The 144,179-nt window shown below is 35.7% G+C and overlaps 1 protein-coding gene across 3 annotated transcripts; it reads left to right on the top strand.

Moving 5' to 3' along the window:
* The first annotated feature begins 32,628 nt into the window (after window positions 1-32,628).
* MYZAP (myocardial zonula adherens protein) lies at window positions 32,629-136,007 on the top strand. Of its 3 annotated transcripts, none has more exons than XM_074234580.1 (13): window positions 32,629-33,005; window positions 48,848-48,934; window positions 63,490-63,645; window positions 65,245-65,337; window positions 67,519-67,632; window positions 76,088-76,240; window positions 86,642-86,767; window positions 88,413-88,541; window positions 98,119-98,204; window positions 99,213-99,318; window positions 123,272-123,355; window positions 129,205-129,305; window positions 135,015-136,007. In XM_074234580.1, the coding sequence occupies exons 1-13, from the start codon at window positions 32,955-32,957 to the stop codon at window positions 135,121-135,123; spliced, it is 1,395 nt and encodes a 464-aa protein (XP_074090681.1). In that variant the 5' UTR covers window positions 32,629-32,954; the 3' UTR covers window positions 135,124-136,007. The 3 variants fall into 3 exon arrangements, with proteins under 3 accessions (XP_074090681.1, XP_074090680.1, XP_074090682.1); XM_074234579.1 differs by lacking the exon at window positions 32,629-33,005 and adding an exon at window positions 33,136-33,368; XM_074234581.1 differs by lacking the exons at window positions 32,629-33,005; window positions 123,272-123,355; window positions 129,205-129,305; window positions 135,015-136,007 and adding exons at window positions 33,136-33,368; window positions 106,983-123,265.
* The last annotated feature ends 8,172 nt before the right edge of the window (window positions 136,008-144,179 follow it).

The raw sequence follows: 144,179 nt of genomic DNA, 5'->3' as shown, positions 1-144,179 counted from the left end.
TTATATTCCAAGCCCTATGAGCCCTTAATATAGTTGCTGCTAAGTCCTATATGATTCTGACTGCAACTCCACGATATTTGAATTGTGTCCTTCTGGCTGCTTGTAATATTTTCTCTTTGACTTGGGAGTTCTGGAACTTGGCTATAATATTCCTGGGGGTTGGTTTTTTTGGATCTCTTTCTGGGGGAGATCAGTAGATTCTCTCAATTTCTATTTTGCCCTCTGCTTCTAGGATATCTGGGCAATTTTTCTGTAGGAATTCTTTAAAAATGAGGTCAAGGCTCTTTTCCTGATCATGACTTTCAGGTATCCCAATAATTTTTCAATTATCTTTCCTGAATCTGTTTTCCATATCAGTTGTTTTTTCAATGAGATGTTTCACATTTTCTTCTAATTATTCATTCTTTTGGTTTTGAAGTATTGAGTCCTGATTTCTCATAGTTTCATCACTCTCCCTGAGTTCTATTCTTTGTCTGAAGGATTTGTTTTCCTTAGAGAGTTTTCTTATCTTTTTTTCATCTGGCCAATTCTGTTTTTTAAAGCATTCTTCTCCTCAATAACTTTTTGAACTGTTTTATGCATTTGACTTATGCTGGTTTTTAACATGTTATTTTCTTCAGCATTTTTTGGGATCTCCTTGACTAAGCTGCTGACTTCTTTTTCATGTTTTTCCTGCATCTCTCCCATTTCTTTTCCCAATTTTTCTTCTATCTCACTCACTTGATTTTTCAGATTGTTTTTTGAGCTCTGAGCTAAATTTCTGAGCCCAATTTCCATTTCTCTTGGAGTCCTTAGATACAGAAGCTTGTACTTCCTCATCTTCACATTGAGTATTTTGATCCTGCTTGGGATCATAGACAATGTGTTTCTCAATGGTGTTCCTCTTTTTATCTGTTTAATCATTTCCTCAGTCTGTGCCTGGTTTTGGGGTGCTTCCTGAGCTTTTGAGTATTATTAGGACACCCCTTCCCCCCAGTGTGTGAAGCTCTGTCTTCCCTCCTGGTCTGTGAATGACTACAAGTGCACCCCTCTGCCATGGGGCTGAGGTGGAGGGGGGCCCTGCTGTTCTATGGGGGGGTCCTAGACTGTGATCAGGATCTGAATGTGATCAGAGTCCCAGAGTCCTATACCCGGTACTCTGTTTCTCTTTAATGGGGTTCCATTTACAATTTTTGAGTTAATACCAAGCTAGGTTTTAGAAAAAATGATCTGGAAGCACTATGAAGAATGGATTGGTGCATGGAAAGAAGTCATATGAGGAATCTATGAAATAAAATGAAAACAATCTCATCTACTTAGTGGGATCAAAGCAAATCAGATCAAATCAAAAGGAGATGACAGTTTGGAGAAACATTATAAAGGAAGGAACATTGTGATAAATTATACATGGGTATGAAGAAAAAAGAATCTTTTAATTCTATAGACTTGAATTAGTTTTCACATTCTTCAATACTGAGCCCAGAAATCAAACTCTTGATCCACAGAAAGTAGACTTGAAATATTCCCCATCAGAAACTGGAATAAGAGGAGAGATGGAGGAGAGTAATGAAGAAAAGGGAGATTGAATGACAATAGGACCAAAGGAGGAGTCATAGCCTTAACAGGAGAGGAAAAAAGAAAAACACTAAGGGGAAAGAATTCTTAATATGGGAAAGACAGAATCTGAAAGACACTGAAGGTATAACTTAGGAAGGAGATATGCACTGGGAAAATAAATAGGGATTGACGTTAGGAAAGATTTGAGAGTTGGTACAAAATTAATAGAAAATTAATAGAAAGCACAATTAGGAGTCAGCAAATTTGCATTCAAATTTCAGCTCTATGATCTAAACTATGTTCTGTTCTGCTTTAGGTCACAATTTCCTCATCTGCAGAAGAAGAGTCTCTAAACTCCTTTCCTGTGGTTTCTTTAAAAAAAAAAGAATAGACTGATTTTTGAAAGTATCTTTTTTAAGAAACTGAAGATCCCAAACAGATTTTTGTAGGTATGAGGGCATGCTTTTCCAGACAGTGAATGAGGGTTATTACACATTGGAATGCCTTACTGAGTGAGGCTATGAAATCAATCACTCCCTTACTCTTGTATCTTACATGGACTTGGATGTCATGAAAAGCCTATTCAACCTGAGAACAATCTAGTGCTGATGTCACCTGGGAACTCTGCCATCAACACAACACCTGATCTGTATTGTTCCTTTTGGATCATCCCCCACCCCCACCCCACAGGTGATGCTTTTGCAGTAGTCGCTTGGGATTTGGGCAGGTGTACAAGGGGGTTACCCATCTTCCTCTAGGGTCACTGTATGCTGACATCATTTCCTTCAAATAAAACCTTGTTACTTTGCCTTTTATAATTAATGTAACTTCAGGTTGAGAAAATATTTCCTTGAAGATCTATTTTCTCTATTTCTCACTTAAATACACACACACACACACACACACACACACCCAAACTTTTGAACTTGAACACCAAAAAAAGAGCATTTTCAGAAAGCAAAAGAGAATGGCATGCGAAACCATAAACCTCCATTTCATGCTATTTTTTAAAAAAAGAATATATTAAATCCCAAAATTATTTTCAAAACTATCCTGCTTGTATATATACTTCCTTCTGATTTTTCTTTTATTCTCTTTTGCATATTTTAAAAAAGTAATTTTTATTAATGTCTTTTTTTACATCCTCCAAATTTATTCCAATATCTCTCCTCTTTTCCTTTTCCTTTGCAAAAAGTCATTGCTTATTTTAGAGGGAAAAAAAGAGGAGGAAAAAAGTAACAAAACTAATCAATACATTGAAAATGTTTGAAAATATTCAAAATGTCCCACACTTATGCATTTCACACTTCAGCAAAAGAGTAGACATGAATAACTACTTTGAGCCATATTTGTTGTTTGCAATTTTGCATCATTCAGCCTGAAATGTTTGCATCATTGTTGTAATCATTGTATATATTGTTTTCTTTTCTCTGCTTACTTCATTCTGCATCATACCAGGTAAATCTTTCTGTGCATCTCCATATCTATCATAAGCATTACTTCACACATTCCATTCCATTCATATACCCCAATTTGTTTAGTCATTCTTTAGCTTATGGGTATCTATTTTGTTTCCAATTATTTACTATGATAAAATTGCAGTTAATTAACTATTGTTAAGTGTTTATTTTGTGCCACAGGCTTTATAGATGCTAGAATACAGATACAATTAAAAAAAGACAGTCTTTGCCTTAGAGGAATTTCCATTCCATTCCATAGAAGACTATACACAAAAGGGGATCAAGAGGCAGCTGAATGATGGTTATAGTGACATGATCCAGAGAACTGAGGATCAAATGTTTTGGTATTTAATAATTTAAGCATTTTGGTATATGGGGACTATATTCTTATTTATAATATCCTTAGCTATAAGCCTAGTAGTAGAATATTGGAGTCAAAAAATAAATTTTTTTTGCATTATATTCAGTTTATTTGCCCAATTCCAAATAAATTCAGAATGGTTCTACTGATTCACAATTCCACAAATAATACACTATCTAGTGTACCTATCTTCTCACAACTCCTCCAGCATTGACTATTTTTTTCCTCTTTTGTTAACTTTGTGAGTTTTCATGATATAAAGGTAAAATCTCAAGGTTGTTTTGATTTGCATTTTCCTTATTATTAGTGATCTGAAACATTCTTTCATTTTGTTGTTAATAATTTCCAGTTCTTTTATAGTTTTTCTTTGGAGAAATGTTTGTCCAATTATATGTATCTATCTATCTATCATCCATCTATCTATATTTATATCTCCTGTTGTCATCATATAGGAGTATATATGGAATAATATTTATTTATTTTTTTAAATAATTTTTTTTTGTTTTTGCAAGGCAAATGGGGTTAAGTGGCTTGCCCAAGGCCACACAGCTAGGTAATTATTAAGTGTCTGAGACCGGATTTGAACCCAGGTACTCCTGACTCCTAGCCACCCCAGTAGTATTTATTTAAAAAAAACAGCTTTAATTAGGTTGTTATACTAGTGTTGAACCATCTTTGCTTCTCTGGTGGAAATGAAAGTTGTTCATAATGAATGATTTCTTGAATAAATTGCTGTAGCCTGACAAGATTTTATTTATTATTTTTGAATTTATCTTTTTAGTGATATTTATTTACAGTTTTCTTTCTATGCTTCATTCTTCCTTGGTTCAAGTACTCAGAGGAGTCTGATAGAATGCTTTATTTCTAAGTTTTTGAGAATAATATTTTTTTTGCATAGGCATTAATTATTCTTAAGTTATTTGATAAAATTCTCCAGTTACTTCTTCAGGACCAGTAGGTTCCCTCCCCCCTTAAATAGTTTGTCTATTACTTATTCTATTTTCTTTTATGAGATTAGATTATTTATGAACTCTATTTGGTGTTCTGTTAGTCTGGGTAGTTTATATTTGTGAAGGCATTACTCGACTTCTTTTGTCTTTTTGGTCAGTTCTTATATTTCTTAATATTTCTTCTGATTTTGTTGTGATTTTTGTTTAACTTTTAATTTTATTTATTTCTGTAATGTTTTTTGTTTTCCATTTGATCTATTGCATTTCTACTTTATTCCATTTTATTATTTATTATTCCATTTAATCTAATTACATCTCTAATATCTTCTCTTTTGTATTTAAGTTTGCTTATTTGCTGGTTTTTTAATTTTAAAAATGCACATTCAATTCATTCTCTTCTTTTTTATTTTGCTAATATATATTTATAGGGATATAATTTTCCTCTAAAGCCTATTTTAGCTAAACCTCAGCAATTCTGGTATGTTATTTCATCATTATAATTTTCTTTCATATACTTACTAATTGTTTTTATGATTTGCTCTTTGACCCACACATTATTTAGGATTTCATTAAATAACCATTAGAGTCTATATTTTTTGTTTATGGTCTCTAAATTTATTGCTATTTTTATTACATTATGGACTATAATGGCTCTATCTAATATTTCTGTCTTTTTTGTGCCCTAATATATAAAGTTTTTGTAAAAAAAAAGACTTTCACATTGAGCTTAAAAATATATATATTTTCTTTAGAATTTTGAAGATGTTGGAAGTCATTTGACTCTTATTTCTCCAGCAATTTTTTAAAAATTTTGTTTTTCTTTTTTTTGGTTATTTTTTGTTTTTCAGTCTTTTTTCAGTCATGTGCAAGTCTTCAAGACCCCATTTGGAGTTTTTTTGGCAAACCTACTGGAGTGATTTGTCATTTCCTTCTCCAGTTCATTTTATAGCTGAGGAAACTGAGGCAAACAGAGTTAAGGGACATATCAAGGGTTACATAGCTAGTAAATATTTAAAATGTAGGTGTGAGTGTATTCAACCTTTCTGAAATGGGAAAATGTCTATTGAATTGCTTACTCAATAATATGCCTTAGGGATGCTGCCAGATTGTTGGTTCACTTTCTCCAGTTTTCCACTGGGTGGCAGCAGAGAGCATCACAAAAACTAGAATCTTAGAAGTTTGTGGTCAAACAAATATTGCTGATGTGAAGGCAAGATGGGGGATTAGAGTGGTTTAGAAGTGACAGATCAATTTAAATTCACTTTCTTGAGAGATTTCTCATCACCAGAATTTTTAAAAAGTCCCTGTTGATCAAAGCCCAAGAACACAGAACATAAACGATGTGAAACATAAACATTAACGATGTGAAACATTTGGGGGCTAGAAAACCAGTTCAAGGATTTGAACAAACTGTGGCAACTCAGATTACCCTAAGACTGAACTTTATGGACTTTTTTCTCCACCTTTCTCCAACAAATTTGTTGTTGTGTTTTATCTTTTCAAGCAAAACTGGTCTGATAATAAGCTCCTAATATTGTATATTCTCTCAGTATTTTCTCACTAGAGAGCACAAGAGCTAGCCAAGGAAAAATCAGGGCCTTTATAAGGAATGAGACAGGAAGGTTCTTCCCATCTAGTTCTGATTTCTGGTTTTTTCCCCACAAACAGCAGGAGTCTTTCTCTGGTTGCTGCCATCACAATTGCTCCTATCATCAAAACACAGCTCATTTGTGAGTTTATACGAGGGTGAAAATAAATTGGAGTGGGGCAGGTTCAACTCTACTTTTCAAAGAGACCATGGCTATAATTATAAACTAATCTCTGTTAAGATGCTAATGGTTTAGTAAAGGATAGTTATCCCTCCTCCACTAAAGCCCTCCACTGTTACCTGGTCTTAATCAGTTGAAAATTCTGCCTCTCCACAGGTAAACCAGCAGAGGGCGAGCTGAGGAAAGGATTTTGAGATACGGCTATGTCTCAGTACGTTGAGTTTTTTTCAGAAAGGCTTATAAATCAGAGGTTGCCTACCAGGTGCCATTTTCTTTGGTCATCATTAAGTCTTAGAGGGATCGTGTTCTGATGGAAAGAACACTTGTCACCTACTGGCTGTGAGACTTTGGAAAATTCCCTTAACCTTTCTGAACCTGTTTTCTCACCTGTAAAATGGGGGTGAAGAAAGTGTTTTGTAAGCCTTAATATCCTATTGAAAAGAGAGTTATTTTTGTCATTTTTTTTAGGTTTTTTCAAGACAATGGGGTTAAGTGGCTTACCCAAGGCCACACAGCTAGGTAATTATTAAGTGACTGAGGCTGGATTTGAACTCAGGTCCTCCTGACTCCAGGGCCAGTGCTCTATTAACTGAGCCACCTAGTTGTTCCTTGTCATGAATTTTTAAAACAAAAAAGACATTAATTAGTATTTGATCGAGCTCCTCACCCCCCCAAAAAAAGAGGTCATGTTGGACTAACCTTATTTCCTATTTTTTTTAACAGGTTTGCAAAACAAATAGATCAAGGAATGCTAAGCTAATTTTCTTACTTTTTTTCCAAGAGATCTTCAGACATGTGTGTTAGGAAAGGAATATCTTTTAAGCTGGAAGTTCTGACACTTTGGTCGGCTGGTATAGGACACATTTGGGAGATAGGCAGGCAGGGAAGTGAAGAGATAAAGGAAAAAGAACAGCACTTATTTGCAAATATTTCATTGAATCTTCACAACTCTTTGAAGTAGGTCTTAATAATATGTGATATTAAATAATAGAGATAATAAATCTTTGTTTTACAGAGGTTAAATGACTTGTCTAGGGCACATAGCTTGTAAGTATTTAAGATTTAATTTGAACTCAGGTCTGCCTGACTCCAGGTGCAGTGGTCTATTCACTGGACCATCCAAAGTAGCAATGTTATATTTGTGGGAAAGATGGAAAGAACACTAAATAATGTTACAACTAGATATATTCAGGAATGACTGAGTGATAAAACTCAAAGACTAGCTATCAGAATTTCCATGTCAACTTGTCAGGAGGTCTCTGGAATGTCCTTCAGGGACTGGATGCCTGGCCTTGTTCTATTTAACATTCTTATCAATGACTTGGAAAAAGGCTCAAATGGCCTCCTTATCAAATTTGCCAGACACAAAACTTTGGAGAAAAAAAAAACATAGTGGGTAATAGGACCTAAAAAGATTTTATCAGGTCATAGAATTTGATAACTCGATCCACTTATGAAATTTAATAGGGATAAATATAAAATCTTATATTTAGGTTTCAATAAATTGACTTCAAAAGCACTAGAATAGAGGAAGGTATGTGGCTAGAGAGTAATTTAAATGAAAATATCTGAAGGGTTTTAGTATTCTGTAAGCTCAATGTAAAGTCAATGGTGTGATATTGTCTTCCTCCCCTCAGAAAAACAACTAATCAGATTTGGGGCTGTAATCAGAAGGGCACAATGTCCAGGACTGGGGAGGTAATAGTCCTACTATATTTTGCTAATTTTCTTAACAGATCTTCTCAGGAGTATTGTAGCTAATTCTGGGCACTACATTTTAGAAAAAGCACACATAAACTAGAAGATCAGAAAAGAGAGTGAAGTTCTTTGAGTCTATACCATATGAAAATTGGTATACAAACTGGAGATGTTTATTCTGAAAAGAGCAAGGGAGGGCAAGATTTTTTTTTTTGGACTCAGTCAATTCAATTATGACTGACTCTTTGTGACCCTATTTGGGGTTTTCTTGGCAAAGATACTGTAATGGTTTTGTCATTTCCTTTTCCAGCTCATTTTACAGATGGGGAAACTAAGGCAAACAGCTAGGAAGCATCTGAGAACAGATTTGAACTCAGGAAGCTGACAGTAAGCTTGGTACTCTATCCACTACCCCAATCAGTAGGGGAGGGGGAGGAACATGATAGCTGACTTCACTTATTTGAAAAGCTATCATATAGAAGAAGTATTACACTAGTTAAAAGGAGAAGAATAGTTTGAAGTTGAAAAGAAGAAAATTTATGCTGAATGTCAGGAAAATCTTCCTGACAATCAAAATTATCCCATAAAAGAATAAGCTGCTTTGGAAGGTTACCACTTCCTCCTCCCTGGAGCTCTTCAAGTAAAGCCTGGATAATCACTTATGGGGTGTATTGTAGTGGGCTACTCATTCTTCCCTGACAAAATGCATTATTAGACTCCTATCTCTTCTTCTCTCCCACTGAGATAATGATCTTTAAGACTACCTTTCCATTTTCCTTTCAAGGATGAGAATAGTCTCCCATTGCCTTCTTATCATCTTTGCACCTCCCTTTCACTGTGCTTATTCTGTCTTTTAACTAACCTCTTTCTACTCAAGCTATACCCCACTGTGTTAAAAATCCCCTCCTGGAAAAAAAATTGACACACTGATAGGAGAGCAGAAGATTCAGTTTAACTTCTTCCATTCCAACTCTTTAAGTTCCCCTAAAATGTTTTGTTTTATTTTTATTTTCAGTTCTAAATTCTTTTTCTTCCTCCACTCTCTCTCTCCCACTCATTGAGAAGGCAAGAAATATGATACCCATTATATATATGAAGTCATGCAAAACATATTTCCACATTAACCATATTCTGGGAAGAAAAAAATTAGAAAAATAAAGGGAAAAATGTTTCAATCCATACTCTGAGTTCTCTATCAGGAGATGGATGGAATTTTTATATCATGAATCCTTTGGAGTTGTGGTGAATCATTGTTTTGATGAGAGCTATAGTCTTATAGATCTGATTGATCTTTACAATACTGATGTAATTATAGAAATTGTCCTCCTGTTCTGCTCAATTCACTTTGTCAGTTCATTAAAAATATTCCCAGGTTTCTCTGAAGCCATCTCATTTATCATTTCTTATAGCACAATAGTATTTCATCACATTCACAATGCAATAACTCGTTCAACCATTCCTCAATTAATGTGCATGCCCTTAGTTTCCAATTCTTTGCTGCCACAAAAAAGTTGCTATAAATATTTTTGTATATATCTATCCTTTTTCTTTTTCTTTTATCTCCTGGGGTTGTAGATCTAGTAGTGGTATTGTCTAGTCAAAGGATATGCAGTTTTATATCCCTTTGGTCCTAGTTCCAAATTGTTCTCCAGAATGGTTGTACAGATCCATCAATAGTGTGTTAATGTACTTATTTTTCCACATCTCTTCCAGGATGTCATTTTTCTTTCTTTTTTTTTTTTGTCATTTTGCTAATCAGATGGATATGAGATCCTCAGAGTAGTTTTTATTGTATTTTATTATATTTCTCTAATTATTAGGAATTTACAGCACTTTTATATGACTTGATCAGTTGGGAAATTACTCCTATTTTTTTAATGTTTGGCTCCATTCTTTATACATTTGAGAAATGAGACTTTTATCTGAGAAATTCATTGCAAAATTTTGCCCTGGTTTCTTGCTTTTCATCTAATCCCCCCCAAATTTTTGCCCCTAATATCTTTTTTCTTTTGATGATTTTTTTCCTTATATTTCTTACATCACTCAACACAAATTTTGCTTTGTCAAAGCATAAGATTCTCCAAACTATTCCTGGTAAAAAGATTGGTTCCTTTAGAGAGTACTCAGGGGCAACTAGGTGGTGCAGTGGATTGAGAGCACCACAGTGGATAGATAGAGCACCAGCCCTGGAGTCAGGAGGACTTGAGTTCAAATTTGACCTCAGACACTTAATAATTGTCTGTGTGACCTTGGGCAAGTCACTCAACCCGATTACCTTAAATAAATAAAATCTAAAATAAAAAATAAAAAAATAGAGAGTATTCAACCTTCATATCAGTCACCTTGCCAAACTTAGTAAGAGAAATTAAATCTCCTTGGTATCTTCTCCTGTGCTAATTACAAACTCAGGAGGGCAATGATCAGGATGCTGAGGGACTTGTCCTGCAAGAAGAGACAAGAGATCAGATAGTATTGTACAAGGATGATAGTCTTTAAGGAGCAGTTTTGTGTAGAAGTATTGCACAACCTACATTGTCAGGTCACCCAAAGGATGTTAATAATTTTTTCTTATTCTCGATTTTTGCATAAAAGACCCAGTTAGTTGAAGTGTGGTCATTTTTGTAATGGTTTTCACCTTAAGGTTTAGATGGTAAATCTCAGGGAATAATTCATGTTTAATCTATACTTTCTGTCAATTTTGTTCTAACCTTATATTTTAAAAGTTTTTTTAGTTTTAGAGTTCATAGTTTAGAGAATGACCAAGAAATATAAGAATTTTGATTTTCTTGCTTAGTCTTTTTTTTTTTTTCCAAATTGAGTTTATTTGTATTTGCTTGTGTTGTTGTTTTGTCTGAAAGGTTTACAGGTTTAATATCTACCATAAGTCCTCACCACAGTTTTGCAGGGTAACTTAAATAACACTTTTATTGAAGGGCTAGTCCCCCCACCACCACCACCATTGGTATTTAGATTCAACTTTGCCTGATATATACTTTTTAGAAGGTAAATCTCAGACTTTTTTGAACATCCTATTCCAACCTCTTCTCTGATTTCTTATGAATGCAGGGAAATCTTGAGAATTTTAGTATGATCCTTCTTCAAAAATTGAAGTTTTCCTAACTTCTGTCAAAATTTGTTTGGTATTGGAACTCTGAAATTTGACCACTGTATATCTTATAGTCAATTTAGAAATTTTCTCTGGGAGCAAACTAGATTCAGTTGATCTATACTTTGTCAATTTATTTTCAAAATTTCCAAGCATTTTCTTGTATTTTTTTCCTACAGAATAATATTCAGGCTTTTGAATTTACCTTTTTTTTCCCCAGGGAGAACTCTTATCTTTTCAACTTCTGTCTTTATAATGCCAGAGTTGTTTTTATCTGCTTAGGACCTGTGTCTATATTTAGATAGCTTTTCTCTTTTGAACTTTTTAATCTTTCAAGGACAAGATATTCTGTCTCTTGGTGATGCAGAGAATTATGGGTATAGGAAATATTGCAATCGGAAACAAATTTTGTAATTTTTTATACTGTTAAAATCCTGTAATCTTACTGTTCCTTGTAAACTTTGTACTGTTAAAACACTTTCTCTTGAGTTTCATTTTTGACCTTGGCCATGCTCTCACTTGTGGGTCAAGGTAGATGACCCAGACCCGACAATCACCTTGAGCCACTATGGGAAGACATTTAGGTAGGAAGTCCCTTCTGGAATCCCTGACTTCTTTGAAGTCACAACTAAAATTCTACCTAGTATAAGAAGTCTCTCATAATCTATTTAATTCTAGTGCCTTTTCTCTGTTAATTATTTCCTGCTTGTCCTGTACTTGGCTTGTTTGCTATTGTTTCCCCCATTAGTTGTGGAAAAGGATAGTCTTCTGAATCCCCAGTCATATCCCCATGGGTCCCAGCCCAAACTTGACTTGGATTCTGATAACTTAGTGAGTATAAATAGCAATTGTATCTGTTTTGGCCAGAATCCCTGAGAATCTTCCCCTCTCAGACTGATTTTAATTTAATTTTTGACTAGGTAAAAGAGGTCATTCTTTGCCTTATTTTTGCCTAGATTTAATCACTTTGTTTCAAAAATACAAATCTGGGAAAGACCTTAGCTCAAAAAAGGCCAAGACCTCCTTCTGCATCCTGGATCATCTCCAGTTGTCCTGATCTATCTCTTGCCTCTGACCCAGAGGAGGAGAGAATGAGTCTGGTGACTTTACAAAGCCCTCCCACACATAAATCCAGTTCACTTGCAAATTATGATATCTCCTTCATAATGTCATGGTCATCTTCTAAAATAAAGAAAAAGCAACAACAATCTCCAGCTCTTGGCACAGTGCCCAACCCATAAATTCTTATTGACTGATTGTGATGTGTGCATTTTCTCTTACACAGATCCCCAAGGCTGAGTATCCTCCATCTCTTTGATTTTGAGATGATGGGACCAATTGAGTCTCCAACTAGAATAACCTATGCAAGGAGAGGCCTGACAGCATCTCTAATCTTTCAACACAGTCTATGACACCAGCTCTACAAATGAGAAGGATGCTTCTTAATGACCTCTACTTGATGAAGGGAAAAATGGTGGGGTGAGGTCTAGTTTTAGGTTTGAGAATATGTGAACTAATTCATAAAGGACTTGACTCTGGTTCAAAAGTATTTTGGAGGGGCAGCTAGGTGGCACAGTGGATAGAGCACTGGCCCTGGAGTCAGGAGTACCTGAGTCCAAATCTGGTCTCAGACACTTAATAATTACCTAGCTGTGTGGCCTTGGGCAAGCCACTTAACACCACTGCCTTGCAAAAACTAAACAAACAAACAAAAATGTATTTTGGGCCAAGAAAAATCTATTACATATTACTGTGGTTAACAGAATTTAAAAGAGAGAGAGAATAAAGGCAGTAAAGGCATTTGGAAATGACTGATACCCTGAGATGATTAGCAGCAGCAGTGGTTGCCATTGGGAATTAGAGGCATAAAGAGGGGGAGCACCATAAAGAAGAAAACTTAGGAACAATTGCAAGATGCTTGCAACTGAGTCTTTAACCTCAACCAGCACCCACCAAGGGGAAAGGATTCTAGAGAAAGAATACCATAAACAAAAGTGGGAGTTGCAAGGCCATGCTTGCAACTGAGATGATAACAGCAGCTTATAGAGGATAGGCAACATAGAAGAAAAATAAGAAAAATTATAAAGTACTACAATTGAGCTGATCCTAGGTGATAATGCATTGGTAGGGGAATAGGTCAAGGTTTATTCAGGGGTGTAGGGCAGGTGTACATTCTGGGGAAGGAGTAAGAGAGAAGTTAGGGGAAGGGGTTAAGATAATTTCCACCATCTCAGAGGGTTACATCTCAGTACCCCTCTTCCAATAGCCTTTAGGATGAGTTTCCAGGTGGCTCACAGTGGAGCTATTTATCAAGATAAAAATGGGATGGAAATCAGATGACCACAGGATATGCGAGGCCAGCACAGAAGAAAATAATATTTGGCATAATAATATTCTGTCTAATATTTTTTCTACATCATACTGATCCTAAAAATTCATGCATTAGACTTCAGGGCATACTACACTGACTTTGTGATCAGCAACTTTCATATTCTTAGAGGGGGTGAATGGAGTGACTCAGACTCTTTGGAAATTCTTGCGACTGATTCACCTTTTCTTCATGACTAATTTCCTGATTGTTGTTGGTTGTTAAAGTTTCTTCTGAAGGAAGGTTCTAAATTTCAAATAAAGCTTGGCATCATTATATAATTAATCAACAAGTATTTTGTTGATGTTATTTAGTTGTTTCAGTTATTTAACCCTTTGTGACACTATTTTGGGGTTTTCCTGGAAAAGATATTGTAGTCATTTCCTTCTCCGGCTCATTTTATAGAAGAGGAAACTGAGGCAAACAGGGTCAAATATCTTGTCCAGAATCATACAACTTTGAGGCCAGATTTAAATTTAAATTTAAAGATGCTCTCTATATATTACATCATCTAGTTGTCCTCAAAAGCATTTATTAATTGCTTATTATATAACAGATACTTTACTAAGCTCTAGGTTAAAACATCTTTGTTTTCAAGTTCCTAACATCCTAATGGTGATGGTGGTGGCACACAGAATGTAAATACAAGATGCATGTAGAGTAGATGGCATGCAATATGTCAGCTGAAGGCACTATCATCTGGAGGGGATGGAAAAGGTTGGCTTCAAACTACGTCTTGAAGGCCAGGAAAACTAAGCAAAAATGGGTGGATGTAAGGGACCTGAGTATTCCAAACATGAGGACAGTTTGTACAAAGACATAAAGATGGGAAATAGAGGAAATGTTGTAGTTGAGGAAGTGCTAATGAGACATTGTAGCTGAATTGCAGAGTGCATGGAAGGAAATTAATTATACAAAGTCTGGGAAGGCAGGAAGGGGCTTGGGCATGGGAGAGATTTAACTATCAAATAAAAGAACATATTTGATCCTGGAGGTAATAGGGAACCACTGGAGTTAATTGAGCAGGATAGGAGAGAGATGAGGGTAACTTGCTGGTTCAGTGGATAGAGTACAGGGTCTGAAATCAGACGATTTATCTTCCTAAATTCAAATTTGGCCTCAGAAACTTACCCACTATGCAACTCTGGGCAAGTCCTTAGCCCTGTTTGCCTGAATTTCCTCATCTGTAAACTATCTAGAGAAGAAAAATGACAAAACTACTCTAGAATCTTTGCTAAGAAAACCTCAAAGAGGATTACAAAGTGTCAGACCTAGTGGAAACAATTGAACCACAACAACAAGATGTGGGAGGAAGTGATGTGGTCTGCCTTTCGCTAGGGTAGCACCTGCAGAGCTATAGCTAGGGTTTCTTTCACTTGGGGCAGAAACTTTTCCCCTTTAGCCAGTTGTGCAGTGCTGTGTCTTCCCCTAAAAGACATGCAACGTGGCACATATTTGGTTAGTCCATTCCTCCTTCTTTCCATCATCGAAACTGCATTCCCTTTTCTTCACATGACTGGACAAAGTCAATGTTGTCAACTTCTTCTATAGTTCAGATTACTTATCTTTGCTAGGTGAACCAAACAGAGCCACCATAGCTAGACCCTGAAACATAAGCCTGCTACCTTGTTTGTGCTGGCCGTACCTAGACCCAGTGAGAGCTTTAAATGGCTTAGGTCTCTGATGTTGTTATGTAAGGCTTTTTTACCTTGTGTAGTGTTTTTGTTTTCTTATCTTGTTGTTGCAGCTTTAGTTACTCGACTTAGCCCATTTCTGCCCCTTTTAAATGGTGGTTAACTTGGGAGGGTTGGGCTAAATAATTGCTCTTACATTATGCTGGCCATGTGACCTCCTAAAGGTATTTTTTTTCCATTGTTAAGATTATAGTGATAAGACTTTGGGAGGCCACTGTAGTGAGTGGGAGCATCTGAGAAATGAACCATTAAAACCAAACTAACCTGGGTGTTAGTTTATGGGTGGAAATGGGTGGAGCTTGTGACCTGAGCCCAGAGAAGGGTGTGATTGAAAGATAGGTCTCAAGAATATTAGCTTGGCAAATCATGTGCCAGTTAAAGAAGTCCTTTGGAAAGGAAACAGGGCCTCAGTAAAATATCTAAGAAGAATTGAAGGTATTTGAAATGCAGCAAGAGAAGTTAACCTACTTGTGACTTTTACAGGGAGTGGCTCCAGAAAATGATAGAGAGCTAGGTCCAGTTACACAGAACTCTGTGTGTGTGTGTGTGTGTGTGTGTGTGTGTGTGTGTGTGTGTGCTCATGGGGACCACCAGCTCTTCATTCCTGGTTGTTTACATCAGTAGGTAGAAAGGACTTGCTTCTTTCCCTCTGCACTTTGCATGAAGACCAGTATTCATGTGCTTTGTGTCTTATGCACAGTCCTCTGCTTGTCTGTGTATAATATGATTTCATTCCCTCAATCAGCCCTAAGTGTTATTTTTAAGATCCAACTGCAGTAGTGTCCCTCTCCTGGGGTTTGGGCCTTCCTTTCTCTTTGCAAGTTAAAGACTGAACTCTCTAGGGAGAGAGCGACCTTCTCCCTTCTGAAATTATGTCCTGTTGGCCTGTCCTCAGTGCCGTTATTTTGCTCCCCTCAACTCCCACCCCATTATCACTGCTTCCTTCTTCTACTACCCCACTCCTCACTCAATTTTTCGCCCCTAGCGAATAAATTTCTAACTCCTGCTCAGAAGGTTCTAGCCTAAACATAAGAGAACAGAGTTCAGTTTCACATTCTTTAGAACCTATCTTAGCAACCAATTAATGAATTTACTCCAACAAATCAACCACGATAGAAAGTGGAATTGGTGGAGAGAAAGTGGGCCAGTAGAGAAACAATACTCTGAGATCCATGGAAAGGAATCTTTAGAATCAGAATATGAAGTAGCTTCTCTATTCAGGAAACAAAGGGTAAAAGCAGGATTTTTGGTTTCATAGATTTCATCTAGAAGATGAAAGATTATCTGCTTCAACTACCTCATTTTACAGCTGAAAAAGTGAGGTCTAGAGAGGTGAAGTATCATGGGACTGTAGATTTAGAGCTAGAAGGGAGCTTTTGTGGTTATTGATCAGTGATGTCTGACTGTTCATAACCCTTTTTGGAGTTTTCTTGTCAAAGATTGGAGTGGTTTGCCTTTTTTCCCTCCAGCTCATTTTACTGATGAGAAAACTGAGGCAAACAGGGTGAAGGGAAGTCTGAAGTTGGATTTGAACTCAGGGGAAGGGTTCCTAATGTTTACCAAATCCAACATCCTCACTTTACAAATTAGGAAGAGTAATGACTTGCCCAGAGTTATATAGCTAGTATGGGTCTGAGGTGGAATTTGAACCAAATCTTCCTGACATCAAGTTCAGTGCTTTTTCTACTAGATCAGAGATGTTGAACTCCAGACTGCAAAACTCCAGAGTATTGCTGAAATCAGATTAAAATGTATTTGGAAAATGTTTAACAATACAAATAATATAATGTAGATAATGTTACTTTCCCAAGGCAATATGTGACTAAAGAGATAATCTTAAATTTGACACCAATGCAGAATACCATATGTCAATAAGGTTCTAACTATTGCCACATAGGATTACAACTTGGGTCTTCAACCATGAAGTCAATACCTTTCACCAAAGTCTTACACTTTCCTTTCACCCTCCTTCCCCCAATGTTCTGAAACCATAGAAAATTCCTGGAAGGCTAAGGAGTCTGCATAGCTTAGCCCTGAAGGTATCTTTCAGGGCCATATAGAGAAATTCCATTGTCATGTCATAGATCCTGCATTTGGAGATAAGACTAAAAAGTGGTTCTAAAATGAGGGAGTTGATCATCCAAGCTTTCTTGGCAATTTGAATTTACTTTGGTTAAAAACGTGGGAGAAAGGACTTAAATCTATTTAGACAAGACTGGGACTGTATGGCTTTGAAGAAGGTTAAAAGAATGAAGTCAGTGAATGACAAGAATTTAAAAATAACATCTAATCTGATTTCATTTACATCTTTATTGAGGATCAGTGCTATGTACTCTTATTATAAAACGTCATAATTCCTTATAATGTTTTCTTCCCATTGTCTGTTTTCTCAAATTTGGTTGCAGCCAAAAAAGGGGGAAAATTACTTTAGACAATCTAAGAAAGTGTTGGAAATAACAGGGAAGGGGAAAAGTTAGTAGGATCATTGAATTTAGTATCTAGGGGGTCTTAGAGAGAATCTTGTTCAACCTCTTAATTTTGAAGGACAGAACTGAAGCCAAGTGAAATGGCTTAATGATGGACTTAGAGGCTAAAGGGAAATCCTTTGGGTAACCCCGTCCCCAAATTCCATGGTATGGGAAGAGTCCCTTCCATCGGCACTTCTACTTTGCAGAGAGCAAAATGGAAGATGCTCACTCACTCCCAAAGTATGAAAAGGAAAAGACTCTAGGAAGTCATGTCTCCATCACACCTCACACAAGTGCAAGGCATTGATCTCTCCCAAGAGAGTCCCACATCAATGGGCTTTAGATCAGGGGTTACATAAAGGAAAGTTATCATTTAAAAAAATTCTGGACGACAATGTTGTGTGTTTAAGGTTTTACTGAGAGGTTAAAATAAATGGCAAACCTCTACACATTTTTAATTCAAATGTATCTTTTTTTCTGGAGAGTCTGTGTCTGTCTGTATAAGAGGAAGCAGGGTTTAGTAGAAAGAGTACTGACTTTGGAGTCAGATGATTTGCTTTTCAATTCTGTTTCTGTTCTTACCTGTTTCATTTTGGGGAGTTTGCTCTGGATTTCAGTTTCTTCTCTATAAAAGGAGAGAGAGTGGAATAACTGGCCTTGGGTACATTCTAGCTCTAAATCTATGATCCTATGAAAATTATTTTCTTCTATGTAGGATGGATGGGAGTGTGTCCAGGTGCAGGTGGGGGTGGGAGAGGACAGAAGGTTAGGAAGTTCTCTATCACAGGAGCATCCGTTCTGGGCCCCTGTTGGAGACAGGATGCAGGCTTAGTTGAACCTTTCAGCTAGCTCTGAAGCAAGATACTTTATGATTTTAAAAACACATGTTGGGGCAGTCCATATGATTAAACAGTGATAAATACATTGTCCTGAAACCTTAACTGGACAGGAAGGAAGTGCCTGGTGTTTATGATATATCTTCCTTCTTATTCATTAAAAACTTTGAGGATCTGGGGAGAAACAGTAAACACTGTAGAGATAAAAATTGTAATGTCTTTCTAGAAAGTGCTGTATCTATGGTTGCCAACAGAACTGACAGTCATAATAAATTAAGTATTCTAAGTCTTGAAACTCAAATCAGACAAAATTGGAAAGTTTATTTTTTTTAATATATGTATCCCTTCTAAGGTCTTCTCTCCCCTCCATTCTCCCATTCCCTTTCTGTCTAGTGTGCTTTGATGGTTTGGTGAAGCTTATGGACTCCTTCTCACAATAATATTTTGAAATGCATAAAATAAAACATGTAGCATTACAAGGAAAATCACTTATAGTGAAACATATATATATATATATATATATATAGTATAATATATACATTTTTTTTTTAGGTTTTTGCAAGGCAAATGGGGTTAAGTGGCTTGCCCAAGGCCACACAGCTAGGTAATTATTAAGTGTCTGAGACCAGATTTGAACCCAGGTACTCCTGACTCCAGGGCTGGTGCTTTATCCACTGCGCCACCTAGCCACCCCATAATATATACATTTAAGTTTAAATTTTATTTTTTCTAAATTACATGTAAAGAAAAATTTTTAACTTTTAAAAAAATTTTCAGGTTCATATTCTTTCCCTTACTCCTTCTCCTTTTCCTTCCTTGAGAATGCAAACAATTTAATATATTATATTTGTACAGTCATATCTAAGCATATTTACACATTAGCCATGTTGCAAATGAAAATAAAGACAAAAAAAGAATAATAAAGAAATAAAAAAGTATGCTTCAATCTACATACAGATTTCTATAGTTCTTTCTCTGGAGGTGAATAGCATTTTTGTTTGTTTTTTTTGCAAGGCAATGGGGTTAAGTGACTTGCCCAAGGTCACACAGCTAGGTAATTTAGTGTCTGAGCCTGCATTTTAATTTAGGTCCTCCTGACTCCAGGACTGGTGCTCTATCCACTGTACCACCTAGCTGCTCCTGAATAGCATTTTAAAAATCATGAATCTTGAAGAATTGTATTGGATTATTATATTGTTCAGAATAGCTAAGTCATTCACAATTCATCATTATACAATATTGCTTTTACTATGTACAGTGCTCTGGTTCTGTTCATTTTACTTTGCATCAGTTCATATTAAGTCTTCCAAGACTTCTCTGAAATCATCCTGGTCATCATTTCTTATAGCATAAGAGTATTCCATCACAATCATACACCACAACTTGTTCAGGACCCAATTGATGGGTATCCTCCTCAATTTCCAATTCTTTGCCCTCACTAAAAAAACTAATATAAATTCTTTGTAACTATAGATCCTTTCCCCTTGAGCTCTTTGGGGTACAATTTTAGTCTTTGTACTGCTGGTCAAAAAGTATACATCAGTTCCAAATTGTTAGCCAGAAAAGTTGAATTACTTGACAACTTCACCAACATCAGTGTCCCAGTTTTCCCACATCCCCTCCAATATCCATCATTTTCCTTTTTTGTCTTATTAGCCAATTTGATAGATATGAGATGGTACTTCAGAGTTGTTTTAATTTTAATTTGCATTTCTCTAATCATTAGTGATTTTGAGAATTTTTTCTCATGTAATTGTAGATACCTTTGATTTCTTCTGACAAAATATAAATTTTTTTTAGGTTTTTTTTTTGCAAGGCAAATGGGGTAAAGTGGCTTGCCCAAGGCCACACAGCTAGGTAATTATGAAGTATCTGAGGCTGGATTTCAACTCAGATACTCCTGACTCCAGGGCCAGTACTCTATCTACTGCACCACCTAACCACCCCTGAAAATCTAAATTTTTTTTAGGTTGTTTTTTTTTTTTTTTTTTGCAAGGCAATGGGTTTAAGTGGCTTGCCCAAGGCCACACGGCTAGGTAATTACTAAGTGTCTGAGGTCATATTTGAACCCAGATACTCCTGACTCCAAGGCCGGTGCTCTATCCTTTGTGCTACCTAGCCGCCCCCTGAAAATCTAAATTTTTAAAAGTCTCATCATGGTGCTAGCTTGTGTGGAGAGTCCTGGATTTAGAAGAAGATTTTTGGTCTTCAAATACTAAGCTACAAATTACTTCACAACTAAACTGCCATTTACTACCAGTTACTTGGACCTCCATTTTCTCAACTATTAAAAAGATTAGACAAGATTTAAACCTATGGTCTTAATCTTTGTTAAAGGTCCAGAGGAAGAAGGTTTGTGACCTATCTCATCCACTACCACCATTCCAATTCACATAGAGCATACTTAGATCCCTTTTATTCTAGAGACAAGGACTTTGCTTTTGTTGTTTAACCCAAGAAGTGGTTTAAAGATGAAATGATTTAGTTGGGACCCAAAGGTCCTCCTCAAATCATGGTAGAAAGTCTAGGTTGAAAAAACAAAACAACCCCCTTTGTTGAATTGAATTAGTCTACCCTTTCTGAGAGATTTTAACCACAGATATAAATACTGCCCAAACAATCTCAGCCTCCTCTTTGCTTAATTTAGCATTTCAATTCAACAAGAATTCATTTAGTACCCATATCTGTTGAGTATCTACTGTGTGCAGAGCATTGTACCAGACTTTTGAAGGGACATTACAAACATGAATGAGGTTAAGTCCTGACCTCAGAATGCGTGGATTGAGGAGATATTTTCAAAATAATTATACAAGAAGAAAAAAAGGTGAAAATAAGGTGCTATGATAATTCAGAACAGGAAAAAATTACCTCCCGGGGGAGTCCTAGAAGCCTTCTTCATGTGGGAGGTGATGTTTAACTTGGGTCTAAATGAATATATGGTATTTAAACAGGTGGAGACTTGTGGCATTCATTCCAGTCCCAAGGAATGACCTGAGCAAAGGTATAGAGATTGAAAAGTATGGAATATTTTGGGTGTGCAGTATATAATACAGTTTAAGTTCAGGGTTATGTAGCAAAGTATCTTAAAAATAAGTCACATAACTATCAACTTATTCTGGTAGCTATGATAGGGTTGATGTGAGGGGCTTTTCATTTGTTTGCCCATGATATAATAGCTCTCAAATTATTTTTCAATATAGGAACAAAAAACAGCACAAAATTCACATTACCAAAAATTAAGAATCACAAAAGGAACCAACAGAATATATTAATATTAATAATAATAATAACAACAATAATAATATATTCATGGAGCATCTCATGTTTACAAAATGATTTTCTCAAAATAGGTAGTATCAATCTTACTATTATTCTCATTTTATAAATGAGGGAATTCAGATTCAGTGACCTGTCCAGAAGAATATAATGAATAAATATTAGAGTTGGAAAGGTCTTCTACCCCAAAGACCATTATACATTCCATTCTATAACTATATTTCAGGATGATATGGAATAAAGATAAACAAATAATAAGACCATCATCTTCTTTTCTCAGGGGCCTTCCATAATAATAATATAGTCACATTGGTTTAACCTAAATTTACCTTGCTTACATCATTCCTGCATTTCAAGACATGCAAAAGTCCTGTAGCAACATGATTTTCTCTGTATAAGTTCAAATCCTGAGATTTGACTCTAGAGGTAAATACTTGGAGCCATAGAAATCACAACTAGGAAGCAAACCACCTGCTCCCTCCATCTGTTCAATGATAAGTGAATCCTTTTTGAAGACTTCTATAGTCTTCTACAGATCTACAATCTTCTGCTGCTTTGCTTATTTTAATTACTTTGATTGCTTGGTATGAGTCCCTCCCTTATGTGGGTAAAGAGTTACCAGGTAACCCAACCCTTGTTTCACTTATGATGCAAAATATTTATAATGACAAATACTATGTTCTGACTCCTGAACTCTAGCCTGTGATAATGGATGACTCAATCCATTACTTAAAAAAAAAAGACCAAAAAAAAACTCCTATCGCTTTCTTATTATAGGAAAGTATGTTTGGCTTCAAGTCTGAAAAAAAAGGCATTTTGTTCTTGTTTTGTCTAACTCTATATGTTCTAGATTAGCATTATAGTAGAAGCATGTTCACAGGAATATGAACTAAGAATTTTATTTTAAGCTCATTGCTGACAAGTTGAATTTCTATGTTTTAAAACCCTGTGTTGATAATGTAGCTTTTCTCATAGGAAAAAAAATGTATGAGAATAGCATCATACACTTATCCCACATTATATCATCGGCTCCCCAAACAACTGCAACTAGGTGGCACTGTGGATAGCGCCAGATCTGAATTAGGAAGACATTTTCTTGAGTTCAAATTCAGCATAAGAACAACATAGAATGGTATTATGAGCTTTCTTTGGTAAATTACGGAAAACAAGAACAAGATTGTTAAGAAGCCCTTGCCTCTTCTATATTTTCAGATTTCTACTTTCAATGTCCTTTCAGTTCAATTGATTTCAATAAACATTTATTAAGTGCCTACTGCATTCAAAAACATTGTGCCAGGTGCTATGTTTTCTATTATGCCAATTGATGATACAATCAAATCACTTTTTAAAAGGCAGTAAGCTTTAAATGTTTAGAGGAAATATGACTTTCCAATAAAAGAATGAAAATAAGAAACATCTGTGGTAAAATAGGAAAAATATTGGCTTTGGAGTCCAAAGTTGTTGTTCCCTCCTTTCAGTCATGTCCAACTCTTTGTGATCCCATTTGAGATTTTCTTGGCAAAGTTCCTGGAGAGATTTGACAGTTCCTTTTCTAGCTCATTTTACACTTGAGGAAACTGAGGCAAACAGAGTTAAATGACTTGTCCAGTAAATATCTGAGGCCAGATTTGAACTGAGAAGGAACATAAGTCTCCAGCACTTTTATCATTATGAAACCCAGCTGCCTTTGGAGTCCAAAGACCATCATTTTGATTCAAATAAAGACTCTACTGCACACTACTTTCAAGACCTCGGTCATTCACTTCATCTCTCTCAAATTCTTCTATTAAATGAGAGCATTAGAACAGAGGGTTTCCAAGGTCCCTTCCAACTCTAACTCCTATAACTGGGAAATCTTGGGTTGGAAGGACTTCATGGGTGAGCTCTGTGGCAGCTGACAGGTCATGATTTGTTTGTGTGTCATAGCAAGTCATGATGATCTACTGAGGCTTTTGGGAGAGGAATGCCCATATTCATGAAATCATGTTTCCTTAGGCTCAATGAAGAAAAACATTGTATTGAATTCATTTAGATGAATTTAGATTCATAGCACTCCATGATAAATTTCATGATGTCCAATAAAGGAGACTTGGAATCAGGAGATCTAGGTTCAAATCTTGACTCTAAATTGTCTTGGGAAAAGCACAACCTCTTTGAGTCTTGATTTCTTCAGCCACAACAATGAAGATAAAGAACATAGATCCAAATCTAGAAGCCACTTTAGAAGGATTTTAAATCAATCTTCATTTTTACAGATGAAGCAATTGAGAACTAGAGAGAGAAATTGTCTTGCCAAGTGGCGGAATTAGGATTTGAACTCAGCTCTTGGGTCTTTGCTTTGTTACCTTGTAGACTTGTGAAGAATATATTTTGTAAAACCTTGAAGCAGTATACAAAGGAGAGGTGAATTGTTATTAGATATGAACAAGCTAATCAGTATAGATGGATGATGGTGAGAGACAAATACTGAAGGAGTAGGAAGATAATTTTCCATGACACAACTCCAGAAGCTAACCCAGGGAGGTCATCTCTCAGAGTTACATTTATACCTGCTTTGGGGGCCCAGACCCAGGGCAAATGCCTCCCTCTTCCTCTAAATTACAGTCCAACAGAGTTTCTACTTTAGTAGATAGTGGACAAGGCAGGTATCTTGGTAGATCATAACTCTTCCCTGGCAAGCAGTATTTTTCTAATGATGTTTCAGAATAGTATTAAAGAATGATGATGCCCAGTTGAATAAAAAATGAATAACTTAAAATTTTTAAAAAAATTTTTCTGAGCAGCGAGGTGGCACAGTGGAGAGAGAACCAGCCCTGGAGTCAGGAGGCCTTGAGTTTAAATCTGGTCTCAGACACATAATTATTACCTAGCTGTGTGACCTTGGGCAAGTCACTTAACCCTTTTGCCTTGCCAAAAAAAACTAGGAAAAAAATTTTTCCAATTACATGCAAAAATAGTTTTCAACATTCAAAAATGAATAAAATTCAAATAATTTCAAAGTTTCCAGATCCTAGTCTATTACTTATCAACAGAGAGCAGATTTTTCAGTTTGTTCACTACATTACTATTGTAGGGTATAGGCTATGGGTTCTCTCTCCTAATTCCCACTTCACTGGCTGTTATTTTCAGGGTTATAAGGTTAAACCTGAAGGATCTGAGATCATTCAAATACTACTGCTCTTGAACCTTCCTCTGTTAGGTTCCCCCAGTATCATTCATTCAGTTATGTCTTCACAATATTATCTGACTAGATAACCCCTTAATATGGATAAAATAACTATTTTAACTTCAATTAGTCTTTTTCACAAAGGATTATTTAATGTAAAGATGAAACAAGGACCAAAAAAACAATCTGCTCCAATTATAAGCCCATTCTTTTCCAATACCTTATTCCCTAGGGAAACTTAAAGTGGTTGTTACAAGCATTCCTTCTACAGTGGTATAGCTGATGGATGAATAGCTTCCTTGATTGCAGAACATGGTTCCTAGGTTAATTCACTATTGAGTAGATTAAGCAGGTACCCCTCTGCTTCCTAGACTCCTCTCTAGATTCTTTGCTTGGCTCTAGCTCTTGGCAGATTCTGCTTTGGATTCCAGAGGTAGGCCTCTGGTGGTTCTAGTGATCTTTCAAAACTCATGAAGTCTCAACTAGGTTTGTCCATCATTAGTATTTATTCATCTAAGATCAAGAATGAATAACAACAGACAAGAAACAGAGATATGATGTATTCATAGATACAGACTGGTCTGGGCAGCAGAAGGCTTATAGCATTTCTTCTACTTCCTCACTCAAAACTTAACTGGGAATAAGATTTCATTAGTTTTAGCCTATTGTATGAACACTGTTCATACTCAGGAGCCAGTTAAAGGGCTTTTTATCACAATAAAATAACTTGATAGCAAAAAAAAATCATAGAATGCCTGTACATGCTTTTTATTGAGGAGGGGAAAGTCTCCTCCATCCTGCATTTGTAGAAGCAGTCTCATGAAGGTTAGATATATGGCACATAAAGCATATTGTGAATTTTCAAAGGACCGGGCTTCATTTGTCAGTCAATAATTTGTTGTTGCTGTTCAGTCAATTTTCAATCATATCCAACTCTTCATGACCCTATTTGGAGTTTTCTTGGAAAAGATATTGGAATGGTTTGCCATTTTCTTCTCCAGCTTATTTTATAGATAAGAAAATTGAAGACAAATAAGATTTAACTGACTTAACCTCACATAGTTAAGTGCCTGAGGTTAGATTTGAACTCAGGGAAATGAGTCTTACTAACTCCAAGCCCAGAGCCCTATTCACTGTACCACCTAGCTGTCCATAAAATTATGTACTAGGTACAATAATATGTAGGAAAGATAATAGAATTGTAGGATGGAGCTTTATGTGATCAATTATCAAATAATCAAATTAGATTTTTTTTTAGGTTTTTTTTGCAAGGCAAATGGGGTTAAGTGGCTTGCCCAAGGCCATACAGCTAGGTAATTATTACGTGTCTGAGACTGGATTTGAACCCAGGTACTCCTGACTCCAGGGCCGGTGCTTTATCCACTATGCCACCTAGCCGTCCCTGATTATTTTTATAAAGCACTTTATAAACCTTAAATTGCTAGGTTAATGCTAGTTATTGTTATATAATACCAATATATGATATATCATATATTATGTTAATATAACACATTTATTAATATTATTTGGTAGGTCAAAATTGAGGTCAAAGAGATTAAATGATTTGTCCAAGGTCACTCAGGTTACTGATTTCAGATGCAGTGTTTTTTTTTTTCCCCCCACAGTGCCAATCTATCTTTCTACTTTCATACATCTCTGATTAATGCTAGGTCCTGTCATATTTCTATTTTTGAATTCGAAGAGATCTTTCCTTGCAGACCTCTACTTCATTCAAATACTGTTTCACAATGGTTCCTGATGTAACTTTTTTATCTGGATATGATAGTATATCTATGAGATAGTCTGGCACAGTGTAAAAAGAAACATTAGTCCCAATGGAAGGGTAACCTTGGTTCAAATCCTGCCTTTCATGCATACTAGCTGCAGGATCTCTGGCAAGTTAACTTGACATCTCAATGACCTCATTATTAAACTTTCTGAGACTGTAAATTGCTTTTCTGTTTTGGTAGTAGGAGTTTATTCATTGGCAATCCCCGATACCAATTTACAGTTCCAGAAAAAATAATTTAAAGATGTCCTCTGTCTTCTAAAAAAAAATTACATCAGAAAAATAAGGTAGATGTCAGGAAGAATATGAGATGTTTTACTATATAACTGTGAGTTTGTCTATTTGAATGAATGATAAAAGATAGTAGCTAAGATGATTAATGGTTTTTGCTAACATGATTTCAGAGTTCTGTTCTGATATTGTGAGTACTATTGTTGCAGATAGTTTTCTTTTCTTTTAAAAATCTAATTATAAACTATTGCCATTGAAACGGAAAAGAGACAAAATCCTGTGTCCCTTTTGTCTTGACACAGGGAGAAGTATATCATTTTTGGGGGGGAGGAAGGCACCAAAAAAGCTAGGTGGCACAGTGGAAAGAGTGCTGGACCTAGAGTCAGGAAGAACCGAGTTCAAATTTGACCTCAGACATTTAAAATCTGTCTGATCTTGGACAAGTCACTGACTCAGGTTGCCCATCTGTAAAATGAGCTAGAGAAGGAAATGGTAAACTATTTCAGCTTTGCCAACAAAACCCCAAATGAGGTCACAAAGAATCAGACATGACTGAACAACAAAAATAAAGCTATACAATGGAATTATAAGGGATTTTATTCAAGAGTAGAATAGAAGCAGGGGCAACAAATGAGGGACAGTGGGTTAGCAGTTGACTCCCAGGCCTAGGGCTAAAATGTACAAACTAGGATGGCATCTGCCACCCGATATTCAGGTAATAGCCAACCCCTCTAAATCAGGGCAGAGATGCAACCAGAGATCTTGTTATGTTTCCAGATGCAATGAACATTGAACTCTAGGAGGGGGAGGAAGGGTGGTGGAGTCTACCATGATCTTGCAAGAAGCCACTCTCTGAACTTGGCGTAGGTAGGTAATGCCAGACTGTTTTTACTCCTCCCAGTTCCACAGGTGGGATGCCTTCATCTATCATCACTCTGTGAATAGTACAATTCAGCTATGTGAAAGCCAGGAGTTTAATAGGGAGGGGCAAGGTCTCTGGTGGGGCATCTGATTAGCTTTCCACCTCCAATGCTACAGGTAAGTGCCAATTGACAAGATTGCATTATTCTTGAAGCTTCTATCTAGCATGGTATAAGGTTCTAGGCCTAGAAGATTCTAGAAAAAGGGAGGTGGTGCCAGGCAGTGAGAATGGGATGAATCTAGAACACAGTTTATTGCAAGAAGATTAAATCAGTGGGCTACTATATCATCTTTCTGAATTTTTACCATTTGTAAAAAGCAAAATTTGTAAACAGTTCTTCTCCCCGCCCCTTCTCTATTCAGGCTTATTTCAATGTCTTGAGTTTAGAAGCAAACAAATATATTACTGGTAGCTTAATTTTGTCAAAACAAGATTAACTGGCCAGACATGAATTAAATAGTTTTTAGAATAAATCTCACATATTAATCAGTAAAGGTCATACCATATATTGCACAATGAGATGTTTTAATATTGTGTTTCACAGGAAGTCTCCTAGATCCTTTACATTTCCCACCCAATTTACTCCCTACCTTTTTAGGTAGTGTTTTACCTGCTTCCTTTTCAAAATCAAGCAACTGCTGAGACCTCTATCAGGAAAAAATTCAATTTCCTTCTATGCATGTAAAATATAAAATTATCGCTGATGAAAATGGCATATACTGATCTCTTTCCTTATCAAACCAGATTTTATGTAAAGACCCTGGTTCATGTTCCAGGACCAGACACTTAAAGGCTATGTGACTCTGAGAAAACAAACTCTCTCTGTCTTTCCCCATTTGTAAAGATGTGGAGCTGGTTCAGGACTTAGGTCTTAGAACTTAGATATAGGAAGGCCAGAATTTAAATCCTACCTCTATGGTTCTGGGTAAGTCATTTAACCTCTCTCAGTCTCAGTTTCTTCAACTGAGAAATGGGGGACAACATCTATTTCTCAGGGTTTTGTGATGATAGAATGAGATATAAATAAATGTTATAAAGGGGGTTGAACTTGATGGTCTCTGAGGTATCTACCAGCTCTAAATCTTTGATCCTATTCATTCCCCCCCTTTCACCTTGTTGGACTCACATGGGGTTCTCAAATGAGGATTGTATAGTCACTCCATCTTCAACTTAAAGGATTCTTCAGTAAGAAAGTAGATCTTTCATGCAATATTCCTTGCTGTTGCCCATTTGTTCACAATCTTAACTGATGCAGGAACCTGTATTATTTTCAGTGGGTCTTGCACTCACCAGTGTAGTTTAGCCAAGTTCCACTCTGTATGTCTAGACAGATTTGGGTAATACTGTAGCTCTCACTGGGTTAGCTGAGGGTATTTGGTTACTTTCAACCTGCTTTCCTTATCTTTGGGTCATGTTCTCTGCTTCTTCAACTCCTTCTGAATGTACAGTGTTTCTTGTTGCACTTTTTTTTTTTTTTAAAAAAAAGCTGTCTATGTAATTCAATAGCCTTGTCAAAGTGCTGAAAATGTTTCCTCTGTCCTGTTGCAAATGGTTATTCTTTTCCTGGTGTTCAGGAGAGATGAATGTAGCAGGACTTTGGGACAAATGTTCCAGTTCCCAGCTGATAGGACAAGAGAAGCTTTAATGATATCAGAAAAGAGGTGACAAAATGCAGAAATGGTCATTGCTAGTTTATTTGTTCCCAACCTTAAATCTGTGCATTTGTTTCAGAAATAAAAAGACAAGTTTACAATCTAGCAATGGAGCTAATATATTATGGGAAAAGTATATTGTAATATATTATTAAAATTATGTATGATACAAGCATATTATAAAATACTATTTAAAAATAGAACATAAGAGTATCAGAGAACTACAAACAAAACACTATGAAGAACCTGTGTGTGCTGTTATTGCTGTTCTGTTGTGTCTGACTCTTTGAGGCTCTGTGAACCCTACTGTCCATGGGGTTTCCTTGGCAAAGATACTGGAGTGGTTTGCCATTTCTTTCTCCAGCTCACTTTACAGAGAAGGAACTGAAGCAAAGAGGGTCACACAGTAGCAAATGTTTGAGTCTGGATTTGAACTCATATCTTGATTGCAGGCCCAGCACTCTATGAACTGGATCATCTAGGCAGTCGTGTGTGTGTGTGTGTGTGTGTGTGTGTGTGTGTGTGTGTGTGTGTGTGTAGACAAAGAATTGATGTTATATTTAGTTCTTTCCTAGAAACTCACTACAGCATTTCTGGGTTTCCGAACAAAAGAGGGTCACAAGGATTTGGACGGGTTCAGTTAAAAATGGCAAAAATAGGGATAGCTAGTTGGCACATTGGATTAGAACACCTGCTCTGAAGTCAGGAAGACCAGTTCAAATCCAATCTTAGACACTTACTAACAAATAAGTCACTTAACCCTGCTTAACTCTCTCCCCCCAAAATTAAAAAAAAATGATTAAGGGATTAGCAATAAAAGCCTGTTGGGAAAAGTTAAAGAATTTGAAATTACTTAGTATTGAAAAGAGAAGCCTGAAAGGCAGTCAGCAATTCAAGAATGTACTTGAATATTAATATGAAAGTATTTTGCTTAGAGCCAGTAAACTCCCTCTCTACCCATCAGTACCAAATAAAAAGCTCTTAGTTACTTGTTTGGCTAGGGAGGAGGTTGTCACTGATTTGCCTCTGGGTCTTTTCTTGGGTTTAAGCAAAAGCAGAGGAATTTAAGATGGATATAATGAAGAATTTATGTCTCATGTGTACATATGATTCTATCAGCATTGGCAGTTCAAGATGGAAGCTAAGACAATTCTCTGTCAGCCAAGAGAACTCTGGTGACTTTTCCTTTTCTTCCCTATTGTTCATCTTCAAGTCAACTCTCTTTCACACCTTGCTCCCTTCTCACCCCTGTTCAGAGAAGAGGTAACCATGAACAAAAGGCTCTCAACCAAGATGCTACACAAGGTGGAAGGAAAGTGTTTAAAGGTGCAGTTCCATGATGGAGAACTCTGGAATAAGGTTTTAAAAACTAGCTAGGCAACAGAAAGCCCCCTTGATGAATAGGAAATGTTACAGAATATGGAAGCTACAGAATATGGAAACTGATTCTAGTTGAAATTATAAAACAGTCTTAATGGATGGAGTGACAGATTGAAAATCTGGTGAATTGAGTTCTAGTCTTTACTTTGTCTCTATTTTTTGATATAATTATACCAAAGGAAAGTCATTTAACTTGAATTGGTCTTGAATTTTTGAGGAGATTCAACAAAATGTTTCTTAAAGTCTCTTCAAATTTCTCTGCTTTTCTGGGTGACAGAAGAAGGTCACGGTATCTTTTTAGTGAACAGTTTTAAAAATAATGGGATTCTTTTACTTCTAGAGATAGTTTAAATATGGCCTCTACTCAGTGCAAAACCTATACATTCTTTAAGATCTAGTCAATTCCAATATTCTCCATGAAGATCCTGCTATCTATCTAACTAAACTACTGGCATTTGATATGTTGTAAGCAACTGTGTTAAAATAAAATTAAAAAGACAGTTCCTTCCCATCAAGGAGGTTAAGTTTGGTTAATGGGAAGACAACATACTAAAAAGGAAACTGAAAATGGAGAGGAAAGGAGGTATTCAGCTGTAGGATGGCTAAATCTGGAGTGGTAGAGACTGATGATAAATCTAGGTTGTTTCTATTTTATTTTACTCTAACAGGCTGCCATTTAAACAAACCTTATTAAATGCCTTCTCTGTGAAGAGGCAAAAATACACACATAGGACCTGGAACCCAGAATCTTCTCATTTTGTTGGATTTCAAATGTTTTTCATAAATTACAAATATATATATATATATATATATATATATTCATATTACAAAAGACCAATGTTCTTTATCTTTCTATTTACATTCATTCACCTATTAGTAATAGTACATCTAGATTACCATTAGTCTAGATTGTTTCAATTTCTGGCTCTGTCAATAACTACTGATCTGCATTCAATCTCTCCGGGTCTCAGTTTCCTCTTCTGTAAATTGAGGCAGTTGGACTAAAAAACCTCTTTACTTTGGTTCTTTGGTTATTCTTAAAGATATATTCCAACCCACTTCTTCACTTCTAGGATTTATTCTTAAAAGTGTGTGGCTGAAACAAATTATTCAGTTTCTGTTTTCTTCTCAGCTCAGTAGCATATTCTATTGTTTTCTTTTTCCCAGCTCCATGTGCTTCCTCTCTCTCCTCTCCACCCCCTTTCCACTTTCCTGTTTGTTCCCCATTCTTCTCTTCCTTGGACTTCCTCCAATATTTCTAAATATGCTTTCCAGTGTTGGCCTGGCAGGAACAGTGACATAACCCAGAGAGGCATCATAATACTTTGGGAGTTGACTAAGTAATCAAACAGCCCAAAGACCTTCATTCCCTACAGTCTTACCAGGCAGCATGAGCCCTGGGGCTCTTGTCACATAGGCTGGCACAGTGCTCTGAGTGAGATTATTTGGGACATCTTTTTCAGCAGCAAGTGTTCTGGATTTTATTCTTGAGATCTGGAATTTGTAGAAAAGGTTTTTATATTTGAGGCTTTGGGAGGGAGCACACAAACCTATTACATTGAAATGACCAAATGGGACCTCAAGATAAAATAATGATCTATTGCCTCCTTTATCTTTCCCAAAACATTTGAGAGACTCCCGTGGTCACCAAAATGTAAACAAACAATAGATGCCAGTTTATTTTGTCTTTGTCTGGGACACAACCCACTTCCTTCCTCTTTGGAACAGCTGCCCAGACTTCAAGACAATAATCATTAACCTCTTTCATGATAGCTATCTTGGTAGATATCAATTAACCAATAGAATCGTTTACTAATAATCTGACCCCATTTTGATGGGTGGGGAAAATGAGACCCAGGTGGAAGGACCTGTGTGTCCCACCCTCACAAAAAACACATCTGGAGACATCAAGAAGACACCATTCAGATCCCATGTCTATCTCCTCCACAATATCATGGGGCAATGAGTTAGGAAGACATCTTCCCATTTCATAGAGCTCTTTTGTTTTTTATTTTCGCGTGTTATTCTCTTACTATTAGTCCGGGGGGCTGGTTGTAGATTATCTAAATTCCCAGTTTTTCTCAGTCCCTAGAACTGTGTTTTGAGCACCACAGGAGCACAGCAATTTTGTTTTGAATGGCTTAACGTCGTGCTAGAGAGGGTCTCGCAGAGAGCTCCCTGGTTGTCTTTGGTGTCAGGAGGGCAGGACGAGTCCCTTGCTCGGGCCTGGAGGACGGGGCTCAGCCTTCCCTTCCCCAAGCAGAGCCTGATGATGGTCAGAGCCAAGGAGAAATGCTGCCGGACAGGTCGGACGAGCTGGGAGTTCGCTTCTTCCGCCCCGAGGTGCGCTCCCTCCCGCCTCCCCGCCCACTTTGCCACTGGGCCACCCGGGCCCCGGGGGGTGGGCAGGGGGCTAGTCGGGGCGTTCCCTCGGCCCGGGCGGGTCGCGGGAGGAGAGGAGGAGCGGGAACGGTGACGAGGGCCAAGGGAGGAGGCAAGAGGACGCGAGAGGAGGGCTGGCGGGCGGACAGACGGGCGGACAGCCTGCCAGCCTGGGCCCGGGAGCCCCATTCGATCCGAAAGCCCCTGCGCCTTCGCCCCGGCTCTGGGCGCCCACGGCCCGGCTGGAGGATGCTGCGCTCCGGCTCCGCCGTCACCCTGCTCTCGGGCAGCGGGGCTGCCTCCTCCGGGAGTCCGGGCAAGAGGGTGAGTAGCGGCGGGCGGAGGGAGCCTGCCCCTGGCCTGGGAAGCCCCTGTGCCAGGCGGGGGCCAGGGGCGCCTTGGAGTTTCTGCCAGCCTCCTGTCCCAGACCCCTGCCGGTCAAGCGCAGCCCCTTCACAAGCCACCTGCTCTCCACCCCGCAAGCCACCCAGAGAAGAAAGAAAGAGCCCCTGGCATTTAGCACGGTGCCCACTGATTCTTCTCTCGCTCACCCTTCCTCTCCCTGCCCACCATGCCCCTCCTCAACTAGGACATGGGGATGGATGGCATCTGGTTAAGGAGCCATTTTAAAATCACTTTTTCTGGCTAAAGCGATTGAACAGTATTTTGAATATAGATTGAACAGTATGTTTTTGTTGTAGTGTTAGGTGACCTTTAATAATTTTTTTTCTAAAGTTGCCTTTAAAAAGGGAGATGTAGGGGCAGCTAGGTGGCGCAGTGGATAGAGTACCGACCCTGGAATCAGGAGTACCTGAGTTCAAATCCGACCTCAGACACTTAATAATTCCCTAGCTGTGTGGTCTTGGGCAAGCCACTTAACCCCCATTGCCTTGCAAAAACCTAAAAAAAAAAAAAAAAAAAAAGGAGATGTAGAGAAGGGGAAAAGGTGCCTTCTGTGTATCCATGGACCTTATTTTAAAATAATTCCTTCATACAGTGCTTAACAAAACAGAGAAAAAAAACGCATCTGAGTGCCAGCTGACTCTATTTCCTCTTCATTAGTGGCAGTCACCGTTTTTTTCCTTCTGAGTTACTTAAAAAACCCAGTGATACTATGTGAATTCTTATATCTCTGAGCCTTAGGTACCACCTCCCTGTTGTATACTCAGGATCCCTGTTTTTTTTTAAAGATTTTTTGCAAGGCAATGGGGTTAAGTGGCTTGCCCAAGACCACACAGCTAGGGAATTATTAAGTGTCTGAGGTCGGATTTGAACTCAGGTACTCCTGACTCCAGGGCCGGTGCGCTAACCATTGTACCACCTAGTTGCCCCAGGATCCCTGTTTTATGTATCTTGAAATAATGTAGGTAAATCAGATTCCTAAAGTATCACATAAGTGGCAGCCACTATTATTTTTAAAATTGGGTATTTTCTATTTTCCTGAGAATTTTGCACTATTTTAGAGAAATTGATTTAGAAATTAGAGTGCCTTTAAGATTTAGTGATAATCTTAATCGTTAGCTTTGGTCAAGACCAAAAAAAGTTAACTAATGATTTTTAAATCTCATTTTAATATATGTGCCCATTTATGTGTGCATACATTCATAGTAGAGTCCATCATTGGCCACATTTTTAGATTATCCCTATCATTCAGTAAATATTTATTAAAGGTCAACTATACCTCAGATACTGTGCTAAGTTAGTGTAGGGGATACAAAAAAGAGGAAAAAGACAGTCCTTGCTCTCAAGGAGCTTACAATCTAATGGATTACTATCAAATTAGCACCTTTCTTTTTGGGGGGGTGGGTGGGTGGAGTTGAATAGGGAACTTGCAGAGACCTTAACTAACTTTTCCTTTTGTTTTTGAAATCTAACTAGACATATAAAGCAAAAGGACTTTATCTAATTTTTAGCATCAAAATTTAGAGTCTCATTTTGGGTCATTAGGGCTTTTGGTAATAATAATGGACTATTTACAAAAAATACGTGAGCCTTCTACTTTGGAGAGGTCTTTGTTAATTAAGTTAGTGGAAGAATTAAACTTTACAAAGGTTAGTCTACCCACAAAATGATGGGTAGATAGAAATGGGACCAGCTGCTGCTCAACTTCTCAAAAGCTCACTTTCATCAGTAATCAGTGTTCTTAGTGTGGAAGACAGAACCATCCTTAAAGACCTTGTCTTGCAGTCAAAGAGCAAACAGGCCTATCTTTGATTATCCTAGAATCATATAGTTTAGGTGGTTTCCAACTCTCCCAATGAATAGAACTTCCTGTTTTGTACTCACCAGTTCCTTAATCTGGAAAGAAGATAGCTGAACTCTTCAGTTAATTTTCCCTCTTCCAAGGGGGAATTAGAGCCCTCTTGATTGCTGTAATTATGAATTTCAAATGTCTCAGTGTGAAAGGATGGCATTTCTGAATGGGAAAAGGACACAATAGTATCCAAAGGATACTATCGATCATTTTATTGAGTATTGGAATAGATAAGTGGAATAAAGAGAACATTTTGCTTACTTTAAGGGCAACACATATTTTTTGTTTGTTTTTCAGCTCTATAGACCAGATACCAGAAAAACAACTTTACTTGGAGTTTTGTCAGTGTTGACTGCTTCCCTTTGTGATATTGGACAAAAAAGTGAAATTGGGACAATAGCATGTAACTAGCAGATTATCAAATGTAGTACATGAAACATGACTAGGGGAGGTAGGGAAGACACCATGTTTTGATAGAAAAAAACTCAAACAAAACATAAATGATTGCTAACATCTGCATGGGAATTTTGAATTCTCTGAATCAGGTACCAGAAAATGATGTATCCAGACTGAGTTATTATTAGGATTTCATTTGTTTGATGACTGTCACTTAGAAGCTGCAATTGCCTCTCAACTGAAGTTGTGCCTAAAGAAATGAGGAGTAATTTCTATCAGCCCAGAATCAGAGGTGTGAGAAGCATAGACATACGCCAACCGGCTGAGATTGTGAAACAAAAACGTCTATCTCTAAACCAGTTGCAGGTTAAAAATAGTTTTATCTACAGCAACAGCAAGAAGAGAAATTAGAAAGACTTGGAAAGAAAACATGACCAGAAAATAACCTGAATGATAACCTTAGGGGAAGAGGGAAATAAAATATTTTGAAATTCCTTTGTCTTTTAAAGGGCAGTTTAGAATATGAAGATGATCCCTTAAAGTAAAGCAGGCATTTCTCTCCTCAAGAAAAAGACTTTGTGAATTTGTGAAATCTTAAGTGTCCCTGACTACTACTAAATATGTTCTGCTATTCTGTTGTATAGCAGTCTCTCCAGGAGGAGACTGAATCTTCTCTCTAACACTAGGCCTTATTTATAGCCACAGGTGTCTTGACAGCTAGCTGTTAACTGACTACTAAGAGAGATTTACAAGAGGGGGAAGAGCTCAACCTAAGGCGAAAGAATTAGACATCATCTGTCTTCTTCCTTAGCTATTTTCTTTCTCAACCCAGGGTGAAAGAATTAGGCATCATCTCTCTCCCTCCTCCACTATTTTCTTCCTATTGGACTACTGTTTCTGCTGCAAACAATGAGAATTAACCTTGTTAGCCTTCACTTCCTTGCTTTTGTATCAATTTCCTAAGTCAAACCTGAATCTGATCATAGACTCATAGTCTTAGAATTGGATTAACTTTATAAATAATTTTCTGATCTGTCAGTTACACTATTGGGTTCAGAAAGGTATTTCCCTTACTTTCCCAATAAATATTCAGAACCATAGAAATTACAGAATTTTAGTTAGAACTGAAAGGACTTTAGAAGAAATGAAGAAATGAATGAATGAATGAATGGGAAGAATCCACCATTTGCTATTTACCAAGCACTATGTTAAATGCTAGAGAAACAAATATGAAAGCAAAGGTAGTCCCTGGACTCAGGGAGCAAATAATCTAAAGGGGAAGAGGGAAGAGAATAAGTACTTATATACCAATATACTATATATAAAATATCTAGATATAGACTATATATACTGTGCAAAGCATTTTTAAACAAATATTATTTCCTAAACATAGGATAGTAATGACTAAGAGAGGGATGCTTTGGTTTAGAAAATTATATGGTTTATCAGTGTATAGTTTGATGGTACCCATTTACAAACTATGGTAGTATTGAATTATTGATCATGATTCATGATTCCAGAACTGGAATAGAAGGGAAAATACTTGAGCTAATACATAATACATAAGTTGTAGAAGAGAAAACTAGAGAATCAGGGCTTTCCTGAAAGAGTGGTTGAGGAGGCAGTCACCTTCAGGATAGCCAGGCTCCAAGATTAGTTACTGACCAACAACTAATTTTTCTTTTTAAAAAAATTTTATTTAAGGCAATGAGGTTAAGTGACTTTCTCAAGGTCACACAGCTAGGTAATTATTAAATGTCTGAGGTCCTTCAGACTCCAGGGTTGGTGCTCTATCCACTGCACTACCTAGCTGCCCGCAACAACTAATTTTTCTTGTAGTATTAGTGCACCTTTAAGGATACAGCCTGGTACAACAAATACAACAAATACTTTAATGCCAAGGCAGTAGAGAGGAAATGCTAAAAAAAAGTCAAGACCTTGAAGCTATCTTCACAGATCTTAGGAAAATGTCTTTAACAATGTGAGTCACCTTTAGTTCTAGAAGTTATTAAGGAAGTTTGACTTTGAATTCACCAGAGTATTAAGGTTACTCTATGGTTGGTTATGCCTAAATTGATGCCTATCCTTCTTTATTCCCAGTGAGTGGAGGTAGTCAGCCAGTTAACAAATATTTATTGAAGTCTCACTATGTGTAAGACATTGTGCTATGTTGTAGGGCTACAACCTGAAGACCTTTAAAGAGCTTATATTCTAATAAAGGAGAGAATGTGTCAATACTTTGGATACTTACAAACAATTCACAGCAAAAGGAAGGCAATCTGAGAAGGGAAGGAATTAGAAGCTGGGGGGACCAGGAATGGCTTCGTACAGATCAGTTTTGAGATGAGATGAAGGAAGTCAAGCAAATTAAAGGGGGCGGGGAGTGAAGGAGCAAAGTGTTCCACATGTGAGGGACAGCCAGAATAAGAGACAGAGTTGGAATGGAGGGTTGTGTTTGAGGAGCAGTCAGTAAACCAGTTTGACCAAATTATATTGTGGGTGGAGGGAAGAAGGTGGGAAGGGGCTAGGTTATGAAGAGCTCTAAAAACTAGAATATTTTGAATTTGATCATGGAGGGAAAAGAGAGCCATTGAAACTCATTGAACAGGAGTAGAGAGTAGACACCTTCAGTCTATGGTTTAGAAAAATTGTCTTTACTAAATCAAAGGTACGTTGGAGCGAGGGAGAGAACTGAGGTATGGGTTAAGAAGGCTGTTATAGTAGTCTAGGCAAAAGCTGTTGAGGGCTTGTTTTGTCTGTATAAGTGGTGTGGAGACATACATCTTGTCAAATGCACAAGATTTGGCAAGGGATTGAATAAGTAACAGTCCAGTTTGCTGGTTGGTGCTAGACTTGATGGAATTGCAGGCTTTAGAGATGGAAGGGAACTTGGTCTTATCTAGAATAATTCTCTCATGTTATAGATGGGGATATTAGTGTTAAGAAAGTTTAGGTGACTTGTCCAAAGTCTCAAAGGTAATAAATAAAACGAACTCAGATCCTCCAGCTCCAGATCTTTTTCCTCTCAACCATGAGATACTCCAAAAATTATTTAGGGCCTTGAAGTTGGTATCAGTTTGCATCAGATCAACAGACGTTCATTAAACTCTTTCAAATGGTGCAAAGTGCAGAAATGGACAAGCCCATGATCTTGAAAAGTTTACTGGGAAACCCTAGATTATTTAAGCATTTTTAACCATAACATGTTTTAGATATAGTCATAGAGGAACCCAGGCCCCTGCCTTGGATTAGGGGAGGAGAGTATAAATCTCAGGACAAGATCATATTGTGTTCTTTCCTACCACTCTTCAAAAAACAAGATACAGGTGAAACGAGGTTAAAATAAAAATTTAGGGCAGCTGTAAAAGAGATCACAAAAAGGCCACCTGAGCATAGGGCTCCTTTTTCACCTATTTAGCTTGGTGATGGTGTGTTAAGCAGTTTGCTTATGTAGCTATGAATCCCAGGTTTTAATGAGAATCAATTGGTGGGAGCCACTTTCTTCTCCCAATGAGCTGTTGTCTTCTTGCCTAGTTTTAGCAGCTGTAGGGTCCCATAGAACAATGATCAGTGATAGGAACTGCTATTTTCTCTATGTATATACATAAGAAGGAGTCTATCACCAGTCAAGCATTAGTCAATAGATATTTATTAAGCACTTACTTGTGCCAAGCCCTGGGGATACAAAGAAAGATAAAAGACAGTTCCAGCTCTCAATGAACTAGGTCACACTCTAATAGAGGAGATAACATGTAAATAACTATGTGAAATCAAGCTATATACAGGATAATTTGAAATTATCAAAAGAGGGAAGGCACTATAATTCAAAGGAATCTGGATAAGTTTCCTGTAGAAGGTGGGATTTGAGCAGGGACTTCAAGGAAGCTAGGTGGTGAATATTAGAAAGGAGAAATTTTCAGAAAGGGAGGTCAGCCATTGAAAATTTCTAGAATTGAGATAAAGGGTTATATTTATGGAATAGCAAGGAGGTGAATATCAATGGCTTTCAGATTATATGGGGTTTGTGTGTAGGTGTGTAAGAACAGAAGGGTGAGGGGGAGCAGGATGAAGGACTTTGAATGACTGAAGATTTTACATTTTACATAGTAGCTGTTCATTGTAGACTGAAGATAAGGTCTAAAGACCCAATTTAATGGAGGCACTTGACTATATTAGAGAAACTTTATCTCCATCCAAAGACATTCGTTATCAGTTCAACCAGCAAACTATTCTAGAATGGTCAGGAAGTCATCCTAATCCCAGGTTCTAAGATGTTGAAAGTTACCCAATATAAGCAAAGGAAGGGTAGTGTATTAAATACACACACACACACACACACACACACACTCACTCACTTAATATATATATATATATATATATATATATACATATATATATATATATTTAGAGAGAGAGAGAGAGAGAGAGAGAGAGAGAGAGAGAGAGAGAGTATGTATTTAGTTCACTGGTAAGGATATAGTTTTCAAACACAGGGCCAGATCCATGATGAAAAATTGGACCCCATACCAGTTGCAGTAGGCAGACAGATTGTGTCAGCCTGAGGGTTGCTTGGGCAATTAGTTAAGGCAATGTTTATATATCTCGGGAAATGATTGTTTTATCTTTTACAACTTGACTTTTCTGATTCTTTCTTGCCTTGATTCTGTTACCTAGTTTACCTTCTCTCATTTGGTTAATTTGTCATTAGGACCATTACCTTCATTCTAGGTATCTTAGGGGAGTTGCTGGAGAGGCCAGTCAAAGGTATTATCACCACAAAGTATCCCAGAATTCTGCTACTACATAGTCTAGTGGGTTGTGGGATTGTTGAAGAAAATGGTAAACAAGACAAAGGAAATCAGTTTCTTCCTTGAGGACTCTTCTAGAGAATAAAGTGCCTAAATATCAAACAAATCCCAAAAGCCTATTATGAATTAATTAATTCCTTCAACAAACATTTTAGAACCTGCTAGTGGTAGGTGCAGGGATGAATGAGGCCTGATCTTTACCCTCACAACTTCCTAGAATCTGGCTCTTCCACAGATAATATCCCCAGCTGTCCAAAAAAATTACTTTACAATCATTTAGCTCTCGAACTTATATTAATACAGGATTCCCCTGTGGTAAATTTCTGGAAATACCAGGTGACCAGGACTAGGCAAGTATACCTTGGATGTGGAAATTGGAAAATGGCCAAAGACCCAAATACTTTGTATTATGGATTGATGTGTTGTAACCACTAGCAACAGAGCACCTGCAGAGTTAATTAGTAGTCATCTACCTGAAGTAATTTGTGAGGAATTAAGGAAGCTGCCCTCTGACCCAAAATATGTACCTCACCCAAGTGCCTCAATGTCTGATATTTCACCACTAGAAATTAATTCTTTAGGATTAGTCATTGTTCTCTTTCTGCTGCTCTCTTTTAGAATGTAAATATCTTGTTGGTATATATTAACACCCCCATTTTACAGACAAGGAAACGGAAATATGAAGAGAAATTAAATAGAAGAAAGAGGAAGTGAAATATTCATTCAATTAAAAATGTTGCCCACTTCATGGTTTTGTCTAGGGCAGGCCAGAGAAGAAGGAAGGGTCTTGTTTTTAATCATGGTTTTAGAATTGGATAGAACCTGGAAATTCTTTTATGAATCTGTGATCTCTCATCAGCATAGCACTCCAAAGGGGTGCTATCTTCTCATTTCAGCCAGTTCTTGTCCATGTTGTTCCCTAAATTTTTCAAAGTGCCCATGAGTCTTTTAGGAAAGCATTTATATTATTTGATTATTATGTGCCAGTCGCTCTGGTAAGGAGATAAAAAGAATATGCAAAAACAATCCATAAGTTCAGCTCCAGGTATTCTTTCTGACTATATCCCAGGCCTGGAATGCTCTCTCTCTCCTCTGCCCTTGTCTATTCGCCACCCTGGCTTTCTTTCAAGTTCCAACTAAAATTCCGTCTTCTAATGGAAGCCTTCCCCATCCCCTCATAATTCTAATAACTTACCTCTGTTAATTATTTCCTATGTGCCCTGTATATAGTGTCTTATATTTTGCCTCCCATTAGATTGTAAAGTCCCTGATGGCAGCCTGGTGCATATTAATTAATTATTATTATTTATTGATTGCTTTGAATTTGGGTGACAACTTGTTATAAACACATACAGTATAAACAAAGTACATTGCCTTTTCTTTGTATACTCAGGCTTAGCACCTAGAGAGTTCTTAAAAAATTGCTGTTGACTTATCTTATTGAAAAAGATTAGTAGTTCAAATGACAGAGAAAACCTCCTGAAGTAGTTGGCATCTGAGTTGAGTGTCAAAGGAAGTCTGGGATTTTAAGAGATAAAGATGAAGAGAAAAGTATTCCAGGTATAAAAGGTACAGTCAAATCAAATCCTCTGGATTTGTGGGAAGTCTTGACACTAAAAAGTTATGTGACCTTAGGCAAGTCACTTTCCTTCTGAATTAGTCTCAATTTCCTTCTCCATAAGATGGGAATAATATTTGTAAAATACACCCCATAGAGTTGTCCTAAAGAAAGTGACTTATTAGCTTCATGTCCCAGAAGATGTTATTTTAGTATTTCACAACTTCAATGCAACCCTTGGGTTGGCCCATAGTCTTTTGGATGAGCTATGCTTTTCCAGGATGCATGTGTGCTTGATAGTCATAAATAACCATCATAAGCCATGAATCAGACAATTTGAACTTGGAAAAATAATGCATAGAACTTAACCTAAAAAAATAGAAAGTCAGGTTTTTGAGTTATTGTTAGTAGTTTTCTGAATAGTTTTCAGAGACAGTATTCCTAAGAGCAAAGTCTAGACAGTAACAAGCCTTTTGGGCTGACTATGCACCTACAGTTTTTATGAGCTTGAACCAGTGAAGAAGAGAGTTTTGAGATTTAACTCTTCAGCCACAGTCAAACAGATCATGCAGAGCAGGTTTTCAGAGAAGAGATGACAGCGATAGTCCCCTCACAAACATTTCTTTGAGAGGAAAAGATGAGGAAGAGGAAGAGCCTGGAACCCATGTGTGAACTAACTGACCTTCCTATTCAGTTACAATATGGTCTCCTTTGAAAACAATGTAAATACTGTTGGTGAATTTTCAAACCCATCTGGGTAAATTCTACTGATTTTCCTTTTCTATGTTTTCTCTGATTATCGTTCTCACTCCCACTCCTTTTTGTTTCTAGTGCTTATCTTACTTTCAAAAGCAAGTTCTTTTGACATGTTTCAACCACAAAAAATGAACAAAATGATTAACATTCACATAATATCCCATAGAACTCCAGCCTGAGAAATCAGACTGACTTTTTTTTCATCCAAATTGCTCAGTAATAAAAGTCCCAAGTCATCTCCCTTAGCCCCTGGGTTAGAGGTCATGAAATAGCTATGTATTCCATTTTGAATGAGAAATGTGTGTTTTCTGATAGGTTTGGCAGAATTTAATTTTAGGATGATCCCTGCTATCCCTTTATGGGTGTTCTGTCTGGAAGTAGCATAGGGCATTGTTACTATTATTGTCATGTTCAACTCTTCGTGATTATGCCATGCCTGTGCTATCCAAGGGAATTTCTTAGCAAAGATACTGGAGTGGGTTGCCATTGCCAACTCCACTGGAAAAGTAAACAGAGGTTAAATGACTTGCTCAGGGTCACAAAGCTAGTCTGAGGTCAAATTTGAACTTAAGTCTTTTTGATTCTGGATCTACTGCCCTAACTACATAGTCCCCTAGTTGCCTCCAGTGTGGCATTAGATTTGAATCTTATATTTGTAGTCAGAAAATATATTGCTTCACTTTTTGGGGGGTTCAGTTTCCTTATTTGCAAAATGACTGAATGATCTTTAATATCCTTTCTGTATAGTATGAATCCTATAGTGCCATGAGGCAATATTTTGGGGAATATTTCACATTACATCTCTACTCTGAATTGTAAAGTTATAGAATTTTATAATTAGATGAGTATTGGAGATATAATAATTATCTTGCTTTACAGATGAGGAAAAGTATAGCTGAACAAATGCTGGATTTTGAGTCAGAAGACCTGAAGGTCTCTCCCTTACTTTGAACTATTGTTTTCATTTCCTGGTTCATACTGGATGTATGTATCTTGCTCTATGAGTTGGAGTCAGTCAGTTCTGCTCTCTGAGGATCAATTTGCTCACCTGCAAAATGAGGGGCTTTGGATTGAATGATCTAAATCATTTCTTTCAGCTCTAAATGATACCACCCAGTGAATCTGAAGTGACTTGACCAGGGTCATGCAATTTAATAGGAACAGAATCTAGGACTCTTGATGGTCAGATCAATACTTTTCTATCTTGCCATATCTGTATATCAGCCAGCTTTCCTTCTGTATCCAAACTACTAATTCAGCAACTTCCCACTCTGAAATTCCTGGGAAGTAACATATATCAGAGAAAGTTAATTTCATCTTTTCAATAACACTTGTATGGAGCCCCCTTTTGCCCCTCACAGTGGAATCTCTTAAATATATCATGTTGGCCAAAATAACCTTCCTTAGATATAGGTCTGACTGTTTGTTTTTTTTTTTTTGTGTTGAAAAGTTTTCAGGGGATCCTTATTGCTTCTAAATAGAAGTTCTTTAAACTGATGATTAAGGCCCTTTACCAGGTGAGGTAATGAGAAAAGTATCCCAGGCTTGGGGGTTTGCCAATTCAAAGGACTGAAATATAATGTATAATACAAAAAGACTTAAGAACCTTGCCTTTTACAATCTGCTTCAACTTGTCTTTACAGTCTTATTTTACATTACTCCCCATTGTCCATACAACTGAATTCCTTTAATTCTCTGAACTGGCATTTATTCACTTGGTATTCTTTATATATGCAATGCACTTCCTCCCCATTTTTTTAATGTCTATTTATTTAAGGCAATGAGGTTAAGTGACTTGCCCAAGGTCACACAGCTAGGCAATTATTAAGTGTCTGAGTCTGAATTTGAACTCAGGTCCTCCTGACTCTAGGGCAGGTGTTCTATCCACTGTGTCACCTAGTTGCCCCCTCCCAGTTTCTAATGGTCAAATCCTTGTTGGATCTACTTTGCCTCTTCAAGATGCCCCAGTTGTTAGTATTATTTTCTACTTTCAGATTTTCTGAGAATAGTTTGGGTCTCAGTCTTTGCTTCTATGACACTCCATCTTATATTTGTCTAGGTGCATATTGCATTTTCTTAGTAGATGAACCTTCTTGAGGGTAAGGAGTCTTTTTAAAAATATTTTTATTTCTAATTTTATGTAAAATTTTTTAAAGATTTGTATTTTTTTAAATTTTGAGTTCCCAATTCTGTTCCACTGTAATTCCCCTTCCCCATTGAGAAGGAAGGCAATTTGCTATAAGATTAGGCATGTATATTCATGTAAAACATTTCCATATAAGTTGTGAAAGAAAACACAGACCAAAAATAAAAATAAAAAACCAAGAAAATAAAGTTGTTTTTTTTTTGCAAGGCAAATGAGGTTAAGTGGCTTGCCCAAGGCCACTCAGCTAGGTAATTATTAAGTGTCTGAGACCAGATTTGAACCCAGGTACTCCTAACTCCAGGGCCGGTGCTTTATCCACTACACCACCTAGCCATCTGAAAATAAAGTTTTAAAAAGGTATTCTTTGATCTACCTTTAGACTTTCTCTGCTGGTGATTAGCATTTTTTCCATCATGAATACTTTGGAATTGTCTTAGATATGGTTGAGAATAGCAAAGATTGATTTTCTTCTTAAAAAATAATCCCTGTCTGAACACATTGCCTTGCACATTAAATATGGTTAACATACATTTGTTGAATGCTTTTGAATGTGAGACCTGCTGTGATCTTAGCATGATAGCATGATCTTAGTGTAATGGATACAGTTCTGAACTTAGGAGTCAGATGGACATGGGGTTGAATCTTACTTCTGATGCTTATGATCACACATTTAGAAAATAAGGATCTTAACTTCTCTGATTCTGAGTTTTCTCATCTGTGAGATGATGACAGAGTTTGGACAATGACCACATTGATGACTTTTAGGCAATAGTAAATGTAAAGTGCTTTGCAAATTTTAAAGCAGTATTCAAAAGCCAGTTATTACTGTCTCCCAAGTTTCAGGCACCATAAAACAACTCTATTGAGACTAGAAAGAAGTCAGTCTGTGATTCTTTGGTTCTAGAAGCCCTTAGTGAATGCCAGGAGATTATTGACCTATGTTCTTAGATAACATGGTAATTGTGATTTTAAAGTGCTCAGATATAAGACCTACTTCATTCTTACTCTTTCCCATAGGTAAATTCATATTCATTTTTCAAAGAAGAAAATTAGAACATATGGTTTAATAAAGAGATTCCTTTTGAAATGCTTTGTTAGGTTTGGTGGTACGTGTTTGTATTCCCTGCTATTTGGGGAGTTTGAAGTTTCCATGAGGGCTGAAGTTGATTGATACCACTGTGTTAAGCTCCCTGGAGCAGAAGGTCAGAAGGCTACTAAAGGAAGGATGAACCAGTCTAGGTCAGAAAAGTGGAGCGAGTCAAAAGCTTCTGTGCCTATCATAATGATATCAAGCTCATTAGTGACCACTGCTCTTCTAGCCTGGATGAGGTGTGGTAGGTAGATGACATAATGAATACAGCACCAGGTTTGAAATCAGGAAGATCTGAGTTCCAATCTAGCCTCAGATTCTTACTAGCTCTATGACCCTGGGCAAATCCCTTAAACTCTATTTGCCTCAGTTCCTCATCTATGAAATGGGGACATATTGGAGAAGGAAATGACCTTTATTCTATTCTCTTTGTCAAGACAAAAGTCCATCATGCTACCACATAGAGCTGGACATGACTGAACAAGGGAACATTTTAGAAAAAACATATAAATAAAAGTATACTTTCTTCTATTGATACTGGAATAAACTCAGAAATTATGTAGGTAATAAGATCAATTTATATACAGTTTCTCTGTGAACTAGAAATGGAATTCTAATCCTTCTTTAAGACTGAATCATCATTAGATTAACTTAATTAAAATTACTTAGAATCTTTTTTTAAATAAAGTACCACCTTGAGTACCTAACGCTTTTTGATGTGCTATAGAAGATACAAGAATTCTAGGCAATGCAACTCTCTTGTGTTGATTGTCTAAATTACCAAAGACAAGAAGTTCAGACCTAAATATAGAGAGAATAAGTGACCACCCAGTTCAGAAAGGAAGTTTGATACAGAAGATAGATTGCTGGATTTGGAATAGGAGACTTGGATTTGAATCCTGGTGCTGATAATTACTAGGAACAGTGGATAGATCACAGAATATGGAGTCAGGAAGATCTGAGTTCAAATTTAGTCTCAGACACTTACTTAGTTGTTTGACCTGGACAAGTCACTTAGCTCCTATTTGCCTCATTTTCTCATATGTAAAATGGGGGCCTACTGGGGAAGGAAATGTCAAAACATTCCTGTATTTTTGCCAAGAAAACCCCATGGACATAGGAGTCCCGTAGAGCTGGACACAACTAAAGTGCAAAAACTGACAGTCACCAGCTATGTGACTGTTGACAAGTTACTTGGTCTTGGTGACCAAGCCCTTTAAAGGGCTTATATAATTATAAATTACTGTGACCTGTTCATGATCATTGCAAAACATTTTCCCTGATGGTAGTCTGTGGTGTACTCCCCATTTATTCAGCCTAAATTCCTTTTATGCAAATCTTTCTTTGGTTTTGACTTCAAAAATAGGGGTTCTTGTCTGTGGTAAAATTTAATAAAAAATTTGTCTGTAATAAAATAAAATAAAAATATACAATGATCTGGTTCTTTCTCATGAAAATGAATTAGATATTAAATTAGTTAGTTTCTCCTTGTGAAGAAACTCTAGAAAAGTTGGGTTGAGAACAAGCCTAATTTCATTTGGGTTGGGGTAGTTGGTAAAAAAGGTGTGAGAGCTGGAAGAAAATAGGTGGGCATAGAAGTGTGTCCAGATAAAATGGATCCAAGAAGTGTTCTGCACACTGGAGATTGAGAAGAGGGGGTAGAGAAAGAATATGAGTGCTGTGTCCTGGAGAAGACAGGATAATGAGATATTCTAGTGTAGAGGTTAAGAGGTAGAAAGGAAAGGAAGAAGGAACCTTGAGAGGGTGAAGGTGCTGCACCTAATGAGGGTCTGGATCAGTCTTTAAAGATCTCTAACCAAAGAGTTAGAATATCTACTCTCAGTTCTATTTATCTGGGCAGTCTTCAGACTGTTTTGCTGAGTCACTCTTCAAGTCACATGGTCTAGGGCCTTTTTTTTTCTTTGCCCTCACCCTTTAAGTGATATCATCAGTTCCCATGGGTTCAATTATCTCCATGTAGATGACTGCCAGATCCAGACCTAGTCTCTCTCCTGATCTCTGGTCCTATGCCAACAATTGTCTGTTGGACATTTTGAACTTGTGATATTGTAAGGCACCTACTTCAACATATCCAAAATGGATATTTCACTTCTGCTTCCCTCAGAAAAGGTTAGGAGGCTACTAAAGGAACTTCTGAACATTTCTATTTCTGTCAAGATACCATGGTTCTCCCAGTCAAATTTGATTTAATTTCCCCTCAGCTCTTCACTTTCTATCACATTGCCAATAGCCAATTAGTTTTTGACAATTCTGTCTCCACAACATCTACTGAATTTATTCTCATCTCCTGTAGAAGCCTAGTCTTTCCAATACGGCAACCACCCTAGTTCACTTACTTTTTTCTCACCTGCACTAATGCCGTAGCCTCCTACTATGTCTCCCTTCTTCAAGTCTCTCCATATCTCTCCTTCAGTCTATTCTCTACATGCCTGTCAAAATAATACTCAAATTTGACTATGTCTTTGATATATATAGTAAGCACAAAATGTTTGATGACTGATTGAAGAAAAACCTTCCTATAAATTTAAACTGTCCAAAAGGAGAATGGATATTCCAAGAGGTTAGAGGTGCTCCCATCCCTGGAAGTCTTGTAGAGATTTCTGTTTAGATGGTGATTGGATTATATGATATCTGGAGTGCCAACTCCACTATCTGTAGATTTTAAAGGTTCCAATTTTAAAGTTCATCTATTATCCTAGGTCACTAGGATCTGTACTCTGATAACGTGTCTACAATTAATGCCTACTTTGTATATATTTGTGTCTCTTGCTTAGACCAATGTCTGCAGATTACGATTAACGGTGCCCCCTGACTGCCCAGTTCCAGAGCAAAGTGAAAGGAAAGAGGAAAGAAAGGAGCAAGTAAGTAGTTTTGGAGTCTGACACCTATCAAATGAATGGTATCTGGACCTATTTTTAAAACAACAACAAACCACAATAGATGACCCTCACGCCTCTTAGTGCTACTGGTGGAGGCCTGCTTTTTCCTTGAAAGGCTATTCACTGGAGTTGAGTGTCAGGAGCTTGGTTAATAAAAAGCACTATCATCCCTCCCTGATCTCATTTCACTTCTGCCCAGAAAACATGCCTTTCCTCCCTATTCAGGGCTGTCTCCCTTTCCTTTCTCCACCCCCATCTCCTGTTTCTTCATGAACACTATTGAGCTATGTTACTTCTGAAGCCAATGGGGACACTGACTTTCTAGCAAGAGGTACTCTGAGGAAAGGACCCTTTTCAACTGAGAAGTGTAGTTCAGAAGAATCAAAATGCAGCATTGTTTGTAGGTACTGCAGTGATGCCAAACCTTTGCCACAGACACAGTAGACTGGATTCTAATTACTCAGCCGACCTCAAATCTCCCTCTGTTGGAAGGAATTTTCATTAACGTCACAATAGTGTAGGTATCTTGGGTTCTGTTTTAAGGCAAATGAAAAGGTGTGTGATAAGATGTAGTATAGAGAAGTAAAGAAAAGGAAGGAAACAGGGGAATAGGTCTTCGGAAAGCAGGTTGGGCAAAATCCCATGATGCCAAGCCCCCAGGCAATATCCAAGGACACAGTTGCTCCCTCTGTGCTCTGGAAAAGTACAAAAAGTATATTTTATTCCCGGGCTACTAGACAGCTAAAATGTTGACCTCCAGATTAGCCTGACTTTAGAAGACATGGACCTATGAATATTTTCTTATGATTCTGTAATGACTTAGGGACACATGTATGGTAAAGATAATTTCATCTGGAGTCACAGGACCTGAGATTCTAACTTTGCCATGTATTACCTATGAAAGCTTGGGTATGTCTTTGGATATGTCACTTAATCATTTTGAGCCTAAAAAAATAGGGATGCGACTTGCATAGTCTACCTCCAGGGAATATTGTGAGGGTTAAATGAGATAATATAAAGAGTTCTGTAACTACCAGATATTTCATAATAGTAGCTCATATCACATAGTATAGGAAGGTTTATAGCATATTTTCCTCATAATCTGAGGGATAACGAGCGAGGTATTATTTAAACTTATTCTACAGATGGGGAAACTGAGGCAAAAAAGACTAAGTGATTTGCTAAGGGTCATAAAAGTCTAGATCCTCTCTATTTGAACTCAGGTGGTTCAGCCCTGGGAAAAAACCCCAGTTCTCTTTCCATCATATCCTGCTGCTTCTGTATTAATCTGTCATTGTCAGGGGAAGCCAGGTTGTGCAGTGGATCTGCCCTGGAGTCAGGAGGACCTGAATTCAAATTCAATCTCAGACACTTGATACTTACTAGCTGTGTGACCTTGGATAAGTCACTTTGTTTTGCAAAAACCAAAAAAAGAAAGAAAAAATATAATAATCACTGTTATAAAATAATTTGCCAAAATACTAAATATTGCTTTTTTTTGTCATTCTGGATGACATGACATGATATATCAAAAAAAGAACAGTGACATTATAAATTTAATATCCAGAAAAGATAAGCAAGCAAACAAAATAAAGAATCTTTATCTTTCATAAAATTGTTAAATACCATACATTTTACCATCCCGATTTCATCTGAAATTTGGTTAATGTTGTTTTCAACCACAGTGTAGTTATAGTAAATGTGCATACTTTTCTCATTCTATGAACTCCCTTCACATATTTTTTTCCATGTTTCCTTCTATTTATCATTTCTTTACACTGATATACATTTATTACTAAGGGTGGCATAGTGGATAGAAAACTGGCCTTGGAGGCAAGAAGGTTAGGTCTCAACTTTGACACCCTCTGAGTAACTCTATAAGAGAGTAAACTTCAACCAGTAATGATATAGAAATTTCCTTATCTTTAATATACCTTAATTTATTTAGCTATTTTCCAATTATTGAGCAAATAGCTTCTTTTTCCTTTATTAATTTTCTTTCTTCTTTCCTTCCTTACTTCCTTCCTTGCTTTATTTTTATTTTCTTTATTCCTATTACAAATAGAACAGCTATGAATGTACTTTTTACAAACAGGTTCTCCTTAACCTCCCTTCTTGCTTCCTAATGATCAGCTTTGTGACTTATTGAAGATTGCCATATTGCTTTTCAAAAACATTTACAAAGGTCTATAGTTCTACCAACATAGGGGAACTATCACAGTGGCTATGCAGAGCCCTAGTTAGAGGCTCGTGGTAGCTAATCAGGTGTGGTTGTTTTAGTAGGTGCTATTTCTACACTGCAGTAATCATCTAGGGAAAATTTCAGTTTCCTGAACTTGTAGACACAACATTTTCTCTTCTCACAAATACTACTGCAGTGTAAAAAGTTCCCACTGACTTGACTAGAATCAAAAATGGAAGAGACTCTCCTTGGCCTAAGTATAGCTTTGTGGCTTCCTGACTGAGCAAGGAAATACTAAGAAGATAACCAGGACCAAACATGATTCCATGCTGGGGCGGGGGGGGGGGGGGGAGGTGGTGGGAGGTGGGGGGAATGGGTAGCAAATGAGATGATACTTCTTCCCACTTTGCTGCACTGATATCATACAGGATTATGTTAGAAACAGGTACATTAGAGCTCATCTTTGAGACAAAGGGCAATATAACCTAGGCTTATTGACAACAGCAGCTAAGATTGAACAATTTCCTCCAACTACTTATAAACATCTGGATAAAGTGGAGTTTTCTGTGGGACCATTAGCTTTCTAGTCAATAAGAGAAACATGACTCCCTTGATTAGAATGGGCAGGTTCCAAAGGAGTCATACTTACTCACATGAACAGATGGTAGAAGGAAAACTAGCAACACAGTAGAAAAGGATGTCCCTGATCTACTTAGTATTGAGAGTCTTGTAAAGAAGTTATTAGTGAGGAGATATGTAGCTAGTGAGATCAGCAGCTGCAAGCCTTTATTGTTTTTCATCTTTATATGGTAGAAACTTTGGTGATATAGTTTTCTACATCCTGTTGATTTTCCCTTCTACACCCTCCCCTCCTCTTTCTCCATGCACACTATCTATGTACACAATTCATCCTTCCCACCTAGTTTTGACACTCCCTTTCTCTTGTCTCCACCTTCTTTGCCTATGTGGCATCTGCTTTGGAAGAAAGGTGGGCAAGTTAGCAATTTACTATCCACAGGGAGTTAATCATAACATATCAATGACAGTGAGCCACTCATAAACAAGAGTAATTATAGCTTACTAAGTCTAGGATATGTATGTCTTTCAGCTAGGTGGCTAATGGATAAATCACTAGATTGGGAGTGATGCTCTATGATCTTGGGCAAATTTCCAAAGCTCTGTCAGCTTATTGGGCCTCTTCCATGCATTACTTGATAACTAAGGTACTCACTGTTTGATGAGTATTACTTTAGCTGCTTACAGAATATTTGCTAAATTGTCCGCAGTCATATTTAATGCCACATTTTGTTTGTGGTTCCAAATGTGAAAGAGTGTGTGTGTGTGTGTGTGTGTGTGTGTGTGTGTGTGTGTCGAGGGGATGATGATTTTTTTATTTACTGGAAACTCAAAAAGTGAGGAAAGCATGAAAAGGGTGGCACTTTCATTCAATGGTAAAAAACCCAGAAGAAAGAAGTCATAATAATGGTATGTTTTTTGCTTTAACAATAATGGATGAATCAGATCTTTCTGTTCTCCTGACTCTGATGTTGTTTTTAATTTAACATCATAGCCTAGATGTGTGACCTTGGGCAAGTCACTTAACCCTATTGCCTTGCAAAGCCAAAAAACAGCTAATTCTGTCATTGTGTGGTTTCCATGTTATAGCTGAGTGGACTGAACCAGTAGATTGAGCTGATAAAATAAATGCAAGGCAGGAGATGCAATAACTCTGTAAGCTTCCAAATATATGTATATCTTTGAGTGAGTAAAAAAAAATTCTTAGGTGCTCATTATATACAAAGCACTGTGAAATAGCTTAGTATAGTGCCTGGTCCACAGTTGGACCTTAATAAATGGTTATTTACTGACTAGAAGGAAAACAGTTCATTCTAAGAGGATTATTCCTTCTCTCACAGGAATTGATGGTGCCATGTGACTAAAAGAACCTTATCTCCCCTTTTCTAGTACAGAGAGCCCACCCTCAAATAGCCCAAGAAGCATATGTTCTCATGGACTCACTCTTGTTTGAACACAGTAAATAGTAAATGCTTTTTACTTCATTTATTCCTTCATTCATTTATTCATTCACGTGTCCAATTCCTGGAATGCATCCTGTGAGTCGTCTAGTGGACCACTTCAGAGAAGGGGAAAGTTACTACTTAGAAAAGGGGCTGAGAAGAGTAAAAGGGACCATTTGCTTTATGAAGATCATATCATAATCAGCTTACTCAGAAATTAAAAGAAATCAAGATAAGGTCACCTGGGTCCAGGTTCATTTGGTAGCCTTCTACCACGTTGGGAAAATGAAATTTGGATATTTAAATTTTATCAATCAAATCAGTTATGAGTTTTAAGTTCTTTACTCAGTGCTATGGTTATTGTTTTTAATGTTGTTTTAAATATATAGAGAGAACAGCCCTTAAGTTTTAATTTAGGTCTTATTTTCTTTTTAATTCTTTCCTCAGATTTAACAGCCCTAAGCTCATAGGTATTGTTCATGTAAGATTTGACCACTTCTTTCTGAAGACTTTAAAAGAAATTTCTTTTTTTAAGTGTGTGTGTGTGTGTTGTGTGTGTGTGTGTTTGTTTTTGAAGGGAGACACTGTAGGGGAAGGAGTCATCTTCATTTTCATATAATTAGACCACTGAAAATAAGTATAAGGTTTCTGTTTTGCTACAACTATTTTCTTCTAAGGCTTTATAGAAAATTAACTTCACTAATCAGGGACATATTGGGGGATTTGGTAATGTACATTTCAAGGGATACCCCAAAATGACATGGATTTCCACCAGGCCACATGTCAGATTTCAAGATTTAGTAAGGTACCTTAGAGACTAGTTAGTTCTAATGTTTCAATTTACAGATGAGGAAACTGAGACCTAGAATAGTTAAGCAGCTTCCCAGGTCACAGAAATAATAATTATTTCTTAGTTTTGGGGAGGCAGCAAGATATTGCCTGTGGAGTCAAAGGACCTTTGTTCAAATTCCAGGTCTTCCATTTAGAATTGATCTAACCATGGGTAACTTAACTTCTTTCAGTCTGATTTTCCTCATCTGTAAAATTAGGGTATTAAATTAGATGACTTTTTTTTTGCAAGGCAATGAGGGTTAAGTGACTTGCCCAAGGTCACACAGCTAGATAATTATTAAGTATCTGAGGCCCGATTTGAACTCAGGTACTCCTGATTCCAGGGCCGGTGCTATATTCACTGTGCCACCTAGCCACCCCAAATTAGATGATTTCTAAGGTCCCTAGATGACACAATGGCTAGAACACTGGACCTGGAATCAGGAAGATTTGAGTTAAAATCTGGCCTCAGATACTATCTGTGAGTGTAATCCTGGGCAAGTCACTTAATCCTATTTGCTTCTGTCTCCCCATCTGTAAAATAAACTGGAGAAGGAAATGGCAAACCAGTGCTCTTAGCCCCAGAGTCAGACGTGACTGAACAACCAAAGGGCCCTTCTGGCTGTGTCTATGACCACATAATCCTTTAAATAAACATCATTGGCTCTTGCCAATATGGCAAGAGAGATGTCCTTTTATGTTTAACCTGCTTTGGGAGCTATGAAATTCCTTTTTTGGAAGCTATGTCTTTCCTGTGACATGCATCAGAGTCACCAGAGGCAAGTGTGAATAATGATTGAAACTAGTCATTTACTACCACTGTCAACAGGTCAGAGCACATTCTTGAAAACCAGGAGCTTTGTACATAAGCTACATGTGATGTGCTATAACATTCAGTGTTTGGCAATTCTTATAGTAAGAGGCACAGACACTGGGGAGGGGGTGATAATCCACCATTCCATCCCATGTTTTTCTTCAGTGAATTACTATAGCCTCTCTTTGTCAACTCATGCTTATTAAATTCTTAGACTATTAATTCTGGAAGAGGCCTTAGCAATTTCCTATAGTGACACAACTTTATAGGTGAGATCCAGAGATGGCAAGTGATTTTTTTAAGATCACACAGTTATAGTGGCAGTAGTTAGACTAGAATAAGAATTCCTAACCCCCTAGTCTAATCTATACTGTTTTTAATTCAATTTAGCTCAGTTCAATTCATTTTAATTCAACAAGCATTTTTTGGGACCAGCTATATATTCCAAGCACTTTGACAGGGACTTTGGATTCAAAGATAAAAAATGGAATCTGTTTCTATCCACAAGGGAGTTACAGTCTTAGAATGACTTTAATGAGTGAAGGTAATGGTACCTGTACCTCAGTCCTTCAAAAGAGAATTGCATCTTTGCTGATGTGTACTTTCTCCATCTATCTAGATTGTATTTCCTTCCTAGGTTAGTTGATAGGAGCTTGATTTCAAGCTGGAAGAAAATTTAGAGGACATTGAACTCAGGACCTTTGTTTTTAAACATTTAAAACATTTTATAATAATTTTATTGATATAATATTATTTACATCACCTACTTTTCTTTTTTCTTTATTTTTTCCAGTTACATGTAAAGATAGTTTTCAATATTCCTTTTTTATAAGATTTTGAGTTCTACATTTTTCTCCTTTCCTCCCTACTCCTCTAGACATTGACTAAACTGTATGTCACCTACATTTAACTCCCCATTCACCTTAACAATGGTGTCATCCTTTATGATAGAGAATAAAAAGAGGTAATATAAAATGAAACATTTCAGCAAAGCTAACAATATATCAAGAAAGTCTGATATTGCCTGCCATCACCTACATCCATTGGCCCATGCCTCTGATAAGAAGCAGAGGGAAGTTTCGTCTTATATCTTTTCTTTAGAGCTAAGCTTGATTATTATAATTTGATAATATTAAATTTTGATTTTTTGGGGGATTATTTCCTTCATTTATAGTATTGTTATTTTGTATATTGCTTTCCTAACTCTTCCTACTTTCTTTTATATTAGCTCATGTAAATCTTTCCATGCTTCTCTTTATTGATCATGTTCATTTCTTTTTTTTTGGATCATATTCATTTCTTTCAGCACAGTAACATTCCATTATATTTGTTTAGTTATCCAAACTGATGGACTTTTACCATATTTGCTATTATAGAAAGTGCTGCCACAAACATTTTGGTGTATAGAGAGAACCTTTCTTTTTGTCTTTGACCTTTTTTTGCATATATGCCTCCCAGAAGAATATCTAGATGAAAAGGTATGGAAAATTTAGTCACTGTCTTTGCATAATATCAAATTACTCTAGAATCCAAACCCCTTGTTTTTACAGCTGAGAAAACTGAGGTTAATGTCTTAGATTTGCTTATGGTTTCTAATTAGCTGATAGGTACCTTAAGGTAGAAAATAAATCCAGACCTTCCTTTTGCAAGGCCAGTGCCAAATCCACCCTCAGTTGCTGCAGAGAGAAAATTGAGCATCTTCCAGTGAAGGTGGCTAACTTTTCTACTCATATGCTAGCTAGATTAGTCTATAGTTAATAGTTGGGAAACTAATTCTGAGTCTATATATATATATATATATATATAGAACTTTTCAATTTGATAAAACTTGTCAGATTATGTTTTCTGTTGGTAAGGCCATTAAAAACCTGGAATTGTTTTTGTCACATGAGTAGCATCCAAATAAGATTTTAGTAGAGAAAGAGAATGATGAGTTAATATAGGGATTTCAAAAGGGCCTTGCAGGTAAAGCAGGCCTGGCCTAATCAAGTCCTCCTATCTACTTTCCAGTAGCAGATGCTCTCTAAATGGTTAATTTGATGGTAAGCCTGTAGCAGCCTGTGAATCAAAGTTATATATTCTAAAAATATTTTTGAAAGATTTTTTTTTAACCCAGCAGAGACCTCATGGATTAGAAACACTGGGTGCTGAAGATACCTCTGAGAAGTCTGAGTCTTAATTCTGGTCTGCAGACTGACTCAACTTGTAGGAGACACCACAAAAATCACCATCCCTCACATTTGGGGAACATTCCATCTCTGATAAGTGTTAGTGATAGTTTACCAGTTTGCCTTTCTTGCTATGGCAATAATTAGTAGAGAGGCAAGATGTTACTTCTACTCCTAGATCTTCATTGTGAGATGTTTTGAACATTATTTAATTGGTTGAGGGGTTCACAGAGGCTGGAAAAGGAATCTTAGAAGTTATCTGTTTAGATCTCTCATTTTTTTTTTTACAGACATGAAAATTAAGACCCTAAGTTTCAGAGATTTTAAATGACTTGTTGCAGTTTGTAAGTGGAAGAACTGATATTTGAACTCATGCCCTTTGTCTCTAAGTTCATTTTTTTGGTACCATTCCATGCCGCTGAGTAAGGGATAAGAGAAGGAAATAAAAGAGGGAAGAATTTGACTTACCTCATAGCTGACTTTGCAAATATATTGTTCACAGCATAGAGATGAGAGCTGGCTCTCACAGTTTAAGCTAGAGTTCCCAAAATATTTCCCAAACCCTGTTCCTTCATACAGATGACCACTATATAAATATAGTTTATTAGGAGTTTGACTGAGTTGCCTCAGAGATGAAGGAAGGCCAGGATGGAATGTTATAAAGCAAAAGTATCATGAAGATCATTCTTGGACAGGATTTCTGACTAAACTTTCCTGAACCAGTCATCCAGCCTCTAAGAATGCTATCCCTATAGGGGTATCAAACAAGTTAATATTCCATCAAAGCTTTTGTTTATTACTTCATAAATTAGGGGTGTTTTATATCCATGAGATGGATCAGTAGACAAGTATAGAGTTGCTAGAATGGATATTAGGGCATAGCTTGGGCCTCATGAATTCATACCTTGTTGAGGGTATGAGGGCAAAGATTACTCTATAAAATATAAAATTAGGAATTTAGAGTTCAATTTTGGGTAGCTTTTTTTATAACCTCCTAATTCCTTTTGTGAACCATTTTAAAGATCTTTTAAAAGACATGTGCTACTAAACACTTCTTAAAGGAAAAATGTGTTAGGCAGGAAATAGAAAATTATAGGCCTATTGGTAGGACTTAAAATTTGAATAGATGGCATGGGGTAGCTAATCCATAACTTCTTTAGAGTTTTACTGTACAAAGCTGGTATTGATTTGAACACAGTTTGTTCAGAGTTAATGAAATTCATTTATGTCCTCCTAGTTCCTTCTCATTCTTTGTTGTTGAAAACTACACATTTTTATCACATATATTTATTATAACTCTCATTTTAAAAGTATTTATCTCAGTATCATTAGCAGCTTCGTGGGTATGTTGGAATTTGGGGAAACAAAGATAGTCCTTTGCTCCTAGTTGGAATAAAGAGTCATTGAAATGTGGTTGAAGGAACACTGGATTGAAAACAATGGCAATAATAATATTAATGATGACAACATCTGTACAACACTAACATTTGCAAAATTCTTTACAAATATTATTTCTATTAATCCTCACAACAATCTTGGTAGTAGTATTCTCCTTTTACAGATGAAGAAACTGAGCCAGGCAGAGGTTAAGTGCCTTGCCAGGATCATGCTACTGGTGTCTGAAGCTGGATTTGACTGGAGATTTTCCTGATTCCAGGTTCAGAGTTCTACCCACTGCACCACCAAGTTGCCAGAAGATTGGGTTTGGAATTTAGGTTCTGCTATTTGATGGCTATGAGACTGTAGGATAATTATTCTGAGCCTCAGTTGACTCATCTGTAAAATGAGAATTAATAATACTTATATGACCTAACTCACAGGGTTGATATGAGGCAAGACTATAAATGTGACTCATTATTATTTTGCAACATCTAAAATATTTTGTGATGATCTTTATCAACTAGGTGTTTATTGATTATGGTAAATTTAGCCGTCTGTGCTTTAATCTTAAGGGCCTAAGAATCAGACAAATCAACACATCTGAGAGGAGGAGTTATAGTCCAGTAAAAGCAGTTGCTACCACTATTGTTTTTGAATACTTGGCTAAATGCTTAGTCAATTAGTCCCCATTCTTCACTACTTCTTTACCTTTAAAATTTTGTCTTTTTCCTTATCACAGACCTGCAAACTCTTCCCCAAGAAGTCCCTTCCTGTGATAATGCCCTTTCTGTTCCTGAAATCATTGTGGGTTTGGGAAAATTATTTAACTTTCCTGGTCCAAGTATTCCTCATTGGCAACATGAGAATTTGGATTAGTTTATCTCTAAGATTCCTTCCTTTTCTAAAGTTCTACAGTTTGTCCATCTAGAGCAAGGATTCTTTTTTTTAAACTAAATTTTATTTTTTTATTTATTATTATATTATTATATATTATTTATTAATTTATTATTTTTTCTTCCTTCCTACTTTTCCAACTAGAAAAAGGTAAAGCACTCATAATAAATAAGCATAATCAAGCAAATATTAATCATTTCTCTATATATGCTATTCCCCATATTAGTGACTCATCCCTCTGACAAGAAGAGGTGGGTAGCATTCTTCATCACTTGTCTTCTGGAATCAGAACAATGACTGATTCCTGACCTTTTTTTGGTCCCCTTTGGAAGTCTGGTGAAACCTATGGTCCCTTTCTGAGAATTATGTTTTTAAATGCATAAAATATAATGCATGAGATTATAAAGAAAACCAATTATATTGAAATAGTTATAGACATGTTTTAAAAAAAAAGTTTATGGACTTCTGATCTGGAGTTATGTCTGATTTGTTTTTATATTTGAATTCCCCACATTTGGAGGTAGTCTTATCGAAACAAAACTAAATTAGTTCCTAGTTGTTGCAGACAAACTTCTCTGTATTGGTGTTACTGTAAATGTATGCAAATCAACAGACCATTAAATGCCTTCTCTTTATAAAAATTAAATTGGTCAGAGGTTTTATGCCATCAAGCTTGTTTTTCAGGAACTAGGTGGGGTATGTGACTAAAAGAACTGCTTTTCACTTCCTGGAATGTGAAATTTCATTGGGAGTTCCATCTTAGATTTTTCCTCTTCCTAATTATGTGTTGTCATTTGGGAATGTCCATTTCTTAATCATTAGATTCCACAGACATTCAAGTTTTGTGTCTGTAGGTTGGAAAATTGACCAGTTTGCCCTGTAGGTCAAAGAATGTGAACAGTTTGCATGTCTTATTTTCAAAATAGTCAACAACCAAATTCAAAAATACATCAAATCACCAATAAGAGAAAAGCAAATTGAAGGAGGTTTTACCTTACACCTATAAAAATGGAAAGATGTGAAAATTCAGTCCAATTTAGGAAGCATTTAGCAACAAGCATAAAAGTTGGAAAAAGTCAATGGTGGCATGGCTATAGGAGATAAATACTCTAAAATTCTCTTGTGAATTTGGTTCAGTCATTCTGGACAGCAACTTGGAACTATGCAAGAAAAATCAATAAACCTTTTGACCTAGCATTCTCACTAGGCATATGACTCAAGGAGATAAAAAACAGAAAGAGCCTATACATACCAAAGATACTTATAGAAGGATGTTGTGCAGTTGTACAAAATCAGAAACCAAGTTGGTTCCACTAGATTCAGGAACAGATAAATAATTCACGGTTTGTGGATATAATGTCATAAAGGAGGAAATTTAGACAAACAAGAAAACTTGCATGGATCAGTGTCATGTGAAGAATACAGTACCAGAAAACAATATGAAAACCCCAAGAATGTAAATGAGTACCAAGATAAGGGAAAGTAATAAGCATTTATTACCTAATTTGTACTACGCATTATGTTAAAAACTCTCCAAAAAACTTGTGTTGAATTAAAATAATGAAAGTTTATTTTTTTCCATATTGCAGTTAAAAGAATTATTGATTTCCTCTTGTCCTATTAAAATATATAAGAACAAGAATATGAGGTGCAGGTATCCTTAGAGATATTTGGAGGCAGGTCTCAAGCACCTTTCCTTGGTCAAAGGCAAGTGAATTTGGATTAATTTCAATGTTTGTGATGGTACTGAAGAACAGCTACAGAAACTCACATTCCTACTCTTGGGAGAGAAGTGGGCAAACTTTAAGGACAGAATACTATTTGTTCTCATGTGTGATCCCTTGGTGCATTGGGTTTTTTTTAATTGTATTTCTGTTGCAAGGTAGAATTCCATTGGGGAATTCAGAGGAATAACCCCATTTGGGGAGGTATATCATGAAATAATTTGATATAAAGACATAAGGCAAAAATAAAGCATTTAAAAAAGAGCAAGAGATTTCTAGAGTTACATAATAGGTAGAATTTATCAAAATTAAAAGCCACTTGTAGTAAACCCCTATTCCAGGGAAATGCAAGTTTTTTCAATAGAGGACCATATGATCAGAAATCCATAAATGTTTGGTTCCTGTGCTCTTATAATAATGACTAATATAAGTCTGCTTGTATAACACACAGTAATGCTACTAATTTAAATACACTAGACTTTCAGGTATTTTAAAATGGGGGGTGGTAGAAATCTCTGATAGACTTCATTCTGAAGTCATTTGGATTTTGGAATCTACTAAGAATTGGAAGAAAATTCAGGTCACTTAATTCAAGAGAGCCTTGAATAGAAATTCCCTCTGAAATCCCTGACAAGTGAACTTTCAACTATGGTTTGAGGATTCTTAGTAATATGAAACTTTCTACTTCCCGAGATAGCCTTTACCACTCTTAAGAGAAAGATTTTTTTTTTCCAAAATGTCTTAAAGCGATTTCTATCCATTGCTACTAGTTTTGTTTTCAAGGGCCTTTGCCCTGAATAGGTCTAATCCCATTTCTTTGTTGCAGTCCAAATATTCTATGCCAATAATATTTTTCCATATTGAAGACCCTAGTTATTCAAATAGTCTCTAGTTCTCCTACTATTCTTGTCACTTTCTATGAATACTCTCTAATCTGTCTGTGTCCTTCCCAAAGTGTTATACTTAATTCTTCAGATGGGATTTGAGCAGGGCTCAGGATAACTAAAATAAAATACCTCTAATTCTGGACATTTTAGTTTTATTTATGCTTTTTTTTTGTTTGCCATGTTTTCTCACAGTGGACTCAAATTCCAAACCCCTAGATATTTGTGAGGTTGAATTTTAAAACATTTTTCCATGTTGTTTTCTCTTATTAAAGATTCATCCTACCATTCTAGCCTATTGAAATCTTTTTTTTGGATCCTATTATAATAGCTGTCCTTCAGTTCTCATGACATTAGCAAATTTGATAAAAATACCATTCATGTAAAAAAAATTTATTAAAAATTTAATAAAAATATTAATTTTCATAGGATGAAGAACAAATTTTCAGGACATGCCTCCAGAAACTTCTTTTGATACATGTCTTATATTCTTGCTATTATATATTTCTAGCAGGGGAAGGAGGGGGGAGAAGAAATAGAAAATTCTTTTCTTTTTAATTCTTTTTAAATTAAAAATTTAAATTTTAATTGAATATTGTTTTTAAATTAAAAATTGGTTTCAATAATTTAAATTAAAAATTTATGATGGAAAGGACATGATTTCAGATATATTCATGTTCATGTTAGGTCAACTTCACTGTCACATAGCTAGTGCATATCAGAAGTAATGTTTATGTTAGTGGGACCAACTTGGGAAAATATCAAATAAATGATTTTTTCTTCTTCTCTGGAAGGCTTTCTTCACCAAATCCTACTCACAGATCATTGATCCCATAAAGGATCAAATAATATTTTAATGTGATATAGTTTTTATAGGATTTTGGATTGGAATCAAGAAAAACTGTGTTCAAATCCTGCCTTAAAACTCACTTGACGTATCTTTTGTTTATCACCTATATCTCCCAAAATATCCTTTTCTCTTCTAGAAAGTCATTCCTTATAACAAAGAATAAAATGAGAGAAACCAGTTCAGCAAAACTAAACAACATGTAAAAAAAAGCTGATATTGAATGGAGATACTATAGTCATAGTCTTATACTTCTGCATAAATGGTGCCTTTTCACATCTCTTTGGAGATAGTTTAAATCTGTGATGCAGTATTTGATTCTGTAAGCTCACTGGGAGCCATGGGAGAGAGGTGGATTTGAGTGAGAATGGTATATGTGAGGGCAAGTAAGTGTCCCAGTGGACAAAGTCAGGAAGACTTCTCTTTCTGAGTTCAACTCTAACCTCAGACATTTACTAGTTGATTGACCCTGGGCAAGCACTTAATCCTGTTTGCCTCAGTTTTCTCATCTGTAAAACTGGCTAGAGAACGAAATGACAACCACTTCAGTGTCTTTGGCAACAAATCCCTAAAGGAGTAATGAAGAGTCAGACATGACTAAAGCGACTGCTCAACAACAAGTATATGTGATTTGGATCGAGGATTCATTTTATTTTGTTCTTAAGTGCAAATGGCAAAAAAGTATATGAATAAGAATGAATGCTTTCCTGAAGTTTTATTATTTACCTATTTTAATTTGTTATTACTAACGCCCATAGTATTTTTTTAACAATTAACCATTTTTCTTTTTTGTAGAATCCTGATTTATTCAATGGAGAATCTACCAAGAAACTCCCCCAAGGTGTGGTTTATGGTGTGGTTCGAAGATCTGACCAAAACCAACAGAAAGAAATGGTGGTATATGGTTGGTCCACCAATCAGCTGAAAGAAGAAATGAACTACATCAAAGATGTGAGATACTTTAAAGATTTTTTTTCCTGACTCTTGTTCCTTTGTGGGGATTGCTGACAGGCTGCCACATATCATTTAAGAAAATTTTGTCAGAGAACATTCTCTAAATTTTCATGTTATTGTCATGGCTAGAGCATAGGGGTGGTTCTCACAGCATAAAGTTAACCTTTGGTAGAATCAAAGTGATTCTTAAGATATTGTTTTAAAAAAATTTCTATTATGCTAAGCAGTTCTAGGAAAAAACAACCAATGGGATATCTGGGTTTTCTGGAGTGTTTTTGTTCACCAAATTTAACTGAGATTGTATCTGGGACATGCATGATCCCATGGTCAATACTAGATTGATAACAAATAGGAGATAGAAGTTATTTTGATTTGCCTTAGGTTTGTTTTTGTAATCTTTCTGAAGAGGATGCATTTTTTGGTTCTCTTGGTTGAGCTTGACTGTGTAGCCTTGTTTTTCTATTTGTTATGAGGAAAAGTCATACATGCTTTGCCTACCAGGCAAATCTCTTAATTTCTCTGTCTAAATAAGTTTTGAATCTGTAAAATGAAAAAAATAATAGTACTTATTTCTTGTGAGGATCAGATAAGAAATGTATTACACACTTTGCAAATTTTAATACACCTAGCAATGTTAATATTGGAACTCATACAAAGGAGTTTCACACATTGGATTTTTTTCAGAAGAAACACTGCTTTTACTTATTCAGGTCTCCTAAATATTTCAGAATTTCTTTTCAAATATTCAGAGACAAATGGAAGAGAAGGGACAAAAATCAAGTCAAAGGTCATAGGAATTTGATGTATGAAGCGGAGCACAGCTGGCATGATTGATTCAGAACTGCCAGTATCAAAATGTTCTAGTCCACCATGACCTTCCATGTCATAATGAGTCAAAATTAATTTTCTTATCAGAACTGATAACATTCTGTCTACTCACTTAAGTTCTAATTCAGGTTCAAAGTCAGTGTTGACTAACCTCTTGTTTAGTCATTCTGAAATGAGAGCAAGGGTTGCTATACCTTCTGCTACCTTGTGAGGCTCTAAAAACCACTTTTAAAAAGCCTCAGTTTTTTAAAAAAAGATCTGCTTTCTCTCCTTCCCAGAACTCTTGTTCTTGAGAAAGCAAGGGCAAAAAACCCTGTTATAGGCATGTAATAGTTAAATAAAACAAATATCCTTATTCATTGTCTAAAACCATTTTTACTTTACTATCAGGAAGTAGGTAGACTTTTTCATCATAAAACCTTCATTTTTACTCCCTATCTAACCTCCTCTCTAAATAAAGGGGATATTAAGAGCGATATAATATCCTAACATTGAAAGAAAGATATTCCTTCTTTAAATGGAAGGCTATGCTTTTTGTATTTATTTTCTTATAGATGAAACAATAGACTTTGACAATACATGATTCTTGCTCTTTTCAAATGAGCAAAAAAATAAGTGAGAGTTGATGGAATGAAAATGCCTAAGGTATATTACCAGGTTACATATGAGATTTTCTAGGCTTCCTTTTCCAAGTTGTTTTTGTTCTTAGGAATGTGGTTTCTTAAAATGTTTACGTGATATTTATTTAGCATCTTCGTTGCACTACAGGTGAGAGCCACACTGGAAAAAGTCAGAAAACAAATCTATGGTAACTACGATGAAATGAGGCAGAAAATTCAACTACTTACCAAAGAATTGAGAGTAAGTAAAGGTCTCATTCTTTTGGTCTCATTCTCTTGTATGCAGGCTTCATTTCTAGCAAAGATGTATTTGAGAAGTTTTGGGACTATCAGTATTTGTGAATTGAAACATTTTAAATTATGCTAGAGGAAGTTAACTATAGAAAATGTTCAAGTATTCTTTTTGAAGTGAGAAATATAATTTATTGTTTTTTTAAAGATCCAAATTTTAAATACTTACTTTTTTTTTTAACCTATAGCTCCCTTTTGTGTGTGACTGAATCCAAGTATGGAAGAACTAAAAGCATATAACATTCAACGGAAATTCAGTATCTTAATGAAAAATGTTGATATATGAATATTTTGGGAAATTGAATAGTGAAATTCAAACATTTCTATGGAAAGATGAATTCAACTTTCACTCATAGTCACTAAACTCACAAACTTTCACTCATAGCCACTAATCATGGCAAAAGATTTTAGTCTAAATAGATGATTTGATAGTAGAAACACAAGCAAAACTCTTAACATTTACACATTGTTTCTTTATTAGCCTTTATTTCCTGTGACTATATCACTACCACCCTTATCATACCTGTTTGAATTAAAAGACTTTTAAGTATTAAATCATCATCTTCCTCTTTCAATAGGCCTTCCCTAACTACTCCTCTATAATGAGGTCTTCTTAAATTCTGAGAGTACTTGTGATCAGTATCACATAATTTTGTACATGGTTATGTAAATTGCTTGCTAATTGTTTCAGGTTTTGTAGTCTTGCCAGCAAAAATATTGGCATAGCATATCGAGTCCCGAGTCTGTACTTGTGTTCAAATCCAGCCTCAGACATTTACTAATTCTGTAACCTTGGACAAGTCACTTATCCTCTGTCTGTCTCAGTTCCTCATCTGTAAAATGGGGATATTAATAGCAAGTGCCTCAAAGGATTGTTGTGAGGATAGAATGATAAAATGTTTTTTTAAGAGCTTGCAAACCCTAAAGCATTGTATAAATACTATCATTACCATCATTATTCTTGGTAGGAGCAGTAGAAATAGTCATAGCAGAGTCAGTCCATAAGCAGGCACCATGTTATAATGTACTCATTTTGCAACCACCACAGTGTCTAATGAAACAGACTATTTTGTAATAGGGTTTTATTTCAAAAACACTTCATCTTATTGAAGCAAGATGAACCCCACTGATTCCTTCTTTTGTCATTAAATTTGGATGGTGGTAAAGACAAAAACAAATAGTTGAGAATAATACTCTTAATAATATAATATTTGTGATAGCATTACCAACATTAAATTTAATGACAAAAGAAGAAAGTTGTGGGACCCACCATGCCTAAGTAATATGAAGTGTTATTGAAATAAAACCCCATTTACACCATGGATCAAATAATTTCCCTTACTAAATGTAACTAAATATGGTAAAAGCTAGGTTCTTATTATGTAGGATCAATCAATATTTTATTAAGTTAGTTAATGAATTTGCTCATTGACTTTCACTGCTTTGTGAATTAACCTGTTTCTGAACACAACTATGATCTCTCTTTGTTGTGCATGCATGAGTTTTATGGGGCCCTCTAGAGAAAGTAGCTGGTCTTAGCGACTTAGATTTTTTTTGTTTGTAAGTTGACTTTCCCCTCCTTTCAGAGAATGGGATATGAGTTAATTAACACTAGAGAAATTATTCTGCTAAATTATGCCAGTTCAAAATCTGGGTCTTTAGAAGAATTTTAAGAAAGGGCTTTTCAAATACACTTTCATCTTGCCTACTTGAACATTGGCTTTGCCCAATGTTTGTGATATGTATAGGGATACAAAAAGAAGGCACTCTAGCTTTCTTGGAGGACTTTAAAAGTAGACATAGGAGAAGCAACTGAGATCAAAGTTGAGAACATTCTTTTGACTCAAAGGGTGAGCATTTTCTAAATGAATTAGCCAATCAGGGTAGAAGGCATCCTCTTTACTCTATGTCTAAACAAACTAGTCATTGTTTGGGAAGAACATGAAATTTTACGGTTTGACTTTTATAGGTATATACAACCTCTGAAGTTCTATTCTCCTGATATCTGATTGTTGTCTTTCAATATATTCTCTGAATTCTTGATGAGCTTGATTAAAACATCTAAGACAACTGAGTTTAGAGTGTGTCTATGTATGTGGGTTTTGCATAATGCTCTCCTCCTTCTGTTCAGGTTTCCAACGCTCAACAGGACTATCTACAGAATCACATAGAAACTCAGTCTTCAGCCTTGGATAGTTTTAATGACATGAACTCCTCTTTGGCTTCAGACTCCATTGGCTTACAGGTATGTTATTGTGTACTCTTTGTTCACAGTGGTCCAGAATGGCCACATTCCAACTTTTTAGAAAGGTTTAAAAATGAGACTTGAGGGAACATTACACAATCTTATTCTAGATGGTGTTTTCATGTTTCACCATGCATCAGCAATATGAAGTGTTATTAAAATAGAACCTTATTAAACATGGGTCAAATCACATCCCTTGCCAAATATAACTGATATGATAAAAGTTGCATATACTTTAGTAGTTGCATCCTTCAATATCAGTGTAACAAAGGATTTCTCTATTTTTAATACAGATAATCAAATCTAATTGAGAACACGATATTTGATTTATAGAAAAGTATAAATGAACAAATAAATGAAAGAATGAATAAATGAAAAAGAATTCATGAAGTTCTTGCTTTGTGCTAAATGCTAAGGAAAAAAACATAATTGTTTCTACCCTCAAGGAACTTACATTCTAATAGGAGAAGACTATCATAAAGAATAGTGGTGTCCAGGGCTGGGTATTTTGGAATGATGAATGGAATTGTAGAACAATGGATGAATATATCCTGTCTATAAATGGCAATGTTGATTTGATTATTGTTCTTAGAGCAAGAGGTAGAAAGCAGTGAGGAAAGTGTATGCATAAGGTGGTATAAGAGGAATAATAGCCAAATGATGAATGGTCTGTTTCATGGTGGATCTGAGGATATTTAAATATGTTGTACACTCATTGATCAGCAACAGAGGGTCCCATCCCAGGAGACAGTGTGCCAGCTTGGAGGTGAATAGTGGAGTATAGCAGCATGGCTAGTTAAAAGTTTTTTTGTACCCATTATGATTATTATTAATATAAAATATATATGGCCACATATGTATTTGATATATATTTTATTTGTATTTTATAAACAAATATGAACAAAAAGGAGATGGGTTTGTTACATGGTAGAATCAAGGGACAATCAGTCTATATTCCACATTACTATCCTTACGATGGCAAAGGAAAGGGAAGACAATATCCAGTGTGTTGGGGGGATTTCCTATGACAAACTAATGGGACTGCAGGAGTCAGAGACCCAGTTGGTAGGCAAGCAAAGGTCGGTGTCAATGGAGGAAATAACTAGGTCACTAAGACCACAGGTCCATTTGAGAAACAGAAATCATAAATAATAATAGCATATTTCATCATTTATAAAGTACACTCATATTTACCATCTCATTTGATAAACCTCATAGCAATTACAAGAGGTCGGTAAGGCAGATATTATTCCCATTTTATTGATGAGGAAGTTGAGGTTCAGAAAGTATTCTAAGTCCCATACTCTTGCCCTATCCCATGTGGTTTCTATTAATTCATTTAGAAAATCATTGGTGTGGGAAGCCTGGGACCAACTGCATTTAACATGAGGTACAGATCCTAAGCGTAGCAGAAAATCAAAGTTACACTGAAAACAAAGCTGGTCATAAAACATCTGATGACTGGCCTAGGTGAGCCTCATCTTACGATTTGGGTTTAACTGGGATGGCCCCTGGCTAGAGAACCCGCAATTATAAGGATGTAGGGCCATAGATGATTAGAGCCAGAAGACCTGAGGGATCATTTTATTCAACCCCATTATTTTGCAGTTGAGGGAACAGAGACCCCAAAGAGGGGAAATGCCTCATTCAAGGAGGCTGTGTAGTGATATAGTGGTTAAGTTGGTAATAGAGCCTAGGTCTTCTGATCTTCCAGTTCACAGATTTTTGTGCTGAAATGATTTTTAAAAATGTCAAGAGATGGCTGAACCTTCTGTAAAGAATCAGCTTTGAGGGGGGCAGCTAAGAGGTGCAGTGGATAAAGCACCATTCCTGGGGTCAGGAGAACTTGAGTTCAAATCTTACCTCAGGCACTTAATAATGGCCTAGCTGTGTGACCTTGGGCAAGTCACTTAACCCCATTGCCTTAAATATTAAAAAAAGAACCAGTTTTGGACCTTTATAAAATGATGAGGATGAGCTGTCTATCACTGGTTATAGCAGTAGACATTTGTCAAGGGGCTCATGGGAAGAGGTTTCTTTGTCAGTTATTTAAATGGATTTATGGGGGGGATGTAGGAGGAAGTGACAAATAACTCCAATATCTTAGCCAAGAAAACCCCAAATGGGATTCCAAAGAGTCAGGCATACCCGAAACAGCTGAACAAAAGTGGAAGAAGAATTTATAAATGGGGGTGCAGCTTGTCTCTATATTCTTTCTGAACCCTTCTGGAGAATATAATTTCCCTTTGGGGGAAATTTCGAGGGAGTTTCCAGGGTGAATACTAGTTTATTAATTCATCTTCATGGTTTTTCCTCCTCTTTTCCTTTATAGACTAAGGCTTTTCTTACCTTCCCAGAATGCATTTAACTACCTGGCAGTTTAGGGGATCAGCTGCACTGAGCTGAGTTATTATTCTGTGGTGAACTTTTATATGATTCTCTTTTTTAAAATAATATTTTATTTTTCCCCAATTACATGGAAAAACAAATTTTAACATTTGTTTTTTCCAAAGTTTTGAGTTCCAAATTCTATCCTTCCTTCTCTCCCCATCCTCCTTTCTGAAATGGCAAGCAATCTGATATAGATTATGCATGTGCAAGCATGTAAAGCATTTTCATTATGAATTATTTTTGGAAGAAAACTCAAAGAACAAATGAAAGAAAGAAAGAGAAAGGAGAAATAGAGAGAAAAAACAGTAGGCTTTGATCTGCTTTCAGATGCCATCAGTTCTTTTTCTGGAGTCATATAACAATTTTCATCATGAATCCTTTGGGATTGTCTTGGATCACTGTATTACTGAGGTTAGCTAAGTCATTCACAGTTGTTCACTGTCAATATTGCTAATATTGTGTACAATGTTCTCATGGTTCTGATAATTTCATTTGGTATCAATTCAAGTAAGTCTTTTACAGGTTTTTCTGAAATCATCTTGCGCACCATTTCTTATAGCACAATAATAATCCATTACACTTGTTCACAACTTGTTCAGTTATTCCCTAGTATGATGGACATCACCTCAATTTCCTATTCTTAGCCATCTCAAAAACAGCTTCTATATTTTATACAAATAGTTCCTTTTCTCTTTCTTTAGGGAAGGGGGATAATGTGCTCATCTTTTACCAGATCCCTGGTTGTTGACCATGTTTATAATTTTAAAAAAATTTTATTTAATTTTATTTTTGAATTTTACAATTTTTCTCCTAATCTCACTTCCTTCCCCCCACCCCACCCCCAGAAGACAGTCTGTTAGTCTTTACATTGTTTCCATGCTATACATTGATCTAAATTGAATGTTTTGAGAGAGAGGTCATATCCTTAAGGGAAAAAATAAAATATAAGAGATGGCAAAATAACAATAAGATACTTTTAAAAAAATTAAAGGTAATAGTCTTTGGTCTTTGTTTAAACTCCACAATTCTTTCTCTGGATGCAGATGGTATTCTCCATTACAGATACCTCAAAATTGTCCCTGATTGTTGCAATGATGAAATAAGCAAGTCCATTAAGATTGATCATCAACCCCATGGTGATATTGTGGTGAATAATGTTCTTCTGCTTTTACTCATCTTACTCAGCATCAGTTCATGCAAATCCCTCCAGGCTCCCCTGAATTCCCATCCCTCCTGGTTTCTAATAGAACAATAGTGCTACATAACATACACATATCACAATTTGTTGAACCATTCCCCAGTTGATGGACATTCACTCAATTTCCAATTCTTTGCCACCACAAACAGTGCTGCTATGAATATTTTTGCACAAGTGATGTTTTTACCCTTTTTCATGATCTCTTCAGGGTATAGACCCAGGTTTCCCACATCCCTTCCAACAATGATGATTTTCCTTTCTGGTCATATTGGCCAGCCTGAGAGGTGTGAGGTGCTACCTCAGAGATGCTTTAATTTGCATTTCTCTAATAAGTAAATATTTAGAACAATTTTTCATATGACTATGGATTGCTTTGATTTCCTCATCTATAAATTGCCTCTGCATATCCTTTGACCATTTGTCAAATGGGAAATGGCTTGTTTTTTTTTTTTATAAATTTGACTCAAGTTCTCTATATATTTTCGAAATGAATCCTTTGTCAGAAATACTAGTTGTAAAAATTGTTTCCCAATTTGCTACATTTCTTTTCATCTTGGTTACAGTAGTTTTGTCTGTGGAAAACCTTTTTAATTTAATGTAATCAAAATTATTTAGTTTTTTTTTATGATGTTCTCCATAAATTCCTTGGTCATCTGCTTCTCTTTCCATAGATCTGACAGGGAAACCATTCCTTGATCTCCCATTTTTCTTATAATGTTGTCTTTAGTGTCTAAATCCTGTATCCATTTTGATCTTATCTTGGTATAGGGTGTGAGGTGTTGGTCTTATTCAAGTTTCTGCCATACTGACTTTCAATTTTCCCAACAGTTTTTATCCCAAAAGCTGAACTCTTTATCAAATAGCAGATTACTATAATCACTTCCTGCTATTGCACCTAGTCTATTCCATTAATCCACCACTCTATTTCTTAGCCAATACCAGATAGTTTTGATGACTAATGCTTTGTAATCATGTTTATCATTTACTTGCCAATTGACATCTCAGGCTTTTGACTCTGAGAGGCCTGTTTTTATTTTAAGCAGGTTTATCTTTCACAATCTTTCCATCTTGACCTGGTGTATAGCCAACTTCAAATTATTGTTGTTCAGTCATTTCCACTGTTTACAACTCTTAATGACCCCATTAAGGCTTTTCTTGGCAGATACTTCTTGCTGTCCTTTTCTAGCTCATTTTATAGATGAGGAAACAGAGGGAAACAGAGTTAAGTGACTTGCTCAGGGTTATATAGTAAGAATCTAAAGCCAGATTTTAACTCAGGAAAATGCTCAAACTGAGGCCTGGGAAAGAACTTAATTTAGAAAGACCAAGGTCACCTACTGCATCTCTGGTTACAGCCAGTTGTCTTGATTTTTGTCTTGTCACTGAATTTTGTTAACTCTGGAGGAGGGGTGAGCCTGATGACTTTTTTGCTACTCCGTCTCACTCAAATACAATTTACTTGCAAGTCAAAACATCTTCATGATATCAATGATTCTCTTCAAGAGCAAAGGATAAACAAGCAAAGCAAAGCAGGAAGGTGAGTCTTCTTGACTCTAGGTCTGGCATTTCAGCTGCTGCACCACCTATCTGCCCCCCACCCCCATCCCAAACTCCAAATACCTTTAAATTTTAATCTAAGCAGCCAAGATCAGATATGTTATAACTGAAGGAAAATCTACCAGACATAAAATTAGCCATCTAATAGCTGACTAACTTAACTAAGGCTAAAATGTATTTAAACAATTTGGCTTCTTATTATACTAATTTCTCAGTTTCAATCAATCAACAAGCATTAAGTCTTGACTACATATCAGTCACTCTGCTTCTCCCCTTACAAACTTTGCCTATATCTCTTTTGAGTTAATGAATGAAGACAAATCCTGTTTAATTTTACTGTCTTCTTTTCCCCAGTAAGCTTAAATTCTATTCTGTAGATGATGAGGAGCCAATGTAGATTTTGTTTTAGGTTTTTTTGCAAGGCAGTGAGGTTAAGTGGCTTGCCCAAGGCCACATAGCTAGGTAATTATTACTTATCTGAGGTCTGATTTGAACTCAGGTACTCCTAACTCCAGGGCTGGTGCTCTATCCACTGCGCCACCTAGCTGCCCTGACAATGTAGATTTTTGAGGAAGAAGTAAAAATCTGGGCCTTCTATTTCTTCATATTTAAAATGAATAGGTTTCATTTGGTCATCGCTTAGATTTTTTTTGATTCTCAGGTAGCCTGACCTTCAGTTTTGTAATTGATCTCAACTCCAAGAATTATAAATTTGTACCTTAAAGATACTATTAAAATATTTTAATTCTGTGTTTAGATTAAATCTGTTGGAAACACATCTTATTGGAATATACACAGTTTGCTTGGATAGACTTTCTGACCAATAGAATTCTATTGTCCAAAAAAATTCTCTTTTCTCTCAAGCAGTTTACAACTTTCATAAATAATGATGAAACAAAAGATGATGACATTCCATAGTCATGATAAATCAAAAGTATGCAGTTTTCCATAATGAACTTTTAATGATTTTCCATAAGGGACAACAGAAATATAGGTACACCTTGGGGAAGATGAGGAAGAGACTAAAGACCTTCCCTTTCCTGGTTTGATCAGCAGTAGAGTATACTTCCTTTCTTAATTTGCCCATGAATAGGCAAAGGATTCTTCCTTGACTGACTTAGTCAATGCTAAACAAAGGGTCGTTCTCTTTATTAAGACTTTCTTTATGCATTAAGTCTGCTATTCAAGGGAGATTGAGAAGATTAATTCAAAATCATTTTAACACAACATTAATTCTCAATTTTCATATGGAGTACAAAGAGACCTTAGAGTTGTAGGCTACTACTACTTTCTCATTGTAAGTGGAAAAGTCAAGATTTGAACCTAGGTTCTTTGACCCTGAATTCAGATCTCTTTCCACAGTACCATCCCACCATCCAAGCTCAACATTATTTCATGTTTTTAGCAATTCCACATACCTCATTGTAAGATTTCAATTCAGCAAATATTTCTGAAACATTAGAAGATGTAGAAGTAGTTGTCCTTTGTTCTGAAAGAAGACCAAAATATGACTATGTTAGAAAAAGGGTACACTGTGTTTGTAGCTGATCAGACCAATAATAGTTCGGAATGTTCCACAGGTCAGGTACAAATAATCCATGTGAATACCAGGGATAGGTTCTCTAAATTTGCACATAATCATGTTTCATTTGAGTCACTTCAATTTTGCTTTGCTCATAAAGCATAGTGCCCTCTCTGATGAGGACATGCCATGCTGGATGGTCCTATGCCAGTGTCTCCCATGTTGAATAATCAATTCCAAAATTCTTAAAGATAGAGACCTTGAGAGTGTCCTTGTATCACTTTTTTTTTGCCCCCCTCTCCCACGAGAGCTTGCCCTTTGAGTTTTCCATAAAATAGTCTTTTTAGCAATGGGGCTAGCTCATTAGAGTTGCTGAGATAAGTACTGAGGGTACAGAAATGGATAAAACAATCACTCTGCCGTTAAGGAACTTGCAATCTAACAGAGATGGGGGTACCTTGGTATCCAAATAACCTTGTTCTAGTGTGAAAAATGCTAAAAATTACCAGAGGAGGTTTATCAGACATATGGAGATAGATCACTTTTAGGTAGGCAAGGGAATAGAAGAAAATCATGAGATCCTGGTTCCAGGGCTGAAAGAGACATCAGAAGCCATCTAGTCTAATTCCCTTATTTTATAGATGAGTATAGTAGGGCCCTGGTTAGTAAAATGATTCTCTTAGATAATAAAATGTGACATATAATGCTTCATGGAAGCATTGGGTCTTAAATCAAAGGATGAAAATGGAAGAGGATTCCATTTCAAGCATGATTATTTCATATAGTCACTATATACTCTAATCAGATATTCTGTCCTCTGTTTGGAGAAATAAAGAGCTAAAAGATTTATTATCATTATTTCAATAAGGATATAGAAATGAAGGAACCTCAGAGATTAAATTCTCCTGCTACAGTGTCAGCAAAGGTCTTGGGGATACTATTTCAAAGGATAGGGTTTCCAGATGTTCACATTTGAAATGGCATGTGACTTGGGTGGGTGGGGGGCAAGTGGGAGGTGATAGAAGATGGCCATAAACAGTGTCTAGCAGTGGGAGTTCTGGATTTTAATGACCTCACTCTTTTGGAGTCCTAAAAGAATAAACCAAGCACAAATTACAGTCATAAAAAGCCACAGGCATTTAAAACATTCTTGCTGATGGGCAACCCCTGGCTATTATCAAAGGCGTTTGGTAAGCACCTGTCTGCATAGCAACATGGTTAAGCACTATAAACTACATTGAAAGTCCATGGTCCTCTAGCTTTACCAGCTCCTCCCTCCCACTCCTGGACTAGAATGAGAGCCAGGGAAGAGATTTCCTTGACATTTCATTGGAATCAACAGAACAACTCCTTCCCTATTCTATATAGCCCTGAAGGACAAAAGGGACCACCCCTTTCAGGTAAGAGAGAAAGACTCCATATTTTAGATTTCTTTGTAACCAACATCAATGGGAAAGGTGTAGGTGGGTATATTAGAGGACTTTAGGTGGTAGGTAGATTAGAGCCCTCAGACAATTTGGCAATAACAAGAACCACACCCCTCTGATGATGACAAAGTCTTGCAGAATGGACTGAGTTGCCAGGGTGTGAATACACAGGGTAATTTATTGTTCCCCATATTGACTACACACTGGGTTGTCTTAATACACTCTAGGGTAAGGCAAGGTCCATAAGAAGATTCTAGACCACATGAAATCTCTCTGTCCTTATGTAGTTTCTGTATGTCTTTATGGTGATCAGTCAGTAACAGGATGTCTCAAAGTGCATTTTCAATTTTATATCGACAGAAAACATTGGTGGATATTACTTTGGAAAACAGTAACATTAAGGATCAGATCAGAAATTTACAGCAAACATATGAAGCATCTTTGGAAAAACTGAGAGAAAAGCAGAGACAATTAGAGGTGGCTCAGGTTGAAAACCAGCTTTTGAAACTAAAGGTAAAGTAAATGAAATTCAAATTCTTCATCAGGTTTCTATTCCTAATTTATATTTTTTTCATTTCTTCTTTTGTCTTCTATTCACTTTTTCTTTCTACCTCCTTTTTTTCTTTCATTATTTCTTTACAGATTCATTGTTAATAGAAGGTGTCCTCTCTAGATGATCTAGAAAATGTTTGAGCATATTACTGTTGTCTACAGCACAGTCTGAGTACTGAACCCAAGAAAAAAATAACCATACTCCAATCTCATGTCCACACTAAACATGACCATTTCAAGGCAGTTAGTGGCACAGTGGGTGGAGCACTGGGACTGAAGTCAGGAAGATTTGACTTCATTTTCTAGCTGTGTAATCCAGGCAAGTCAGTTAATCTGCATTTGCCTTAGTTTCCTTACTTGTAGAATGAAGATAATAATTGCACCTATCTTGGAAAGCTATTGTGAAGATCAAATAAGGTAATATTTGTAAAATCACGCAGCATAGTGCCCATCAAATAGTAGGTGATACATAAAGACTTATTCCCTTTCTTTCACTTACCTCCTAAGTATTGCAAGAACTGCTCAGACAGGTTATGCCTTTGTGCTGCAAAAACAGGCAATGTTATTCAGTTAGCTAGTACTTATGAAGTGCCGACACACTCCCAGGCACTGTCATAGGTGCTGGAGAAACAAAGAAAGGCAAAAACCATCTCCCCCCCACCCCGCCAAGGAACTCACAATCTAATTGGGGGGGGTAAGGAGGAGAGATACCAAGATATGTACAGGTCACATTGGGTAATAATGTCAAAGGGAAGACACTAGTCACAAGTAGAAATGGGAAAGGATTGTTCAGAAGGGTAAACTTTTATTGAGACTTGAAGGAAATCAGAGAATCTCAGAGGCAAAGAGGAGGGAGGTTTTTCTAGGCAGAGAATAATCATTGAAATTGTTTGGATACTAGCTGTGTGACCTGGGGCAAGTCACTTAATCCTGATGACTTCAAAAATTAAAAAAAATAATTAAAAATGCTTGGAATTTGTAGATGGAAGGTCTTATGCAAGGAATAGCAAGGAGGTCCGTGCCACTGAATTTCAGAGCAAATGCCCAGAAATAAGGAGTAAGAAGACTGAAAAGGAGGGCAGCTACATGGCACAATGGATAAGGCACCAGCCTTGGAGTTAGCAGAACCTGAGCTCAAATTTGACCTCAGACATTTGATACTTATTAGCTGTGTGACCTTGGGCAAGTCACTTGGGCAAGACCATTACCTTACCAACAACATCAAGAAGAAAGACAGAAAAAATAAAATTATAAAAAAAAGAAGACTGAAGAGGTAGAAAGGGTCCAGGTTATGAAGGGTTTTGATACTAGAGGTTATAGAGAGCCATTATTGAATAGAGGGTGATATGGTCCAAACTGTGACTTAGGGAGATCACCAGCTAAGTAGGAGTAGAGAACAGACTGGATTGTGGAGATCCTTGAGACTGAGAAGCTAACCAGGAGACAATAGTCTAAGTGTAAAGGGATCAGGGCTTGTGCCAGGTGATAGAGCCAAAGGAGAGGAGATATATATGAGAGAGGTTTCAAAGGCATATATATATATATATATATATGTATATATATATATATACATACATATATATATATATATATATATGAATGCATGTATATATACATATATGTATATATGGAGAGAGAGAGAGAGAGAGAGAGAGAGAGAGAGAGAGAGAGAGAGAAGGGGAGAAAGGAGAAGAGACAAAGACAGAGAGATGGACACAGGGGAGGGAGTTTATAGGATGACACCTAAGTTGTGTGTTGATTGTAACATTAATAGTTTTGAAACACAATTGTGTTCAAGTTTTACCAAGAATTGTCCTGGGAACTCTCTAATCTTATTTTTCCACAAAAAAAGATAATTGTGGTATCCCCTAAGGTTCTCAGTCCATGTGAGGGTGGGGGTGAGGTTCCTTGACAGAGATGAATCATAGGTTTTATAATAGAGGATGTAAAACTGGCTCCCTTCTTACTAGCAACAAATCCTTCCTTCATCCTGGTGAAGAATGATGTAAGAGTATTTTCTAGAGTAGAGGTTTTTAACATGTTATCTAGTTTTAAAAATTGAACATAGTATTTAATGTAATTGGTTTCTTTTCTAATCTTGTGGGTTTTATCTTATGCACTTAAAAACATTATTCTAAGAAGAGATTCATAGTTTTATCAAACTACCAAAAAAGATCTATGAAGCATAAACTGTTTGAGAATCCTTCCATTAGAGAATATATATTCCTACTGTAACCACTAAACTTAATTGTAGAGATAGAAGTGTGTCTGGGCACTGAATCTTTCTTGAACTGTGTCATTCTTCTCTGCTTGCTGAAGGCTAAAATTTTTCCTCTGGCACTTGAGCACTTATATACTACTAAATAAACAAATTCATTTTCTAGCTTAGGGGGCAGAATGATTCCAAATTCCATGCAGATCTCTTTATGTGCTATTTTTTTGGGAGCTTAAAACAAATGTTAGTTATTAATTAAAAATCACAAATAATTATTTTTTTGCTTCTAGATCAGTAAGAAATTCTGATCAGTTGAATCTACTGGGCTATTTTATAGGTCCATAGCATAAAATAGCTATACACCATGCCATATATACATTAATGATTTTTAAATGAAATAAAACTCAGGATAAGAAACCACTAAGATAAAGGTAAAGAAAATTATAAAAAAATCCTGTTGCCAATCATGGGAAAGAGAATTTAGAAAGCTAAAAATAAAATCCTTTCAGAATTTTGTCCAGTTCCAAAAGAGGCAGTCAGAGTTTGTTCCATTGATTAGAACCCATGCCCTGAAGTATAAGTGTTTAGTTCCAGAGGATGTGATGCAAGATACTTGTAGGGAATTCATAGTACTTTGCTCCATTGTCCACTTTTCTCTGTTCATCTATTTCCTTCCTCTGTAATATCCCTTTTTTCAAAACTCCTTGGCAAATTTAAGACTGTCTCCTGAATCAAAGTTTACAGTTGTCCCAAGGCCTCACTGAACTACAGATCCCAGAAGGTCAATCAAGTCTCAACTCCCTACTAGACTTCCTTAGAACCATAGATTCTCAGAGTTGGAAAGGACTTAAGATTATCTTTCCAGCTCTATTTGAAGAGCTCAAGATGTGAAATTCAAGACATATATTCAGGGTTAGCCTCTTTCATTTTTGAACAGTTTTAATTGTTAAACATTTCTTCTTTTCTATTGTGCTGAAATGTATTTCCCTGTAAACTTTTTTCTCTTTTGTCTTGGCATTGACTTCTGTAGCCAAGCAACATAAACTTAATTGCTCTTGTACAAGTAGTTCTGAAAATACTTGAAGATAGTTATTCTACTCCCTGTTTTCCCCTACTCCTTCAAACCAATATTCTCTTCTCCAAGCTTTAAACTTGTCTTTGTATGGCATGATTCTAGTCCTTCATCATCCTGTTCTTTTCTGGATATACTACCATTGTCAATGTCTACACTAAAATGAAGGTTCCAGAAGTTATTAAAAGATTGTCAGAGTTCAGAAAGCCATTATGGACATTATGCTTCTCTTTTTTTAAAAAAAATTTTTTAAGGGGTGGCTAGGTGGCACAGTAGATAGAACACCAGCCCTGTAATCAGACATACCTGAGTTCAAATCTGGCCTCAGACACTTAATAATTACCTAGCTGTGTGGCAATGGGCAAATCACTTAACTCTATTACCTTGCAAAAAATATTTAAAGAAAGATTTTATTCATTTTTTATTTACACATTACTAAAATATTCTTGTTTAAGAGTAAACATAATACCCCCTCCCCCCACAAAAATATAAAACCTCATGAGAAATGAAGTAAAAGAAAGAGAAAAAAATGTGTTTCAGTCTGTGTTCTGATAACATCAGCACTGTCTTGGGTGTATCACATTATTTGTCATAAGTCCATCATAGAAGTTACTTCCATATTTTTCAATAGTTGCTGTTGCTGATTATAATTCCCTCCATTTATTCCTCCCCACTGCCATCTATTATATTTTCTCTCTTCTTTCACTCTGTCCCTCTTGAAAAAATGTGCTGTGGGGCAGCTGAGTGGTGCAGTGGACAGAACACTGGCCCTGGGGCCAAGAGGCCCACCCCAGAGACCCAGAAACCACCTGGCCCTGTGGTCCTGGACAGGCTACTTCAATCCCAGCACCTTGCAAAAAGTAAAATAGAAAATGTGCTATATCTGACTATTCTCTCCTATGATCTACCCTCTCTCTTCTATCACCTACATCCCCCCCTTCCCCCTGTCCCCTTTCTCTCCTTTAGATGTCTATACCCTATTGAGTGTGTATGCTGTTCCCTCTCTGAGCCATTTCTGATGAGAATGAACATTCCCTCATCCCTCCTCGCATTCTCCACTTCCATACCATTGCAAAAGCTACATGATATATCATTATATGAAATATCTTAGCCTAGTCTACCTCTCCTTTCTCTTACTCCCATCCCATTACATTTCCCTTTCACCCATTGATTCCATTTTTACAATATATTATATCTTCAAATTCAACTCCCTCCTGTGCTTCATCTATAAAAGCTCCTTCTACCTGCTCTATTAAATGAGAAAGTTCATATGAGTATTAACAGTATCATCTTTCCATGCAGAAATAAATGCAGTTCATCATCATTAAGTCCCTCATAATTTACCCTTCTCCTCCACTCTCTATGCTTCACCTGAGTCCTGTACTTGAAGGTCAAACTTTCTGTTCAGCTCTGGTCATTTCAACAGGAACATTTGAAATTCTCCTGTTTCATTGAAAGTTCATCTTTTTCCCTGGAAGAGGATGTTCAGTTTTGCTGGGTAGTTGATTCTCACTTGCATTCCAAGCTTTTTTGTCTCCTGTAATATTATATTTCAAATCCTACAAGCCCTTAATGCAGTTGCTACTAAGTCCTGTGTGATCCTGACAACAGCTCAACAATATTTGAATTGTGTCCTGGCTGCTTGTAATATTTTCACTTTGACTTGGGAGTTCTGGAACTTGGCTATAATATTCCTGGGGCTTTTTTTTGGATCTCTTTCTGGGGGAGATCGATGGATTTTCTCAATTTCTATTTTTCCCTCTGCTTCTAGGATATCAGGGTAATTTTCCTGTAGGAATTCTTTAAAAATGAGGACAAGGCTCTTTTCCTGATCATGACTTTCAAGTAGCCCAATAATTTTTAAATTAACTTCCCTGGATCTATTTTTCAGATCAGTTTTTTTTTCTATGAGATATTTCACATTTTCTTCTAATTTTTTATTCTTTTGGAGATGAATTATTGTGTCTTGATTTCTTGCAAAGTCATCAGCTTCCTTTAGCTTCATTCTACATCTGAAAGATTTGTTTTCCTCAGAGAGCTTTCTTATCTCCATTTCCATATGGTCAATTCTGCTTTTTTAAAGTATTCTCCTCAATAATTTTTTGAACTGTTTTATACATTTGTCCCAAGCTGATTTTTAACACGTTATTTTCTTCAGCAATTTTTTGGATCTCCTTGACTAAGCTACTTTGTTTTCATGTTTTTTTCTGCATCTCTCTCATTTCTTTCCCCAATTTTTCTTTTATCTCCCTTACTTGATTTTCAAAATATTTTTGAGCTCTATCATAGCCTAAGCCCAACTTCTATATTTCTTGGAATCTTTAAGATGCAGAAGCTTGGACTTTCTCATCTTCAGATTGAGTATTTTGGTCTTCCATGGGACCAAAGTAATTGTCTATGGTCAGGTTCCTTTTTTTCTGTTTACTCTTTTCCCTAGCCTGTGCTTGGTTGTGGGGTGCTTCCTGAGCTTTTGAGTATTTTGGGACACTCCCCACAAGGATCTCAGTGTGTGAGGTGCTGACTGCTCTCCTGGTCTGTGAATGACCACAAGTTCACTCCTCTGCCACAGGGCTGTGGGGGGAGTGTCCCTGCTCTATGGGGGGCCTAGACTGCAACCAGGGTCTGAATGTGATCAAAGCCCCAGAATTCTGTTCCAGGGATAGAGGACAGACTTTGGCAGTATTCCTCCACTCCCTTACCTTTGTGGGCTGAGCCTGTTGCTTTCCTGATAGTAGAATCTGTACTGTTCTTATTGGTCACTGTTTCAGCTCAAGTAAACATTCTGCATTCTTGTTTCTAAAGGCAAAGGCCTTTAGGAATCATATATTGATGTTACCATGGCTCTTTGGAAAAAAGAATGTGAGAGAGCTTAATCAGGCTACAGATAGTTTTGATTTCAAAATGCATTTCTTGAACTTTGAATGGAAAGTTGTAAACACATTCATAAGTTGTTATAAACCTTGGCACCTGTGTTTCAATTCACTCAACATATATTAAGTATTTATTTTGTTCAGAGCATTAGGCTAGGAAATCTTGAGAGACAGAAAAGTATAACAAAAGATATATTTATAGAACACAGATTTCTTGAGTGAGTAGCAAAGTCAGAATTCCAGGTTATGTTTTGACTTCAAATGCAGTACTTTTCCCACTATACCAATTCATTTCTCTGGATGACTGTATCCTTATCGCTACAATAGGAATAATGGTATTTTCACTAGCTCCTTTAAAGAGTGAGGTCATTTTAAAATGATGTAGAAATATGAGCTATTAGCAAAATTTATCACCGATTAATTTGATATTCTATTCAAAAATGAACATTTATTGACTTTTACTTATCTCAATTCTATGTAAATGATTCATGTCCCAAAGCTCCCTTTTAGTAAATTCTTAACTGTCCTTGCAGTGGTGAGGTTTATGAATTTATCCCTGTTAAAGAAAATACCACAAATCATTACAAAACTCATATTGCCAGTTTTATATTCACACAATAACATGATTTCTGGATGCTCAGGCCTCTATCACCACTCTATTGCTTCATTTTGTTGATTTTGAAGGATTTTTCCAACTTTTGTGCCAAAAGGTCATGTTCTTTTTTCACAGGAGTTGCTTTCAAGTTCTTACTTAGAGCCTCTTTCCTTATTCTTTAGGTACAAGTCCAGCAGACTTGTTTATCTGATTCCTCAGCTCACATCAGAGTAGAAGTAGCAAGTTACTGTCTGAGAGAGGCAGGAACTCTGATAGGAATGAGAAATAACAGCAAAGATGATAATAATAATAATGATGATGATGATGATGATGATGATGATGATGATAATGATAAAACATTAATAAATAAACATCTTTACATAGCACTTTTAAGGTTCACAAGGCATTTTTTTCCAGCACAAGATTTTGAAGTAGGAATCAGAGTTAACTTTCATGGGCCCCACTTTGAGTACGCTTTCTTATTGTAATATACTGAACTCTAGCTCCATTCCCAAAGTGTTTCCAGGGAAAACAAAAAAGTATGTTTCTTTAGGGATAGAGGGTAGAGGAGGGTGCTGACCAGGATGCTTAGGTATTGGTAGTCAATCAACAAGAATTTATTAAATATTCATTATATTTAAAGCATTGTGCTAGATGCTGGGGATCCAAAGACAAAAGAGAAATAAACTCTTCAAGGAGCTTAGGAGAAACATAAAGGGCAGCTGGTTCTGGAATCAGGAAGACCCAAGTTCAAATTAACCTCAGACACTAGCTGTATGATCTTGGGTGAATCAGTTAATTCAGTTTGTCTCAGTTTCCTCATCTTTAAATTGAACTGAAGAAAGAAATGACAAAACAACCCCCGCCATGGGGTCACAAAGAGTCAGAAAATGTGTCTAAACAACTGAACAACAAAAAGATTCTAGCAACTAGGGAGAGGAAGTCAGAAGTATTATGAAAAAATGGTGCTTAAGTTAAACTTTGAGGAAAATTAGGGATTCTCAAAGTTGGATGGAGGAGGAATGAATACATTCCAGGCATGGGGGAGACAGCCTGTGCAAAGTCACAAAATTACTAGATGAAATGTTGCATTGGCAGCTACCAATCACCACCCTATCCCAGATAAAATCTTGCTGGGATCCCTGACTCATTTGGGAAAAGCAAACCTAGAAACTAAAGAAATTTGACAATAGTGGGGATTTTTTGCTTTTTTTTTCTATTGAAAACTAATATAAAACATTTTTATTTGAATATTGAAACTTGAAATTCATATTGATGAAAGAGTGTGTGGGTGGTGGCAGTTTCTCTCATCAAATCCCTGCATAGGTTGGTAAGAAGGAGGAAGGGATGTTATCAGCTGTAGTGAAGCTGATAGTCAAAATCAGGGAATTCTGAAGCTGTGATGACAGAGAATCAGTTTTTGATAAAGAACACACAAGGATTTGTTGTGAAAATAGCTGGGTATTTATTGCATTGAATTTTTCTCCAGAGTGCTGATTTATTCTCTGATTTATGAATTAGCTTCTAGAATTTGAATATATGCATAGCAGGGATTAATCAATTAATAAATGATGGCACAATGGATAGAGTGCCAGACCTGGAGTCTCCTCTTCTCCAGTTCAAATCTGACCTTAGACACTTACTAGCTATATGACTCTGGACAAGTCACTTAACCTTGTCTGCCTCAGATTCCTTATCTATAAAATGAATTGGAGAAGAAAATGGCAAACCATTCTAGTATTTTTGCCAAGAAAACTCCAAACGGGGTCATAAAGAGTCAAACATGTTTATAAAGGATGGAAAAATAACAACTTATTAAATGAATTCTATGCCAGGTCCTGTTCTATACACTAGGCACATATACAAAGAATGAGACAATTTCTAATCTTGTGGTGCTTAGGAGCTAGGTTAAAAATCCCACTTCTGATGCTGTTACTCCCTTTCAGATCTTGGGTAAGTCACTTAACTTCTCTGGGCATCAAATTTCTTGTAAATTTCCTAAAATGGACTCGATTGCTTCTTTATAATTTTTCCATTTCCAGATTAATGATGATCTCTAGAGATTGAACAAACTTTTCCCCAAAATTCTTAGAATACCAAGAAGTGGGGAAAAATCAGGCAGAAATGAAGCAAGTCGAAGTTATAGGATCCTAGATTTAAAGTTAAAAGTGATTTCAAGGGCCCTCTACTTTATTATGCTGGTTTTACAGAAAAGTAAATTGAGGTTACTATTCACTTGACACTCACTTAACATTTCACATGATTATGCAGCTAGAAAATGACAGGGATAGGTTGTGAACGCAGATCTTTCCTGACTTCAAATTCACAAAATAGCTCCTTTTAAAAGGCAGAGATTATTGGGAGGGGGGACAGGTGGAAAAGGTAGACAGTGAATGAAAGAAGCTTCTCTTTCCTCACATTTTTCATTTCGGATAACATTTGGCATTCCAAGTATGTCAGCCCACTCAAATTCCTTGGTAAAATATGTTTTTACAATAGTAGCAAAAACATTAAAAAAAAAACTGTAAATAGTAGATAAATTTTATCCAGAAGAGGGGAAGAACCAAAGGATTCCTAATCTAAGATTAACTGATCTATCTGTTGCTACTAATTTGTTCATATACTTAATCTTAAATCCGTCCCAAAGATTTCCTTTTAAATTTTTTTTTCCCCTTTCTGAGATTGATTCTCCCTATTTCATCTAGATTGGAAGTACAGCAGTCACTCACAGGCAGATCCATTGCTGATTGGCATGGGAGCTTCTGACCTGATCCATTTCTGACCTGGAACAATCCCCTTACCCCCAGATCCCAGGGGGTCACTTTACAGACCCTGGTCTTAGTATGGGCACTCAATACATTTTAACTCTCTGTAACTCAGAACTCCCAAGATCGGATTCTCTACCAACCTGGGCTTTCCCCTAGAAACAGAGATTACAGGGATGTGTTACTACAAACAATTTTCAATTTAAATCTTAGTAACAAAAAACAAAACTAAAGAAATGAATGATTTGATAAGACAAGGGTTTTTTCCCCATATCATTTAGATATGACCCAGGCACAAGGAGGAATAGTGATAACATTAAATCAGAATATTGATAAGCCTAGTGGGAACATTAGAATATGGGGGACAATTCCATGTACTTTCATGTACATGAAACCTGCAATATCATGATCCAGTGGGAAAAAAAACAATGATTATGTAATCAGAGGACCCAAGTTCAAATATTGATTCTAACACTTACTACTTTGGGCAAGTTATTTAAACTCCCTAGGCTTGTGTGTGTTGTGTTTAGGTATACATATTTTTTGGTTGTTGCATTATTTTCAGTCTTGTCTGACTTTTTGTGATTCAGTTTGGAATTTTCTTGGCAAAGATACCAGAGTGCTATCTTTCCTTCTACAGTTCATTTTACAGATGTGGAATGGAGACAAAACAAGGTTAAGTGACTTGTCTAGGGTCACAAAACTAGTAAATTATATGTCTGTATATATATATATATATATGTATATATATATATATATATATCTGTATATACATACCTCTTACCTCTATTTCATACCTATTTCATCTGCAAATGGTTTGACCCTTATGTTTCTCCCTTTTATAGGTAGAATCTTCCCAGGAAGCCAATGCTGATGTCATGAGAGAAATGACCAAGAAACTCTATAGTCAGTATGAAGAAAAGCTCCAGCAAGAACAGCAAAAACACAATGCAGAGAAAGAGGCCCTCCTGGTATGTTTGGGGAACTCTGCAATGAAAAGCAAAGAGAGAATTTTTTTTTTTCTGTCCTCATCTTCAATGTCATCATAATCATAGGGCTATAGAACAGGAGGATTCTATTTGTTTCTCAAAAATCCCTCAATAATTTCCCAAGATCTACCAAATTATTTTCAAGCTTCATCACTTGACATTTAAGCTCTTCCATAATCTGCCTTTCCAATCTTATATTCTTAAAAATAGCCAGATATATTCCCTACATGGCAAATTGAAGTCTTCATTCTCCTTTAGATTCACCATTAGTTTTTCTTCTTCCATACTATTTTCCCCATCTCTCTAACAGTTTAAAATCAAAGTGTTCTTAAGAGTTTGGCAGAAATGTAGCCTCTTTTATGAAGTCTTCCTCAATTACAAAAAGGATCTCCTTCCACCAGGAAGGAGTTGGTACATTTTTTTTATTACATACTTATGTTATTATACTCCTTATAATAATTATTTATGTACACAGAATCAAGAACTGAAAGTGACCTCAGAAGCAATCATTTTATAAATGAGGAAATAAAAAAGGGAGTTTGAATAACTTGCCCAAGGTTCACACAGAAGTATCTTAATCAGGATTTGTACTCAGGTTCCCTGACTCCAGGGTCAGCTCTTTTCACTCTACCATCTTGATTCCTATGTCTTCTAACCTCACAAGAAACACTGTAAACTTGAAAGGGCAGGGACCATATTTTATGCATTTTATACCTCCCATCTCTCTTAATATAATGACCCATCCATGATAGACTCAGAAAATGTTTGGTGAGTGATTGATTGATTCATTTATTTACTCAATCAAATGAGAATTTGTGATTGAAAAGGGGAAGCAAACTAAGCCCAGGGAGCATATAGTTAAATGCTGAGTAATGGTGGCAGAACTTTTTAGATTTACTGCATGTGGAAACCATGGTGGTAAATGGAAACCAGATAGTGAAATTGTTCTGTTTAACAAAGTTAAATGGCATTCCTTTGTATATAAGTAGGAAGAATACCTCCTCTGACTACTCAAATGCTGCTTAAGCTCCCTTAGAACCAACACTTGGGGGGGGGGCTAGGTTGTGCAGTGGATAGAGCACTGGAGTCAGGAGTACCTGAGTTCAAATTTGACCTCAGACACTTAATAATTACCTAGCTGTGTGGCCTTGCGCAAGTCACTTAACCCCATTTGCCTTGCAAAAACCTAAAAAAAAAACTAACACAGGGTAATTAGTTTCTTATCTCTACTCCTACTATAGTTACCATGAAGGAAAATATAGTCCATATGGTATATGGGGTCTAAATGCTAAAGGATGTTATAGATTTAATGAAACAGATAAAGGGTGTTGAATTTAGAGTCTGAGGATCTGTGTTGGAATGCTGATTTTGCTACTATGACCCTTAGGGAAGACTTCTACTTTCCTCATCCACAAAATGAAGTAGTTGGACTTAATGATTTCTTGGATCCCTTCCAGGTCTACATCTATGACCCTATAAATAGGTTTTCCTTGTTTTCAAATAAAGTTTTTAAAATGATCCCATCCTTGATGAGACTTGAACTTTCCTTTGTATTCCTAAAATAAAGATGGTTGAATTAAGAGGAATGTGGACAAACTGCATGTTAAGACAAGTGTTTATTTTAAAGGAAGAAACCAATAATTTTCTGAAAGCCATTGAAGAAGCCAATATCAAGATGCAAGTAGCAGAGACCAGTCTTGAGGAACGAGACCAAAGGATTGGGGAGCTGGACAGACTAATTGAACGTATGGAAAAGGTATCTAAAAAACTCTCCTTTCTCCTTTTCTCCCAAACTCCCAAGCACTGTCACAACTCTCTAAATCCAAATCTTACACCAGTACCCCCCAACTCTTTTCATTTCATGTTATGCATTATAAATGTAAATATAAAAGTTTTTCCTGACACCAGTGAGCATACTGTAGTGGTGGGAGAACAGGGATGTAGACTGTAGGACACCTTTTTATAGGAGGATGTTGTGAGCTGGGTGATGGAGCAGAGGTTGCTAAAATGTGGTTTGGGGACTCCTAGGGGTGTCTACAATGGTTCTGCGAGGTCAAAAATATTTTCATAATAATAATTATGAAATTTTAGCTCTAAATAACAGTAAACAGTGGTAATTATAACTCATAAATAAAAGTTCTTTGGATCCTTAAGTATTTTAAGTATTTAAGTATTAAGTATTTAAGTATTTAAGTATTTTAAGTATTTTAAGAGTTTAAAAGAATTCTAAAACCAAAAAATTTGAGAAAAGAGGATAACTGGTTACTAAAGTCATAGAAGAGAGAAGTCTAAGGAGAAGAATTGGTTAGGGGAAAGAAAAGAATAAAGAAAATAAAGAAGTAAAATAAAAGAGATGGGAAGAGAAAAGAAAAAAAGGAAAAAAGTAGCTTCTACTCAATTATGTCATGGCCTGATATATAGTAATCACTTAATAAATACTTATTGATTGCATAGCTTCTAATTATGTTTGATGGATCGGGACTAAAATAATTAGGCAATTGTGACTAGACCCTTTTTGACTATTTTTGCTAAGCCAGGTGACCTTATTGAAGCCACTGACAATAGCAACTCCTCAGAAACTTGGGAGAAAGGAAATCCCAGTGTCTTAAATACTATTATGGAGAAAAACAGGAAGAAGGAGCTGGTACTGACTGTATTAAACTTAAATAGTTATTTTCACTCCCTCAAGTAAAAATATAAGCCAGTTCCTCGAGGTGAAATTTGGGGCCCCCAAGCAAAAATTTCAAAAGAGGTTTTGCCTTTTGTTAAATGAAAAATTCATAGCTCTCTAGTGCTTGGGCAGGGATTAACTGAAATAGGAAATGTAGTAAATTCAGTGTTTATGGAGCCTGAGGGCTCCTAGTGACTTTCAATAAAGCTAATGTGTACATTTGGGGTGCATAGAAGTTTACTTCAGTTTGTAATAATCTGACCTACTTTTCCCTAGGAATGCCAATTCTCTCCTGCTGACTGGCTAAATCCTCTAATAAGCTTGTTGAAAATTAAAATAATAAGTGGACTATAAGAGGGAGTCCTTTTTCTCTGTAGACATGTACCTTACCTAGAGACAGTATGGTATAAAAGAACCATCAATGGATTTGGCATCAAAGAATCTAGAGCAACTTTGGGCAAATCATTTACCCTCTCTTGATCTCAGTTTCATCATCTGTTTTACAGAGGGAATTAAAGTAAATGGTTTGAGAAGCTCTTTAGAACTATGATCTCTCTGTGATATTTTCTAAATAGCCCTAAATTTTCTGTTGGGGGGTGATACCTGATAGATTTAGATACTGGCAGTTCTACTCTAAGTAGGCATATGCAATCCTCCAAAGTACCACACTATGGAAAAGTGATACAATAAAAACTAAAGGACTTATAAGGAAAATGAAATTGGGGTTCAAAAATTCCATCATGAAAAAGAGATAGAAATCTAATACAATGATAGAACAGGTTTATGTGTTAAATGGTTAAGAAATGCACAAACTACTTGACCTTGATAGCAGAGTAGTAGTAGTAGCATCTTGGACAGGCCCCCACTCTAAGGTAGCCATAGGAGAAAGGCATGGGGGGTGGAGGTGGTGAAGATGAGCCTCTCTCTAATCACAGCTCCTATTGTATCAGAAGATATATAATAAACATTGGCACTTTACCTCTACAAAGCTCTGAAGTTTTCCTTGTGGAAGTGGATGTTGGAAGGGTTGTAGCTTTTGAATTGTTGTGGAAAGGTACAATTTTCTGTATTCTCACTGTTTCTTTTTCTAAAACAGATTTTATTGATGTCTTCTATTTCTTACATCACTCTAATAATACCAAGTATTGCCTTCTCATCCTCTTCCTGGAACACCATTCCATATTTGTTGTTATTTTGTTGTTCAATCTTGTCTGATCCTTGTTGTTCCCATGGACTGAACTGTCCATGGTGTTTTGTTGGCAAAAGTACTGGAGTGATTAGCCATATCCATCTCCAGTGGATAAAGGCAAGCAGAGGTAAATTGACTTACCCAGAGTTACATAGGTTGGATTTAAATTCAGGTCCTCCTGATTCTAGGTTCAGTGTTCTATCCACTAAGACACCATATGGTCAATACCATTTTTAAGGGAGGGAAAACAATTAGCTTAACTGATTGAATTACATGTACAATGTGTAATACCTGTGGACATCCCATTTACTTAAAGGGGTAGGTTGCGGGGAGGATATTCTCATAACTAGATTTGAGTCTTGTTTGATCTTTATAATTTTGCTACATTCACTTTTGATGTTTGGTTTGTAATTGTTTTTTTATTCACATTGTTGTAGCTACTGCATATCTTGTTTTCTTGATTCTCTATATTAGTTCATACAGGTATTTTCATCACACATATCATTTCTTACAGCACAGTAAATATTCATGTGCCATAATTTGTTGAACTATTCTCCAGGTGATGAACAATTTTTTTTTATTTCCAATACTTTGCTACTACAAAAAGGGCTGTGTAATTGTTATGATTTATGTAGGCAAACTCACTGTTTCTTATTGAAGGAATTGTGCAGAAGCAAACTCACAAGTTGTTAAGCTCAAAATGTCCCCTAACACATTCACCATGTTGGAACAAACCAAAATGGACCCCTTGTCTTTTGTCACCAAACCAGTGTTTTAATTTTCGAGTTACTTGGTTTGAGTTTTTCAAGTGATCCTCAAATCATTTCTGTTTTTTTTTCCTAGAAGAAAATGAATTCTTTTAAATGCTCTGCTATAACTTCTCCACCCCCAAAACAGCTGCTGACACTATATTTCCCCATACTTCTTGACATAACAATTAATATTAAAAGTTAGAAGGATCCAGGAATTGGAATAAATCAAATCATGCCATCTCTATTACTTATGGTTGATCGACACTGCCAAGTAACTCTTTGGAACTCTAGATTTAATATCTCTGATTTAGAAGTCTTTGTGGGATCCTTAGGATATTTTTTAAAATTAGATGAATAATTTTAATTAATAAAAATCTATTTAATCTTCCTCCCATTTCTCTTCTAAAAAAGAAAAACAAACCCTGCAACAAATATGCATAGTCAAGCAAAACATGTGTTATTCATGTTCAAAAATGTGTCTCATTCTGCACTTTGAGTTTGTTGTCCTTCATCTGGAATTCTGGTTGGTCTTTGAATTAATTAGAGTTCTTAAATTTTTGGAAGTTTGTTTTTACAATGTTGTTATTATTATATTAATTGCTCTTCTGCTTCTTTTCATTTTACTCAGACCAAGGTTATTTTAAAACTAAATTTGTTGTGGATTTTTTAGATCAGAAACCCTTCTTCAATAAATTGGGCTGTCCTCTCTCACTCTCCCTTATCTATTACATTACTATATACTTCAGATTCTATTCTATGTGATCTAGGTTCTTGGGCCCAGGCTTTCATTCCTGATCCTCCCCATCTCTTCTTGCCTAATATTCTGTAAAGAGTACAGTAGCCTTTGCCAGAATGGTAGCCAGGCAAAAGTTATCAGCTTCACCACTCCTCCTTGTCTCCTCAATGTTAAATACCTCCTCAAGGCTTTTTTATGCTTTAAGATTTTTTTTAATATTACCCCTGAACTAACTGCTATGGCATGAGGACTGATAGATATTTACTTATCCCAAATGAGGATGAGTAGGTGGTACAGTAGCAACTAAGTGGTACAGTGAATAGAGTGCTAAACCTGGAGACAGGAAGATCTTATCTCTTCAGAGAATTGGACAAATCACTTAACCTCTCTAAATCACAATTTCTTCACTTGTAAAATGGGAATATTTATAGCACCTACCTCACAGGCTTATTATTAGGATAAGATGAGATAGTATATACAACTTTAAAGGACTATGTAAATACTAGAAGGTGGGGTTGGGAGACTTCTCCACTCTTTATCTATGATCCCATGAGTCAAAACGAAAAGGTTTATGTCAGCTAGAAGATCCAGGTCTTAATCATAGACTAATTAGGGTGAGTAAATTCTTTACAATTCTTATCAAACCCCTGGGAGCTAGCACATTAGCCATTCAGATCGCCTCGAAGTTTTGATAAGTCTGAAGAAGGTGCTTAATGATCCTGGAGGGGTGATTGCAAAGATGTCAACCTTTGCTCTTTCCTTTCCCCAAAGCAAAGGCTCCTGTTGTTCCTATGATTTCTTTAGTGAACATGGTAAGTTACTTTTCTTATCTGGTGGTTTCTTAATTAAACTGTTCACTTGATGTTCAGATTATGGTATCTGTTTTGCAAATTTGGAAAGACCATCTACATTAAGTAACTTCAGTTTTGCTGCTCTGCTTCCTTCTTAAATCCTTACAGTCTGACTTCTGACCTCATCATTCCTTCAAAAGTTCTTTTACTAAAGTCACTGATAATTTTTTCATCACTAAATCTAATGGATTCCCCCCCCCCATCCTCATTCTTGACCTTTCTGCAACCCTTGATGTTGTTGATCACTCTCTTCTTCCTGATAATGTTTTATCTCTAGGTTATCCAACACACTCTCTCCTGGTTCTTCTAACTTTCAGATTACTCTTTGTAAGTCTTTTCTAGATCTTCCAGATCACATTCTCTAGCCATAGGTGCCCCTCAGGGCTCTGTTTTTGGACCCTCTTCTTCTTTCAGTAGAACTCTTGGAGATTTCATAAGCTTCCCTGAATTTAATTATAATCTCTATGCTAAGGTTTCTCAAATCTGCTTATCCTCTCTGATGACCTCTAGTCTTGAATCTCCAATTGCTTTTTAAGATATCTCTAACTGAATGTCTAGGAGATATCTTAAACTCAATTATATCCTATCTAAACTTATCTTTTCCCCCTAAACCCTCCCCACCTGTCAGACTTCCCTATTACTGTCCTGAGCACCAACATCCTCCCAGTTCTCCAGTTTTGCAGTCTATTATCATCCTCAACTCTTCACTATCATTCACCTCTCTCTATCCTCACTTGTATCTAATCTGTTGCCAAGACTTGGTGTATTCACCTTTGCATTAATTGGACTATGCCCCCTTCTCTCCTTTAACATTGTCACCACCCCGGTGCAATTATATTTGGACAACTACAGTAGCCTACTATCTGGTCTGCCAGACTTAGCCAGAAGTGCAATTAAGCAGTGTTGGTATAACATTGAAATCTACTTAATATCTGATTTTAAAGGAAGAAAGCAACAGAGGGATGACTAACCATTATAGATAGTTTTCATTTAGACCAGATTTTATTCAAAAAGTTTATGTCTGTTGTTTGAAACTTGGTACATATGTTCTCACAGAAATAAATGGCGATTTTGTTCCTAGGCTAAATCAGTAAAGTCTATTTACCCAACAATTTAGTTGAAATAGTATTGATAATTCCAGCTTAATTTCTGGTGCCATTCAGTAAGGAATAGGAGGATAGATAGATATACACACACACATATGTATATGTTAGTGCTTTGGTGTTGTTTTGTTTTTTGGAGACAATATGTTTAAGTTGGCTTACTAGTAAATGTCTGAAATCATATTTGAACACAAGTCTTCCTGATTCCAAATCCTGTTCTCCATCCACTGTTCCACCTAGCTACCCTTTGTTTATATTTTGCTTATTTTCTCCTTTAGACTATGAACTCCTTAACAACAGGGAATTTTTTTTTTTTGCCTTTTATATCCTCCAGCACTTAGTACAGTGCTGATGTGTAGTAGGCCCCTAATAAATACTGGTGACTGACTGTCTGAGAAGTGATCCATAGGCTTTACAAGACCGTGAGAAGGCTGGCTCTATGATATACAAGAAGGTTAAGAACCTCAATTGTTGGGATGTCAGCCTTCCCTAGTAGCCAGGATGACAACTGACCCTTTTGTTTTAAAACTTGAAGCAATTTGTATAAAACCTTTCTGGAATAAGAAGGATTTAACATGCTCAAATACTCCTGAGGGTAGGTACCACCTTGGAAGGAAGCAGTTTTAGGGGGTGAACAGCAGATGGGGGAAAAGTTCACTTAAATTACATTAACTTCATGCTTTTTTGGTAACTTCTTATTTTACCTGGTTTTAGAACCAAAAAGGACTCCAGAAATCATCTCATCCAATCCCCTAGTTTTACAGGTGAGGAAACTGAGTCCAAAACAACTTAAGTGTTTGAGCTAAACTCCCATTTCAGAGTTTCGTTTGTTATACCAGTCATTTGTGAATTAGGTATTTCGTTCTTTCTTCCCCACCCCCCGCCCTGGCTTTTATGGGGCAGTGAGGTTAAGTGACTTAACCAAAGTCATACAACTATTAAGTATCAAGTGTCTGAGGTCAGATTTGAACTTAGGACCTCCTGATTCCAGGGCTGATGCTCCAACTACTGTGTCACCTAACTGCCTCATAATTGGTTATTTCTTAGTCTGAATTTCCTGTAAACTTGTGCTTAAGCATACAAATGCCTCCAAAGTCGTTATGACTTTCTCTTCATGGCTTTGGAACAGTTCTCCTCTCTCCTCTAAAAGATCATTTCTATTTAGGGCTGGAGAAATGTCTCCCTTGCTAAACTAAAATATGGCATGCCAAATTACAACCCTTCTTCCCACCCTATTCCCAATCTGCACTCCCACTTATAAATCTTTGAGAGCAGAAATGCTGCCAGAACCTTATCAGGTATGTGAACAGCCTGCCAGGGAAAATGAATTGTGGTACTGTTTGTATCCTTACTTCCCATCTCCTGACCTTGCTTCTTCTATTTTTGGACATTGCTCAAGGGCAAATTTCTACTTCATGAATGATTTGTCAATTATAAGGCTTAATTTATAGTTCCCCTCACTCACAATATTGAAAATATTATCTTGATCCAAATTAAACTTGAAGTTAGATCCTGTGGTCCTGTTTTATTACCTTTTTTTCTCCTGTAGTTTATTAATGAGTCCTTTCACAGACTTGTGATCTCATCCTGGTGGATACTCTCTCTCTCTCTCTCTCTCTCTCTCTCTCTCTCTCTCTCTCTCTCTCTCCATATATATATATATATATATGTATATATACATATATATATATATATATTTCCTTCTCCTATATAATTATTTTTCTGTTTCTTTCCATAAATCTGCTTTAGAGACTCAACCAACCAATCAATCAATTAACATATACTAAATGTCTACTGTGATAGATCTTCGGAATGTGAAGAGCAAGAACTAAGCAATATCCTCCTCCAAAGACTCAATAATAAGGGTACACATAGCAATGTATACAAAATGTATACAGACTAAATACAATAATAAACAAACAAATAAAAAACTGAAGGCTTTCATTTTGGGGCACCAACTAATCTTGACAGTAGTTCTATTGTTTCTCAGTCTCACTGAAAGATTCATTGTGAGGTATGGGAGTAGAATTTTTGTGGGGAGAAGAGAAACAAGAAACCTTTTCCCTTTCTCTTATAAGAATAAAAAACTCATTTAAATGCTTGAACTCAAATATCAAAGTTTATCTTCTATTGGAAGAGTTATCAAACACAATGGCCCATGGATCATCTGCACCCTCAAAGCTCACTCTTATGGACTCTTCCAGATTAAACTATAATTGGGAAATATTTATCAAAAAATAAAAGCATAATAATATATAGGTAATATTAATATGTGATTTTCTAATTCAATATGTGACCTGCAAGGATCCTTATATAGTTTAATGGCAACTATTTCTATTTGAGTTTGATACCATTTGCATTACAACTTTTCCAGTAGTTGGTTACTTAGTCTCACTGCTTAATTTTAGTGACAGTAAATTTATTACCTCAGGAGGCATTGTTGAACAGCTTATTTCTTTGTTAGGAAGTTTTTATTTTAAGTTGTAAACTGTATTATGGTGATATCTCATGGTTTGAAGTTCTTTCCTTTTGAGTAGTGCAAAATAAATCTATTATTTTACCATTTGACCATAATTCAGTTACTTAAATCATTCTTTCTCTTTTTTTTTTTTGCAAGGCAAACGGGGTTAAGTGGCTTGCCCAAGGCCACACAGCTAGGTAATTATTAAGTGTCTGAGACCAGATTTGAACCCAGGTCCTCCTGACTCCAGGGCCGGTACTTTATCCACTGTGTCCACCTAGCTGCCCCTAATCATTCTCTTCTTAAGTCTTCTCTTCTCCAGGCTAAATGTCCCCAGATCTTTCTTATGATCCTTATATGTGGAAGGAGTGACAAATTTGGAGCCAGAAGATTAGGTTCACCATTCACTATTTGTGTCTCAGTTTCCTCATCTAAAAAGGAGATATAATAATATCTGCATTTCCCCTTGTAGGACAGAAAGGGTTATGGGCCATTTTTCTCATACAACATGACTTCTCAATGTTGACAGTCCACTCAAAAAACCAAACAATTCCCTCTCATCTGAAATTTTGAGTTGTGAAATATTTCTGGAAAGAGTTTAGTGCCTCCATTCTAGTTCTCAAGTACAAATGACCTGCTCATTTATCTTAGCAAGACTAATTTTTAGAATAGACTGTATTAGACTGTATAGACTCCCATTTTCCCAGAATGACTGTGGAATTTTGTGTTAGTTAATTAGCATGACATAGTAGGATTATTAAATTTCAAGAACTGGAAGAAAGAAATACTTAAAACCCAATTTGCATTTTTGTTGATTATTCAAAAGGGAGTTGAAGATATTGTAGTGCCCCAAAGGTACTCATTAAGAGCATATCTATGTAGAGAAACAATGCTGCATAATAGATAGTGTTTTGGACCAGGAGCCAGAAAAATCTAGGTTTAAATCCCACTTCCAAGACTTATAAACTTGTTACTTTGGTCAAGTTAAATCTCAGCTCCCTCATCTGTAAAATGATGTTGGTAAAACCTGAAGGAAGGACTCTAATGTTCCTTCCAGTTCTAAATCTAAGATCCTATAATTCTAGAGCTATAGAATAGTAGGATACATAGAAATGTAAGTCAAGGTTGTGCAGAACTTGTGACATACCCTGGTCTCTCTAACATGTTTTGGAACTTTAAGAAATAGCTAATTCAGAGGCGGCTAGGTGGCACACTGGATAGAGAACTGGCCCTGGAATCAGGAAGACCTGAGTTCAAATCTGACCTCAGACACTTAATAATGACCTAGCTGTGTGGCCTTGGGCAAGCCACTTAAATTCATTGCCTTGAAAAAAAACAACTAAAAACAAAATAAAAAAAAAGAAATAGCTAATCCATATTTTCAATCCCCTTAATTCTAATATGTTTATTTCTCCTAAAATTTGGTTGTAGAATGTACAAACAAAACTAACCCTATTATAGACATTTGAGCTTTGTTTAGAGCTGGTTAAACTGAGTTTAATATATGCATAATTTCTTTGAAGGTTTTTTTTTTGATGAGTCAATTTAGAAATGTTTCTCTTTGTATAAGGAGCGTCAGCAACTTCAGCTACAACTACTTCAGCATGAGACGGAAATGTCAGGAGAAATTGTTGGCACAAATTTTGACAGAGAAAGGTAAGCTATATCTCTTGTCTTAAAATGAACGCCCTCAGTAGTCTAGCATTTGTCACTGAAATTTTGTCTCTCTGGGCAATATCTTGCCTAGATAGAGCTCTCATTTTCACATCAGTGATTCCATTTGTATGGAGTTTTGGTAGTTTGTATGTTGGACACATAAATGATTATTTTTGGCCCTATTTGGTCATATAAAGATGCCACATTAAAACCCAGAATTCCACAAAATATTGTTTGGAATAAAATATAGTGAATTGAACAAACCACTTATTAAATGCTGACTCTACTAGACATTAGGTATCCTACAAAGAAAAAAATAACACTGTCCTTTTCCCTCAAGAAGTTTACAATTTAATTTGGACAAATGCATCTCCTTGAAAAAGTATGCTGGAAGTTAAAATGAAATAGAGACAAAGGAAAGGATATAAACAAAGAACTATAGAAAGATTTGCTATTAGAAAATAAAAATACTTATTTTCCAAAATGATTCTCTTTCCTTTAGACCAATCATTGGTCAAGGTCTTTGACTTACAAGTGTAAGAGTATTGAAGTTGGTGTCAAAAGACTAAAGTTTAAGATAAAATTCCATCACTAGCCATGTAATCTGGGGCAAATTATTTAATCTCTCTGAGCCTCTTTCTTCTATGAAAATGCTGATGGTAATGACTGTCCCATTACCTTCAAGGATTATTGTGAGGATCATATAAAATAATGGATCTGAAGGACTTTTTAACTATACTTTCATACAAGCCTAGCTTTTCTCTTTCAACTTTTTCTTCCTTTCATCAATATAGATATAGGCATGGTTATGGTTCTTTTTAACAATCCAATTTATTAGTGGGTACTTAAAGAAATATTTCTACTGAATAAGTATTACTAATGAATACACATACAAAGATGCGGGATTTCACATCTTGCTATTAGACTATATTTCTTTAACAGTATGATTATATGTGATTATGTCCCCTCCGAAAGTAATTTAGTTGTTTTATATTCTCCTGATGTCAGGTATCAGCAACTGGAGGAGGCAGCGGCTAGCCTGCGAGAGCGAATTAGACACCTGGATGACATGGTCCATTGTCAACAGAAGAAAGTCAAACAGATGGTTGAGGAGGTGAGTTTTTCATAAACTAGTATAATGTCAAAAATGCTGCCCATGGACTTTAACAGCCAATTAAGAATGAGTACTCTCTGGCCAGTGGTCTAGCTTTAGGTCTCTGTGTGATTTCATCGGCTCTTGGGTCAAATTATTCTAACCACAATCATTTTAGCACAGGGATTAATGGCCACAGCTCCGGTTTCTGTGGCTATCCCATTCACAATAGAGATTCCTGAGGTTAAAAGATTAAACAGTTGAACGTATTCTAGTAATTAATCAGTTGAACAGTTTTCAAAGGGTTGTGATAACTTATTATGATACCCATAATCCAAGCTACAATGGGGTATGATGAAAGTGCTAATCTCAACTAGTGGTCACCACTGAAATGACTCTATCTCTAACTTTATCTCTTATTCCTCTAGCCTCTCTCCTTTTAACCCCTTCCTTTCCTTTTATTCCTTTATCTTCCTTTGTTCCATTGCCTTCTTTCTCTCACCTACTTTATCCTTTCCTCATCTATGTTTTCCCTCTTTCTCTATTTTCCTATTTGTTCCTTACTCTTTTCCTTTATCTTTCTCCTCCCTAAACTATCTAGCATGTAAAAATCAAACTATATAATTAATATCTTTTGTACTTTTTGAAGAAAGTTTCATGTTCCCTCTTCTTAACTGACATAGTAGGTAAGTCAAGTATTTTATATTTAAAAAAAAACACTTGAAAATTAAGCTACTTTTTACTTCTACAAAGTTTCCCCTTACCTTTGGAGCGGGGTGAAGTTCATAACCCCTGATTTATGTCATAAAGTACATATATATTAGTTGTTTGGTACTGGGATATAGTATGCCACTAGTTATGTATTTGGTGAGTCTTTTTCCTTGCACAAATTTTAAAATTACTTCCAGTGCCATTTCATTTGCAAACCTGATTAAAAAGAGAGGCATTGACATTCCAGTTGGTTAGTAAAAATTCCTCAGGGTCTGATTCCCTTTCTCATAAAAAAGGGAGGTTTCAACCTAATTAGACCCCTGGTGAGCAGAGTAAATATAGAAAAGATATATATTTATATTGGGCATTGTTGTAAAGTTCTGAAATTTGTTGATTATATTTTGTCAATATAGAAAAATGGTGGAATTACAGCTGAGATTGGGTTGTGGACTAGGAAAGGGATAACTTTCTATTTAGTTGCTTTAAAATATGATTTCATTATCATCTTGGCTTAAAATGAGAAAAGAAATCATATAATGTTGTATTTTGTGAATTTTTTATTGTTGAAGCTGGCTTTTTGGGATTGTTGTTATGTCCATAATATAAAGGGAAAAGATGACCAGACCCACACATCCCTCCCCTTTGCCACCCCTTGTACATCTTGTTAGCTGCTCTGGCACCCATGGTACCTGTACCATAAGAAGAGCAGCCCTATTGGCTATTGTTATGGAGTCACTTCCCTAAGGGAAAATGTGCTTTTTTTTGTTAGTTACTTACTGTAGGCAGAGTTTGCACCCATTAGTGCCCAGGAACTCAGAATCAGGAATCTTTTCTTGTTCCATTGCAACCTATGAGAGATTACATTCAATGTTTCTCTAAAGGTAGATATTGAGGAAACTATAGAATGGTCTGTTTTTGCTATTGATTCCTGAATTGCCCCTAGTTTGGTAGCAAAATCTTTTCCTTTTTTTGAGAATATTAACTTTCTTTTCCCTCTCCTATACCATGTCACTTCTTAAATTGAAAATATTTGACATTTTTTGAAATGTTCCCTTCTACATGGAATCATGTTGTCTCATGTTTTCCCCATAATCTGGCAATAGATAACTAAATTTCCAGATATTGTGTTAAGCACATATATGTAAGTTTCTGGTTGTGCTATCATTGCTCAAGTTTATAAGAGCTACAGTCAAATTTAGGCAATTCATTTCAACAAACATTTCATATTCAGACATTCTGTCTTTCATTTTCTTTCGTGGTTTGGAAATCTCATCTCAAATTCGAAACATAACTGGAGACCTAGGGCAAGAGGAGAGGAAATTATAGTGAATGTCCATATCTGCTGTTATATACATTTCTAGCTTACCCAGATAAACTCCTGTAAATACTACTAATATCTCTCAACCCATTTGTAGAAATAAAGTTACAATCTAAGAGAAATGAAAGTGTGTGTGTGTGTGTGTGTGTGTGTGTGTGTGTATGTTTGTGTGTGTGTGTATATCTACACATACATGACAGAGATGGTACCTCTGGCTATAATTCTGAGTTTTATTGTCACAATAAGATCTTACTTTAAAAATATAAATATTATACTCCTGAATGAGGTGCTTTTTTAAGAGTACTCTATCTGTTCCTTTGTTTAAAAAAAATCATGTTTTAAATCAGCATGTCACTTACATATTTCTTCTATTTTTTGTTTGCCTCAAGTTGCAAAGGAAATGAGTGGCTTGAAGTCTCAGTTGCCATAGTGATTAACATGGCAACTTTTTTTTGGTTGTTGTTCAAAGAAATCTTAAAAGTACTTTACCATCCAGAGGAAGGTGATCATAATGATATGAGGGATCCAAAAATCATATCCTGTGAGGACTTTTAGAAGGGATTGACTAGATTTATCAGAAAGATTAAGCTTAAGGAGAGAAATGAGATTTATATTCACATTTTTGAAAATTTGTCATATCAGGGTGAGCAAAGACTTATACTGGGTTGCCTTAGAGGGCAGAAGGGTAAAATATCAGAAAGAGACTCAGCATAAAATTGAACTATCTATTAAATAAAACTGTTCACCAGAGGGATATGATGCTCTGGGAGAGAGGATGGCTACCTGATCTGTTATTGAGTAGGAGGTTGAATTAGATGACTTTCAAGACCAAATATTAGCTCTAAAATTTTTATCTGAAGTACCTTTGTTTTTTTTACTCTATAAAAATTCCATATATCTTATGATGGCATACCATAATTTAGATAGATATCAGTATTTCCATCACTTGGGTAAGATGGGTCAAATCAACAAAGTCAAAATCAGGGCATATCATAAGGACAGACTTTGAGAAGCAAATGTGCTTGAGAAGTGAGTTGGGAAATCTTGTTCAGTGAACCAAATATCTGTTTGTCTGGCTAAAAGACTGATCTTTTGGTGGCAAATTATTTGAATAGTTTCCTCTACACTATATTGAAGCCTGAAAGCTCATGACTATTATAGGCTGTGGGATCACATTTATTGCAAATGTTAATCCATTTCTCTATAACATAAAATATCTTTTTAGTTATGTCTATGAAAAAATTCTAAATATATTAAAATGAGTACTTTACATTTTTAAATCAAATTTACCCTAAATCATACAACTATGTGGTTTTTCTGGATTTGTAAAAACAAAGGCAAAATAAAAACTTGATTTTCACTGTTACTTGAAGTTTTCAGGCTACTTATATGGTCATTCCCATAGTGTACATGTGTAAGACTGTTTTATTGGTATAGTAATATATTTTGTATATATCTCTCTGTGCAAATGTATATACACATATTTATAAAATGTAGAAACAATGCTGAATTTAAAGTCAGAAGTTGTGGGCCCAAGTTCAAGTTCTACCATTAACTGTGTCTTTGGGCAGATTGTTTGTCCTATTTGAATTTCAATTTTTTCCATGACAAAAAGAGAATAATTGCTATACTACCCACCTCACAGAATTGTTATAAAGGAAACAGCTTTGTAAACTATGGTGTTTTCTACGAGTATGATCTTCAAACATGACCAGAATGATAAACTTTGTTGTTGTGTCATGTTTCAATAGTGTCTGATTCTTTGTGACTCCATTTGGGGTTTTCTTGACAAAGATAGGAGTGGTTTACCATTTCCTTCTCCAGTCTTACTGAGACAGAATTGGGCTTATCTGGTCAATAGATAAGACTATAAGGGTTACAACTTCAAATGAATGTAAGGCAAAAGCAAGTGCCACCCAGTTAATCTCTATTTCCACAGAGGACTTGACAAAGAGAAAGATATTAGGACTAGGGATATGTCCAAAACAGAAATATTTTCTACTCTCCATTGTACTTATCTGGACAGTTTTTGAGGGGTAGGCCTTGCCTTGGATTAGATTTCATGCATCAAACATAGATTAGGCATCAAATTTTGTCACTGTTAACATACAGTGAGAGGACTAACTGTGCCCAACCTGTGGTAGAGCTTTCCAAGCTCATATTGGTCTAATCAGCCACAGTCAGACACACACTGTAATTTGTCTCAAACATAGTGATGTCATTTTGGTCTTCTTTGATAACTAAGGACAAGAACCAACTAACCAATCAATAAATGCTGATTTATTAATTATCAGTTGTCATTGCAACAGAGGAGTGAGAACAGAAGAAAGTAAATTCTTTTATTATTATTAAAAAGATATTTGCTTTTATTTGTATAATCTTTTTTTCTTACATTAGCCTCATATTTTAATGCCCAAATCAAGGGAAGGGGAGTATAAAGAAGGATGAACTAATGGGGTTGAACTCACCAATCTACTAAGGAAGACAGTTAATTCTTCTCTTCACTTCCAATTTCATTCCCTCTGAAGGCTTGGGCAAAGCACTTAACTGTTGTTAACACCTCTTTAAACCTTCAGACTTTAGCAAACATGGTCATTCACACCTCTTCAATTGCTCTGACCCAGCCTGCTGCCTTTGCCAACCAAAGCATCCCACTTGCCTATGGGAAAATAATGTGGAGAAGAAAAAGAAGCTCATAATTTTCCACAGACTTAGTTGGGAGGGGAAAATATGTGAGTGGATGGTTTTATAATTGCATATTTGTACAAATGGGTACACATCATTTTCTAGAATTATTATAAAGAGTAACTTAAATCATTATTTCTGTGGCACTTTCCATTTCAACTAACAGAGAGCATTCCAATTATGCCTTCCATCTGATGTCTCTTTTGTGGGTGTCTAATACTTCTTTCTCTATAAAAAGGCAGTTCAAGAGACTTTGCTATTAACAGTAATCAGAGGCAGTCTTGGCTTACTGCATAAGAAAAGAGGCTATAATTATTTCTTATTTATTATCTAGATCCTAGGTGAGTCCAGAAAGGAATGTACCTCCCTAAGGTGCTATTAAACAACAGTAACTTAAACTTTTGCCAACTATGTGCCCAAGTCTTTAATTTATTTACCTAGTCTTTCCTCAATCTGTGGTTTTCTCTACTCTAACCTATTCTAAACACTAGGAAAACCCCAGCTAACTGAAGTTAGGCTGACAATCCGGAATCCGAAGCTATAAGAGAAAGAGAAACCCAGAAAGGAATGATCACAGAAGCATACACATTTAATCAAGTGATGGGGAGGTTTGTCTGCATCTATGACCTTCATCATCTGGTTGGAGTGTTACATCCTGCCATTTCCTCTCCTCTAGGAGTTCTTAGGCTGTCAGAGCCACAAATAATGACTAGAGAAAGCTTTCTTTCTGGCTGATAGCCTTGTATATAAATAAAAACCTTACAGAATCTGTCCAGTTAGATTGAGAGTGAAGATTTTTCTAAAGTAGAATGCCTGTCATATTTAACAGGAAGCAGAGATCAGGTGAAATACAACACACCCTGTATAGACTATACCTAGGGATTGCCAATAACTGTATATGATTTGTTTGTTCTTTTTGGGCTCTAGTTCTCAGGACAAGTACCAGTGTCTCTGCATCCCTTCCCCACTAGTTTAAAATATTCAGGAAGTGCCTGTGAAAGTTGACAGTTTTATAGCTTCTTAGGAAGGGAATGATGGCACATTCCTGTAACCTTCAGTCCTGGGAAGACTGAGGGAAGTGGACCACCTGAGCTCTGAGCTGCAGGAAGACTAAACCAGATCAGGTGTCTATCCTGAGTGTGACACCAATATTGGGAGCCCCAAGGAGTGGTGGGGGATGGCAGTATGCTCTGGGCTGAAAGGAGGGCCCAGCCTGTCCAGGTTGAATATGAAGCAGGTCAGAGTTACCCTTTATATCACAAGTGGGGACAGAGTTAGGGTTGTGGTGTGAATGGACCTCTAGTTGGTCTGAGATGGGAAGACAATAGGAAAGACAGAAAAGAAAAGAAGAAATGAAGAAGGAAAAAAGGAAAGAGGAAAGAAAGAAATTCAAAGTAATTCAGATCTTGCTTTTTTACTTCCTAATTATCAAAATTTTTAAAAATACCTTTGTACAATTTCTGAAAATGTTGTTTTTCAAAGAATAAGCTAGAAGGAACCTTAGACATCATCTAGTACTGGAATTCTTAACTTGAGGCCTGGGTACCTGTTTTTGAGGATTTTTGGACATTTTGATAACTGTATTTCGATAACATCGATAACATTCGATAACATGTATTTGGTTTTAAAAAATTATTCTGAGAAGGGACCCATAGGCTTCTCCAGATTGCCAAAGGGGTCCATGACACCAAAAAGGTTAAGAATTTCTCATCTAGACTGACCTTCCCCACTCTGTAGATGGGGGGGGGGGGATGAGGTATGATCTCAGGCTAGAGATGCCAATGTAAAAAATCTTATGTAAGTAGGATAGGCATACAACCATATGAGTAGAAAAAGACAAGACAGACCTACCCTTATCACAAAAGCTTTTTTTTTTTTTTAACAGTTTTAATTTTTTTCTTTTAAGGTCTCAAAAACAAAACCTGATTCTTTTGGTCAGTTTTTCTTAACTCTTCTCTCTCCACATTGCTACTGATCTTTAATAGTTTCCATATCCAAAATCTTCCTTATCCATAACATTTGTTCACACAAGCATTTTTTTGTTCTGTTTTTCCCTTTTTTTTTAACGTAATTCCTTGACACACACAGTCACTTGGTGACTGGTATATATGCATATATACATACATACATATATACATACACACATACATTTATACTTATATTTGTATTTATATTTTTTATACTTATATATAGATGATGAATCCGATGAATCCTTCTTCTGCTGAATTTCAGACTTTTATCTTGCCATTCATCTTATATTCAGTCTTTTTTCCTTTCCTTTCCTTTCCTTTCCTTTCCTTTCCTTTCCTTTCCTTTCCTTTCCTTTCCTTTCCTTTCCTTTCCTTTCCTTTCCTTTCCTTTCCTTTCCTTTCTTCTTCTTCTTCTTCTTCTTCTTCTTCTTCTTCTTCTTCTTCTTCTTCTTCTTCTTCTTCTTCTTCTTCTTCTTTTTTGCAAGGCAATGGGGTTAAGTGGCTTGCCCAAGGTCACCTAACCGCTGTATTTTTTTTTTATTTTCTAAAGATAAAAAGTAAAATCTGCCTATCTTCACTAGTCAAAGATTCATAGTCTCTATCTCTAGGTCATATTTCATATTATTTTTCTTCATATTATTGTTCTTTTAAAAATTTAATACTTTTGTCTTTTCCCAGTTACATATAAAAACAATTTTAACATTTGACTTTTAAAACTTTGAGTTCCAAATTGATATGTTATAAATGAGTAGTCATGCAAAACATTTCCATAAAGAAACATAAACAACCTCCCCCCAAATAAAAACATGTAGAAAAATAAAATTAAAAAAAAAGAATGCTTCAATCTTTATTCAGATTCCATCATTTCTTTCTCTGGGGATGGACAGCATTTTTCATCATAACTTCTTCAGAGCACAATTCCATTCTAATTGAGGGAGGGGGAAAAGAATATTTTTTTATAGAATTTAGAACCCTAATCAACTGAATTGAACTGTTTTTAGATCATGTCACATGAGCTGTTCTCCAGATTTAGTCTTCGTTTCTTTGGAAGATGATAATTGGTGACCTGATCTAAGAAGCTTTTCTAATTACCCTGTGATGGACCATATGATGTTGGAAGAATATTCCTGCTGAAGAGGTGATAGCATCTAATGGCCAAAATATTAAAATGCCATTAAGAAGAAAAATCCTAGGACATTCACTTTGGGAAAAACTCCATGTAGTTAAATACTACACAGAAAGAAAATGGCTGCAAACAGAGAAATGCAAGAATCTTAAAGACTGCTCTTTATGGAATATTTCAGAAACTGTAAGCAGGCTTCAAGATTAAAAAATTAAATCTGAAAATGCAAGTAAAAACAGTATTAAGGAAATAACATTTGGAAGCTGAGTTACAGACAATCCATACTTGAAAAATAAAACCGTATGTATAGAAAAGAACTACTAACACTTTAAAAAAGACAGTACTGATGAAATGTGGAAAACTATGTGAAGACAAAATAAGGATCATCAATGTGTCTAATTTTCAAATGGATCTGGACTAAGAAAGTTATTCTTATAAAATCTCTCTTGATCCCTCAAGAAAAAAATTCAGCAAAAAAAATGTTTATATGGTTTTTAGTGGCCAAATGATGTACCTTTTTGTGGTGGGAGGCTGTTCTGATGGAACAGATATCAGCCCTTGAGAATTTATCCCTGAATTTTAAGGAAAAAAAGCTTGAATTGAGCATGAATTGGATCATTTTCCTCTCTGGACCTTGGGCTTTTCATCTGTAAATTGAATCTGGCAGGACTAGATGATTTCATAATGTACTTCCTAGTTCTAACATTCTGTCACTGATTTGTTCTGAAACTAAGAACTTCCTACCAGATCTGAGACTTTGATACAGCAGAAAGAAAATTAGATTTAAATGCAAAGACCTGAGTTTGAATTCTGACTCCCTCATTTACTTACTGTGTGGTCTTGGGTAAATTACCTAATGATTCTGGGCCTTAGTTTCCACATTGATAAAAATGAAGCCTTTGGACCAGATGCCCCTCAAAATCCCTTTCAGCTCTAAGTCTATGATCCTATACCCTAGAAGAAGAAAAAATATATTACCTATGCTAAGCACATGCATGAAATATGTTGAAGTAAAACATGCTTTATCTCTGTTTTGGGTTTTACATTTTTTCTAAGAGGTAGCAGAGTTTTGTGAAAACAACTAGACAGGTTCAAATTCAAATTCTACATTTTACTTATTGCATGACCTTGGGCAAAATCATTGAAATTCCTTTAATCTTCATTTACTCATTTATAAAATGGAGATAATAATTAAAGTATCTTACCAGGCAATTATAAGAATTAAATTATATATATATATATATATATATACATATATATATATATATATATAATATGCTGTACCTCTAAAGTCCTATATAATTGTAAGCTAACATTATTTTAGGGAGACAACAGTGGTATAGTAGCAAGAACACTAAAATTAATTATTATAATAGCATTTATATAGACTTAAAGTTTGCAAAATGCTTTCCAAATGTTTTTTCATTTTATCCTCATAACAGTTCTGGAAAGGCATTTACTCTTATTATCCCTACTTTTACATATGAGGAAACTGAGGAACACACAATTATTTGTTCAGGGTCACATGACTAGTCCAAGGGAATATTTGAACTCAGGTCTTTCTGACTCTAGGTCTTGCATTTTATTTACCACACCACCTAGATGTTTAGAATTAATGTCTTGGGATCACTGTGACTTTGGATGAGTCATTTATTAGCATCTCTGAACTTCAGTTTTCTCATCAATCAAGTGGGGGGAGTATCATCAGAATAGATAAATTAGTTTTCTTTGATTTATTTGATTTCCTGAAGAAACAAAAAAATGGAATAAAGTAGGCTCTTATTCAACTTCTTAACATTCTTATGGAGTAAATGGGTGGTATTTTCTCAAGAGAGTGAGATATGGAATAAATCAATCAGTAAACATATATTAAATGCAAGGTTATGTGTTAAACATTGGAAATATAAAGGAAAAGGCAGACTCTTCTCTCAGGGATCTCCCAGTCCAAGGGAGGAGGAAGAAATAGAATGGATGAATGAGGTTAAGTGACCCATTGATAATCAGCATCAGATCTGAAAATGAAGTGACTAGATCCAGATTATCTAGAAATCTCATGAATGTGGCAGTGGCAAATTTCACATGCCATGCTCTTTCATTAGCATCTGTTTTTGGACTTTCCTTTAGATTTAGTTTGCTAGTGTAAATGAGGAGAGACAGTGACCTGACCTTGGACTTAGGAAGAGCTGAGAGCAAATCCTTCTGATCTGTCCTAGAAGTGAGATCCTGAACAAGTCTCTTAACTGCTCATATCCTGAGATCACTCAAAGACTAAATTGCAAACATCTACACCTGGATTGGTAAAGGAAGTTGCTTTTGATGAAATCACTGGTCTGATCAAACACAACAACAACAATAACATGAGAAATAGCTAAACAAGGCAGGTTGTATTATAGATTAACAGTAAAGGACAGCTAGGTGGCTCTCTGGCTAGCGTGAAGGGCCTGGAGTCAGGAAGACTTATCTTCCTGAGTTCAAATCTAGCCTCATACATTTACTAGCTATGTGACCCTGGGCAAGTCATTTAACTTGAGTGCCTCAGTTTCCTCATCTGTAAAATGATGTGTAGAAAGAAATAGCAAATCACTCTTTGCCAAGAAAATCCCAAATGGGGGGACAAAGAGTAGGACATGATTGAAAAATAACTAATCAACTAAAAAGCATAAGTGTAAAATCTTAGCATGTTTGAGCTGAGAGGGATCTTGCTGATGATTGAAATATGTAGATGAGGAAGCTGAAGCCCAGAGAACTGAAAGGACTTGCTATGGTCCCTCAGGTGTTATTACAAATTAATTACTACATTAAGTTCAAATGTGGGCTCCCTGAGGGTGCTTAAGAATGCTTGTTGATTGATTAGTTGATATAATTAACTTTCTGTCATATAATAGTGCCAAGACTAAGTGAAGTAACAGAGCAGCACTAGGCCTGGAGTTAGGAAGACTCATCTTCCTGAGTTCAAATCTGGCTTCAGTCACTTATGAGCTATGTGACCCTGGGCAAGTCACTTAACCTGTTTGCCTCAATTTGCTTGTCTGTAAAATGAGCTGGAGAAGAAAATGTCAAATCACTCCAGTATCTTTGACAAGAAAAATCCCAAATGAGGTCATAGAGAGTTTGGACATGACGAAAATGACTCAACAACATCAGGGTTCCAAAATTTGCTATGATATAATTGTTATGATATTATGTAAATTTGTTAAGATATATTCAGTTTAAATATTTATAGATTTAAGAATATGAGGTTTTTTGTTGAAAGTATTTATTCAAGGGGCAGCTAGGTGGCGTAGTGGATAAAGCAATAGCCCTGGAGTCAGGAGTACCTGGGTTCAAATCCAGTCTCAGACACTTAAATAATTACCTAGCTGTGTGGCCTTGGGCAAGCCACTTAACCCCATTTGCCTTGCAGAAGAAAAAAAAAGAAAGTATTTATTCTAAAATTTTTTTTAAAAAGGAAAGTATTTATCCTTCTATAATTTTGCTTCCTACAGTTTCTCTACTGATTTATCTTTTCTGCCTTGATTTTTTTTCTCAGTCCTCTGTTGGTAATGTGTCTGTCATTTATATTATATAATTTATTAAAGAGTCATGGAAAGAAATGCCATTGACCTTTTGGAGAATATATATCTGAACCCAGTGACTATGAAAACAAACTTGTTTAAATCTTTCCTATGATGTTTACTACTTAAATATACCATTAGGCAGGTCACCCCATGCCTCAGTTTCCTCATCTGACATAAGTGGGGGTCAAACTAGACTACCTCTAAGGTAACTACTATGTAAGTGTCCAAAGCTAGATTTGAACTTGGTTCTTTCTGACTCCAGGCCTAGCCTCTTTCCCCTGTACCATCTAACTCCCTGGTAGCCTTAAATCCTCTTAACTGAGGAGGAGCTAAGAATCTATCAATTTTAACTATTTTAAACATATTTCAAGTATCTCTGACCAACCCTACTTCAATCAAGGGCAGGGCTTTTCCTATAGGCTAATTGTCTTTTTTGGGGATGTTATGTTCTCCTCTTTTGAGTCCAGGGAATGCCCAGTATCAAGTACAGAAGACAAAAATTCAACCCTGTTGATGCTACATTGGCTAATATTTGACCTTCTAGATGCTGAATCTACTTCCTTCTGCTTGAAGGGACTTCCCTTGACTTGAAGGGATTCCCTCGGCTTGATCTGTTATCTGCTTGAGATCTATTCCTTAGCACAATTCTGATCCTGTGTCATTATTAGACACATCTCAGTATGAAGTTGCCACTAGAAAATATTTCTATATAATGAATTTTTAGTAAATAGAAGTGTTAAAATTCTAAATGCCAGAATCTGGCATGGTTGTATTCTTAGTTTCAACTTTAAATATTAATATATTTTACTTGAAGTGTGAAGTTTACAGATAATGACAGAAATATTATATATATATAACGCATATGTGTGTCTTTGTGTATGTAAAATGGAAGGTAATAGTGGTAGCAAGGTGGCACGATGGTTAGAGATATGGGTCTAAAGTCAGGAAGGCTTGAATTCATATTTATCCTTAGAAACCTAAGACACTAGCTGTGTCACAAATTGAGTGATCTGGGCAAATAGTCTGACTTCTGTCTCAGTTTTCTCAACTGTAAAATGGAGATAATAAAAGCACCTACCTCACAGGGTTGTTGTGAGGATCAAATGAGATATTTGTAAAGCACATATAATAGATACTAAATAAATGCTTATTCTCTTCCCTCTTCCCTTTCCCTACTACAACTTCATTTTATGAAGTATATGTAATATAGGTGTTGTTCATATTGTTCTTTTAAAGCTAGATATGTTTTCCTTTAAAATATTATTAAATAAATTCTATTGTTCTACAAATTAGCTCTTCTTTGGGCTCCAGTTTTGACTAGAAGGTTCCTAGGAAAGGGGGAAACACAGAGTAAGCCTTCAATATCACTTATGCATTAAGACACATCTTGTAGGACACATTAATGAGATGAATGTTATTGTGGTCACTTACGTCTCTAATTCATCCCTTGGGGAATATGGTCCCTGACCATCCACGAAAAATCCAATTTAGGAGCCAAGTGGGGTGGGGGTGGAAGGGTGTAGGTTTAGTTTGAACTAAAAGCATAATGAATCTCATTGGCACTCTCTGCCTTGGGGATGGGGTCCGGCAGAGTGTTGTGGTGGATAGAGTTCTGGAGTTGGTGTCAGGAAGACTTGGATTCAAATGATGCCCTGATACTTAGACAAGTCATTATATTTCTCCTTTTATTTTCTCATTTTCTCAGAAGGGATTGAACTTAATGATGTTTAAGTTTCAATAATATGGACCTAGAATTTTTAATAGTATTGTTGAAATATTCTTCTCCAGGACCTCTTGTGGGAGCTACCTTTTCTTTTTTCTGATCCTTACTTCTTTCACTAATTTATGGAAAATAGTAGTTCAATACAGATGATTGTGTATGATTAAAAAGAAAGTAAAAAGGAAAACTTGAAAGCAGTACACATATTCATTGGAAATATGCAAACCTGCCTATCTGAGTCTGAACCAATCCTGTCTCGAGAAATTCACTACTACTATGACTGAATCACAAGAAATTTGTATTTGCCATCTGTGAAAGCAGAGAAAAAGAGCTAGACACAAGCTTTTCCCACTTCTTCCTCTCAAGAGAATGACAATAAGCAATCAAGTTAAACAAAAAACCTTTTCTACATTAGAAAAGAATCATCCATAATTCCTTTTCCAGTATAGCCTATTGAGTAGACATGTCACAAGTTCAGATGGCCAATGATATTTGACTAAATGTCCTTATTGGGAAGAGAGCACAGTGTGAAACAGGGGAGTCGAAAGGGGACTCAAAAAGGGGAGTCAAAAAGCCTTTGCCATTCTATTTGTTTTATTGATATTGATTTCAATAACATCATTTAAAAAAATCTTGACCAATTCCTGGAAAATAACACAATGTGCTATTAAAAAATGGAAGTCATTCATTGAGAGCTTCCCCTTCTTCCTCCTTTCCTCATTCTGCATCACTCAGATTTCTTCCAAAAATATCTTTCATCAACCTGTCTCACAAGAAGTGACTCTTTTTCCTGAGACAAACCTATTTATATATCTGTGATCCCCTCTGCTCTAGATTACCCCATCTGTCATCCCCTCTTTTCCACTTAACTTCAATTTCTGTCTACCGATGGTTCCCTACTACCTATAAATATACCTATGTCTTCTTACTCATTCTCAAATAAACTTCATTTATTCATCTGTACCAGCTAGCTATTTTTTGTGACTAAAGTTCATGAGAAGACTGTCTACAATCAATGCCTTCACTTTCTCTTTTCTCACTTTCTTTTGAACTCTGTAATTTGGCTTTCAATTTCATCACTCAACTGTAATTTTTTCTCCAAAGTACAAATGATCTCTAAATTGCCAATTTGAATGACCTTTTCTCAACCTTTATCCTTCTTGCATTCTTTGCAGCGTTTGAATTATTAGGTCTTTTCTTTTCCTTAATATTCTCTTCCTCTTCAGGTTTTTATGCTACTTCTTTCCCCTGGTTCTCCTACCTGTCTGATTCTTTTCAGTCTTTTTTGCTGGATCTTCATCCCAGTCATACAAGGGTCCTCTGAGACTCTGTCCTATATTCTCTTCTCTTTCTATACTGTTTCCCTTAGTTATCTCAGCTTCCATGTATTCAACTCTGTGATGGTTTTCAGACCTATTCATTCAGCTCTAACCTCCAATTATGAAATTACCTAGTGATATATTGAACTGCATATTTAGTAGTCATTTTAAACCTGATTTGTCCAAAACCAAACATTATCTCCTTTCTACCTCCAAATTCTCCCTTCTTCCTAATTGTGGTGGAGGGTATCACTATCCTCTCAGGCACCTGGACTTACAATTGAAGTGTCATTCTCAGTTTCTCACTCTCACATACTTCTCTAAACCTTGGCAATCATTTGCCAAGTCATGTTATTTCTACCTTCATAACATCTCTTGTATATACACCATCTCTTTTCTGTCACTGCCACCACCCTGGTGTAAACCCTCATCATTTTATTTCTAGAGTCTAGACTATTAGGATAGCCTCTGGTCGGTTGCCTTGTCTCTAATTTCTCCCCACTCCAGGCCATCCATTCAGCCATCAAAATGATCTTCCTTAAGTACTAATATCAATCCTCCCCCTATTCCTTTAATTATTAAACTTCAGTGGTTTCCTATTATCACCAAACAGGGATTTGATTGATAGGGAAGTGATCTGCCCCTTCCTATAATATTAGCTTTTCTTTACTCCTCACTTTTCATAGAATACAAAATCCTCTCTGATTCAACTTCTTTATAACCTGGTCTCTGCCTACCTTTCCCATCTTATTATACCTTTTTGAACAAATTTCCAAATTCCCAGCATTTTTACTGAATGTCCCTCATGCCTTAGATTCCTTTGTCCCAAGTAAGTTTCCCTTTCTCTTAGAAATCTTTCCCAGTTCTCTCTCATCTTTGAGATCATTTCAAATTGACACTGTGTATATCTTGTTTATACATAATTACTTACATGCTGTCTTCTCTATTAGATCGTGAACTTCTTGAAGGCAGAGACTATTTTCTTTTGTTTCTTTGCTTTTCTTCATATCCCCATTGCTTAACAAAGTGTCTGGCATAAAATAGATTCTAAATAAATGTTTGTTGACTTGATTAAAGGCTGGTTTGTGAGTATTTCCCTGGTCTATCAGCCAAAAAATTAATGTAAAAAAAAAGAATTGTTTTTAATGAATTCATGCTGGGAAAGTTTGATCACCTTTTCAATTATTCCTGTTGTCATTTATAATCAGTACAAAAATCTACTTTAAGCAGCATGGTATAACCTAAAGATTAAGGACTTGGGAAAGAGGAGATGGGTCCATTATCTCTGATGCTTACTACTTGTGTGACTTTGGACAAGTAACTAACCACCTTGTGTCTTGTCTCCTCAACTTTAAAATAAGGATATTCCTTCTAATTCTAAATTTAAGATTATGTATCATATCACCTATACCCTTTCTACCTTTAGCTAACCATATGACTTTTCCAGTATGAGGCCTTGATTTCCCAAAATTTTTTTGGGAAAATACAGTGGTAGCAGGTTCACATTCACCATTTCAATGCATTAGGGAGGGTATGGAGTGATGTCTCAGAAAGATTGATGATGTACCTTTATAGTGCTGAATTTTTGCATTAAGATCTTGTGGGGGATTGGTGGGGGGGGGAAGGCATTCTCTATGAAAAGTGAAGAGTAAAGAAATACTAATATTATAGGAAAGGGCAGATCACTTCTCTATAAATCAAATCCTGATCATGATCCTTGGGCACCCTAAATCAGTGGTATCAACTTTGAAGGCTGCATATTGGCTTAAAGAACCATAAATTAACATTATATATGCTATATTGTATTTTTATATATTATTTATCAATTACATTTTATTCTGGTTCAGGCTGACCACTTACCATGAGTTTGATACTTCTGTTTAAAACTGAACATGTATTCTTTCTTAGCATTGTCCCACATATCTTACTTGGAAGAGAGACTTCTGGACAAGTTCCAATTAGTTTCTTAAACTGAGGTCCATGAACTCTCCCAGGGGTCATTGGATAGGTTTCAGAAGCATAAACTTAGATGGGGGGAAAATTTTTATTTTTATTCAATTCCTTTGTAATCCTATCTATTTTATTTTGTGAGCTTAAAATATTATTTTAGGAAGGGATCTATAAGCTTCACTAGACTGCCAACAGGGTCTGTGACACAGATATTGCATTGAGGCCCTGACCTCAAAGACTTTGAAGTGGAAGATTCTTTTTTTCCATTATTTAGCAACAGTTTTATAGATCTCCTTATAAACAAAACATTCAATAGATGATTGGAAGCTAAGGAAATTCTATCCACCACTCCCACTACCTTCAAAGTCTAAAGAGAAGGGATAAGGGGGAAAAGCAACTGACATCTCCTCTGAGTAAAGTGATCAAAAGGATTGAATTGGTTAGGTCTCCATCATCCCCAACCTGAATTAGACTCTCAAGTCTTTAACATTTTGCAAAGCTGATATAAGTATATTGTCCTCTGTCCCAAATCTATTTTTAAGCTAGTCCAGTTTGAAAGTACAAGTAGATCTTTTAAGCATAATCCCCTTCCTCTGATGAGTATAAAAATTGTTATGGAAAATCTGCCCATCAGTGCCAAAATCTCCATGATGTTAAATCTGAGTGTTAGACAGTGTTGGGTAGGGGGTGGGAGTGGAGGAGGGGTTAAAAAAATCTCCTTTTACAAGAAATCCATGGAAAGAACAATTCTGACTGCATAGGGAGAACTATCATTTTCCTCTTTTGTGTGTTTGAATCTTCTCTGTGAATGTGTCCAAGTCCTAAAACCAATTTATATCTCTTTGTATCACTATTATACACACCAAAGGATGATTTTTAGGTGCTCTAAAGAATTGGACTTAATATTTTTATTGTGTTGCCCATTTAAAAAAGAAGTAGGCATATCATGAGTAGAAAATAAAAGTCAAACAAAAGTAGATTATTTTATCTTGGAAGCCAGTTTCATCTTGAACCCTTTAAATGGCATAATTCTATTACTGTACATTACTTGGAACTTAATAGAAAAAATTGATTAAAATATGAGCACTGTTCTTTGTATATGCCCTGGCAGAATGCCACAAGACACATTAATTGAAAATGAATTTTCACAAACCCAATCAGGCATCATGAAGATGAAAAATGTACCTTTTTACCCCTTTCTTTCATTGATTTTTCATTTTCCCCTCTTAACTTCATTTAGCAATTTTTCAGTTTCATTTTGTTCTTGCTTTAATTCATTCCATCCTTTTCCTCTCAATTGAGGTATTATAACTTTTTTTCCCTCCTTGTTAAACTACTTTCTTATAGAATATTATAGCAGGGCAAATTCTGATAACTTAATAGCTTACTTGTTTCTCCCCATATGGTTTATTTCAGAAAAAAAAAGTTTAGCACTTAGCATTATTTTTTAAATTTGCAACCTGAGGTCATTTTTTTTTATCATGGGGATTCCATTTTTAATATAAAAATAAACCCTTAAAGCATAATCATTTGAATATAATTAAAGGCAGATATAAAAATGAACCCCCTTTTCCTGTGAAGAGACTGAAATATGAATTAATCTCATTATATGTCGAAGTGTCTTAAAATAGTCTGAGTAAAGTTTTCGGTTCCAAGGTACAGGACAAGGAAAGGCGAGCACCATAAGACAAAACACATTATAACAAGGAATTCAACAGGAAGTAAAACTCTTTATTGAGGGGGAAATATAATAAGGAGCAGTCAGGGAGGATGGAAACAGATCAGGTCTTTGGGTGAAATAGGGTATTTCAAACCAGCAAAGTCGCATGGATTTACATAGGGTTTTTATGTGGGTCCAGTACAGGTCAAGGTTTAGGGACTGGAACTGATACATACTTGGAGGTAAGGTTGGAACACCTGAAGAATTGGTAACTGCTTAGGAAATTTGAACCTACTAGGATGCAGAATAGTTCAATGGATATTTACTAACTGGGTGATCCTGGGCACATCATTTAAATTTTCCTGGACCTCAGTTTCCTCATCTATAAAATTAAGGAGTCGGGCTACATTTCAGCTCCAAATTTGTGATATTAAGTCTCAGATAACAAAAATTCTATATAAGTATTTAGAGTACTAGGTTTGGAATCAGGAAGACTCATCTTCTGGAGTTCAAATATGACTTCAGACATTAGCCATGTAACCCTGGACTAGTTACTCAACCCTGTTTGTCTCAGTTTCCTTATCTGTAAAGTGAGTTAGAGAAATAAATGGCAAACCACTCCAGTATCTTTGCCGAGAAAAATCACAAAGAATTGGGCACCACTGAATAATAAAAAAGTTGCCTCATCCCAATTTTGTGATGAAATTACTTTAAATGTCTCCTTTTAAAAACTTAATTGGTTGTTTAAAAATATTTTCTTTTGCTAGAAATGCAAACTTTTTAATAAATCTATTCTAATTAATTCTCTAAAGCATGATTCTATTTATGTTTTATAAAATATAAAAGAGTCAGGGTGGTAGGTACAATTTCAACATCTAAAAGAAATCTTATTACATTTAAATTCTACTAATTTTAACCCATTTCTTATTAGAAATTCCCCTATGAGAAGAGAGAGACAGTTCTGCTCTTTTATAGATAGATAACAAAATGACTCTATTCTAATTAAAAAAAAAAGTCATGTGATGGAAAGAAAATTGATGAGGGAAAGTTTAGTGACTTGCCCCCTCTCTGTTGGTCAGAGAGAAAGAAGACCCTGAGGAGAGGGAAAGAGCAGTAGATTTTCACACCAGATAAGAAGACTAGGGTGGATTAAGGCAGTTCCTTTAATTAGCCAGAACAGGATAAAATTGTTGGTAACTTTGCAGAGCTGGTTTTTGACATGAAAACTGATTTGATTGCCTAGAAATGAAATTCTAAAAGCATGCACCATGCTTATTCCACAAGGGATCCAACTACAGGATAAAGATTCATAGTGAGTTAGAAATGAGCATTCTAATTAGCATAGTGAATTTAGCATAGTGAGAAAGACATTCATTCAATTGTGCCTAGATTTTTTTTTTGTTTGTTTTAGAAACTTGCTTTCTAAGCCTTTGTTCTTCAATGTTTAATATTTAAAAGCATCACTTTTAAAAAAGAAAAATAATCCAATAAAATTCAGGAAAAGACCCTGAAAAAATCCAAGGTTCTAATATCTTTTAATTAATTCCTCTATGGCAAAGGCCTGATAGTTTGTACCAAGCCACCTACTACCACTTGGTGGCAGTTTAACCTAATTGGAGATTCCTTCCTTTAGAATGTTGAGTAAACCTACTTAAATTTAAATAGGAAACCTAAACTAATAAAGTGATTACTGCAAACAGGCTTGCTGGTAATATGCTGTCCCACATTGTAATCACAGAATTCTTGGGGTTATGGATCCAGAGAAGTCCGGCACTTCAGGGCTTCCTCAGAAATTCTGTTCCAGATGAGGTTAGCCACTGAAATCCAAAATAGGCAGGCATTCTAAGTGTGGTTCCTCTAAGAGGGTCCAGTCATCTATTCCAGTCATCACAGGAAAGGTTAAGTAAGGAAGGCATGATCAGATTATTCTCCTTGCAACCAGCTTTAATGAGAATGGATGCTCTTAAAAATACCAAAAATGGAGCTACCCTCCTAGTGAATATTTCTACTTCTGCTGTTCCTCTTTTCCTTTCTCTTCTTTTTAGTACATCAGAAATTTAACTTATCACTGCACTGAAAATGTGTTGTACTTGTATTTTTAAAATTAAAGTTAATTTTTGTAGAGCTTTTTGTGAAAGGCTACTAGGTGTTACAATGGTTATCTCTCTGGACTTGGAATAAGGAAGATCTGAGTTTAAACCTTGCCTCAGACACTTACCAGTTGTGTGTCCCAGGAGAAATCATTTAATCTTTGTCTCAGTTTTTTTTTTCACTTATAAAATGAGGCTGAGAATAATACATATCTAACAAAGATCAAATGAGATATTATTCTATGGAAGTGATATTTAACAACAAGGCAAAATAAATTTGTAAAAAACTTTGTAAATTTTAAAGAGGGGTAGCTAGGTGGTGTGGTAGATAGAGGACCAGACTGTGTGACTTTGGACAAGTCACTTAACCCTGTTTGCCCCAGTTTCTTCATCTGTAAAATGAGCTGGAGAAGTGAATGGCAAACCACACTAGTATCTTAGATAAAACATGATTGAAATGATTGAATAACAAACTTTAAAGTGATATATGAATGTATTATTATTGTTTTGTATTTGAAGATACTCTAGGTGTCATAATCATTGCCTTAAGCAAAGACATCTTTTTCTTATATCCCGGGATATTCTTATTTTCTATTGGTGTTTTAGGGATAGTGTATCTAAACAGGACATTATTGTTCAGATGTGGTTCAGAGATTATGGGAAAAAACCTTTGAAAGGAGTTCTCATATAAGAACAAGAGATTATTAATTTGGTGTCTTAGAAGACATGTGACTTTTAATAAGCAACTTTGTTTTTCTAGATCTTAGTTTCTTTATCTGTCAAATAAGTTTGAATTGAATGTCCTCTCAGGTCATTTCTAATTCTAAATTTGTATGACATGACTTTGTTCAAACATTTTGAAGTCTTGAGAAATGTGGAACACAACTATTAGAATTTAGGTATGTAATTGGGGGTGTTTGGGAAGGTGTAGACTCAGAGATGTTGAAGTGAGCAAATATAATGATGCCACCATTTTCTAATTCTAGCACATTTGAAAATAATAGAAGACAATAATTAAGATTTACATAGCACACTGAGGTTTCCAAATCACTTTACCTTTGACTTTTCCTTCCCACTTCACCTCAATCCTAACTGCCTCATACAGGGAATTTTTAATGTAATTTTTTAATTGAAGGTCCTTAGTGGGTGAAAGCAAATTAGGATGAACAAAATCCCTTTGGTATATAGAGTATTAAATATTTGCAGAAAAACACTGGAACTTTATCCCAAGAGTTTCAGAACCCCAAACTCTTGCCAGTCTGAAGTTGTCTTCAATCTTCTAGCCTTTCCTCCATCTGTACTTCTGCTCTACTTGGTTTTCTTCTTTCATGAGTTCCCTAAGCTATATTTATAGCTATATGATACTTATAGCATCTAAAGTGAGCAGGTCATTAGTTGTCCCTAAGTTGCTTTCTAACTTCTTGGGTAAATGTTCTTCAAACATATGTATTGCCTGCCTTAATTTGAACCAGTCTAAAAACTCTGGTTATGGTAGAAGTGTAGTATATTTTAAATAAACTTTAACTTTACCTCCTTCATTAAGCTTTCTCTAGTTATCCTTGAAAGTTTTCCCTACTCAGAGTCTTTTTTTATATCCATTAAAATCATTGAAAAGAAATTGATTTTAAAATCAAATAGAAAAGAATTATCAGAGGCATGCTAGCATTGTTTTTGTTGCTCAGTCATTTTCCATCATGTTTGACTCTTCATTATTTCATTTGGGGTTTTCTTGGCAGAGATACTAGAATAGTTTGCTATTTCTTTCTGTAGCTCATTTTACAGTTGAGAAGATTGAGGCAAACAGGGTTAAATGACTTACTCAGGGTCACACAGCTAATAACTATTGGAAGTTAGATTTGAATTTAGGTCTTCCTGAATCCAAGGTCAATATTATACTTACCTAGCTGCCAGAACAACCATAATATTAAATTAAAATTATGTTCAACAAAAACATTTAAAAGAAAAATAACATTCAGAAAATGTGATAAATATAGCATAAAGACTTCATATCTAAACTATATAAAGGAACTGTGCATGTTAATGTACAAGGCAACCTTGAGATCAAGGCTATGAATACATTTCAAAAGAAATGCAAATCAATAATAATCACTTGCAAAGTGATTAATAATTAAACAGTTTTAAAAATAATTAAAAGCAAAAAAGGCATTGGTGGTTGGGCTGTGGAAAAACAGGTACAGAATAGCAAATATCAGAATAGCAAACTTATAGCATTTTTTTCTTGAAGTGCAATTTGGCAGTCCTCATTACAGGGTATTCAAACAATCTTCTTTTCTTCAATAATTCTGTTTCTGGGAATATACTTTCAAAGTGTTATCAAAAACAAATAAAAGAGAGTTGTTAAAATTTTTCATAGCTGTATTATTAATAATCACAAAGAAATGTCCAACAATTGGGAAATGGTTAAATATATTGTGATACATTAAGGAAATGGATTTCTGCAATGCAATTAAGATAAAGTATGAGTATTTTTTTTTAAAAAAAAAGCTGGAAGGAGCTTTATGAAATTAAGCAGAATAAAAAAAAGAACCCAAAGAACAAAGAATATGCTGATGGACCATATGAAAAAAAAACCGCAACAACTAAATGGTTACAAAAGGATAGACAGAAATCTTGTTGGAGTATTAGCAAGAGTGACTAAATTATATTTAATTAAAATTGCCTTATTTAAATGTAATAGTTAAAAAGCAACCTTAATTAGTCATATTAATTCCTAATATAATTTATAGTACATCAAAAGAAATAAACTTTAAACTCTTAGAAGATGAATTATTATCCTTCTTTGCATCCCTTATCATAGAATATTTTCACAAAGTTACACATTTAGTAAACACTTTAAAAATATTTAATGAATTTTCCTTCAAGAATATTAAATGAACTTTTTTGATAGAATTGTAGAAAAAAGAAATTGCTTTTGAAAGAAGAAAATAAAAATAATATCAAATTCAAGATTTAAAAAGCCGGGTAATTAAAGACATTTGGTGGAGGAAATAATCAAGTTTCATGTGTGATCTTAAGATGGTGTTTTTAAAATGTTACTGATGGCTACTGAAAAACTAGTAGGTTCAATAAAACAACAAACATTTACTGAGCTTTGGAACTATGCTTGGCAGAGTGGTTATCAGTCTTCCTTGTGAAATCCATTACCCTATATGCTAAGAAACCATAAATAAAGAAATCAGTAGCCTCTACTATTTTGGACCTTATAGTCTATCTGGGGGAGAAAAGACTTTAACACAAGAAACAAATTAGAATAATTCACAACAAATTAATAATACAATTTAAAATTAGGCTTGATGAAGGAGAAGTACTATAAGAAACCCAGAGGAAGGAATTTTCAGGGGAATCCAGAATTTTCTGGAAAGAATTTGTAAAAGATGGAACTGACTTGGAAGGATGAAATTTAGGGAGTGGAAGAGATATGCAGATAATTGGGGGTATAATGAAAGCTAATCACAGAATCAGGAATGTTCAGTAGCCAGCTTAATTCTTATCTCTAATTTCTGTGTAAATGGCCCCCATGATAAATCCATGTAGATTTAGCCAAACTGGTTTGCTAGGTTTTTATCTTACCAAAGTATAGACTCTGATTCTGAGCAAGTCATTTCATCTCTGACCACTTCAGTTTCCTCAGTTGTAATAATAATAATAAAACTAACAACAACAACATCTACCTCCCTGATGTCGTTATGAGGCTCAAATGAGATAATATGTATAAAGTGTCAAATATAATGCCTGGCAGTTGTTATTGCTATTATCCTTCTTCTTCTTCTTCACTAGAAAATAATTAGGTAAAATTCTCAGTAATTTGCAACTTTCTGATTAATCATTTTATACTACTTTTTTGTCATAGGTCGAATCATTAAAGAAAAAAGTGCAACAGAAACAACTATTTATCTTGCAACTTTTAGAAAAAATATCCTTCTTGGAAGGCGAGGTAAGAATCTATGATTATTTAGGTACAATTCTTTTGTTCAAGAATTTTCAGATAATAGTCAGAAAATTAACTTTAATGATAAAATGAGATTCTGATAATCATTCATTAAAATTATTTTATAGGGTTGTGTTTCTAATAACAATGAATGAATATTCACAGCCCATATTGTTGTTGTGTTCTTTTTTCTATATGAAATTTCTAAAAAAATATATTAATGTATTAAATAAATATAATAGTAGATTATAGATCATTTGCTTTTTGCTAGAAATTTTAAGTGTTAATATTAATATTTCCATTAATATTAATATTTTTCCATTATATAATTCCATAAATTATCTTATTTTCTCCAGAGGAGGAATAGAACTACAGAATTAGTAGAAAACTTGAGTTTAGTATTTCATATGCTCTTTCCATTTAAAAAAGTATTCTATATGTTCTTTCCATTTAAAAAATTCAGTATATATTTCATTTTTAATTTTTATTATATCTTTTATTTCTAAAATGTCTTTAATTCTAAACATGTCCTTTTTCTATCCAGCAAACCCTCCCTTATAACAAAGATTTAACAAGAATGTAGGGAAAACAGGTCATCAGAACTAACCAAGTCATTTGCCATTGTATGTCTGACAGTACTCTCTTCTTTAGGAGCTTGGCAAGAAACTTCCCTCTCCTTCCCTGACTTAGAGAATCTACACATTCCTGCCCCTTCATTTTACAGTCTAAAAAAAACTGAAGAATTGAATAATTTGTCCAAGATAACAACACATAGATTCAGGATCCAAACTCAGGTCTTCTGATTCCAAATACGAAGCTCTTTCTACTTGACCATATTGTCTCTTGGTCTTCCCAGTTGTGAATTATCTGTTTAGTACAACTTATTTTTTATTTTAATTTTCCCAATGTGGATTGATCCCTAGGTGAAATTTTAAACTAGTCAATGTTTCTTCTTGCATCGTTCCTGATTCCATCCACCTTTCTCACCTTTTTTTCCCATTGTTCTCCTTTCTTGTTTCATTCTGACAACTGAAAAAGTGCTAGGGAAACTCTTCAGGGAAGACTTTGTACAAATAAGGACAGGTGATTTTTTTGTTGTTTTGTTTCCTTAATCAAAGTATATCTATTAGCCTTCTGTTCTCCTGAAATCCTGCTACCATCCGGGTGACAGCTAATTACTGGATAGACCGCTCTATAGTAAACTGTTTTTAATGAAGAGCAAATCTACAAATATCTAAACAGAGTCAGTATAGAGTGGTGGATAGAATTCTGAATTTGGAATCCAAGGTCCAATTACTTGCTTGTCAAATGATGTTGAACAAGTCTTACTTGAGCTTGTCTCTTCATCTCAGATGTATTATCTCCCTCATAAAGTTGTTATATGGAAAGTGCTTTAAAAATTCAAACTATAATTAAAATATTGACATTAAATCCAAATTTTCCAAGGATATATTTTTATTTTAGTGTTGTTGTTTTTTTTTTTTGCAAGGCAGTGGGGTTAAGTGGCTTGCTCAAGGCCACACAGCTAGGTAATTATTAAGTGTCTGAGGGCAGATTTGAACTCAGGTACTCCTGACTCCAGGGCTGGTGCTCTATCCACTGCGCCACCTAGCTGCCTCGATATATTTTTATTTTAAGTGATACTTTTCTTTGATAAATATAACACACTTACATTTATTTAAATTGAACACTCAATGGAAGTGTATTTTCAGTACATTTGTCATATATATTCGGATATACATTTCCTGTGGCCCCAAAGATAAAATGTAATATTCTTTGCATGATAGCCCATGATGTCTTTGCAGTTGAACTGGTGTCTTCATATCAATCCCCCAAAACATAATCTCTCAGCATCTGCTAGTCCATCTTCTGATGTCCATTTTACAAATGTGTTTCATATTATCAGAGTCCCCACTTTTTTATGAGAGGGTCCTGGTTTCACTGGCTTTTTCTTAGAAGTTGTCATAGCCAAGTTTGAGCTTCTACCAGGAATATCAGACTCTAAAACTTTCACAATAGACATTATGATTGAAGGAGGAGAGACAATTTAATATCTGTCATGAGAATAATAGTAATTGTTTGAAAACTTAGAGCCTACTGACAGTTTAGGAGGTGGCTTAATTCTTTTAAATAGTTCCTTTTAACTGCAACCTAGCTTGGAGATTTTTCCTGAAGGTTTGAGTTCCAGAGTCAGCAGATGAATTCAGTGGCAGACACAGTCATGAATCCAGTATAAAGAGCCTAAATATACCATTTTGATTGCTCTGATGTAATTAAAAAAAAGATGGACAAAAATCTCTTAAAATTCTGATTTATATTCCTAGATTAATGGTTTACTTTCTGAGCAAAGAATAATCTCTAGTTCTGTTTCTTTATCTGTATAATGGGGATTGTAATACAAAAATTAGAGAGTGTCTTATTTTATTAGGTTATAACAAAATAAAAACTCACATTTATATAGTAAAATAGTTTTCAAACTTTCAGTATATAATAAGTTCCAGCTCTATGCTCAATTTCCCCCCCCCCATCTTTCTCATTCTAATAATTGTACTATCAGTGCTGAAATACTATTAATTTCATTTTACAGAGGAGAAAGTTAGGGATCAAAGTGACTAAATGACTTATCCATGATCTAGTATCAGTGCCAGAATTGGATCTTTTTGCTCTTCCCTCTGTCCCTTTCTTTTTTGTTCTAAATCCTTTCTGAACAATGTCTGCCCTGTGATTGATGGGCAGTCAGGGAGCTCAGGGTGGGGACCTCACTTTCAAACATGGGGGAAGCTTCTGGCTTATATTCCCCCTGCCCCATCTCTCTTCACTGACCCAGAAAGGATGGAAGGGAAGGAGGGAGGGGAATACTAGGGCCTGCTGTCCTCCAACCCCACCGGGATAAAAGGAATATATATATATATATATATATATATATATATTATATATATACATATATATGTGTGTGTATATATATATACACACACATATATATGTATATATAATATATATACATATATATGTGTGTGTATATATATATACACACACATATATATGTATATATATAATATATATATATATATTATATATATATTTACAGTTGCCTCCATTCAAGAAGGGACCCTATTTAGATTATGTGACAATTTCCACTGTACTTTTTTTGTACTGTGCCTCAAAGGAAATGATGATAGTTTTGTGACAAAGCTTCTAGATGTGTCCTGTCAAACCACTGTATGGTCACAAGTACACTGCTTAGACACAAAGTGGTACCATGTGAAAGCTAAACAATTCCAGGACCTGATTTCACAAATGTAAGTGCCAGTTTATTATAACCAATATAGAAGTTCATTGGACTGTATTGTAGGCAATTCCGTTTTAGCAAAATTTTCAAAAGAATAAAAAGGATGACTTTTTTATGGGGAAAAAAAAGCCAATTTCTTTTTTAAAATTTCATAAATTTATTTTATATAAAATGGATATATATTTCATGCATATATTTTATATTTCATACAGATACAATATACAGACATAAAACACACATGTATATGTCTATATGCATGTCTATAAGCATATGTAAATGTAGGTTCAGATTAACTTTAAACATATAATAGATGTACTATAAAAAGAAAATTTATATATATGCTTTTATTATGTATACATATATGTGTATACACAAATCTATCTATCTATCTATCTATCTATCTATCTATCTATCTATCTATCTATCTATCTATCTATATATATATCTGGCTACTGGTCCCAGATGACTCTGGAGGAGAAAGAGGCTAGAGACATAACATAGCCCCCCCCCCCTCAAATCCAATTCATGTGCTTGTCATGACATCACCTCCCTGATGTTGTGGTTTTTGAAAGTGAAGGACAAACATTATTATTATACTTACATATTTACATATGAATCTATATGCAAAAATACAGACACAAGCTGTGTCTATAACAGAGAAGCAGTCTGGAATAGTGGACAAAGAGTTGGCTTCAAAGACCTGAAATAAAAGTTCTGCAGCTTCTGGGTGGGCTAAATCCTCATTCATTCAAAATCTTAGTGCTCTCTAGATGATTCTTTAAGGCTTTAAATTGCTGAGATGATTCAGATTGAGCTTGTTGGAAGTTTTTTTTAATCTGGGAGTGACTTGTACAAATGAAATGGGTCCCATTCCTTTTACAGGTCTCATTTCTATTCTGGTGTTTCTGATTTGCACACATAAGATTATAATCATATGTAAAATAATTCATTTGGATTGCATTTCAGCATTTACAAATTACTTCCCTTAGGGACTTTGCTGGGTGTGGAATCCTAGATAAGTTACTATAACATCTGTAAATTGAGGCACCTAACTCCCAGAGTTGTTAAGAGGATTAAATGAGATAATAATAATAATAATAATAATAATAATAATAATAATAATAATAATATTGGGCACTATATAAATAGTAGGCCCTATATAAATAATAACTATCATTACTTTTATCATCAATATTTTCAATGTAACTAGTTTAAATCTCATTATTTCCATTTTATACAAGAAGGAAGATTCGATCAATCAATCAATCAAATTAAATAACCCTTCAGCTAGGTGCTGGGAATACAAATAGGAGAGTAAGATAATCCTTGCCTTCAATTGTAGAAGTGGAATAAGTGCGGGATTCAAAGGTAGGGGACCTGAGTTCAAGATCTGACTCTTGTTCTTCCTTCCCATGTAATCTTAGGCAAGTCATTGAACCACTCTGGGTCTCAGTTTCCTAATCTATGAAAATGAAAAACTGGACTAGGACACCTCCACAGTACCTTCAACTCCAAATCTATACCATCAAAAACCTAGGAAATGTCTAATCCTGTGATTTCAAAAGCAAATGCCAGCTCTGAGTCTTAAAACTGAGACTTCCATTTTCAAGTTTAGTGGTCACTGCCCTAAATATTCTGTTTATCCTGTGCTCAAATGGCAGTGGGCTACTCATTGTCTATATACAGCATACAAGTTTTAGCAAAATCTCCAACTCTTTCTTTTGAGCCTATAAACAAAGTTCCTAGAAATGCTGTCTATAGTTTCAACCCATACATTTGCAAATTAACCAATTTAAAAATGGATATTATATGGCAACAGAAATCGGAGGGTTATTTCCTCTCCTTGTGAATGGTAAAGTCCAGATGTAGCTGGAAAAGATGCGTCTGTATGTACATGTGTGTAAATTTCTGTTTCTTTGGCTGGTGTCCAGTATTTTTCTCCCATACAGTGTGCATTAGGTGACTGGCTTCAGAGTCCATAGATCTGTCATGACCTGTCTGCTGAGAGGGCATCTGGAATGTGTTCTATCCCTCTTCACACATTTCCTATTTATTGGAAAGGATGCGGTCTTTAATGTCCCATAGCTTTATACAAAAATTAGTGTTAAGGATCAGCTAAATACCTCATATTCCCTCTCACAAAACTAATCTGTTGCTTTGAAAGCACCTGGAACTTAGATTTCCTATACCACACTTTGTGGCATTTCTCAGTCATCCTCCATCACTAGGTCAATTTTTCAACATCAACTCACTTATAAAGGCAAAAATGAATGTGCTAATTGCATGACAGCATTTCCCTAACTTAAACATTATCTGCTTCATAGATTTGAAAAATAACATATTCCATGTTAAGCTCATCAAGATAGAAACAATTAACATTGTGGAAAGGCTTTTCCTTTCCAAAGGCCAGGGGCCAAGCACTATATGTATTTGAAAAGAGAAATATGTGCATGTTTATGAGGTGAAACCAGAGAATGAGCAAAAGTTGTCTACCATACAATGGAGGAGGGGGGAAAGAATATGCTTTGCTAAAACATTTTTTCCTGCACCTTTTCTTTCAAAACAGAATAATGAACTACAAAGTAGACTGGACTATTTAATGGAAACACAGCCCAAGACTGAAGTGGAAACTAGAGAGATTGGAGTAGGCTGTGATCTACCACCCAGGTATTTGTGGATGTCTTGTTTTACAAAAAAAAAAAAAAAAGTGTTCTTCAGTAACTAAAAATAGACAAAAACAATCCCCCCCCCCCCAATTTTTACTATATTTACCAGTAAATAGCTGGTGCGGAGGATTGAACAGTGGGCCTGGAAGAAGAATCACCTTCTTGTTGTTCAAATCTGGCCTCAGACACTAGTTGTGTGACTCTGGGCAAGCCACTTAATTCTGTTTGCTTCAGTTTCTTCATCTGTAAAATGAGATAGAGAGGGAAATGGCAAACCCTTCCAGTATCTCTGCTAGAGGAACTGGGTTGAAATCTTGTCTCTGATGCCTCCTACCATTTGCTTTTGGATCAGTCAATTACATTAACCCTCATTTTCTTCATCTGTTAAAAAAGGGTGTTGAACTAGGTCCTTTCCACTTCTATATCTATGGTCCTATTTTCCTTTCATCTTGCCTCTCTAATTCTCATTGAACCCCACTCCCCTCTCAAAAAATTCTAAAGAATCAATAAATAAACCTTTGTAAGGCTTTTGTCAAAAAGCAAATTTATGCTTTTGCTACTACAGACAGATGAGGAATTGTGATTGAGCAGTTGTTTCTTCCAAATTTTATTTCTTTCCATGTACACTTTTAATGTGAATCATTCCAGGAGCACTGATAGAGCTTTGTGTAAATAGAAGCATGGGAAGGTAGGGATATCGAAGCAGTTAGCAAAAATATTTTAACAATGACTTCTTATTACCAGGAGGAAAATTGATACATTTCAGTACAGGGCATCTGATTACTTTTTATTTTTGATCTTTGTAACACTTTTGGGTTAAGTAATCAATGAGTACAATAAACAATCAAATTTAGAAATTAAGTTAGGTCATAGAATCACATGTTTAGAAGTGGAAAGTATCTTAGAGTCTAATTAGTCTGTTCTACTCATTTTACTAATAAAGTGAGACTCAGAGATATTAGGTGACTTACTCAGTAAGTATAACAGGCAATATTTGTCTGAAATTTAGAATTTCATCCATTTTAGCGATGAACTAGAGTGATCTCTCCTGTAATTCATTCGTCTCAAGACTATGTTCTATAGGCTGCCCAATCATTGATCTGTTCTACTTGGCTCAAAGAGTGACCTGCAAAAAATTGATTCAATTGTGTTTTGAGATACTGGTGTCTCCTCTTTCTGGAAAATGGTCATGGGAGGGATATATAGATCAATTAGCCAGTCATGTTAGAGCCAGTTAGTTAATCTATAATGTGTCAAATACGTTATCAATACAAAAGAATAGGACATGATCCCTCCCCACAAGAATCTTATAATCAACAACAATTCAGTAGTAGACACTAAAAACAAAGTCAAAATGCAAAGTAGTCCCTGTCCATTCACAACATGTACACAGATATTTAAGATAAAGTATATAGATTGTGATCATATATATTATCAAGTATGAAAATGAGATCATATGCATAAGGTGCATTTAATCCTTAAAACACCAGCCATTTCAGTTGTGTCTGACTCTCTGTGACTCCATTTGGGGTTTTCTTGGAAAAGATACCAAAGTGATTTGCCATTTCCTTTTCTAGTTCATTTTACAGATAAGGAACCCAAGTGAAACAAGGTTAAATGATTTACCCAGGGTCACACAGCTAGTTAGTGTCTGAGGTCAGATTATAACACTCCTGACTCCAGGCCTGGTACTCTAATCCATTGCACCACCTGATTGCCCTACTATCTATATCTATATCTATATCTATATCTATATCTATATCTATATCTATATCTATATCTATATCTATATCTATATCTATATCTATATCTATATCTATATCTAATCTATATCTATATATATTAGCTATTATTAAATGTCATTACTATTTTTAGAAATTAATATAAAAATTCAAGAGAGAATTTGATATGGGAGAATTCAATGCTGACCATTTAAATTTGCCACATTTATAACTACATGATCCATGAGTTATCATTTAAAATATACATTCAAGTCTTATACCATACATTCAAACAGTATTTCAACTTAGTCTCCATATAGTCCTTCCTTTGTAGGTTTCTCTTCTTTATTTACATTTTCTAGCTTCATTTTTGTTTTTTTTCCTCCATCATCTTACCTATTGTTTTTCTGTTTTCATTTATTCTCTCAGATTTCAGATTGTATTTATTTCAATTGGTCATTTGTGTGTGTAAAGGAATTCACTAGACCTAGCACCTTGAGTCCTTGTTTGACAATCTTGTTTGCAATGCTTGTCTCCTTGCAAAAAAAAGTGGGGTTTTTATTATCCTCACATAATTAAAAGGAAATATAAACAGAGTTTGAGTCTGTGCATCATGACTATGTAGTACCAAGTGCACAATAAAAGTTTATCCGAAAATAAGGACTGACCATGGGCAAGGACTGTTTTTGAAATCCAAATCTTGGCCACTTTCCTTTCCATTTTTTTTTCCTCCCCAAGTACCCAAGTGGCTTAGTCTGCACTAATTGACTGCCTAATAAATCCTGTTTGGCTTAGAAGAATACAAAACTATGCCTGAAGCCAATAAATTGTTTGTTTTTAAATTCCCACACTTTAACTTAAAATAAAATCAGCTTTTCAATTTGTGTGCCGAAGTTTAGCCTGAAGCTAACTTTTATGGCTAAATTATGGAACCACAAATCGGTTTTCATAATGGAAGTGCTGACAGACCCATAACTTAGGTTAGTAGTGAACTTGGAAGCCACTTTAGTATCTAAAAGCAGCTTTTACATAAGTCTCATATTCAGTTTCCCCCAAGGTACATCATAGTGACTTGACTTCCTTGGTCATTCAGTGGAAGATGTTGAAAGCATATATAGTGAACTATATTTTTTTTAATTTCCTAAAATTTCACATTCTTCTGGATTTTTAATACGACTCAGGGATGTCAGGTGATAGGTCCCAAGTTGAGCTCTGCATGCTAGTATGTTTTGTGGTTAATATTCTGGCTCTGAACTAGAGTCAGAAAATGTTTTATAATCTTTTTTTTAAAACCAACTGACTTGATTCATTTTTATCATTATTAAAATTGTCACATGTTTAAGACTGATTTTTAGCTAATGTTTTTGTTTCCTACCAGAAACAAATAGGTAAAATAAAAATGAACTTGATTTTAGAAAAAAAAGATTATTGTGCTGATCAGAATATATTATACGACCATAACAGGAAATGATATTAATGATAGTTAGGACCAAAAGAGATATTAGGGCTATCAATTTATAGAGAGGAAAATTGAGAATCATTTATCTTAAGTGATGTTCCTAATGTCAAACAGAAGGTTTCAAAAAGAAAAAATGCATAAATAAATATATTGAAAAATAACAATGTCTACAGATTTTTACTAGACATATTTGAAGGAAACAATTCTGGTTTTTTATTTGTATTTAGCCTAACAGTTGATTTTTAAAAATTAGAATAAATCAATCTTTATCTTCCTTGAGTTCTCTGCATTTGACACATTGTCCCTCTGACTTTTTAATAAACTCTCCTTCCTTGTTTTCCCAGATGTTAAGCACTATCTTTCTGTTCTCTAACTGTTCTTTGTCTTGTCTCTTTTCTTAGCTACCCTCCTTCCTAGTGACTGTAAAGTGACATCTTGAAAGTTCTTTCCTCAGTCTTCTTCTGTTTACTTTTTCTATACTTTCTCCTTCAGTAGTCTCATTGATAAACAGGTTCAACTATCATTTCTGCAGGTAGTATATCTATATCTTTATCTCTAGTATTACCCCACATTCATGCCTGCTGGACATTTTTGCCTAGATGATTTACCAACACTCCGCAAACTCAGTTATCTAAAGTTGAAGTCATCATTGGCACTCCTAACTTATCTCTGTGCCTCTGATCTCTTCCCTTTGATAATACTTCAAGCCACCCTCAGATTAATTTTCTTAAATCATTACTTTTGTCATATTGTTTCTTTGCTCATATACAAAAGAGTTTTCATTATTTAAAAAAATGAAGACTAACCTTCTTAGCTTGGATTCAGAATTTCCACAATTTGATCTCAAAGTATATTTCTGAAATTATTTTCTACTAGTCTACTGTTTGTGTTCAATTGTTTTCAGTTTTGTCTGACTCTTCATGACCCCATTTGGGATTTTCTTGGCAAATAGTCTGGAATGATTTGTCGTTTTCTTCTCCAGTTCATTTTACTGATGAGAAAATTGAGGCAAACAGGGTAAAGTGATTTGCCCAGGATCACATAGCTAGTAAGAGTCTGATGCCAGATTTGAACTCAGGAAGGTGAGTCTTCCTGACTCCAGACCTGCAATTCTATCCACTGTACTTCATGGTCGTTCCATTCTTTACTAGAATCTTGTGTTCTAGTCAGAATGGTATTTTATTATTTCCTGAACAGATTCCTAGCTCCATACTTCTATTTTTGCCATTCCTTTTACATTGAAGACTTTCTATATCTCCTTCCTTCTCTATCTTCATCCCTTAAAATCCCAGCCTAGGTGCCATCTATTTCAGAAAACCTTCTCTCATCAGCCCAGTGAAAAGTGATCTCTCTCTCTTCTATACAACATGAGCAAGAAACATATATGAAACTTTTTTTTCCATAATCTGAACATTGGGAAAATCTGTGTGGGAAAAAGTGAAAAGAATATCTGTCCTAAAGGATTTTACATACTTCTGTGGAACATCTGGTGTACTTTGTAACACATACTGATCATGTACTGACTTACAGTATTGTTAATTGTATACACATTCCAGATTTTCAAATATTTCTGTATCCCATAATGTGGAAAGATGAAATGAAGGTAAGAAAAAAGGAAGGAAGGAAGGTAGGAGGGAATGAGGGAGAAAGAAAGGAATGGATGGAGAAATAAAGAAGAGAAAGAAAGGAAGAGAGGAAAGGAAAAAAAGAAAAATAAGGAAAGAAAGAAAGATTAAAGCCACCAGAGATTATGAAACTCGAAATCTTTATTTATTAGTCATCTGGGCACATAATTGAACATCCTTGAATTTAATCTACCTTCCCACAGAAAAGTGAGAAAACAGATTTAGGTAGTCCAAATAATCCTCTCTCCTTATTTCCATCTCTACTGGGAAAGTCAATCTCAGAAGGAAAAAAAAATGAACTTTTTTAAAGGTCCAACTTATTGGAAACCAGCAGGTCACCAGAGAGAATGTAACTTCTTAATTGCTTTCAGTAGTCAGATGACAAACTTACTTTTTCTTAAAATGCTGTGTTTATTTACTGACCTTGCTTTTTTGGGAGGGGAAGGGGAAAGGTAGAATTAGGAAGAGGGAGTAAAAGCTGGAAGCAGGAGATATGAAAAATTAAAGATTAAAAGTGGCAAATATATATGTCTATATACCTAAAATTCTATCTTAAAGTTAACTATTCCTACTGTTTTTTCTCATTTTCAACTCAAAGGGGAAAAAATAATGAAAATAAAACAAATGTAAAAAGTCCCTTACTCCCTGATCTGGAAAGGCAGCTTTGCAAAACCTCATTCTGAAGCTTGTAAGGTCTACTCTCATAAACTATTTCCTCATTTTATGACCTTTAGGATATTGTTGCTTAAGATACTATTTTGCTATGTATATTTTCACTACTGTAATGTCACTAAATTTCAAGGGGAGTGTCTTTTCTATAGAAATTTAATCATTTGAACTCATCAGGGTCTAGGAGGTTGGCTTACATCTTCCTAACTTGCTTTTTTTTTTTTTTCATTTTTTAGTCAAACAATTAGGACTCGAGAAATTGTAAGACCTGCAAGAACCTATGCACCATATACAAGAGTAATGGAATTAACTATGAAGAAAGCTATAACTGAAGTAGACCAATAAATACATTCATTTCAGAGGAGTAAATGCACTGAGACTATAGCAGGAATTCTGGAAAGGATGGATGTTACTTTCTTGATCCACACGTTTGCATCAATGAGATTTGGAGTTAGGTTCCTTTTGGAAACCTAAAGATGGAAATTAAGGTGGGGATTTGAAGAGCTGATGAAGAGGGAAGAAACCTGAAGTGCAATATGTCATATTTCAAACACTAAACCCAAATAGCTTAAATGCAGTGTTTTCTGTGACTTTCTATGTACCCACTAAACTTTTGTTAGTGGGATTCACTCACAATCTTTAATTGTATTAGATTTGGGTTGTTAATATAGGAAAGGGGCATTAATCAAAAAAGTGATTTTTTTCATGCCAGTATCACTTGTTACATACACTATGAAGATTTTGTTACCCATAAAGTATTAGGAGTTGATATTTTTCTTTGGTGCAGAGACATTTGTCTATGAAAGAAAAAGACTGTTGGACACACTTTCAAACTAAAGTGGAAATGAAGACTTCTTAGTAGTCAGATGTAAAGGTGACTGTTAGCCACAGATATCTATCTGCTGAAGACTATATTTCACATGAGCTCCTGTGAAGAATGATTCTAATGCCTGGGCAGTCATCTTAAACTGTATTCTGGAAAATCCTTTGCTGTTCATTTGTGCCTTGTAACTTTATCAGGCCAACTGAAATCACTGTATTTATTTTTACTTATGAACATTTTTCTTTCTCATTTCAACCTAAAAGATGATTTTGTATGTTAGAATTTTACTAATTTAAGTTTTCAATAACAATTGATGTTTTTTCTTAAATGAATATATTATTCAAGCATATAGTACTTTGGTATTATAACCCTCTGATGCATTTATTTAATAAATTCTATATATTTTGTTCTATTATTTAGTCCTTAGTGCTTCATTTGTGTCTGTGTTAAAAGGTTAGGGGCAGAGGAAGAACATTAAATAAAGTTTACCATAAAAGAAAAACAAGAATTTAAATTAGTGAAGTCTTTGAAAACTGACCTCAAGATGAGATTTATAAAATTACTGCAATACACAGACTTTTCTGCTTTAACTTAGTTACTTGATACTATTGAAAAAAGGAAAACATTATTAGGGGGTAATGTTATTAGAGAAAGCAGTCCAGTTATACAGGGTATGTACTATAAGTGCTCAGTTGACCAATATGAAATGCTAGAATGAGGTTTGAATTCAACATAATACAATATGAATGCAACATGATACAGCAATAGCTTTTTTTTATGAAACAACGTTGGACAGATATTGATACATGTTATATCTATTCAGCTTCCCTACCTTCTCCAAAGTATTGTATACTTTTGGAAGGGACTTTAGAAGTCATCTAGCCCAACTCCCTCATTTTACAGATGAGGAAACTGAGGCTCAAAAGGTTAAGTGATTTATCCAGGAACACACAGGTAAACAGCAGAATCTATATTTGATCAGTTCTCCTGAGAATAGTCCAGTAAACTTTCTACTACATTGTCTTTTCAGAAAGGGAGAAAATAGTTTTAAACCACCAATACTAAAGAACACCAAATTTTTTTATTATTATTTATGCTGATGGAAGGGATACAGTGAGAAAAGTTGGGTGATGACTGATAAACAGTAGCAGAAGAACTGGCCAGGAAAACTAGCCTTTAGACTGGACAATAGGAAAATCAAACCTTAGGATTTGTGCAGCAATAGTCACTAGCTTGGAACTATGGTGGGGAGGGAGGCAGTTTCACCAAAATAGGTTGTTCATCAATCCTCTTTACCTAGCATATAAATTCTGCTGAGTGAGGGATGGAAATAAAAGATGATCCACTGAACCTCCCACATTCCCCTCCCATTTTCTTAATATATAAATTAAGACATTTAGAAATAAACAGACAAGTGCCAATATCAAATATATTAAAATTAGGATGCCAGGGAATGCACTTTGTCATTAAATCCATTTTTGTCATATATGTGTGTATACACATAAACACACAAATGCACTTTTATATACTTACACAAGTGTATATGACAAATTATTTTTACCAATTTTCAATTGGGGAAAAGCCTCGAATATAAAATATTAGTAAGCCCTATTCAAAGAGACTATTAAGGATACTTAGGAATTGACATTTTGGTATAACTGGATTTAAAAAAAATGATGTTGTTTTTAGGTCTTTTGACAAAAGGTTAATGCTTTGGAATCTCAAACCCCCTACCAATTACATTCTAAAGGGATTTTTTAAAAGGACATATTTAGTAACCTTTTTTTTTGTGTTTAGTGTAGTTCAAAATTTGAAGAATAAATTCAAATATGACTTTTCTAAGCACAGAAAAACTTATTTCTAGGAATTTTTTTGAGTATCTTAAACTGAAATGAACTCTCTGTTCCAGTACAAGACTCCACAAATGTGAAAATCACTGCCTCAATCTGAACCAACCTACATATTCATTTGGGAGACACAAATGGTATTTCTCAATCTTGGATAGGCTTGTGCTCTGATTGTCGGACTTCACAAAGAGACTGGAAGAATCTTAGTGTCATAGGAGAATACATAAAACAATGAGGAAGAATGAGAGGAATGGATTTAAGAAATTGCTCTAGAGCACACCAATGTGAAACATTTTTATTCTCATTTAAGGTTTGTAAAGTGCTTAAAATATATTGTATCACTTAATCCTCAGTCCCTCTGTGGGTAATTTTCTCTTATACCCATTTTAAAGATGCAGAAATTGAGGCTCAAGGAAGTTATGTAAACTGTTTTAAGGTCACTCAAGTAATAAGTTTCTGAGGCAGAATCTGAAACCAGATTTTCCAGACTCTAAATCTATCATGTCTTCCATTAAGTCAGATGCCTTGGCACACTTGGGAGTCTATCATAAGGTCTTCATTACTTAAAAACTCAAGAGGGCAGCTAGATGGCATAGTGGGTAGAGTACTAGCCCTGGAGACAGGAGGACCTGAGTACAAATCTAGCCTCAGACACCTGATACTAGCTTTGTGACCTTGGACAAGCCACTTAACTCTACTGTCCCAGCCAAAAAAAAGCCCCCACAAAAACTTAAGAGTACTAGATGCCTGCAGTTCACCCCCAATTTGGGTTCTGTAAAATCAAGACAGCATTAGAAAGAAAATACTTGGGGGGGGGGTCAAATGATTGTCTGGAAGCATTTACAATGGAGGGGATCTCCAAAAATATAACATCTAAGCTATATAAAACCAAACTCTGTGTCAATATTTTAAGTTATAACTGCCCATCTAAATAGTGTTTCAGTCCATCTTCAAATTTGTAAAGGCATTTGCTACATTTTGAACATCTGGCCTGAGATGAGTTGTTGTTCTAGTGCCATAGATGGGTATGGGAAACAAGGCTGACCCTCTACCTCTAGGTCTGCTCCCAGATCTTAAGTGTTTGCTGCAAAGGACAGGAACTCTTCTCCACCTTGTTTCCCACAGGCAGACCATGGTGCTTTCTGACGCAGATGTTCTTTCCTCTTCTAAGCTCTAGGTCAAGAACTACTTTCTCTTAAGAAGACTTCCCTAGCTCTTGGCCCTACTCTGAAGTGTTAAGGTCTTCTTTTCTTTTTTTTTTTTTTTTTGACTTTTTTTTAAAGTTTTTTAGATTTTTTTTTGCAAGGCAAATGAGTTTAAGTGGCTTGGCCAAGGCAACACAGCTAGGTAATTATTATATGTCTGAGGTTGCATTTGAACTCAGGTACTCCTGACTCCAGGGCCAGTGCTCTACCTACTTCGCCACCTAGCTGCCCCAAGGTCTTATTTTCTACAACACTCATTTAAACATATCTTGTCTACATTTAACTTTCTCTTGCAAATATGCTAAGTCTTCCCATTCAGATAAGCTTCTTGAGGGCATAATGGAGATTAGATCTGTGATTTCATTGCTTAAAAGGTGAGAAAATTCTTTCTACTGATTCAGGTCTGCCATTAAGAGAACAGACCTCAAATTGTAGGAATCTCCATAAAAGGAAGGCTGAGATGGATAAAAGATATTTTCTGTAACTATATAGGACAATATTCCTGCTTCCATCCAACATGGAGTAGGAGATAAAGAGTTGACCTTGAAAACCAGAAAGAGCTAAGTTAAAGTCTTGTTTCTGACTGCATGACTCTGAGCAAGTTACTTAAGTTTCAATGTTCTAAACACTGAGACTAAATTGCAGAGAAGGTTCCAGCCTTGAAAGTTTTTTTACACATAGAAATGGGATGTTTTTTAGACATAGATAGGGGCTCCTCCCCTCAGGGTCCCCTGTGATGGCAGTGTAACATGAGTTCTTAAGAACCAAGAAAGAAAGGAGGTTAGGTTTAGTGAATGAGTCTGCATAGCTGGAGGAGGTCCAGATGGCAAGGGGTTTGTTTGGTGTCTGAGATTCTAGTCTTGGGTAGGGCTTTGTAAATGATGGGCCAGATGTATGAGACTATGGGTCTGGAGTAAGAACTATGGTGATTGAAACCTCTGTTTGGGCTAGATCCTGAAGGGGAAGGTATTGGGGGGGGGGGGTTGTCTGAGGATGTGAAATCCAAAGACATATATTAAGTGAGGTCTTGGTCCTAGATGGGATCATGGAACATTAACAAAGTTAAACTAGATATTTAAAGATCTTTTCAGCTCTAAAATACTATGATTCTCTCTTCATATACTATGATTAAAGTTTTTTAAATACTTTAAATGATTGTTATACTCAACACTGAATGTCTAGAGAGGTAGGGATATGTATCTGTACATATTTGTGTTTCAGAAGAGAAAAAGACCTATGTATTTTATTTTCCCCAGTTACATATTAAAACAATTCCTAACATTTGTTTTCAAAGTTTTTGAGTTTCAAGTTCTCCCCCTTCTTCCGTCCTCACCCCACCCCCTCATTGAGAAGCAAGCAATTCGATATAGTTTATACATGTGTAGTCATGCAAAACATATCCATAATAGTCATGTGGTGAAAGAAAATATAGACCCCCCCAAAAAAAACCTCAAGAAAAATAAAGGAAGTTTAAAAAGCATGCTTCAATATGAATTCAGACACCATCAGTTCTCTGGGGATGGATAGTATTTTTCATCATAAGTTCTTCAGAGTTGTCTTGGATCAATCTAATATTGCTGAGAATATTTGTTTTCATTTTTACAAAATTTTGAGCTCCAAAATTTTTCCCTTTCTCCTTCCTCTCTTCCTAAAATGGCAAGAAATTTGCTAAGCATTATATATATATACATACATATATATATATATATATACATATATATATATGTAAATCATGTACAACATATTTCCATATTAGTCATATTTGTGAAAGATGAAACAGACAAAAAGAAAAAAACCCCCTATGAAAAAATAAAGTACAAATAGTATGCTTTGATCTCCCTTCAGAGTCCATCAGTTCTTTCTCTGAATGTGGATGGCATTTACCATCATGAGTCCTTTATAATTGGCTTGGATCATTGTATTACTGAGAATGAAGTCATTCATAGTTGATTGTTATATAAGTTGCTGTAATTGTGTGCACTGTTTTTCTAGTTCTGCTCATTTCATTTTGCATCAGTTCATAAGGTCTTTCCAGGTTTTCTGAAAAATGCCTGCTCATTATTTCTTATTGAACAATAAAATTCCATTACATTCATATGCCACAACTTGTTTAGTCTTTCCTAAATTGATGAGCATCCTCTCAGTTTTCAATTTTTGCCACCACAAAGAACTGCTATAGATATTTTAAACAGAATTTCCTAATTTTTTTTATATTATGGGCTATTTTGGCAATCTGATGAAGCCTATGTATACCTTCTCTGGATAATATTTTTAAATAAGATAAATACATAGGATTACAAAGGAAATCAAATGTATTGAAATGCAGTTCAAATGATTTGAGTTAAAATCCAACCTCAAATAATTACTAGTTGTGTGACTGAGCAAGTCACCTTCTAGGCCTCTGCCTACCTTAACTGTAGATTGAGGATAATAATAACACCTACCTACCACCGTTGTTGTGAGTATCAAATGAGATAATATTTTCAAAGTATTTAGCATAATGCCAGGGATTTAGTAGGTTCTTAATAAGTGCTTGGTTCCTCCCTTTTCTAGCTGTAAAGAACCTTAGAAATCTTAGATTGTCTTCCTTATACAGATTAGGAAACTGAGGTCCAGAGAAATAGAAGTGACTTATCAAGATTGCACTGACTAGGAGATACTCAGGGATTCACAGCTAAAGATTCCATGTAGGATTTGAACACAGACATTCAATTGTAGAACTCTTTCCAGAAAGTATCTTCAATCACAAAAACTGTATGTAGCTATTAGCAGTTTGATCAACTTTAAGTTATGTTCTACATTTACCACTATTGACATGATGATCTTTGGGGAAATTTGTTATTTTCTTGAAAGAAATCTTGATAAAAATATTTCAGGATCTTTAAAAAAATAATTGTGTATTAAGAAGATATCTTCTAAAATATCATTAGGATATTTAGGACTGATAGGAATATTAGGACTGATAGGAATATTCTCATAGAGGGAAAAGAGTTGAGAGAGCATCTCAAATTTCCCTAGTTACAACTTAAACCTGGAAAAAAATTCCAAACTACATAAAAAGAAAGATTAAGAAATTTCTATATTATGAGAACATGAAAAACATGGAAATAATTTTTCTAGATTAAGAAGCAAGAAGTGTGGGTATGTTTCCATATTGGACTGGTATATGCTTTAGCTCAATACTATATAGCCAGAACTGTGAGTCAAAGGCAAGCACCTAATTATGCAGTTATTGAGACAGTTTGGAGAAGAAGCCCTTACTCTCCCACTGGTTTGCCAGGGTTCCTGAAATGTTTATTTTTGGCACCATGATTTTTATAAATGGAAGCCTTGTAAAAAATGAAAATTCTTCTTTAAAATGCAGCAACTAGGTTGCACAAGGATATGCAGTCACCTTGTTTGTCTCAGTTTCTTTATCTGTAAAATGGATAAATTAATAGTTCCTTTACAGATACCTTATATATTTGTTCATTTTTGTGAGGGTTTTTGTGAGGATCAAATGACATAATAATTATAACATTTAGTACAAGTGTCAGGTCCATAGTAAGCATTATATAAATGTCAGTTGTTATTGTTATTGAGGCAATTAGATGGTGCAGTGAATAGAGTGCCAGAACAGGAGTTAGAAAAACTTGAGTTCAGACACTTACTAGCTATGTGGCCCTGTACACTTCACCCTTGTCTTTGTCAAGAAAACCCCAAATGGGTTTAAAATAGAGTCAGCCACAACTGAAATGACTGAACAACAAGAAAATTATTACTTCACAGGATTGTTGTGAGGCTCAAATGAGATAATTTTTGCAAAAGCAATTAGCAAAGAGGTTACACATTTTTGTTGTTTAGTCATTTCAGTCATGTTCAACTCTTTCTGAACCCATTTGGGGTTTCCTAGGCAAAAATACTGGAGTGGTTTTCCATTTCCTTTTTCAACTCATTTTACAGATGAGAAAACTGAGTCAAACAGTGTCAAGTGACTTGCCCAGGGTCACAAAGTTAGTGTCTGAGGACAGATTTGAACTGACTCCACACCAGACACTCTATCCACTGTGCCAATCTGGCTGTCCCTCTGAAACAGTAAGCACTTAATAAATGATTTGTTCCCTTCCCTTGTCCTTTCTTGATAGAGGTAAAATGTCAATATTATCATCTGTCATCACATGAATAATTTATGAGTTTGGGAATGATCCTTAATAACAGGGACAGTGTCAAGATTCCTTTCTGTCAGTAGAATCATGGGTAATTCATGCAGTTTCTCAGAGCCTTGATTTCCCAATATATAACAAAGGAATAATAATACTTGCATTGGCTACTTTCCAGGATTACAATGAAACAGTTGCTGTGTAATCCCTATCAAATGCTCAGATGTTACAAAGCAGGGAAGGATGAATAATACATAAGATGATAGAGACAGAATCTTTAAAGGTCTTGAAAGGCTGAAACATTGAACTGAACTGAATAAGATAAAGTTTAATAGGGATAAACGTATTGTCTTACACTTGTGTTACAGAAATTTCTTCTCAAGTACAAAATGGAAAAGATGTAGCTGGATAACAATTCTCCTGATAAAGCTCTGAGTATTATAATGGATTTCAAATTGAATATTAATCAATAGTATTGACAGTTAAAAAACCTAATATTAGTAATTAATATATTTATAAGTCTTTAAGGTTTGCAAGCACTATATACATATACATACATATTCATATATATATATATATATATATATATACACATATACATATGAAATGTAATTTATTTCTCACAACAACCCTGTCTGATTTAGGAACAGAATAATTTCCAGGAACAGGGAGGTGATTGTCCCACTATATTCTGTCTCTGTCAGATAACATCTGGAATATTGTATTCTATTCTAGGTAACTCATTTTAGGAAGGATATTGAAGAGATGGAATGTGATTCTAATAGTGAATGTCACAAGATAATTAAATGATGCAATAATTATAAAGGCTTCATCATAGTACCTGGAACACTTTTATTGTCATTATATCATTTCAAGAGTATCCAACTCTTAGTGACTCCATTTGAGGTTTTCTTAGCAAAGACACTGTGATAGCTTGTTATTTCTTTCTCCAGTGTAATTTACAGATGAGAAAATTGTGGTAAACAGGGTTAATTGACTTGTCCAGGGTCACGTAGCTAGTACGTCTCTGTGACACATTTGAATTCATGAAGATGAGTATTCCTTGCTCTATCCACTGTGCCACCTAGTTACATTTGCGGGTAAGCATTATTTATTTATTTGTTTCTTTGTTTGTTTATTTTTATGTTTTTGTAAGGCAAACTGGGTTAAGTGCCCAAAGCCACACAGCTAAGTAATTATTAAGTGTCTGAGGCTGGATTTGAACTCAGGTACTCCTGACTCCAAAGCCAGTGCTCTATCCACTGCACCACCTAACTGCTCCAAGCATTTTACATACAGACACACAGACACACACACACACACACACACACACACACACACACACACAATCGTAATAATATTCATTCATTCATTCATTCATGTGATG

Source organism: Macrotis lagotis, chromosome 4 (genome assembly GCF_037893015.1).
Source record: "Macrotis lagotis isolate mMagLag1 chromosome 4, bilby.v1.9.chrom.fasta, whole genome shotgun sequence".
Classification (NCBI taxonomy): Eukaryota; Metazoa; Chordata; class Mammalia; order Peramelemorphia; family Peramelidae; genus Macrotis; species Macrotis lagotis.
Note: the sequence above shows the minus strand (reverse complement) of the source record. Positions and strands in the feature narration are given on the sequence as shown.

What these genes read in the sequence shown, in the direction of transcription:
- MYZAP (XM_074234579.1), top strand. Translation starts at nt 33,294, where the DNA reads ATGCTGCGCTCCGGCTCCGCCGTCACCCTGCTCTCGGGCAGCGGGGCT. An exon ending in CCGGGAGTCCGGGCAAGAGG is followed by an intron (nt 33,369 to 48,847) that starts GTGAGTAGCGGC and finishes TCTCTTGCTTAG; the next exon opens with ACCAATGTCTGCAGATTACG. An exon ending in TCAAACAGATGGTTGAGGAG is followed by an intron (nt 99,319 to 123,271) that starts GTGAGTTTTTCA and finishes TTTTTGTCATAG; the next exon opens with GTCGAATCATTAAAGAAAAA.